We start from the raw sequence: 115,817 nt of genomic DNA, 5'->3' as shown, positions 1-115,817 counted from the left end.
CTGCAAAGTGTAAAAAACACTGAAATCGTACTTTGCTCAAGTTACCAAAAAGTAGATGATGTCTCACAACATGGGCTTGTTACATGGTTTACAAACAATTAGCGTTTTTGCCTTAGGTTGACTTCTGGCGAGGTTTATCCCATTATTTGTATTGCGTTGTTATCCTTTTGGCCAGTTCACATTCATCCGTCTGCGCAACTGCTAATTCTTTGGTGCAAGGTTACAACCTTCTAGTAGCGTTCCATTTTTCTCTTCATCGCTCTCGTCATATCTGCGCTGCACCCTTGAGCTACTCCTTCCTTGGACTTGGCTTGTCTCTAAGCTTTAAAAAAAAATCCTGTATGGACTGAGAGACTTCGGTAACAGCTTGTAAGATATTCAGTCTGGGCAGCAGGCTGCCACATCCTCCCACTGAAACATTTCCCTGCTGCTGCTTTCTATGGGTGGGGATTACTGGACATGAATACTTTCATTTGTCTGCATGTGTCTCTGTCTCCAAAGTTAAATGATTTTTTATACAAAGTTAAAGGCATCACAGTGCACATACATGCAGACAGAACAGCCAGCTGTAAAATTAAAAATTTATTTAGAGCAACCTTTGCAATAGTACTTCAATAGGACAGTTAGAATGGCGCATAGAATGTTGCTGATTTGAAACCCTGCAATTGTTTAATCGCTATTTTCCTTTCCCTGAAACTACCCCCTAACAGAAACACAGAGAGAGAGAGCCTGTGTGGTGTAGTAGTTAGGGTATTGGTCTAGGAGCAGGGAAACTCAGTTTCTAGTCTTCCCTTTGGCACAGAAGCAGGCTGGGTAATTTTGGGCCAATCACTTTCTTGAAGCTGTAGCCTGAGAAGTCAAAAAATATCAACTACCCTGGACCAGCATGGTATATTACAGTCCATACCCTTCAATGAAGAGGACTTCATCCTGCAGTGGATTGTTTTGCCTGATTTTATATATAGGTAGTCCTCGCTTAATGATGGTAATTGGGACCAGCAACTCTATCCATTGACTCTGCTTGTTTGAAGTCAGAGGTGAAGTGTGCAAATGGTGCTTGTGACCACAGGATGCTGCAATGGTTGTAAATGCCTGCCAGCTGCAAAGTGCCCAAAACTCAATCACATGACTGTGGGGACACTGTGACGGTTGTAAGTGTGAAGACCTGTCCTAAAGCTACTTTTTCAGCGCTGTTGTAAGTTTGAATGGTTGCTAAACAGGACAGTTGTTAAGCGACCTGTATATACAGGTGGTCTTCATTTAACGACTACTTGTTCAGTGACCATTCGAACTTGTGATGGTGCTGAATGAGTGGTACTTCTGACTGGTCCTCAAAGTTCCAGCTCTTGCAGCACCCCTGTGGTCATGTGATTGTGATCCAAGTGCTTGGCAACCGGCATGAATTTCCAACCATCACAGTGTCCTGCAGTCACATGATCATGATTTGCAACCTTCCCTGCCGGCTTCCTACAAGCAAAGTCAATGGGGAAGCCGGCAGGAAGCAAGAATCACGTGAAGTCCTTGCTTAATGCAATCACGTGAAGTCCTTGCTTAATGACCTGCAATGATTTGCTTAACGATGGTAACCAGGGACTGCCAGAACTGCCATTGCTAAGTGGTGTGGTCATGTGACATCACACTTTACAACCACTTCGCTTAGTGATGGAAATTCTAGTCCCAATTACCGTTGGGATAGAAATCGTTCTGTTATTTGTTTTATTAATTTCTGCTGGGTTTCAAAGCAGCAATATTCTGCATGCCAGGCAAGTATTATAATCACCATGCTTTGGCAGAGCTTCTGATAAAGATGGCTCTACAAGACTCCACTTCTTTCTGGAAGAAAACCAATATGCCACCTGTTCTTCCTATATTAAATTGTGGGAGGAGTTTTGTTTTTCTGCATCTCACTCTGGGATCCAGACATAAAGTAAGATTGCCCTATCTCCAAAGTACTCTGGACCAGACTGGGTGGTCTCTGCACATTCCTATTCCGTATCAGCTTTGAGAATTCCCATATCTTTAACAGTATTCTTCCTTATCTTTTCCCACAAACAGTTTAACCTAATTGCTCTGAGCTATTTCCCTAAGCAGTAGAATGAGGAATTCTTGTGAAGGAAATTATTTAGTTCATTGCACTCTTTTTGCTGCCAGCAAAAATAAAAGATTGAAACAGAGATTTGACATTAACAAAAAGTAGCTTGGGAGTATCTTGAAAAACTAAGGTTGCTGTTTTCTTCTTGCCACCCCATATTTACTACTTAGAAGCAACAACTGCCTTTATTATTTATTTAATCTATTATTTTCATTATGTCTTTGTTTAGCCTGTATCCACTTTCAGAGCTGAGAGTCTTGTTCAGCAAATATCCTTTTCTTTCATATCTTGTTTGCAAGTTGTGTTTATCCAACCATTTTTCCTTTAGTTGTCAAGCAACAACCACCCAAGCTACATTCTCTGTTCCAACACCAGTCTAAGGAAGAACAGCAGATGGCCTCGCTGCTAAAACAAAGAGTTGCTTTCATTCTTAATTTTGTTTCCTCTGCTCTTTTCATTAAGGAACTCTGTAATGGAATAGTTGACCTTTACAAAGATCAAAATGTAAATAATGTTCTTTACATGTTGGTCTTGAATGTTTGACTTTTAAAATGGTTGCTAAATTCCTGCTGCGTTTAAAAACATATTCTTGTTGCCAAGATGTATCTATTCTCTTCCCCTTCCTCCAGCCCTTTAAGTATTTTCTTTTATTCATCATAGGATAGAGAAAGGAAAGATCTACTAACTGGCTACATAATTGCATTCCTGATTCAAACTAGGGGTGTGCAAAACTTTCCATGGACAACTGTTCCATGTACAGAAAAGTCTACAGCAGTGTTTCTCAACCTCAGCCATTTTAGGATGTGTGGACTTCAACTCCCAGAATACCCCAGCCAGCATCGCTGGGAGTTGAAGTCCACACATCTTAAAATGGCTGAGGTTGAGAAACACGGTCTCCAGTATACACAATATGCCCATTTCTGGTGTTTTCTCCCATGCACAATGCAAAAAGGGACTCTTTTTTTTCTGGGCAGCCCCCCCCCCCATGCAGGCCCACAACTAGGGTCTGTGTCACCTGGGGCAAACATGGATTCTGTGCCCCCACATGGGTTGGTGAGGGAAGTGTTAGCAAGCTTTATTCTTCTATTATACATTAAATTAATAAAACATTCAGTATACAAATACTATTTTGTTATTTTGGCACACCCCCCAGTGCCGCACCCAGGGCACATGCCCCACTTGACACCCCCCCAGTTGTGGCCCTGCCCCCACGCATATCTAGTTCAAACTGTGCACAAATATGAGGAACCTAAATTCATATAAAAGGCCACACTAGATCATTCTGAAGGTTAATTCTCACTCAGCCTTCAGTTCTCATAGTAAGCAACTCTTTGTGAGAAGTCTGAAAACACACCTTCATAAGTGTTCCCCAGTTTGGTGTTCTCTATGTATTGGAGTTCAAATCCCCAGATTCCTTCAATTCTCATAATTCTTTTGCTAAGCAGGTTAGGAATTATGGGAGCTCAAATCTAATTCATCCCCCAGAAAGGTTGATTCAGGAATGTGGTTATTAACCACTGATGCCTTTATCTTCCAAAACTTAGTTTATTTTTCTTTTAAGGCAATCCACGTTGGCAGCCATTATTATATCTTGCAAAAAAAAAAAATCTAACTACTAGATGATCCCAGGTTTAATTATGGTGTCAGAATGAAAAAAATCATTCCCATCTACTTCATGTTGTTGTTGTTTATTCGTTTAGTCGCTTCCGACTCTTCGTGACTTCATGGACCAGCCCACGCCAGAGCTTCCTGTCGGTCGTCAACACCCCCAGCTCCCCCAGGGACGGGTCCGTCACCTCTAGAATATCATCCATCCACCTTGCCCTTGGTCGGCCCCTCTTCCTTTTGCCTTCCACTCTCCCTAGCATCAGCATCTTCTCCAGGGTGTCCTGTCTTCTCATTATGTGGCCAAAGTATTTCAGTTTTGCCTTTAATATCATTCCCTCAAGTGAGCAGTCTGGCTTTATTTCCTGGAGGATGGACTGGTTTGATCTTCTTGCAGTCCAAGGCACTCTCAGAATTTTCCTCCAACACCACAGTTCAAAAGCATCGATCTTCCTTCCCTCAGCCTTCCTTATGGTCCAGCTCTCGCAGCCATATGTTACTACGGGGAACACCATTGCTTTAACTATGCGGACCTTTGTTGTCAGTGTGATGTCTCTGCTCTTAACTATTTTATTGAGATTTGTCATTGCTCTTCTCCCAAGGATGAAGCGTCTTCTGATTTCCTGACTGCAGTCAGCATCTGCAGTAATCTTTGCACCTAGAAATACAAAGTCTTTCACTGCTTCTACATTTTCTCCCTGTATTTGCCAGTTATCAATCAAGCTGGTTGCCATAATCTTGGTTTTTTTGAGGTTTAGCTGCAAGCCAGCTTTTGCACTTTCTGCTTTCACCTTCATCATAAGGCTCCTCAGTTCCCCTTTGCTTTCAGCCATCAAAGTGGTATCATCTGCATATCTGAGATTGTTAATGTTTTTTCCAGCTATTTTAACTCCAGCCTTGGATTCCTCAAGCCCAGCATGTCGCATGATGTGTTCTGCATACAAGTTGAATAGGTAGGGTGAGAGTATACAACCTTGCCATACTCCTTTCCCAATCTTAAACCAGTCCGTTGTTCTGTGGTCTGTTCTTACTGTTGCTACTTGGTCGTTATACAGATTTCTCAGGAGGCATACAAGATGACTTGGTATCCCCATACCACTAAGAACTTGCCACAATTTGTTATGGTCCACACAGTCAAAGGCTTTAGAATAGTCAATAAAACAGAAACAGATGTTTTTCTGAAACTCCCTGCCTTTTTCCATTATCCAGCGGATATTGGCAATTTGGTCCCTAGTTCCTCTGCCTTTTCTAAACCCAGCTTGCACATCTGGCAATTCTCGCTCCATGAATTGCTGAAGTCTACCTTGCAGGATCTTGAGCATTACCTTACTGGCATGTGAGATGAGTGCCACTGTTCGATAGTTTGAACATTCTTTAGTGTTTCCCTTTTTTGGTATGGGGATATAAGTTGATTTTTTCCCATCTGATGGCCATTCTTGTGTTTTCCAAATTTGCTGGCATATAGCATGCATTGCCTTGACAGCATCATCTTGCAAGATTTTGAACAGTTCAGCTGGGATGCCATTGTCTCCTGCTGCCTTGTTATTAGCAATGCTTCTTAAGGCCCATTCCACCTCACTCTTCAGGACGTCTGGCTCTAGCTCACTGACCACACCGTCAAAGCTATCCCTGATATTGTTATCCTTCCTATACAGGTCTTCCGTATATTCTTACCACCTTTTCTTGATCTCTTCTTCTTCTGATAGGTCCTTGCCATCTTTGTTTTTGATCATACCCATTTTTGCCTGGAATTTACCTCCAATGTTTCTAATTTTCTGGAAGAGGTCTCTTGTCCTTCCTATTCTATTGTCTTCTTCCACTTCCGCGCATTGCTTGTTTAAAAATAATTCCTTATCTCTTCTGGCTAACCTCTGGAATTTTGCATTTAATTGGCTATATCTCCCCCTATCACTGTTGCCTTTTGCTTTCCTTCTTTCTTGGCCTACTTCTAGTGTCTCAGCAGACAGCCATTTTGCCTTCTTGGTTTTCTCTTTCTTTGGGATGTATTTTGTTGCCGCCTCCTGAACAATGTTGCGAACTTCTGCCCATAGTTCTTCCAGGACCCTATCTACTAAGTCCAGTCCCTTAAATCTATTCTTCACCCCCACTGCATATTCCTTAGGAATATTAGTGAGCTCATATCTAGCTGATCTGTGGGTCTTCCCTAATCTCTTTAGTCTGATCCTAAATTGTGCAACAAGAATTTCATGATCAGAACTACAGTCAGCTCCAGGTCTTGTTTTTACCGACTGTATAGATGTCCGCCACCTTTGGCTGCAAAGGATGTAGTCAATCTGATTTCGGTGTTGTCCATCTGGTGAAGTCCATGTATAAAGCCATCTCTTAGGTTGTTGGAAGAGAGTGTTTGTTATGCAGAGTGAGTTGTCTTGGCAAAATTCTATCAGCCTATGTCTTGCTTCATTTTGTTCTCCCAGGCCATGCTTACCTATAATTCCAGGTGGCATTTGACTGCCCACCTTAGCATTCCAGTGTCCTGTGATGAAAATAACATCTCTTTTAGGCATGTTGTCCAGTAGGTGTTGCAGATCCTCATAGAACTGCTCTACTTCAGCTTCTTCAGCATCTCTGGTTGGGGCGTATATTTGGATCACTGTGATGTTAGATGGCTTGCCCTGAATTCGAATTGAGATCATTCTGTCATTTTTTGGATTGTATCCAAGCACTGCTTTAGCCACTTTACTATTAATTATGAAGGCTACTCCATTTCTTCTGTGGTCCTCTTGTCCACAGTAGTAGATCTGGTGGTCATTTGATGTGAAGTGGCCCATTCCAGTCCATTTCAGTTCACTGATGCCCAAAATGTCTATCTTTAATCTTGACATCTCACCAATAACCACATCCAATTTGCCCTGGCTCATAGATCTTACATTCCAGGTTCCAATGGTGTGTTGATCGTTAGAACATCGGATTCGCCGTTCACCACCAGCACCGTCGGCCGCTAGCCGTCCTTTCGGCTTTGAGCTAGCTGCATCATCACGTCTGGGGCTAGTTGAACTCATCCTCTGTTCCTCCCCAGTAGCATTTTGACCATCTTCCGACCTGGGGGTCTCATCTTCCGATGGTATACCGACATATCTCTGGTTGTACTGATCCATTTAGTTTTCACGGCAAGAATACTGGGGTGGGTTGCCATTACCTTCCCCAGGGATCGCATTTAGTCTGACCTCTCTGTCATGACCTTCCCGTCTTGGGTGGCCCTTCATGGTTTAGCTCATGGCATCATTGAGGTGCTCAAGCTCCAGCACCACGACAAGCTAACGATCCTTTGCTGAAGATCTACTTCATATCATCAATAATTTTACATAAATCTATCATGTTCTTCTCTCTTCATACTTTTTTTAAGTTAAATGTTTACCTTACTTTTTTCAGTTGAACAAAATCTTATTTCAGATGTAATGATCAGTAGTATTCCAAATAGTCCTATCACAGAATCCTATAAAGGAGGTGACAGGTTATTCTGGCGGTTTGTACAGAGAGAATCACTTTAGAAATCATTTCTTAACTGCTCCCTGGGTTTTAGGAATTAAACTATTAAAATAGATTAAAAGTAGATTACAGTAGTTCCTTCATTAGAAAAATAAATGCGTGCTTTGTACAATTTGTAACATAGGGAATGATAGCATATGTTAAACTAGACCTGCACAACTTGTGGAGGGGAAAGGGACAGATTGATACCATAAAAATAACCACAGGCCACAAAGTAATACCTGGCACGCTATTCGGCAGCAAACAGTGTGGCAGCAATGAGGGATCTGGCAGCATCCATGAGATCTGGCGGTGTCAGAGGTCCTCAGCAGCATACATTTTGGGGTGAAAATGGCTGCAAATGCTGCAACAACAGATCTTTCATGCTGGTTGTAAAATTTGGCAGCAATGAGTAAGGCTTAGTCCTTTTATTGGAATTTACTGATAGTATCCTTCCGAGGTGGGTAAAATGAGTACCCAGCTTGCTGGGGAAGGTGACGATTGGGGAAGGCAATGGCAAACCACCCCGCGATAGTCTGCCAAGAAAACGTCGCAAAAGCGGCGTCCCTCCAAAGGGTCAGACGTGCTTGCACAGGGGACCTTTCACCTTTCACACAATCATGGAGTTATAAAATCTTGTTTATCTCAACTACTGTAGGAGACATGCTGTTACTACAATGACACCATGAAGAATCAAAACTCTGCAGATGGCACTACTTGCTTGCTCTACTTTTTGGCATGGAAATGTATCTGGATCATAGGCAGTGTACTTTTCTTCATAAAATAAATTTGAGGCCCAGAAACAGTTCACAGTTTTCTTTCTGGACAGTGAACTGTGCATAGTTCCATTTTTTATAGCAATTCTTGGAAACACATAAGTGCAGCTTAAATAAATACTGTAGAAATAAGCAGAAATGTTTGTAGGCTCATAGCCAGGTATACTGCAAATAGCAAAACAATTTAGGCCATGGGAAAAAATAAGGAGTGAGGTTTCAGTTAAGTCAATGATGTATTGATGTTGGTATAAGTGTATTTTTAAAAAACAATATGGTACCTTCATAAAACTGATCTTGGTAAGCTTCAGCCTTTTTGTTAAATATTGAACAAAAGCATTGTATGTATTACAACATCACTGAGATAGGACTGAACTGATTGGCAGAGAAGCATTTTACTGATACTTAGGGCAATACATCCAAGGTCTGTATGTATACAACCAAGGCATCATCCATAGTTAACTGAAAGGTATTTATGAATGATGCAAAGGGTTGCAGAAGGATGCAGACATCTATCTTTGCTTGCTATTTTAATTGTTATCCTTAAAGAACAGGGATTTCTTTGTCTTATCAGGCTACTTACTGCCCAATTGATTAGTTTTCCATGCTTTTCATCCTACAGTTAAATCATTCATAAAAGGTTTACCTAACTTTATTTACTTAACAAAGTTAACGACCTCAACCTGGTCTCTCCCATATTAATGTCCTCTTGGAGTCTCTTTTTTCCCCACAAATAAGCCACATTCTGAAATGTTCACAACTTGCCCACTTTCGCTTCTTTCATGGAAAATTGCTTTTCTAACACAATATTGTTTGTGAGATGTTCTGCCCTTTGGCCTAACTCACAGTTCTTACTCCAGCACAGGGACACTTAGTTGCACCTAAGAATGGACAAATCATTTATCTTGAAAATGACGTTTCTTTCCTTTCTTCCCTTCGTACCTTGGACATTTGTCAGTCACTGATTGTAGACTTCAGAGAATGCACCCAACCAATCCTTTGCTATGAAAATAAGAATATTGTATCCTCTATTATTCCCTATTCCAATAGTGAATGGGCACATTTTACCAAAACCAATGAAACATCTGCAGCCTTCTGGGTAGTTGTATTGGTATCATTTGCTGACTGCCTCATGATCCCAGCTGTTGAGCTAAATTATCTAAGTGTCCAAGCCAGGTTGAAAGAGCCTTTCTTCCTACCAAATTCTGCTCCAGAGATATGTTCCTTATTCATCTTGTTTGTTTCGGTCTGTGCCTTCAAGTCAGTGCTGACTCCTGGTGACTGCTGGGACAAGTCCCTGCAGTTTTCTTGGCAAGATTTTTAGAAGAGGTTTGCCATTGCCTGCTTCTTAGGGCTGAGAGAAAGTGACTGGCCCAAGGTCACCCAGCTGGCTAAAGTGGGACTAGAACTCACAGACTCCAGGTTTCTAGCTTAGTTCCTTAACCTGTAAACCAAACTGGATCTCTTTTTATTCATCTTGACTTCAACTTTTAAATAATGATACTTTGAATATCCATGCTATTCTGTGTACACAGTTTGCACCAGCCCCAACTAGGACATGAAGGAAATAATAAGCAATAGTAAGTAGTGAATAGGGAGCATTAACTACTCATTAACCTGAACACCATAGATGCAATGCGTACTACTGCTTGCTATTTTCTTCATGTCAGAATTTTGAAATTAGCAATTTGAAGATTTTAGAATTTCCTCCACATTTTAGGCGTTCTTTAGGGGCCACTCTTCAGATTTATTTTGTTTTTATTTATACATTCCATTTGATAATTCCATTACAAAAATCCAGTACTGATTTTAGGGTTGTCTCTTTTTTTTAACTGTCAGCAATATTTCAGATTACTCATATAAGAAAAAAGATGGCCCAGTTCAAATGCCAAGGTAGATTTCCAGGATTATGAAGCTGGTGCTCAAAAGAAAAGTACAAACAAATTCCCTATCAAGCCCTCAACTGAAGCATTTGAACTATTTAGCTGACTCTCTTTATAATCAGCAAATAATATATTTTTAAAAGACTGTAATTGTGTTACAGATGCAGATGTTTCGTGGGACATGGTGTTCCACCTCATTTAGCCCCAAACACTGGTGTGGCTTTCTCTTTTGTCCTTCCAGTTTTTGATTCTGAACATGACATGAGTAGTTAATTCCCATTCCCATTCTAATAAATGGATAAACACAAATGTTGGCAGTACTATAAGACCTTAATTTGGTTTGGAACCTTTGCTGAGCGTTACCAACCTGAAAGGTTAATGTTTGATCCCAATGAAAAGCAATTATTTGGGGTAAATACTTAGAGTACAGCTGCTCAGTTTGGTGAATGGCCTTCCAAATAGCATCACCAATCTTTGGGGAAAACCCAAAATGCAAAAACATGAATAGTCTCCCATGGGAAGGATTCTTATATTTAATCTCAAAATGTTATTAAATCCATTTGCACCCTTAGTCCATTTATAACATTCTAAAATCAACATTCTGATCACCTTTTTGCTGTTAATCCCCCCCCCCCCATTTTTTAAAAAATCCTTAAATTTGTACTTAAAACCTCTTTTGTAAAGGATTGAAGGAAACTCACCCAGTGGATACCATGAAACTTGCCATTCCAGAGGTTCTCAACATTTAAAAAGCAATAAAAAATTAAGTTCAAAGTGATCAAGAAATGAGGATGGGCTGAACCTTTTGTCCTTAAAGGCTACATTATGACTATGAGCTTTGATGTAATCCCTCGACTCCCAGCTGCTCAACTCACAAGCAGATTGCAAAAATGTCAGTTCCTGCCATCTACTCATGTCTGGAGTATGTGTGGGCTATCTCACAATCTCTCCTTGCTCCAGAGGGATTTCACCAGCCCAGATCCTGCATCATGCCATCAATTTCAGTGGTAATGTTGTCCCCGTTTCTTCAGGAACATCTTCAGTTTGTCATGTCCTCACCAGAAGTTGGACAACTTAGCCCAGATTTGTAGCCTTGGGCATTATCATTCTCATCCAAAGGGAAAAAGGAGGTAACAGGGAACCAGGGTCACAGAAATCAAAGCAGATATGCCTGAAATAGAAATTATTTTCACCATAAGGATTACTTAATGGTAACCAGGTCGAAGATCTGGACAGCATGGTTTTCCATGAGTGTCCAAGAAGCTATAAAAGTTAATAAATCTTCATTCAGGAAATAGAAAACCTGTCTTAATGAGAATAAAAAGCACAAAGTCTTGCAGAAAAAAATGAAAGTCAATAATTAGAAATGCAACACATGCACACCCCGAACCTGAGGAATGTATTATAAATAAATACATATAAACATACATACATTACTGACTTCTTCAAATATACTTGAAGAAGAAAACCAGCCATGGAATCAGTTGGGTCATAAGATGACAAAGGAATGAAAGGGATGTTCAATATGATATACAATAGCACTTGCAGAAAAACTGCCTATTTTGTATATATGTCTTTGTTACAGAAGATGTAAGGCAGATTCTTGACTTTCTCACAGATTTTTAGGACATCTTTAGAGTCTACACAGTTACAAATTACTTGATTCTGATGGCTGTGCCTGGGAATCCTTAAAGAACTCAGATATGAAATTGCTGCCTTCTTAGCAAAAATATGTAACTTGTCCCTCAAGTCAGACTCAATGCCAGAAACTTGAAGGGTAGCCAGTGTTACCAGTTTTGAAAGAGAGATCCAGGAAAGTATACAATAATCAAATAAAAGTAACTTAAGCACACAGAGGAATAAGACTTGCTGAAGGAAAATCAGCATGCATCCTGCAAAGTAAATCCTGCCTCATCAGTGCTGGATTTTCAAAAAGACTCTGGCAAAGCTTACCAAAAGCATTTTGAATAAACACAGCAGTCATGGGATAAGAGAACTTGACTATTTAAGGATTGCTAACTGGTTAAAAGCAGAAATAAACTGGCAACTTTCAGTTTAAAATATCTCTTTAAAATGGTCGACCAAACAGCAAATATGCTTTAGTTTAAGTAAGTGATGCACATTGGAGCACAAAATCCTGACTTTCTGCATGGCATGTAAATAAAACAATTTTTGTTACCACAGAGTCTGTGCAGCTCAGGAAAGGCAATGATCTTTGCTCCTTATTCTCACTGCCCATAGTCTTCAAAGTTGCTTTTAAGGTCTTGGGAAGTCCCAGGGAAGGTGTACCATGTGAACACACCCTTCTTGTACTTCCTTGGCTGATAAGACTACCTGTCCTATTTGCTATGCCTTATAAGGAAGAAAGGAGACAAAAGAAATCAACTGAGCGTCATAACCATAAAAGCCATAACCCAAGTCAGCAAAACAAATAACTTGATTATAAACTACCAAAAATCCAAAAGTGCTGGTATTTGCAAGGAAACCAAAAAAAAGAAAAGAAAAAGATAATAAATGGAAATAAAATCAAGCAGGTGCTCACCTTCAAATATCTGGGAATAGTCTTCCATGCTCAGGGGGTCTGGAAAGCCTGTCAGAGATAGATTATTCAAAGAGCCTCAAAGTCCTCAACAGGAGATTCTCCTACTCTATTAAGAGATTCTTCTACTCCAAAGGAAGGGAATTAATACCAGCAGCCTTAAAATTGTTTGAGGCCAAAATCCTCACCCAACTTTTATACAGAGCCCAGGTAGGACTTTATATGAAGAAAAATGCAGCCTTATACAAACAACATTTTTAAGGTCCACACTTGTGGCCCCAAGGAACATCCCTAATGCAGCTCTCAGGCTTGAGATGGGAATGCCCAAAATAGTAGCAAGGGTACAGCGATATCTTGGCTTTAGACTACACTCTTCCCTAATGGTCTAGTTCAAGCAATATTTTCAGATGAGCATCCATCACCATAATTATCACAGAGAACCAGAAATTGAGTGGCTCTGGGCTGGCCACAGATTGGCTCTTAGCTTCTGACTTTGACCAAGCAAAGAAGTCAAAAGGCTGGATGACATTGAGTATCACACTCAAACTAGCACCCTCTCCCAAAATACCAGAACCCTGATAACAAAAGGCTCCTGGCAACCCACAAGTTATCTACATACACTGACCTTCCCCAGGTTGAGGAAGGATTTCTTCAGAGCCAGGCAATGTGCTACCATTGGCACTATTACAGGGCAGATTTACTAAAACCCCATTAATAGAGCGTACCTGCTCTTGTGACTCTGGAGACATAGAAACTATCCAATATGTGCTGTTCCACTGCAATTTTTGCATGACTCTAGGTAGGGATTACCTGTCCTTCCAGGAAGGACAGAGGAATACCATGTGAATCTTCTCAGATTCCAACTGTTATCCACACAGTAGCCAAATTTTGTGTGGCTGCAGTGAAAACACAGCAACACTTAGTGCAAATGTTCCAGCCTACAGCTATTTTATTGATTATACTATTTTATTAATATTAATTTTACTAATTTTATTAATTTTATCCTTAATAATTTATTAAACTTGTTTGCTGACCAACTCTCAGTGACTCTGGGTGGCTCACAACAATCAAATAAATCACAATGAAATCAGTAAAAAATGAGAAAGATAAAAGATGGTAAACTTTTATGATGAAGGGAGGGGTCATCAAGGCCTGGGTATTCACAACTACTTCAGAGTGGGGGCCTACGGATCTCGGAAGGGGGACCTCGGTCCAGAGGGCAGGCGCTGCTACAGAGAAGGCGCGCTTCTGGGGTGCCGATAGGTGAGATTGTTAAATCGAAGGAATCCGGAGCGCGCCAACCGTATAGGATCCAATCACCCGGACAGATGCTATGTTGTTTAACTTCTGTTAGTATTACCCATCTTTGAGCGTAACAATAAATTTGATTTGATTTGAATTCAGCATCAAGACAGAGAGTCCTAGCGTAGCTCAGGGGAAAGCGGGGAGAGAGAATTCTTGCAAATTCTCAAGAATCAGAGGAAAGGGTGAGAATCGGAAGCGATCTCCAGAGCGGGTTGTTTAAAGTTAAGCTCCGCTGCCCAAGACTGTGGAAGGGCCAAGCCGCTCCTTAGACTGCAGTCCAATCCTCACAAGGATTAAACTTCCACGAACTCGGTAGAACTTATTTCTCAGCAGTTACACCGGACTCTGCTGCTAAGCCGCTCCCCTTTCTATTGGGGACAGACACACACACACACACCCAGCCACCCCCATCTACGGGGCTTCTCGGATTGCCTGCCCTTTCGTACTCTATAACGTGTGCCCTGCAGGGGGGGCAGCGGGCAAAAAAAGAAGAAGCGAGCTCTCGCATTTGTGCCGTCACCGGAAGGCGTGTCTTGGAAGAGCGCGTGCGGACCTTGCTGCCGTGGAACTCTGGGAGGCGACAGCGCGTTCTCTGCGAGAGTGAGCGAGCGAGGGAAAGGGGGAAAGAGGTACTTTTACCTTTCTCCCGCTCTCTCTGTCTCTTTCTCCCTTCCTCCGGCTTTTACCCACCATGCTCCGAGTCTGGACTCTGCGATCCCGCCGCCGTTTGCGCTTCAGGAGCGAGGCTCATTATTGCTGGCTTTCCCCGGGTTTCCCTCTCTAGGGAAAGGATGAAGAAGGCAGGGTCGGGAGGTAGGAGAAGCTGACGAACTCTCGCTTCTTCTTCTCCTTCTTCTCCGCCTCCACCTCCTCCAGCCTGTTCCTGCGCGACCACCATGAGGGATGAGAAAGAAGCCGCCGCCGCCGCCGCCGCTCCTTGCTGCCGCGGGCTCAACAAACTTCTCAGCCAGCATCCTCCGGCTCGCGGTTCTGCGGAGCCCAGCCTGCGGAACGGCTACGCGAAGGGATGCGCGACTCCCCTGCCCCGGAGCCCCCCGCTGGACCTCCGTGCGCTGCTCCCAGCCGCCTCTCGCCGGCCTCTGGTCTTGGGGCTGGGCGCCGCGGCTGCTGCCTTGGTTCTCCTGGCGTGGTCCTTGCTCTGGGGAGAGCGCGAAAGGAAAGCAGGCGGAGCTGCGAGCCGCCCCGAAGCAGCCGGGCTGTTGGCACCGCTCGGGCTTTGCCAGTGCCTGAGTCCCCTCTTCAGTCTCGCCTGTGCCTTTTACTTCCTCACCTGCTATCTGGCCCGGGACGAGCCCGGCGGCCTCTGGTGGCTTCTGGCGCTGCCGGTTTGCTGCTACGCGGGGGATCTGGTGGCGCTGCAGTGGCTCCTGCTGTCCCGCCAGGCCAAAGCAGAGGAAGGCGTCCCCCAACCCCCACCCGCCGAAGTGCAGATGATGGCGGGGCGGTTGCTGGCCGCGCTCGGCACTGTGGCTGGGCTGACCCTTTTGCAGCGCAGCCTCAAACTCCGCAGCAGCCTCCTGGTTTTGGTTTTCTCCAGCTTCGTGTGGCTGGTCTCGCTCACCTGTCTGGGTGCTCTGCCTCCGCCCCTTAGACCGCTGCTGTCCTGCTTCGCCGGGACGGCGGGATGCTTGTTGGCGCTGCTGGGAGGAGGGTGCTGCATATGCTCCTCTCGCTCCCCTCTGGGTCGGTGTTCACAGCAGCAAGCCCGGTGTTCGCATCCCAAGTTGCCCAGCAGCACAGAGCACAGAGTTCCTGTGATCCGACCCAGGAGGAGATCCAGTTGTGTGTCCTTGGGAGAGACTTCTGCCACTTACTATGGCAGCTGCAAAATGTCCAGGAGACCTTCGTTGCCTTGCATTTCTAAAGAACAGGTAAGTCTGACTCTGCCCCCCCCCCCCCAGTGCTTTAGGCAGAGCCTGGCGAGGCTTTCTGCAGGAGCATCCTGCAACTCTAATAAAGATCTCTCCTATCACCTTAGGCGGTGTGTGTCCATTATCCAGTGTCATGCTTGTGGGAATTGTATCTATGATTTGGCCAGGACTATGCAATCACCAAAAGCGAATGTAATTGACTCACCTAATTCAAAACCTATATCCTCGAGGAATAGCCACATTAGTCTGTTGCAGTGAATATAATCTGTATATGCTGATGTTGCTAGCCTAAACACAGAATTACTTGTTGATCTTCATGTCACATTGCTTGTTGATAAATTGCAAAACAAAACTTCATTGTCTAAGCCAAAATAAACTTTTAAAGGACTTTGTAACTAATCTGATAGCCTTTGTTGCTCAGGACAAACTTAGTATACATTTCCAAAATGAGGTCCACAGATTCTCATAAAGAATACAAGCTAGGTTAACACTCAGCTGTTGAACTTTTTGAAATTAACTCAATATTACTTTTCTCATTCCAATAAAGGAGGAGAAACTGTTGTGTGAAGCTTCTTGTGTAACATGGCTTTTGAGTTATTCACAAAAACTTAGCAGTCAGACATAAACACAACCAATTTTGTTTTGACAAACAGGAGATCAATAAAGATTTCATTGGAAATGACAAGAAAGACAAAGGCCTAAGGAAAAAACATTGGGAAAGGTGTACCAACTTGTCATGTTATTAAGAAAATAGCATACAAACTGTGGAAAAACTAGAGTTCATTTCTTAAAAAGACCTCAGGCATAGTGTTACTGTATTGCTTTCAAATACATTGAATTGTACTTAGCCAAATTCATTGGCGGTACTTGTATTTAAAAGGGGTTATGAGTGAGCACAACATTTCTTTTGATACATCCATAACTTACATTGCTCATTTTAAGGTTGATAAGATTAAAAATTATAATACTACATTATAACTATCTCAAGTGAACATAGTCAGTTGCTAGAAAAGCCTAGCAAGTTCTAGTTGCTAGAAAAGTCATAGCTAATAGACTTGATTATGAAAGATTCTCATAATTTGAAAAACCGACCATATGAAATAATTATCTATTAGCAAATGAAGGAAGCTTCTCTTCAGTTTTGGGAGGTTTGGCTTTATCTTAATGTACTATCATTTTTTAAAATCAACTTGCACAGTAAGACTGCAATTCTGTGCATATCTACATGTGTGCAAGTTCTAAGGAACACTGAGTTTATTCTGTGCATATGATTGGACTGTGCATTCTCATGTATCTTCTTCCCTGAGCTTTTAAATATGAAGTTGTATCTTCCATAGTAGATTTTCAGTTAAATAAATTATAACTGAAAGAATTAGCTTTGTATTTCTATAAGAAAGAAGGAAAATTATTATGATTTTCAAAAATACTGCTGTAACTGTTCCTTCTAAGGTATAATATATTTTCTAGTAGCCATTTCAAAAGTAGTTTACTGCTAATTATCTAATATACGTCAATTACATAATTTTATAAATGTGCAGTGGCTGCAAACCAGTATATGCCCTTGAGCTTAATCACTTGAAGACATAGACTGTTGCACTGTAATACGTACATTGTATAATGTTAAACTCTGTAATAATGTAATGGGCATGTTGTATCAGTTAATTTCTTAGTTATTCCATAACAGGTAAATGTATCAATTCTCATTTTTTAAAAAAGGTTATCCTTCTTTCCTAATATAGAAGCCAGCTTTGCAGATTAATATAATAACATTAGTTATTGTTGAAGTTTCATTTTAGAAAAATGTAAAAGAATACAAATTCTTTAATTCTGGAAAGTACTGAGGAAATACAGAAAAAGTAAATTGGGTCACTATTTAGCACATCTTTGTAACTTTTTTGAGAACCAGATGGTACATCAATAAAACACAGATCAAATAATCCAAGCAGGAAAAAAGTTGTGCTATATACATCCATGAATGAAGCAAATGAGACATTTTGTGTGCTACTTTAACAGACACTGTTCACAGTGAAAGTAGTTGTTTTCTGTAGGAGACTATATACATGATGCAGAATAGCTTTGTGTATAACCATGATGCCTGAAAAAATGAAATAGTTAACTTATTTTTATGCAGCGGGTGTAAATTTGAAAAAAATGCATGGGAAGGATACGCAGATTTTAAATAAAGGGATAGTTTGCATGTGTCTCCAGTGTTTCGTTTCTAATGTCACACCTGCCCTGGCAAAACAGGAAGTATATCTCATGCATGAATTATACTTCCACTGTTCCTGTACTGCAAATATATAGTATATAAAGCTTTTGCTGTGACTGAACTTTTCTTTTTATGCTTTATATGATACTAGTAAGAGTGGGCTGTAAAACCAGGGATTTTGGTTATTAATATTTCATTAACTAACTTTAAAAGAATTATCAAATCCAATAATAATCTGCATTATAGCTTTTCTAACAATATTAGAGTCTGTAAAAGCCAAGAATCTTATAACTGGTAGCATATAACATTTCAAATGGTTCAACACAATAAAGCAGTGAAAGTTAAGTTCAAGCCACTAGAAACTGTTGACTATTCTGTAATTCAAATTTCTTTTAAATAAAATATCAAAGGAAAGAAGAAATTCAAAATTTGCAAAAAAAGTTTCTCCTTTCAAAGCATCACATATTAATAAAGTTGTATAAGAGTGTTTCTTTTCAATTTTTAAAACCATTTCAGTGGATATAATAATGGTGTGAAATACATGTTTCCTGAGCTGATTCTCCTTGGCACAGATTTGGAAATAAATATTGTTCAGGTAAGAATCATATAACTGGGATTTTACTGAGAGAGAGAGAGAGAGAGAGAGAGAGAGAGAGAGAGAACTGAATTTCCCAGGAAACAGTGGTCACATTATTTAATTACCACTAAAATATCCTCTCGTTCTTGAAAGACCAATATTACAGAGCCTAGGCTCAAACTAATCAGGTCTAGAAAATATATGAAAGGCCTCATTCACCTGAGCTTGGTAACATCTTTGGAACAGATTAACGTTCCATGTAAACATTCCAGGAAGATAATTGCTACAAAACACCTGTCTTAGGATTGACTTGTTTCCTTAACTAGTTGCCCAGAAAATAGGGAATATATACATGAAACTCAGGTTAGTGTTACTCTTTTACAGGGCTAGGGCATTTTAAAAAGTGGAAATTGTCATGATACACTTTATTTTAAAGACTTAAGTTGTTGGACACTAAGGTCTAATACTTTTCCTTTGACTTCTTTAAATGTGTCATCTTTAAATTTCAGTCTTTGAATATAAAAACTGATATCATTTATCACATAAACAAGAATAATAGTTTTGTTCTGTGTCAAAGAAAATGCATTGTGGCACTGTAGAAATGAACTGGCATATCATTCAGTCAGTTGAAGCCTTCAGGGAGAAAAATGGATTTAATAAACAATTTATCATGCTACATTACTTTGTGTTTTAAATGGCTAGTGTGTTGAATACTTTGTGTAATGTAGTATGTGCTGTTCTATTACAATAGTTAATTTATACTTTATTCCAAATATTTTCAGGAAGCAAGTATGTTAAGCCTGATCACATGTACTTTGAACTGTGATTTAATTGCTCTCTCTTCTCCCTATGTTACCACAAATTAATTTGTCAAAATGGACTGCAGTATAACAAAGTTTCCACAAAGTTATTTGTCTTCTACAGACAGCCAAATGACAACAGAATGCTGTCTTACCCAATGAACAGGGAGTGCACACGTAGTTTTAAACAACACTAGCCTAACAGAGTCAGCAGTCAAAAAGAAAATGTGTCATCAACATATACTGAATTAATATACTCAATGATTGTAGTTATTCTTTGCTGCCCATTGCATGTTTTCTGTAGTTTTTTTTTTAAACCTCCTTTGCAACATACTTTCCCCCCATAACTTTCTGTTGCCTTTTTTCTCGTTTTAAGTCAATAATTTAAATAAGTAAGGATCAAGAAGAAGCTTCCATCTTTATCTGGAGGGAAATTGCTGGGCATTTCTGGCCATATAGCTGCTGCTTACAGTATTCAGGTTTTGCACATAGAATGCAAAGGTTGGCAGGAGAGTTGTAAGCATATTCAATAAACATGTGTAGAAGCCTTCCCATAAGTGAGAAGCACATGCTTCTCAATTGCTGCAGTGATCAGTTGTGAGGAAGTTTGTACATTTAGTTGGACATGCCTAAACTTTAGAATATAATGTCCAAAAGGCTTTATAGTCATGAATGCCTAGGGTTTTTTGATGGAAGGGAAATTCTCATGGTCTTGCCCTTATCACATTACAAAGATAATAAACAGATGCTTGCTAGATAATTGGCATGTCAAATAATTTAGACATATGCTTTTACCTAGGATTGAGATACTTTGGAAGGTGCCCTGAATTGGACCTGGAAGGACACGAATTGGGGTTGGCAGTATTGAGTTGGACAGTGTGATTACCATGAGGAGACTGCTGCCGCCCCCACAGAGTCTTGTGGGACCATCTTCCAGACTAAAGCTGGACACTACCCCACTGGCTCTCTCCCTTGGACTCAAGTTAAAGCACCCTGACCTTCTAGCCAGTTACAGCTGGTTGTCCTATCAAGAAGTGGAGGGTGGGGGTGACAGATATGTTAGAGAGCTGTTGTAGTGACCTGACCTCCTTCCTTGGATTATCAAGGTCAGGTGCAGTCTGAGGCAGGGCTGTTGGGCTGCTATGAGGGCCTGGGATGAGTGTGAGTGTATAGATTTGGGGTAAGTGGGTGGGACAAATGGGAGCCTTGGCCTGGGAAATGAGAATGAGGGATTGGAGCTTGAGAGGGCAGGCTGGAACTTCAGGACTGTGATGGGCTTCAGCTTCAGAGGACTGTGGAAGAAGCGGGTTATTTGGCCCCATTTCAGGTTGGGGATTAGGACAGAAATGGATTGGTGGTACTTACTGATTACCTGTGATGGAGCTGAGATGGGGGTAATGTGTCCATTCTCATCCTCCTTGATTTCATCAGCTTTTGGTATCCTTTTGGACCAACTTTGGGAGCTGGGGGAGGTAGGCACAGTTTTACATTGGTTCTCCTCCTTTCTCTGTGACCGGTTTCAATTGGTTTTGACAGGTGGGGAGAGATCTCACCCATGGACCCTCAGTTGTGGTATGCCACAGGGTTCAATGCTCTCTCCCCTTCTCCAATATCTACATGAAGCCACTAGATAGGTCATCTACTGCTTTGGGGCTAGGTATCATCAGTATGCAGTTGATACCAAGATGTATATCTCAACCCTGGGCTGGCTGAGCAATGCAGTCAACTTCTTGACCCACTGCCTGAAGGCTGTGCAGGTCTGGGTGGGGTAGAACAAACTCAGGCACAATCCTGACAAGACCAAGTGTCTATGTCTATTTGACTCTCCCCAGATCTGGAGATATTCCATTACTGACTCTCAGTGGGGTTGCACTTTCCAGTTTAAATTTCTGTGCAGTCTCGGGGTCCTCTTGGACTCTCAGTTCCTGCATGAAGAGCAGGTAAAAGCTGTGGCCAAGAGAGCCTTTGCACAGGTGTACCTAGTATACAAGTTGTGTCCTTTCCTGGATTGGGAGGTCCTTCAAACAGTCGCTCATGCCCTTTTTACCTCAGGATTGAATTACTGTAATGTGCTCTACTTGGGGCTGCCCTGGAAGACTATCTGGAAGCCATAGCTGGCCCAGAATACAGCAGCACAGGCATTGGTGGGGGCACCATGTTATGTACACCTCACCCCTTTGAGAGTTACACTGGTTACTAATTGACTTCTGGTTGCAAATCAGGGTGCTGGTTATCAACTTTAAAGCCCCTTAAGGTATTGCGCCTGGCTACCTGAGGGACCACCTATCTTCATTCATCTCTGCCTATCTGGTTTGGTCCAGCAGGGTGTGCCCACTCTGGGTCCCATCAATTAAGCAATATCATCTTGCAGGACCCAGGAAGTGCACCTATTTTGGTGCAATTCCTGTTCTCTGGAATGATCTCTCCCAAGAGATTTTTGTGGCTCCCACTTTTATGTCATTCAGGAAAATATTGAAGGCCTGGTGGTTCTCCCAGACCTTGGTGACAGGATGATTGTCCTTTTGCTTGTTTTGTTTTGGTCTTGTTCTGAATACTTTGCTCTTCTGGGAAGTTAAATCATTTATATATTTTTTTCATATATATTTTGGTTCCTAATTATAAGCCGCCCAGAATCATGACCAGGTGACCAAGTAAATACATAAATACAAGCAGAGCAAATTAAAATATGAGGAGGGGGGTTGGGGGGTGAGATTTACTTGGTAGATGAACTTAGCATATCTTGCTAGTTCCCCTCCATTACTATATATATTTGGGGGGAAAAACAACAGTATTTAATTTGTAAATTCTTCTAAAGAATTATCTGAATTAAATTTATGAAACTAAACATTGATGAAACTAAGGGTAGCTGAAAACCAAATATTCCCATGTATTTCTATCATATCTTTAGAGGTGGTTACATGATTAACTTTGATCAAGACTAAATTTCTTCTAATTAGTTACAGCCTCTAATGAAAGGGAAAAATTGACTCATTTTTATTTATTAGATGTATAACTTACCCTTCCTGCAGGAGCTCAAGCTGGCATTTACAGCACTCTGTTCTCCAATTTTTCTCCACTAGAACAGTGGAGGGTATCCTGGAGATGTCTGGAGATGTTTGTAATAATAGACAATATAATTTTAACAACCTCTTAATATACTATGGGACCGCAGCTTATCCCTTGGGCCTATGTGTGTTTTATCATTCCGTTCAATCATTTATTTATTTATTTATTTGCTTACTTATTTATTGAAAATGTTTAAATAAAGGCATGCATTGGTGGAAGAAAGGAGATGGCAATCCCTGTCTATCTGCTTCTTTTCTGCTTCAGAAGGTAATTAGTTCTGATGGTCTCAGAGGGTGTCCAGAAAGGGTAGCGAGTAGCAATATAATCCTGGGAAAAGGTGCAACTAACTTTAATGAATTGTGGACAGGTGTTATGTCCATGAGCTCTGAAACTAAATCTGAAGCGCCACACAGCTAGTATCATGTAGTTTTCTCCAGCTTTTCAGCTTTCCAAAGTGACAGTGGTAAAAGTATTTACAGTTATTTTAAAAATCTCCTTAAATTGTTTTTTATAATAAATAGTAAGCGCTTTCTTAACCTATAGATTATGAAGTCCAACTTTTAGGGAAGTTCTTCCTTTTCTTTTTATAAAATTTTCAGTCATGACAGATACATTCCTGTAGGGATGAGCATATTACGTCTGAGCCCATTTAACGAACGGCATTTAGTCTGGATTGGAAAAGATTATTCTCAGCAGTTTGCCAGGGTTTGCTAATATGATGTTAGTCTTTCATATTTGGAGATTCCATTTTGTAGAGTTTTCACCAACTTTTGAATTGATTATACCATTACATATGTATTTCTTCCTTCTTCTAATCCCTGAAGCTCCTCAAACAAGGACTTCGTTACTGCAGACTATATCCGAATATACCATGCTGAACAAGTAAAGATCTGTTCCTAGAATGCTTTACTTGCCTAGGAGTTAGTCCAGTCTTGTCTGTCAGAAGTATAGATGGCTGTTATGTCAGAATACACTGTCCTTCACTCTCAAAGAGTAGAATAATGATGGTTTGATTAAGTCAAATTGCTTTAAACCTAAGTCCGCTCACAAGTCATGAAACCTCAATTTAATGATTTAAGTTATAATTTACTCACAGTAAAATCCTATATTCATTATTTCTCATAAAAGTGCATTCTGGTTATTCAGTATAATTTGAATATATATTCCTCAATATTTAGAGTGTGATTTATTTTTAGAAGATAGGTACCATAAAGTTGTTTGTCCCTGCAGTTTTCTTGGCAAGATTTTTCAGAAGTGGCTTGCATTGCCTCCTTCCTAGGGCTGAGAGAGAGTGACTGGCCCAAGGTCACCTAGCTGGCTTTGTACCTAAGGCAGGGCTAGGGCTCACGGTCTGCTGGTTTCTAGGCTAGTGCCTTTAAATGCTTCACCAAACTGGCTCTCATAAAGCAGTTCTTAACCAAAAAATTTCAGACTCATTTCTCTAACCGCCCTCCCCCTCAGAATGACCATTTAGCTACCAAACAGAAAGTTACACACTTATGCATTCATTAGGAACTGAAACACTTTTAATGCAACTAATTGCTGTGGTCGTTTGGAAGATATAGTATATGAGCTAGAAGAAAATTGTTACCAGCTTTTAAACTGATTGCTTCAGCACCTTAGGATCTCTGTTTCTCTCTTTTATCTCAGCACTTTTAGAGAGGGATTAGCTTCGAGTGACTTTTAATACAATTGACAAGAAAAGAGCTTTTTTGTTTTGGGAGGCACATTGGACCTTTTGGAACCTAGTGGTGTCTATGGTATCTTGGTGACAATTACTGGGGAGCAGGACAAAGTTAAATGTTCCTCCTTTCCCAGTGATTCTTATTAAAATTGTTTTTTCTCTGCATCTGTTAATTGCTGGAACACACTTTGATTCTACAAGCCCAGTGGATGCCTAACAGCTGGATGGCAGTGAAAAGTGAATTAATCTTCTGGGTCTCAGAGAAAGATTTTGAGTCATGGGTTGCCCATATGTGCTATTGAACATGATGCCCTGGGTTCCTATAGGTAGGAAAAAAGCTTCATTAGTTGCAAGTCAGAGGTACTGTATCTCAGAGAATCTGCTCCTCTTAGAAGGGCAATTCCAGAAGATAGGGTTTGGTATGGTGTAGTTTGGCCTCATAGTGTTTATTCTCTGGGATCTAATAGAGTTGCATTTTCCCTTGGTTGCTTTCTAAACATCTGCTTGACCCAATAAATCCATTTGAAATATATAGTAAGATGCCATCAGTTTTACACTGATATTTTTACTGGTATCAAGGAAGATGTGGGAGGTGCTGAATAGGTCTGTGTGAAACTTTGGATGTAACTTTGAGTAAAGGTGGGTGTAAGTGTTCTTTCAAGTCTACTCCAGTACCTTTCTCAACTGGAGATGTTGAGGTGGGGCACCTCATTTTTTTAGCTAAAGCACTCATAGTAGATCATTCTTGGCTTCATGTTACTGCTTTAAACCAGCAGTTGTTTTTAAAGTCACTAATTTACACATTAAGTTTTTTTCTATAAAACTGGCAGTGATATTGTAATGTTACAGTGATATTATTGGTTCACAATAATTTTCAGAGACAGCCAAACAAAGTATTTCTTTTTCATATTCTCGGCATTAAGATACATTTTTCCAAATACATGTTTAGGTTTGTTTAAAGATGCCTTTTGAAACACATATGTCTTGTTTTTAACATTTAATATTCATGTTAAAGAAATACAGAAATCAAAATATTGGTATTAAGGATACTTTAAATACTACTTAAAGGTTGGTTAGGGGTTAATTGTTACAGATTATGTATTTAAGTATCTTTTAAGTTAAACAGGATGTAGTGACTGTACTGTCAGGCTGCTGGCCTGAGAGCAAACAGATGAGGAAGTACCAAGGGCAGACACTCCAGGACTTGTTGTTGTGGAAACTCTTTGCGTCATCCTACCCAGCAACTACCTTATACTGCCTTTATTTTTGATAGTGGAATCAGCTGAACTTGACTGTAACAGGAAAGTCGGACTTCAGGTGACACTATTACAATCTCGTTTTGAAGACATGGCTTCACTGGAACTGCTTAGAAAATAAATATTTAGGAACATATTGCAATTTAAACTGCATCTGTAGTGAAAATCAATTTGATTCTGAGCGGATACCAGTGTATTCACTACAGGGAGTCCTTGTTTAGCGACTGCCTCGGACAGCAACCATTCAGAGTTACGATGGTGATGAAGAAGTAACCTTGCGGCCCGTCTTTGCGTTTATGACCTTTGCAAGTCTGATGTAAAATCATAAGCACAGTCACTGTTTCACTTAGTGACTGCTCCACTTAACAACTGAGTTGCCAGTCCCAATTGTGATTGCTAAATGAGGACTACCTGTAAAAGCAAATTGAGTCAAATCTGTTAATTTTGTGACGTTCACTTTACAGTGAAATGTAAGGAAAATATTGTATGTTAACTTTTGCTACAATCCAAATGGTCTGTGGTCATTTGTGATTATTTTGGATGGAATGTGAATTATATCCTTCTGTCTCTATTGCTGTTTTGCTTTATTTATGCTTCTCATTCCACATATTCTTCATTTCTTCAGTCATCCCTATAATTTCCTATTGACTGTTTCTCATTATTTCTTTTTGCTACTCTCCTATTTCTTTTAAGTTCCCTCCCAGAAATGAAAATTTTAATGGAATGTGTAGAAAGTCTGCTTGAAATTAAATCTCTTTCCTCTCACAGAAATTGAAAAGAGGGTTTCTGATGTTGCTAAAAGCAGTTTTAGAGACAATTGGGAAAGCATTCTTTACTGCCATAAAATGTATGAAGAACTCTCTAAGGGTTACGTTTCTCTATGTGGATATAACACATTGCGTGTGTTAATTAATCCAGGATACTTTACTTGAGTGTATTTTTTATACAATTATTTATATCCCAGCCCTTCTACTCACCCCCTCTCATTAGGGATCCTCCTACAGTGTACTTGGTGGTAATGGTTCACAAGACCACCTAACAGCCTGTTTTTAATTATGACATTTTAATTTTTATTTTACTGGCTTTTACAATTATTACTGGGCAAGACAGTTTTAAATATCATCAGCACATAGCTGTGGAAATTTATCAGATTTTCAAATGTAGAGGAAATAAAACTTGTATGATTTCTTTTTGCATTGAGTGACAAATAATGGCATTTTTGCACATAATTTCTGGATTTAAGCAATGTAATCTCTTAAAGAGCAATTTGGGGCATGTGCTTTAACATTTGTAGTAGAAGATAGATAGATAGATAGATAGATAGATAGATAGATAGATAGATAGATAGATAGATAGATAGATAGATAGATGGATGGATGGATGGATGGATGGATGGATGGATGGATGGATGGATGATGGATGGCTGGCTGGCTGGCTGGCTGGCTGGCTGGCTGGCTGGCTGGCTGGCTGGCTGGCTAAAGACAGCTAAATAGAATCTCCAGCTTTAGGGACTGGAAGACATTGGCATTGAAAAGATTTCCTGGAAGTAAGTGGAATCTTTCAAGTGGAATAATTCCATCAGATAAATTCCTCACAAGAGAAGTTACTAATAATCCTCATTTTGGTGAGGCAGTGCTTGTCAGTGATGGCTCCTGACCAATTGAGTAGTCCCATCCCCAACCCTGAACTCCAAGGCTAGGTTGGCATCTATCCAGATGGTTTTCTAAAAACTAGTAAATACGGAATTGTTCCTGAGATCTTTCAGGGAATAAAGGAAGTAACTGCTCTTGGTTTGGGGGATTAAATTATTGTGATATTATATCATGAGTTTATGCCATTTATTGCTGCATTCTACTATGTTTTTAATGTTTTATATTGTTACCCACTGGTAGTCTATTGTGTGATTACCAGTTTGATAAATTAGTTTATCAATTCTCATTTGATTTGGTTTAAACTAATTTGATTTACCAATTTGACAAATTATGATTTGAAGTGGAATACAGTAAAAGATTAATAATACTTAAACCAAAAATCTAAATTCTGTACAAACAGAGATCAAGTAATATATTCAAACAAGAAATGCTCGGATAAAGAGACACCTGTATCCTTGGATGAGAAGGGGTATTACCATAGACAAGACCCAATTTTAGTAATTGTTGGATGAAAAATTGCAGGTCAAAGTACAAAGAGCAAGTCTTCCTTTGATCTTTACAATCATACAGGTTTATGTTGGAGAAAGCAATTTGCCACTTGATTTGATCTCAAATTACATAGTGCTTTAAATGCCAATTACATGACCTTGAGCCTGGCTTGGTAACTAATATGCAGTCAACGCAGTTGCATCATGACTGGCATTGTAGCATCCTTCCCACCAGATTCTACAACTGCAATTTCAGGACTATAGGTAGGTAAAGGTTTCCCTTGACGTAAAGTCCAGTCGAATCCGACTCTAGGGGGCGGTGCTCATCTCCGTTTCTAAGCCTTGGAGCCGGCGTTGTCATAGACACTTCCGGGTCATGTGGCCAGCATGACGACTCGGAACGCCGTTACCTTCCCGCCGAAGCGGTACCTATTGATCTACTCACATTTGCATGTTTTCGAACTGCTAGGTGAGCAGAAGCTGGGATTAACAACGGGAGCTCACCCCGCCGCGCGGTTTCGAACCGCCGACCTTCCGATCGGCAGCTCAGCGGTTTAACCCGCAGCGCCACCGCGTCCCCATTCAGGACTATAGAAAGTAATCTAAATTTTAGGTTACCAATGCATGAACAACTATTCATTTCCAAGAAAGGACATATTTGATATGCCAATCAATTTTTGTTCCTTAAGCTTTTAGTTGTTAAAATGAATCCAGGAGTAATCCCCTACCCCCTGTTATAAATCTGTTCTTTTTGGGGATGAATAATCTTGAACCATCCATAGAGTCTTTGTACTGTCAGGATTCAATCTGGTGACTGCCTTCCAGCCTGTCATTGCATCTAGATATAAACATGAATGGCTCTTTATGATTCAGGTGTCATCTGAAAACAGAGATTGATGTTTTTGTATTATTGTTCATTAATTTGTGTTTTTCTTTTAGTTTTTATTAGATGGTTAAACTTTCACCCAATTATACTATGCTTCCCTGGATTTTTTATAAGGATGATAAATAACAACGGCAGCATTTCCAAAGGCATCCCGTTCTCAAACACCACATTACTGCACTCAGTGGCTTCATATAAATTTTAAATAGCTTTGGGGATGAAATGTCATCCTTACTCCACAGCATAGTTGCGGGACTACAGAGCTGCAATTACTCAGTGTAACTTTTCTATTTAAGACAGAATCTACAACACATCGAAGCTGAAGTGGTCCAGAAGAAATATTTTGATCCGGAGTTGCAGAAGTTTTCAAATATGTATGGAGAATTTAGAATAAGTACATTTCATATCAGTTTTAAAAATAGCTTCCTCATTTTCAATTTGTGTTTGAGGAAAATACAGACACCCTTGAATTGACTGACTTCTAGTGACATTCATGAACACATCCATTCAATCATGATGCAAGTCCTATCCTTCTCTACTTGCATTGCAATGGATAGCATTTACTTTGCAACACACTTTTCTCATTTGCCTCCTCCTCCTATATTTTGGAACTATAACATGGTATTTCAATTTAATTTTGAAATAAAGTAAGTTTAGGAAGGGAAAATTAAACCCTGTGTGTGTATAATCATTTGCCATTAATATACTGAGTTTCTTCAAGAGAAGCCATAATATCCAGACAGTAATTGGAATTCAAAATTTTAAATATCTGCAAAATGGATATTATTTATTGGCCTGCTAGTTCTTTCTTGGAAATGCAATTTTATTTGAACCAAACTTCTGTTCCCCCAAACTGCATCATTACTGGGAGTTTGTTTTGCTTAGAGACTAGAATATTTTACATTTTTTAAAAATAGCATCTGAAAACCTGAACTTCGTTACTGTTTATTAACAATATTATTTTAAAAAAATTAACTGCTGCAGCAGAATAACTTGTTATATTTGTAACTCAGAAGCTATAATCAAACTCCCTTTAGTCTAAGGTCTAGATGCTGAGCCTTTTTGACTGCTAGGAGCCATTTTTTCTCTGTATGAAGTTTTTAAGTCCTTCATTAAAGGAAAAGATTGCTTGATTCCACAAGAAAGATCAGAAACTAAGCTTGGACAAATCTAATCTAGACTCCCAGCACTGGCTTAAGAAAGGCTTTTCCAAGTGTTTCTTAGAGAAACTCTTCAAGAACATGCAGTTAAGTTCCTTCTTTGTTTTTCATCTCATAGATAATAAACAGCATGATCTTCTGACTGAAAGTATCCAATTCCAGTCCACCTCAATTGGCTGATATCTGAGATGTCAGTGTGTACTCATTTAATTTTGTAGCAGAATATTTTAGGAATGCATTTCAACTGGAGACCTTAGACATACTCCATTGAAGCACAAATTGGTTTATGGACAGTGCTGGAGGATAAGACAGGCCAAAAGAGGGATGGGGTTACAGTCCCTTTTTATAGTCTTTTGCAAATTAGAATATACGTGTAATTGGATAAAGCAGCCAGGCATTTCACTGAATATAACACATCATGTGCCTAGTGAAGTCAGTGAGGCCATTAGGGTGTAACTGAGGTAACAGGACAGGACTGTAAAGACAGTGGGGTTTTTGAAAAACAAAGAGGCAGTTATTCCATGAACATAATTTCTTTCTAGGAAGTTACTTTCTTCTGCTTTCCCGGAGCTGCTCTTGTCTCACAGTATCTTTTCCCAGCTTATCATCATTCTTTGGCCTTCTGAATGATCAGTGTCTGATCAGCTGTCAATGTAGTTTTCCTGAGAAAGTGTTTTTGTAATGGGGTAGTCCCCCAATTTAACACTGTGTAGCTAAGCCTGTGCTTTGTTTTCTTTGGGAATGTGTATTTGGGTTAGGGGCCTTAACATGGCCCCACAAAATCTTCTATAGTTTCATCTTTCACTGTGTTGAGCTTTGCCTCAGTTGTCCTCAACAGTGCATTGAGTTCTATCCAATCTGAGGAGTCCGTCATCTGGCACTATATCATCAGTCATTTTATATTTTCTATTGATGTGTTTTCTTGTAAAATACAGGAGTTATTTACCATTGCCTTATCCTGTGCAGTATGAAATGATGCCTTTGCCATTGTCACTAAAGTGATCTTCTGCCTCCAGAATCTTCCTATATCAGTTCTGCCCAGTGTAGTGCCTGCTGGTTTAAACTGGGTAGCTGGGACAACGACCTTCACAGCTTGGGTGACCCTGCTGAGATTATATACTCTTGACACACACTTCCATTCGCTAATCTCTCCCAGGAACACTCCCTCGCCACAATGAGGTAGCACAGCAGGGGGCAGGGGCTATCTGTAGTACTTCCTTCTTATTACAGTAGCCATACCTCTATTGAACCTTGAGGAAGAATGTGGACAGCATTTATCTGGAAGAGGGAAACTACAACAAGCAGTTTACTAATCACTGTTGGGTAAATTCAACCAATTTATCCTTTATTTCTTTTTAGTCAAAGTTTAGCATGAATGAGTGATCTGGCATGTAAATAAATAATATACAGTTAAACATCAGGTTCCAGATTAATAAGCTTTATTTAGATAGAGAAACAAGGAACCAGAAGGAAGGTAACAGTCAAAAAGAAACTTTACTTATTAGAATTACTTTGAGAAACAATTTTGAGAGACTTCAGAATTTATGCACAAGATGTAAAGATTACTTAAGACATTGCAAAATGAAAAACAGGTGATAAAATATATGAGAAATTCCTTTGAGGAACATGGGAAGGGAAAAAATAATACATTAATAGGGTATTGCAGTGACAAGGTAGATAAGCTTCTTGGACAATTGGGAAATCAGGTTTTAACACTGAGCTAATCCAGCATAACAGAAGTGAGATTTTGACAGCAATAATTTACACTTTATCACCTCGTGTTTGGACTGCTGCAAAGCACTGCGCATGGACTCCTTTTGAAAACTATTGGAAAGCTGCAACTGGTGCAGAATGTGGCAGGTTTGGGTAGAGGTCCTGGCTCCTTGGAATAATGCCTCCCCCCCGCCCCCGGTTCATTCCACCTCACCATGCTATATTTCAAGGAAGTTTGGGGTGGATAGGCCTTTGGAGAATAATAGGTTATTGCCTTTATAGGGACAGGTGCTGGAAGATGGTTATTTTCTGATGGCATCCTTCTCTATTTTATTTGTGTTTCCAGGAATGGGTTGTATGGTTATCGGGCTGTTTTGCTTGTTTTAACTATTTGCATTATTGTTAACCAACTAGAAACTTATATAATAGGAAGATGTCTAAAAATCGTAAGTAAATATATAAGATTTTCTTTTTATTCAGCCATTGATGGAAATCTTAACATCTGTACTCTGAATTATTTAACAAGACCACAGTTTGAAATGAAGAGACTAAGATATTGGGCTAAAGATATAAAGTTTTCTTTTTAAGCGACACCTATCTTACATCTTTCCCTCCCAGGAACGCCTTTCTAAAAATGTCCCATTTTTTAATGGAGTGCACCTGCAGCATTTTGTAGGTTGTGAGGAATATTGGAAGCTGAGTACTAGACAATGCTTGGCCTGAGCCATTCATTTGTTTTTTCTGATGCTATTAGGCTTTTGCAGAGTCATTAACAGTCCAGCATTAAAATTCACAGAATCATTCAAAGCTGAAATTGTTAGGCAAAGTCTTAGTTCCAGTCAGTGTTCAGACTAGGCAAAGTTTTTTACAGTCCAAGGTTCCCAGGCAAGGCTGAAAACATGTTCAGAACAAATGACACTAAAACCAGCAGTTTCCAGGCTATCATATATTCATAACTTAGCTGCTTTCCAGAGCTGTCAAGATAGGACAATCAGTGGTTGTCATAAGACTTAATTCTTGTCACTATAAAGATTCTAAACTAGCAGAGTTGTGTTTGAATATCTTCTGCCAAGGTTTCCTGAGTGTTGAAATACAAGTTAAATGTTCAGAGGTCTGTGATTTATTGCTGATGTGTATAAAACTGACTGTCCAACCATTGCAAGCCAATATGGATATGTGTTAGAAAAGTGTACTCCCCAGTTGAAATAATTTGCCTACTCTTGACATGTCTTTTTCTCACAGGCCAAAGATTTATTTTTTTATTTTTATTTACTTTATATCCTATCCTTCAACAAGGTCCCTTACAAAAAGTAATAAAATGCACTAAAACAAAAATACTAAATATTACCACAGTTGTAAAGAGCTTTAAAACACAATCACCAAAATTGCTGATGAGATAAATGGTTTCCAAATGGAAATTCTTAATTGAGTAAAAATATTTCAGTTTTATTAATTTTTATTTTGGAGTATGGCAATACAATTTGAAATGTTCTTAACCCTTGTATTACAAATTCTTAGCTGCCATTTCTGGTTCTATGCCTGCAATATTTACAGTTTGTTCTGTTTATCACCTTTTCATAAGGAAGGAAAAGAGAATCCCATTCTAGTTTTATAATGCCAACCAGATTCATGTCAGTGTAAAACACCTGAAAGCTGGAAGAAGCTTGCAGTTTTTGAGGAGAGAACTATTGGGCCAAACAGGCAGGGCATACCTGATTTCCCGCTATCTTTTATCCCGTATATTCCCCTTTCCCATTTATTTTTAACCTAGCCAAAATTCCTAGGCATGTCTTTGCTATGCCTGCAGTGGAACAAGGCAGTGAGAGATTCTTGGGATCATAGAATACACAGTGGAAGAGTGTTAACATTGTGTTTTTTAACATTTTGGAGCTAAACTATTTAAAATCTAGGAAAATATATATTTCAGAGCAGCCAACAAGCTTTCATTTTTTAAAAGTCTAGCAGAAAGTCTACATAATATGCTTAATAATAACATGCATTTTTTGTAAAATTCGTGTTTCTTTTCCTCGTGTCAAAATAAATTTTAAAAATCTTTGCAGATCTGTCTTCTGAATCAAGTTACTATGGTGTTACTTTCTTTGTTTGGTTAATGCTATGCTTAGTTTCCATGGAAATATTTATTTACCAAGCTAGATCTGACTGGTATTAAGAGATGGTGTTAGCAGATCTGAACCATTTTTAATCAATAAAAATTTTGAGTAAGATAGATGTCAAGATAACATAAAGATAACATTTTACCTATCACATACTTCTTACACTGAAAATATTAGGTTGTTAGATCTGCTTGTGGTAATTCAGATCATTTATTAGGCATCCACAGTACTGATGCTCTACTCACACTTTACATCTTGTAGGTTCTGATGCAATTATGAAGGTAGGCATGTACATCCCTTATTTTATTGTACTGAGCCTGCATTAACATAGTGTGACTATGATTTGAAGCTGAAATCTTATACATTCTTACATGGAACTTAAATATACTGTATATGACTGCACTATACAGTAAATCTCTGGCCTGCATAAATAACAATCCTTCTAGAACAGAGGTACAAAAGCTTAGACTGTAGGGTTCATATAGTCACCAGAGATTTTCCAAGAGTTGTAGTGCATTCTCCTACAATCTTGTTTTTTTAATGTTTTTTATGTTTTGAGTGTTTTAATGATCATTATATTGTTTTAATTGTTACTGTGGTTGTACACTGCCCGGAGTCACATAAATTTGCTAAATAAATAGAGAACAGTTATTAAGATATGGGACATAATCATATTAATTGCATTTAATTAGAGCAGCTGAGATGATCATTCTGCAGACACTTGAGGCTTTTGCTGCAGGCAGAAACTGCAGGTAGCTTTGTGGATGTAGCTTCCCTCAAGCTCTCATGAAATGGAGCAGCAATGGCCAATACTGAAATTGCTGGTATTGTAGTTCTGTTGCAGTGGCGTATTTTGCTTTTTTGCTATGTCTTACTTCCTAAGCCATACCAACCTGCCCTTTATCTATCTGTCTTGTGCTTTATCTGAACCTTAGTTTCCTGTTAGTCATTCACCTTCTATTGTGGAAGATAGCATTTTTGTTAACTGTAATATCACCTTTCCAGGCAGGAGAACCATGTGCCTTTTGAAACTATTCTCATTTTCTTCCCTTTCAGAAAGACTAAGTTTTTGCTCAGGCATATTTCTCTTAAAAAAAAAAAATCTTGTCTTTCACTTGAGTCAGTCAGTTACATTGCCACAGGTCATTCTGACATACCATTACATTTCTAGCTATGTTTAGGCACATTCACCTAGCATATAAAAACATTGGTTTCCTTGTCACATCCAGAACATACTTTTTTCCTAGCTTATATGAACTAGAAAACAAAATTGAAGGCACCCATTACTGTTACTGTTTCTTTTCAGATACTTCACTGATTACATGTTCTTAAGATGAATCTGAGTTTCTTGATTTCGGATGGGAGGGCGGTACTAAATTACATTTGGGGATTGGTACAGAACCTTTCAGTGTCTTCCAGAACATCCCTTATTTTTGAGGTCTAATTCATGGGACCACATATTTTCTGAGACATAAAGGAAAAGCCTTCCTTGTCTTTTCCGTAGAATGTGTATCCCAGGGTAACTATCATCCCAGGGGTAATCTTCATTTCATCATAATCTATAGATATAATCTATATCTATTATATATATATACATATATAATCTATAGATATAATCTATCTATATAATGTGTGTGTGTGTGTGTGTGTGTATAATCTATATCTATTATATATAATCTATGTCTATTTTCCTAGCCTTGTTTGGTGAGCATAACTAATTAGCCCTGAAAAATTAGCCCCATCCCATAGCACCTCTGCCAGCTTTCCCACAGCCCCCACAAACCCACCCACGCTCCCTAGTGCCCTGCCTGTAGTACACTTGCCCCACGCTCCTTCCCTGGGACTCCTGCCTCTTCCTGCTTAATCACCCATGCATCCTGGGGCTATGACAGCAGCCAGGACTGCTGGGATTGCCCTGTGAAGCAATGTGGTCATGTGACTTGGTGCTTTATGACCCCATTGCTTAGCGACGGCAATCCCAGTCCCAATTGCCATTGTAACCTGAGGACTATGTGAATAAATTACATGTGCCTGTCCCATTGTCTCTAATTTATCTGTGAAATGGAAAACAAGAAGTTGGTGCTGTGGATCCTGCCAAATGTCTATATTGTTAATAAGTTGGATTGCACCCTCATAGATTATTTTTAATGGTTTTAATGGTATTTATTTTGAATGTATTTTAATGATTTTTGTTGTATGATTTTTGTTGTATTGTTTTTTGGGTTTTAACTTTGTGAGCTGCCCAGAGTCACATATGTGAGGTGGGTGGCTATATAAATTAAACAAATAAGTAAATAAATTTGTTTATGAATTATTTATTGAGAAATTATTTACAGAGAAAGAAATTTGTCAAATTCAAAATTGTTTGAAATACTTTTTAAGCTAATTAACTATTTTTCAGGAAGTTCTTTATCTTCACTTTCAATTTATTGAAGTGCAGATGCGGCACCTAAATGCAGCAAATACAGATAACTTATAGAAATATTTTTTATTTGTAACTCATGGCTTGAAGAGTTGAACTTTGCCGAATATGGACTGTTTTGTTTATAACTTCCTGTTTTTTGTCTTACAGATGATTCTTTGGGATTGGGACTTAAAGCAGTGGTATAAACCTCATCATCAGGTCAGTACATCTAAAATATAAAAAGAATTTTAAGAGGAAAAGGTACTAAAGGAACAATTAAAAATTTGCCTTGTAAATAAAAACTTGCATCAAATAATGTAGATCCTTTCTCAGGAAATCTGGGGAAATTTTCTAGAGTCAGTCAATCTTTCTCTTTTGTCATGAACAGTTTTAGTAATTGGAAAATTTGTGGTCTTAAAGTATTACTTTTGGAACTTAAAATGAAAATATGATTGCCCTACTGGAAGTTCTGGCACATTTCCGTAAGTTCAATATTACCTCAGTCATATTGTTATATAAGATTTTATGATGGTGTGTGTGTATGTTTGTGTGCTGTAAGAGAAGATAAGAAACTACATTTTCACTACAATACAGTTAAACTGCAGTTTTGATTCTGGTACTACAGACAACTTCACTGAAACTTCCATAACAGAAAAATATTTTATTTATTTATTTATCTATCAAATTTATACACTATGGAAGTGACTCTGGGTGGTTTACAAATAAAAAAATCATAAAACCACTATAAAAAATACAAAAAGTACAAAGTTAAAAGAGAAAAACTAAAAAGGTAGAGAGTGTGTCCTCAAACCACCAACCACCCACAGGGCTGCCTACCACTCTTGGATCCCCAAGCTAGTTGGCAGAACCAGGTCTTGATGCTCTTCCAGAAGGCCACTAGAGTGGGGCCAACCTCACCTCCAGGGGCAAGGTGTTCCATAGGGTGGGGGCAATGGAGTAAAGACTCCCCACCTAGACCCAGCCAGCTGAAATTCTTTAGCCAACAGGATCTGTAACATGCCCTTCCTGCTGGACTGCGTGGGATGGGTGTATGTAATTGGGATGAGACCGTTCCTCAGGGAACATGGGCCCATGCCGTGAAGGGCTTTAAAAGTAATAACCAACACCTTCAATTGACCCGGAAGCACACTGGCATCCAAGACACCTTGTGCTGTAGAGGTGTTACAAGTGCAGCCCTAGAGGCGCCCGTAACTGCCTGCGCTGCTGCATTCTGCACCAGCTGCAGCTTCTGGATACTTTTCAAGGGTAGCCCCAAGTAGAGCACATTGCAGTAGTCCATATGGGAGATGACTAGGGCATGAGTGACTGAGAGAAGGGCTTCCAAATCCAGGAAGGGGCGCAACTGGCATACAACATGAGTTGAGCAAAGGCCCTCCTAACCACATGATGTCTTTTCAAAACATGTTCATTTTATTCCCTGTTGTGGCATCTTTCCCATCCCTGGTCCCTGTTGTGGCATCCCCCTTTGTCCAACAAAGATCTACAGCTACAGTTTTCCCAATCACCTCATTTCTGACAGAAGCGCAATTTCTCATATGTTCAAGCTCTGTTTTGGTTGTAAAGATTTACCTGTCCTCTGCCCATCATCCACATTTGGAGAGAGAAATGGAATGGATAGATGACACCTTAGAGCAAAGACAATTAGCTTGATCATGTTAATTAACCTATGGCCAAATTCATTTACAATTATATAGTTCATGCTTCCATTGAGGTCTCTCCATTTCAGGCCACCTATAGCTACCACCCTTACCTACTGATGGACACATATCCAGCTCTTTCATATTCCTCCTGTTTTCTCTAGGAATTTGAAGCCTCTCAGCACCCTCTTGTGGATCAAGTGAATTGTGCTAAGACTGACCACAAGTATACTCCCAAGCATCGTTACCAGGAAGGCTAGCCATCACTATTAGATGCCTTTACCTTTCCTGGTGTTGGAAAGAGGGATAAGTAAAGAATCAGGAAAGGTTGGTTACAAGGCCATAGAGAGCAAGGGGGAGAAGGATCTGAAACTTCCTCAAGGTGGAGGAGGAGGAGGAGGAGGAGGAGGAGAAGGAGGAGGAGGAGGAGATGATAATGAAGTTGGCAAGAACTAGTAGTTCCTAGGCTTGAGAGAACCATAAGGTCAACACAACTGCCTCCTCTTGTCTTGAAGAAAGTGACAAAACATCCAATGACTGAGAAAGGAGAGAGGGAAAAAGCTTAGGTTTAAAACTTTGGAGCATAGATAAATATAACCCTCCCACCACCACCACCACCCTTGCATATGATTTTATTATAGTCTGCAATAAATAACTAATATCGTTGTCCCTGTGAGCCTTCTGTTAAGAAGCAAGTTCCTGAATAAGAGGACAATGTCTAGAAGGCCAAGATTTCCTGTAATATCTGAAGGGAAGCCAGACTTTAGAATCCAATGAAGTTATGTTATATATGGGTAAAATGAAGCAAGAATGGATTTGTTATTTTTTTTACCAAGAATAATTTCAGAATAACTCTGAAAAAGGAGATCTGCAAAATGAGATTTGTGCCTCAGGAAAATGTGATGCAGAATTACCAATATGCTTCAGTATTACTTGTATAACATTCATATTATGCAGCAACAAATGCTTGCTTCTGTAAACTTGTAAGCTGCTTCACTTTCTAATTAAAAAAATGCATTTCACTTAGAATGCCACACCCTTCCAGTAAAATGCAGTTGAAAAGTAAGATTTAAATACATCTGCCAGTATTGTGCAAAAGATTTATACCATTCTCACTTTGATTTTAAATGCCTAGAAATGATACAGTTTTATGTATGCAGATCAGGATGCAAATATTTTTCTCAAATTGTAAATAAGTGGCAAAATTTCAAACATTTTATATTAACTCTCTTAATATTACAATATATTTCTACAAGCTTTATTTGTTAAAATATATTATGTATCACATACTGTGTGTATCTTAACAGAACATCTGAGATGTATTTCCTATTCGTATAAATATTTTTGTACAAGTTTAGTTGTTATTGATAGCCAATATTATTTTTCTCTGTTATAGAATGCATGCAGTCGAACTGAAGTTGATCTTTCCGTACTAAATCAGACTCGCAACATGGTGTCTGATCTTCTGTCTGATCCAGTCCTTCCTCCACATGTGATTTCTTCTCTTCAAAGCATCAGTAACTTGCTAAGTGCTTTCTCAGGTTCATGCAGACCAAAGATTAACCTGTTTACTCCCTTTCCGGGGTTTTATGCCTGTCCAGAAATGGAAGACTCACCTGAAAGAGGAGACTGTAAGCTGCACAAGGTTAAAGTATTACCATTGTAATCAATATGTAGCATGTACATATTTAGATACCTTCCAATGTACTAAAGAACTTGGTGCTTGAAGTATTCCTGAATTTCTCTTCTGCTTTTCTCTTAATTTTCACATTATTTCAGCAGGGTTTGATCCAATAATAAGGAGGATTGGGTCTGAAAGCATTTTTTGAACTTACACTGTTTATAACTTGTCTTGCTAACACCTTTCTCCTTTAAAGAATGGAGAACATCACTAGATATTAGTGACTTGATATTAATCAATATTAATAAACACAGAGAAATGATAAAAGTATGACAGGAGAAACTAATAGGAAAAGGAATTCCTGATAGGTGCTTAAAAAGATATACTAAAAGCAGTTGTAAACAATTTTAACAAAGAAAAAAAAAGAATGACAGCAGAAGAAGTCAGTGTAGCTATACAAAAAAATCAACCCTGAAAATGAAAAAGGATGCATATAAGAAGTGGAAAAAAGGACAGATCATGAAAGGAAAGTAAGTATATTGTCCAGTGTATAGTATCAGAAGGATGAAACTCAGAATGAGCTAGGCAAGGAATGCTAAAAACAACAATAAATACTTCTTCAGATATTTTTAAATAAAAAGAGGAAAAAAAACAGTATACCAATTGCTGAATGAAAATGGCAAAATGCTAATAGGTAATGAAAAGCAGAATTGTTTAACTCTTATTTTGGCACAGCTTTCTGTGTATTTCACCAGGCAATTGTGAAGAATAGGATAAAAGGGTGGGATTGAAGCATGAGGATGACAGAAACATGGTCAAGAAACATACTCACTCTGAGATTAAATCTCTAGGACTAGATTAATTGTATCCTGTGATGCTGAAGGAACTTGCTGATGCTCTGACATTTCATATATTACACTGGAAATTCCTAGAGAAAGAGTGAAGGGTTAGACAACTAGAGGAGGGCAAATTTTGTCCCTTTTTCTAAGAAAGGGGAAAAAGATCCCAGGACTACCATTCATCAGTCTGATGCTAATACTGGGAAGATTCCAAGCATCTTGAAAACAATGCATTGATTACCAGAAGTCAGTATGATTTCTCAAGAATATGTCTTAACCAGGCTAACCTCATCAAATTTTTTTGATTGGGTAACTTCCTTGATGGATTATGGGAATGTTGTAGACATAATATATCTTGAGTTCAGCAAAGCATTTGACAAAATATGCTGTGATGTTTTAATAAGTAAGCTAATTAAGTAGGGATTGGATGGCATGGCAGTTAAATGGATATATAACTGGCTTGAACATCGTTTGAATATGATTTGCAAGTCAGTTATATATCCATTTAACTGGCATGTCATCCAATCCATACTTAATTAGCTTACTTAATGATTCCTCATCAAATGGGAGAGAGGAAATGAATGGGGGGGCTAAAGATTTTGGTGCTGGATCTTATAATTTCATAATTTTTACTAAGGACTTGGATGAGAAGATGGGAGGGATTGCTTATATTGCATACAACTGATAAGAAAGCTAATACTCTAGAATTCAGAAATAAAATTCAAAATGATTAGAAGGACTAAGGACTAAGATCAAATGCACAAGTATGGAATAGGGGTTATCTGTCTTGGTAATCATAATTTGAAGAAAATCTTGGAATAGTAATTTATTACAAATGGAATATGTTGTCAATGTGATGTGGCTTCAGTAGAAGCAGCAGCAGCTGCTGCTCCCGCTTAGGCTGCAGCAACAGAATCCAAATCATGGGTAGTAACCATTTCATCTTATTCTGCATTGATCAGACCTCAGAATGAATATTTCATCCAGTTCTGAGCACCGCATTTAAGATTTCAGACAAACTGGGACAGATTTAGAGAAAGATAGGATAATCAAGGAACTAGAAACTAAGGAAGGGTTAAGAAAACATACTCTGTTTGGTTTTTTGAAGAGATTTCTTGGATACAATTTCATCCTTCAAGTAGCTGAAAGGATGTTACACAGAAAAACGTTAAGTCCTATTCTCTGTCCCGGAGGGAGGGCACAGTTAAAAGTAGACCGATATCATTTGAATATTAGGACGGATTTTCTAAGAGAAAGAGCAGTTCAGCAATGGAACCAGTTATGCAGAGAAGTATTTAAGCAATGAATAGACAGTGCCTAGCATGAATGCTTTAATTTGAATTTCTGCATGGAGCAGAAGGTTGGGTTCAGTGGCCTACATTGCACCTCTCAATGCCTTGCTTATGTGAGTAGACATGTAGCCAAATAATTGGCTGCTTAATTCAATGTACCTAACTTTATACATATGGTAGAGCAGTGTTTCTCAACCTCAGGCTGGGGAATTCTGGAAGTTGAAGTCAACACATCTTAAAGTTGCTGAGGTTGAGAAACACTGTGATAGAGTATCACCCTATCACCCTAACAGGGATGTATCTCTTTGCTCACTGCCCCAAAAGGCTTGTTTTCAAAGTTCTTCTGCCTCCCCATCCTCCTCCTTTCAGAAGTGCATAGCCCCAGCTCTACCTAGCAGTTTTCGCCTATACTATTTTCTATTTGCCTCCCAATTTCAAGTTCTTGTCTCTTCTGCCAATGTCTACCTAAGTTTCCTACTTTTCAGATTGTTGCCTATTTTATCCCATTTCCATTAGCCATAAGCCAGCTTTCTCTTGATATGTTAGCATTCTTTCTTTCCTATCATGTGATCTCTCATTTTAAGCATTACGCAACAACCCCTTCCTCAGTTAAACTGCTCCCTTGTTTTTTTTCCAGTTCTTTTCACCTATACTTTTTTTTTTTTGCTTTCCTTCAGTTTGTCTATTTTGCCCTTTATTTCAGTCAATTTCACTTTTCATGAAATTTCCCTGTATGACATTTGAATTCCAGCCAATCTGACAACTTTCCATTCCTTACTGAAGACTGTTTAAATGCCTAAGAAATGAATTTTCTATGCTCCAATCAATGTTGCAGACTGTGTTGCTTCAAGTACAATATTAGTATGTTTGTATAAATGCAATCCTATGGCGCTTACAGCAGCAACATAAATAGATAAAAAGAACTGATGATGCTGTAGTCAAACTTTTTGAAGTTTAAACTTGTTTAAAGTTTAATAATTTCAGCTAGATACTATATATCTTGATATACTTGATTTAAGTTAAATGATACTAATACATAGTTGTGTACTGCTAAGAACCACAAAGATATATATATATATATATATATATATATATATATATATATGTATGTATGTATGTATGTATGTATGTATATGTGTGTGTGTGTGTGTGTGTATACATTTTTTCTTAACTTGTTCAATAGGTACTGGGCAGCCGAAATAGCTTGCCAACGCCACAGTTAAGGCGAAGTTTAGGAACCTCAAGTTTGCTGCCCATTGATCCAGCTTCTAGATGGGAACGCAATAATGGCAAAAGGTCACACCATGAGTATAATCTTTCAAGGTTAGCATCTTACCAATATAGAATTCATACTATTTTTCACCTACAGTAGAAAATATTCAGGCAAATGTATTGAATTGAATAAGTGTTGTATGGTTCTCAAATGCTATAACAATAGTGTAAAAATAATGTAAGTAAATGAATTACTTCATTCATCCGAGATGTTTAAAGTACTGTACTTTAGTAAGTAATTAATGGCAACCACTAATTCTGAGCATCAAGAATTCGGAAGTGAAATTGCAATTAAAGATAAGTAGTTTTCTGGATAATAATAATTTATTGGATATTGAAGCAAAAAATAGTCTAGCACCACCTGAAGCATTTATTCAGTTTCCTTCATTCTAGTTTAGGTGACAGATTGAAAGGGGATGAGTGCCATCAGCTTGCCCACGATCTGCTTTGCTTTTGGGAAAAGAATCAGCAAATTCTAAGTGCTATAGGTGAACTAAATTTATTAATAATTGAGTTCTTAGGGTTTCTTTAATTTGCCAGTACTATAACTTAGGATGTTGAGGCTAATGCGTAAGAAGAGGTATCAAACAGTTACTAGAATATGGGGGCTTCCAGAACAGAGCTGCAGAAATCCAGATGACCACTAGATGGCAGCAAAATATTTGCTGCTAGCCAATAATCACCTGGATTTTTGCTGCCCAGATCTGGTAGCCCTAAAAAAGCCCCATTACTGAAAAGTATTACAGATAATAATTTCTCCCTAAACTTGAGAATCATATGTTTTGTTGTTGATTTTTTAACTGCACTGGTATATTTAAATCTTCAGTTTACACACTGTAAACTGAAAAATAAAACTTAACAGCTAAAAGTCAGAGAAAATGAGTTTTAGAAATGCAGCTTCTCATACAGAGGTCTAGAAATTGTGATGGAGTGGTGTCCTCTTGGGCATGATAAGAAATGTAGCAAATGTTGAAATGAAAGAAAACAGCGAGAACATACACACAAGTAACAGAGGATGATCAACATAAAGAGTCTAATTAATCTGTCAGTCATGAAAGACCTAGAGGATAATATGGAAGCCATAGTGCACAGGCAAGAGAAAGTCTATCTACAAATCTCCACAAGTATATTTAATAGGGATAATGATGTATGCAATAATAGTTACTGAAACATACTATTGATTGGTTCAAACAAGTTTCAGATTTCACTAACCATTATAATAAACCTGTTTATTATAAAATGTTCCCAACTTTTTATCACTTCTTTTTTAAAAAAAAAATGCATTCAGTAATAAACTTCAAATGTTTTTCCTCTCTGTTGGAAAGGCCACTAGCTGAATTTCTTTGGCAGAGAACTATTGGAGCCAACAATTGTTTTCCCTTTGGATGGTGGGAGATAGTCACTTTGGGCAAGTTTTAGGAGGAAATTCATGCTGTCTTTGAGAAACACAACCAATGATTTCAAACTACTTTTTAAGTTGTGTGATATGCTGTACATACAGATGTTTAATAAGTTATAACTTTTTTTCCAAGTAGACAAATGAATCAAAGGACTAACAGGGAGATCTAGTTAAAATTATACGATTTCATGCAAGATCTGGAAATATATAAAATACATTGAAAGTTGCCTTATCTATCTGGACAATAAAACACAAGGCTTTAAAAATCTGAGTTCTAAGCATACCTAAATGTTTCATATGTACTTTAAAGATTTCAAACAGCAGATGGCATAGTTTTACAACTTAGCTGCTAGTTTCTAGTTCATTCATGTGTACAACGTAAATGTTTCCTTAACTCTTAAGTATTCCTTTTGAATAGCATACCAAGACAGATTTAATAAAAATACATGCTCAGTATGCATTAGGATTAAATTGGCACTTGCATATGTCAACTTAATCCTAATGTATAGGGTTACACATTAGTGTTATAAGGAATAGAGTGCATTAATTAAAGCGCATAGAATTGCACAATGGACAAGTTAATAAATAAAAGATTGTAATGGTAAAGCACTCCAGGAATATGTTACCCTACATTCCATTTCCTAATTAAATAGCACTGTCTGGAGAGCAGTATTTGAAGATTAGACTATTCTTTTTTAGTAGGAAACAACCTGTTTAACTATATTAATGCTATATATATCCCAGAAATGAACTGTTAGCTGTTCAGGATTTTCTAAATAGCTCACATATATTTCTCAGATAAAATTAGCCACAGCTAAAAACTTTTTCTCTAAGAATTACATGAGTTAAGACAACAGGAACAGAAATGCTATTTCTATCGATTTTTCTTTGGTCATTATTCACCAAAAAATTCTGGGTTGTTAATAGACAGCAGTTTGCACTGAAGATGTTCCCTATGAAACATCTGCAAGAAAACAACAAGGCTCAAAGAGCACCAAGGACTCCACAGTTCAACCCTGAGCTACAAATATTCACTTCAATTGGTAGCAAAAAAAAATCAGTATTGTACAATGTCATAACCATTATTTTCAATCAGTTATAACTTTCGTAAATCATTAATATATGTTCTGTGATTGTACTGATAAGGAAAAAATATGTGTTATTTTAACTAACCTTTTTAGGCAGGTGTTCTCTCCTTCTGAGCAATGAACTTAGAATTGAGAAAAGTCATATACAGGTAGTCCTTGTATAGCGACTGCCTTGTTTAGTGACTGCTTGCAGATACGATAGTGATGAAAAGTAACTTTACTACCAGTCCTCACATTTACAACCTTTGCAGGTCTGTAAAGCAAAGGAAAACTGAAGTAAGATCATAAGCATAGTTGTGGTTTTACTTAGCAACCTCTTCACTTAACGACCAAGTTACCAGTCTCAATTGTGGTTACTCATTGAGGACTACCTGTAAACATTGGAGGTGATGGTCCTCTATTTCTTTTTAAATTATGTTGTACATTGTAAATTTTATATTCAGTTTGTAGATAAAGCACTGCAATATAAAAAAGTTATATCCCAGACTGAATCAGAGACTGAAAGAGTGCAACCAAGTGCATCCCTGCTTTTAAACTCCCTCAGTAGGGCTTGTGTCTTCAGCATTCAAAATTATGTGGTTGCGTTTAGTTAGATATTATTACTAATACATAGTTGCTAGGGAATGTGAAAAGTGTGTTCTCTTGTTCCTATGTCCTATTTTGGGGCTTCCCACAACAGATTGCTGGAGTAATTAGGTCTGTGGTCTGATACAGCTGGACTCTTTTTATTATGTTGTTTCTATGTTGTTTTATAGCACCTAGCTGTAATTCTGCATGTTTAATCTTTATTATATCTGTTAGTGTATCTGTTATGTATCTGTGTTTAGGCATTTTTATGCATAAGGTTCACTTATAATAATTATTACAATTGCTGTATTGCTCTGATGGCTTACATGAAATGGCAGTAATAAGCAGGAAAAATGACTGTCCCTCAAAGACTACACCTGTACCCCCTTATCATGGAATATTTGTATGGCCACCCATCATAAAACACAGCTGTGGGCAACTCACAACAACAGTAAAACCCCAAACTCTAAAAACCATAAACCCATAAAAAACAACCAAAGCCCGGCGCCTCAGTCGTTCCCTTGGGATGCACCAGCAGCCAACCCAAAGCATCCTCATTCCACCCCAGCAACTTTTCACCTAGCTGGAACAATGTCACAGAGCAAAATAATGTGTAGGTTATCAGCAAGGTTCATACGGTCCCTGGGATATAGTCATGCCAAACATACACTTCTGCAGAGACTTAAATGATACCAAGTTCCAGTCGGAATATCAGCCTGGCACAGGGAAGTAAGACCTGGGTGACAAAAGACTTTTGGGAAGCAGCCAGTGATCCTTCCTTGTTTACATTTCCCAAGTTAAGGAACACTTTTTTCTGGGCTAGGCATAATATTTGGCCTTTGGTGTTATTCCAGGGGAGAGAAGATACTCTGAGACCCCTTGCTGAAAACGTGTGCCCATGCAGAACTGGGTATATTGAAACAATTCAGCATGTCTTATTTTACATCTGTGGGGACACAGGCAAACTTACATCGTATCCCTACTTCATCAGTACCGTGGAAGAACAGATATATGAGCTTCACTTTATATGACCTTTGCTTTTTTCAGACTGCACATCCTCTGTAGCCCAAATTATAGCAAAATACTCTGTAGCAGCAGTGAAAGTGAGGCACCAACTAACGTAAGATCTCCCATAGTCACAGCTTAGTTTATTTCTATTGTATCCAGTCTGATGTCACCTAATGTTTTGTTTTGTTTTACTGTTCTTATTACTGCTTTTACTGTTTTACTATTTATTTTATTTTACTATCTTTACTAGTATTCAGTATTTTTGACTGTACCTTTAGCTGTACTGATTGATTGTTTACATTTAATTGTAATTTTAAAATGTGCTTTCTGTATTTTAGTTGAGTAAAATAAGAAAAGTGATCTTTTCCTGCTTTTCAAATAGCCAGGGATCTTATCCAAATGGGCCTATTGTCAGCACAAACCTGTTGACAATACCGAAACAAAGATCATCTTCAGTGACCTCAGCAAACAATGCAGGGTCTAGACGAGCTGGTAAGATTATAACAGTGATTTGTAAGTTGCCTGTAGGAGTGTCCATGGAGTGATACAGTTTCTTTTGAAAACAGTACATGTATATACAATCTAAAATTTTATATTGCTTAGATTATTTCAAGTACATTTTAACTAAAATATATTATTTTGTTGCTTGTTCAAGTAATGTATTGCAACTTTTGCAAAATAGCAAAATAATGTTTTCATTGTTCTGTTTGCTACTGATGTTAAGGGTGTGAGTTGCTTATTGCTTATGTAGCTAAAATAAGTGTCACATAAAAGAGAAAGGTGTTTTTGTTTTTTTGGTGCCTTTAAGTCAGTGTTGACTCCTGGTGTCTGCCAGGACAAGTCCCTGCAGTTTTCATGGCAAGATTTCAGAAGTGGTTTGCCCTTGCCTGCTTCCTAGGGCTGAGAGAGAGTGACTGGCCCAAGATCACCCAGCTGGCTTCACGCCTAAGGCAGGACTAGAGCTCACAGTTCCCCAGTTTCTAGCCTGGTGTCTTCACCACTACACCAGACTGGCTCTCTTTTTAAAAGAGAGCATGGGCAGGAAAATCCAAGGTTTGCAGAAGTATCAAAACATCTATAAAATAAAAAATAAACTTTAAGGTGGAAAAAAAAACTTTCAAATTCATTATGAGCGCTGAGTGTGTCCACTGGCCATCAAATTTTAGGTATGGGTAAGAAAAGAAAATCAGACAGAGCATTCTAGAGAAGTCATTGCTGATTTGCTGGAATATTCAATAAAATCCATCAGGTTCTTACTGAAGGTAATTATTATTGAAGGTATTATACAGGTTCCATTTGTATAATACCTATTTTATGTATTACAGATTTTGGCAATCCAGAAAAGGGTATAGAATAGAAGGGTACAGAAAAGGCTTGGCTGCATGTAAAAGGGATGTGTGTATTGTGGCCAAATGAATGGAATTTAAACTGCCAGTTTTATACGTTCACAAGTCATTTATAATCATGGACATATGTACAGTGAATGTATAAATTATTTTGAGGAGTCCCTCCCCCCCCAAGGTTTTTTTTTTCCTGAAACTTTTGTGCTTGGACAAATGTGAGGATTATGTTGTGTCTGCTGATGTCATATCCTTGATGGATATAAGATGTAATATTGGCTACTTCATTGCAAACATCAAACATTTCAAATAGTATTACTATATAGGTAATGTGAGACATCTTTGTTGGGTTTTCTGTGAATCACACATCTATGGCTGTACAGTGTCCTGTCTGCAACATACTGGAGCTAGTTTTTTGGGCAAGAACTCTGCCCCTTCATAATACCTACCTCAATAGGTCTGTCTCCCTTTTCAGTTTCTTTTTTTATATACAGAGCACCATTCTGAATATTTGTTGTTTATTTGTTCAGTCGCTTCCGACTCTTCATGACTTCATGGACCAGCCCACACCAGAGCTTCCTGTCGGTCGTCAACACCCCCAGCTCCCCAGGGACGAGTCCGTCACCTCTAGAATATCATCCATCCACCTTGCCCTTGGTTGGCCCCTCTTCCTTTTGCCTTCCACATTCCCTAGCATCAGCATCTTCTCCAGGGTGTCCTGTCTTCTCATTATGTGGCCAAACTATTTCAATTTTGCCTTTAATATCATTCCCTCAAGTGAGCAGTCTGGCTTGATTTCCTGGTGTATGGACTGGTTTGATCTTCTTGCAGTCCAAGGCACTCTCAGAATTTTCCTCCAGCACCACAGTTCCAAAGCATCTATCTTCCTTCTTTCAGCCTTCCTTATGGTCCAGCTCTTGCAGCCATATGTTACTACTGGGAATACCATTGCTTTAACTATGTGGACATTTGTTGTCAGTGTGATGTCTCTGCTCTTAACTATTTTATCAAGATTTGTCATTGCTCTTCTCCCAAGGATTAAACGTCTTCTGATTTCCTGACTGCAGTCAGCATCTGCAGTAATCTTCGCACCTAGAAATACAATGTCTTTCACTGCCTTTACGTTTTCTCCCTCTATTTGCCAGTTATCAATCAAGCTGGTTGCCATAATCTTGGGTTTTTTGAGGTTTAGCTGCAAGCCAGCTTTTGCACTTTCTTCTCTCACCTTCATCATAAGGCTCCTCAGTTCCTCTTCGCTTTCAGCCATCAAAGTGGTGTCATCTGCATATCTGAGATAGTTAATGTTTCTTCCAGCGATTTTAACTCCAGCCTTGGATTCCTCAAGCCCAGCACGTTGCATGATGTGTTCTGCGTACAAGCTGAATAGGTAGGGTGAGAGTATACAGCCCTGCCGTACTCCTTTCCCAATCTTCATCCAGTCCGTTGTTCTGTGGTCTGTTCTTACTGTTGCTACTTGGTCGTTATACAGATTCCTCAGGAGGCAGACAAGATGACTTGGTATCCCCATACCGCTAAGAACTTGCCACAATTTGTTATGGTCCACACAGTCAAAGGCTTTCGAATAGTCAATAAAACAGAAATAGTTGTTTTTCTGAAACTCCCTGGCTTTTTCCATTATCCAGCGGATATTGGCAATTTGGTCCCTAGTTCCTCTGCCTTTTCTAAACCCAGCTTGTACATCTGGCAATTCTCGCTCCATAAATTGCTGAAGTCTACCTTGTGGGATCTTGAGCATTACCTTACTGGCATGTGAAATGAGTGCCACTGTTCGATAGTTTGAACATTCTTTCGTGTTTCCCTTTTTTGGTATGGGGATATAAGTTGATTCTGAATCTACTTTGGTTTTTTTTTGTCACTTCCTTTCTCATTGTTTCATGTTTCTAATCTTTACTTTAAAAAAAAATTGGATTTTAGTGCTAGGTGTCCCCGTGGAACTAAAGTTTTTTAAATAGAAAAGGTGTGGCAGTAAATAACCCCTTATCCTTGGACAAACATTATTCCAATTTTGCCTAAGAGAAACATGTTATAGACTCTTTTTTCCCTTGCAAATATTTACTAAACGGTCCAGAATCTTGTCCTTTGGAGCAGGCTTTGCAGACTGCAAATATTGCTTGCTGAGATTTTCTCAGCCTTTAAATATTGGAATAGTCTTTAAATCTCCAGTACGGGTCCAGCTCCCCCCTCCCCCCATTTAGTTCTGGGACATTCTGAAAGGCTGCAGGGCAGGTGTGGAATCCCTGTGTGTGAATTCATAGGTGACCACATGAAGAATTAGATATAAGTAACCAGGTGTTTTTTTAAATATTTCAGGCTCTGATTGTGTTCAGAGATGATAGCAAGTGCTGTACAATAAACATCATGCCCACATTTTGTGTGTGTGTGTGTGTGCATGCATATGTGTGATGTTGGCTGATATTAATAGAGATACAAATAAGAATAAGACGGGAAGCAAGTGTTCATTCTAACAATAATAAATGAGTAGAACTACAGGTAGTGCTTGACTTACAATCATTTGTTTAGTGACCGTTCAAAGTTATGATGGTGCTGGAAAAAGTGACTTGTGACCAGTCCTCGCTCTTACAACCATTGCTGCATCCCTGCAGTCACATGATCAAAATCCAGGCGCTTGGCAACTAGCATGTATTTATGATAGTTTCAGCATCCCAGGGTCACTTGATCACCATTTGTGACCTCCCCAGCCACCTTCTGACAAGCAGTCAGTGGGGGAGCCGGATTCACTTAACGACTGTGTGATTACTTAACCACAGTAATTCGCTTAACAACAATGGCAAAAAAGGTCATAAAATCGGGCATGACTGACTTAACAGCGGTCGCACTTAGCAACGGAAGTTCCGGTCCCAATTGTGATCATAAGTTTGGTCTAGTGGTTAAGGTGCTGGGCTAGAAACCAGGAGACTGTGAGTTCTAGTCCCAACTTAGGCATGAAAGCCGGCTGGGTGACCTTGGGCCACTCACTCACTCTCAGCTCGAGCGCCAACCAGGCGTGGTATGAGAGTTCTAGTCCTGCCTTAGGCATGAAAGCCGGCTGGGTGACCTTGGGCCACTCACTCACTCTCAGCTCAAGAGCCAACCAGGCGTGGTATGAGAGTTCTAGTCCCGCCTTAGGCATGAAAGCCAGCTGGGTGACCTTGGGCCAGTCACTCTCTCTCAGCCCAACTCACCTCACAGGGTTGCGGTTGTGGAGAAAATAGGAGGAGGAAGGAGTATTAGGTACGTTTACTGCCTTGAGTTATTTATAAAAAATAATAAAGGCAGGATATAAGTAAGTAAGTAAGTAAGTCAAGGATTACCTGTACCACACTTTACTTTTTGCAAAGGAACTAATTATAATTCTTAGTATATCTGGGATACAGTTGTGGGAAATTAAATTAAAACGGGTTAAAGAAAAGTTCACTAAGTGAAATACATAAAACCAGAAATCAATACTGAAAAGCAGCTCAAGATTATACATTACATTATATTTATGTAGCCTATGGAGAGAATGCCTTTCTAAAAATAAAGGTCTTGACTCACTGGAGGAATACCAGCAGACAGAGAGTTCCAGATTTTAGCTGCAACCACTAAAGAACATCTGTTGAGCTAGTGGTTTCTCATGTGTTACTCTTCTAACCTTTTATTTCTTTGGTTTCTCTGCCATCTCCACTTTAGGAGTTTCTCAGAATCTAAGTCCTGGAGCTTCACCCAGTAATGGATTTCTGTCTAGCGGGTACCACCGATCACCTGTAGAATTTCCTGATACTGCTGATGTTCTTACTAAACCTAGTATTAATGTACATAAATCTCTGGGAAGCACATTTAATTCTTCAGATTTTCAGCAACCATTTAGAACATCTTCATGTTATACCTGTAACAGGTAATGATCTCTTTTTAATTAATCAGTTATTTAGCATGTATAATATCTTTATTTGTTAGAGGAGGGGTCATCCCTTAGGGTTCTCCCCCAACTACTCTTTTTAATCAAACTTCTTGAATAAGTTGTTATTTATGGTACATAGTTACAATCTATATGCTTTTTTTAAATTACTGGTTTGAAATTATTGACTGCCTTCCTTGAACTTAAGTAAGCTATCTCTACTGATGATTCTGTGTTGGCATCAGCCTTTACTTTTTTATAGACTTCTCTCTTCTCCTACCCACTGACTAAAATGTGTGAGACATTAGCACCTAAACTATTCTCTAAAAATACCTGGTCCTTTATGCTCCCATGAAGCCCTTTTGTTCCTGGGTGTAGCTAAAATGACATTTGTGGATACTCAAACTTGGAGTTACAGCAGTGATTCTCTTACAGTGCTTTGATACTTCTTCATTGATACAATACCTAAGGAAAAAATATATTCAGAAAAATGTGAATACAATTTAAAAATGACTGTTCTATCTTGTTTTATTTTCCATAAGTTGCAGGCGACAGGCGTTCAACTCTGTCGCAAACCCATTATTTGAATCTGTGGCAGAACGTCAAAGCCAAAAATCAGGTAGGATTATGGACCATGTGAATATTTAACATTCCTTGTTTCAGTAATACCTATTCCTTTAAGAATATGAATTGATGAAAAACACTGCAGGTGATCCACATCTGTGGATTTTATTCTCAGCTACAGTGTTCTCCATCTAGAGTTGCGTGAAGTGGAAAACCATGAGCAGAGTTCATGTGTATAGAAAATGGGAATTTTAACTGATTTCCCCGTCCCCCACCTCCCAAAAAACCTCAGTACTGAAAAGTTGAGCTTGCCCACACAGTGGGAGGTGATGCTGGAAGGTGAAGAATTGTTTATTTATTATTTAATACGTTTAGAAGGCCACCCAGCTCCATAAAAACTCTGAGCAGCATACAGCATTAAACACTGTAAGAACAAAAGAACCAAGAAAAGAACGGTGTATGTCCAGAAAAAAAATCATAGTGATGGATAACATCCTACAAGGGGCTTAATGGCCATCCTAACTCAAAGCTTGGGGAAACAGCTGGCCTTTCAGAAACTTCTTGAACATCACCAGGATAGGAGCCATATGGAACTCGGGGGGGGGGGGGGGGATGTTGTTCCAGAGAGCAGGTACTGTGTATAAAAAGGCATGCTTTCTGGGTCCCAACAGTTGGCATTATTTAATCCAGCCTTTCTCAACCTTTTGACCCTGGAGGAACCCTTGAAATATTTCTAAGGCCTCCGGGAACCCCTACACATTCAGGCTTAAATAGAGACCAGAAGTTAAAAAATTATTATATTCGTTTCATGGGTAGGCCTATATTTGTGCATTTACAGTGTTCTCAAACTAAAAAAAAAAAGAATGAAACTTATCTTTATAATGTGAATTTGCCCGAATTTGAAATAACTTTTTAAATAAATTGTAATCTCCCAGAGAACCCCTAGTGACCTCTTGTGGAATCCTAGGGGTCCACGGAACCCTGGCTGAGAAACCCTGGTTTAATCGATGGGGCCCCAGGCACACTCTTATTATGAAGAATTGACTAAAATGCTTCCTCCTTTAAGTCACTGGAAATCTGTATTAAGCCAGTGGATAAATTTTTTTTTTCAAGGAGTTCAGCTCTTATCCCACTATTGAAATGTGTATGCAAAAATTCTCTATGTTTTACAGCTGTTGGAGTAGCATAAGAAATGTTAAATATTTCCTAAGATTTAATTCTTTTCTTCAATATATACATGTTTGTGGTAGAATACTTGCTGAAAAGGTATAATTGATGAAAATATTAAGCTGAATACTAAAAGAACTTTTTTTTTATCTAACACACGCATTAATGGTGCAGACAATCCTTATAAAAAGCTTTTTTAGGGGTATTATGCAGTGGAGTTTGCATAATTATCCCAGGAATAATCAGCTCTTTTAGAAAGCCTGTTTCAGAGGAGTTGATGAGGGAGAGTCCAGGCAGGTTAGTATAAATCAGTTACTGCTATGTGATACAATTTTTTTTTACCTGGAGGACTATTACGTCACAAGAGCTTCCACAGTATTTGCAGTCTTGAGTATTATAGTTAATAAATACTTATGTCCTTTTTCTATTGTTTTTTAAAATAGGCCCAAGTACCACCATACTTTGGTGGTATGAGTTAGAGAAAGAGGGGGAGGGAGGGAAGCAAAATGTAACCACACCTACCCTTTGAGGCATTATGCCTGAAATATATAAATATGCAGAAGGCTGTACTCATTAGCCTTTAATCTTTAATATTAAAAACCTGTGTTGGTATAGTGGTTAAGGTTTTGGACAAGAAGTAGGGAAACTCAGCCACCATCACCCACAAAAGCTCACAGGGTGACTTAGAGACAACCTCTCAGGCCAACCTACCTCACAGGGTTGGTGTTGTAAATGCCTGAAAACTTCTCCGTATGCATTTGCAACCAGAATTCTGAGACTCTTAACTCCCAGCAGATGTGGAAGAGGTCAAGTTGAGCAAGGATGCCCCAATTTATTCCAGCTGAAGTACCATTGCATAGCTACAGATCTCAGGCTTCCTCCTAAAGGGTGTAAAGCACTTGAACATATGCTAACACTTGTTTTTAAGACAGGTGATACCCCCAGTCTTTGAAATTCAGGAATTATACTTCGTTCCTGACAGGCCCACTTAAACATCTTTGGTGCCAACTGGCAGCATCTGTCCATTCAAATTGCTTGAACTTCTGTTGATAGACCCCAGAACAGGACTTCATTTCAGTGGAGAAGAGGTGACAACGGAACAATGGACTGCTACCCAGATAAATATATATGTTGGATTTTGCTCGAATGAAAGATGGGGCAGAGGGACACACACAGAGAAGGAGAGATAATGTCCCCAACCCTGCTTTCCCTGTTCCTTACTTTTCCAGGCTGAATACTAAGTTCTGATATGGGAATTACTCTCCCAGTTGTTTGAATACATTATGTGCAGTGGAAATCACAGGATGTCTTTTCAGATTTCTCTGTTCAATCTGAGTTGGTCAGGGATGTTTTCTATCAGAATAGTAGATAAAGACCATCTTCCTTTAAACTCTCCCAGGAAGAGATACACAGATATTACAGTATGTCATGCCACCAGGTACAGGATTATACAGTACACAATTTCCACCCACTAACTTGGAGGGAGGAAATTCTTTATTTTTACATAGTATGTATCCTGTGTAGTGTTTTCAGTTACACTAACTGTAACTGCACAAAAGTTTATGCCTTTTAATAAAAGGTACTAGTAGGAAACTAGTAGGAACTACCAGAAGTCAGTATGTGGTTGTTTCTGGAGAGCAGTGCCTGGCACACCATTCAAAGACCAAATGCAGCCTTTGGTTCAAAAAAGGGTTGCATGTCCCAATTCTATACTGTATATATTGTAGTTTGATCTGTATGAAACTATATGAATACCATGGACTCAGAAGTCTCCGATACCATATTAATGCTTTTTTTATGGAGAGGAGTGTTTTACTTTCCCTTAGAAGTCTGCAGCACAAAGTATGCTTTGGAATATTGGCAAATTTTGGTGAATTACCAGAAAGTTCAGGGTCAAGGAAAAGAAGAGATGGCTGAACTGTCTGCGTGCATTTCCACATTTGCAACGTTGGATATTTGGGGCAAAATCATAACTTTCTGAAATACTGTTTTTTAAAAAAATTAAGATATTTTAGTATTTATTTAAAACATTTGTATACTCTTCTAAAAATCTCATAGCAGTTTACAGTAAATCCAATTTTTTCAAATGATAATATGTTTTATAAAGCCATATAATGGAATTCAGATTAGGAAATCATATTTTTGGAAGTTGAACGAATTTGCTTTGATTAAACTGTTAATATTATTTACACTTGTTTAAGGTGAGGATGGAAATAGCAATGTTTCAAAAGACTCCAGCCGTTTTACAGAGAAACTGCTCAGTGAAATGGCAGAAACAAAAAATCACAGTTGTCAAATGGATCAAACTAAGAATTTTCAGTCCAATGTAAGTATATTATTTCAGGAATACCTATGGTAGTTTGACCTGTGTTTTTAATAAGGGGGTGATATTTTACTGTAAAAAACTACTTACTTCTGTATTTCACTTACTCACAACACTGTTATTATAATCTTATTTAAAAGATTCAAAATGTCAAAATAAAAAAAATGCAGTAAATGTATACCAAAAATATTATTAAAAACACAAACTACATATATTTCTATTTATGATGGTAACAAGTTCAACCAATTTTGCCTCAATTTATAACTGGAATAACATTCTGGTTCTTTGAACATCTTTGTTTTCACACACACACACACACACACACAAACCCAATGTTTTGAAATAATTGTCTTGGATGGTTTATGGTGGTGGTGGTACTATGCAGATCATTATTGGTTTGCAAAGTTAGTGTCCTTTTAAAGGGTCCACCGTGGCTGCAAGCAAGATGGCTGATCCCATCATCTCCCGGTGCTCAAACCATCAGAAAACTGCTCTCCTGTGATCTCTTCATGAGGAGCAGGCATCCGGAGCACATGCAGCCGATCTCCCGTCCTCTCCTTATCTGGAGGGGTTCCAAGGAACCAGTTTACTCACTGGTTCCTTGGTCTTTGCCGTGGTCATCCACTCTGCTTTCTCAGAGCCATCTTCAGTTCGCCATACATTCCCTGGAAGTCGCTATAGTTTATATTGAACCAACTGTTCTTTGTCAGCTTATATGGCAGGCTATTATCATGGGTCTCTTGTTAGGATTTGCGCCTAAGGACGTTAGTGTAATTTCATATACCAAAAAGCCAGTCAAAGTTCAATACCAGAATAAGAGATAAAAATATTTTTTGAACTAAAATATCTGGAAAGATGCTCCATATTTTTTACAGTGATTACATAAGAACAGTCAAATAATCTTAACATATATTAAGAATCAAATCCATACAACTGCCCCATTACTCTCAGTAACCATAATAGTACCTAGCTGAATTCTGATTAGCAGAGCTTGTTTTTATACTAACAAAATAATTGTGCTTTATTCTGTGATAGTTGCTTTCAACTTACTGTTCTTATTTATTCTTATTATTTTTTTCTCACACAGATTGAGGAGGATCCTTCATTAGAACTGATGTTAATAGAAAACCACAATTCATTAATGGAGGAAATGAACAGCTGGAATTTTCAAATATTTGATTTTGTTCAAAAAATGGGAGATAAATCTAGAAGAATTCTTAGTCAGGTTTGTTGTGACTGTAGATATTCTGTATATTGTATCTTGATACTTTTAACTGTACGTATATGAACATTTTGAAAGCTACTCTCTTCATATAAATACATATAGAAACTGATATAAATAAGTAGCACATTTGCAAACAATACATGTCTACATATACCTATTTTTCAAAATGAACTATTTCTTTCCTCAGATGGCTCCGTGTGAATGGGAGGAGATGGGTAATTTATAGCTAAGAATAAAAGAAGCTGTTGAAAACTATTGTTAGCATAGGGGAAATGACTGTGTATATGGCTGCTCTTACAAATCTTTCTGCTGTTTCTCCTGAAAGGGAGGGGAATGTACAGTATATGCTGTATGTGTATTTGTATGTTTCTATAATAGAGAGAAAATGGTTAATATATGCACTTGTGGATCAATTAATTTTGTAAATGAATTAAGTTAATTAATTAAGGATATTTCATTTGAGATATATCTCATATTTGTCCTTGTACGTATATATGCATATACATATATAGATGTGACACTTGTACAGATTTATCAGGTAGGAAGAAAATCTCCAAGATTGGTTGAAGCTGGATTTAGCAAACTTACGTTACATTAGCATTAAATTTTAATTGGATTTTGACCAAATCATTAATAGTTTCAATTCTTTAATTCATACAAAGTGATTCCCTACCTTCTGCTAAGCCACACTTCTACCCCCTTCTCATTACATACTGTTCAGGCTAAGGTGCTCTTGATCCTCAGGAGCAAGCCTTGGCAGGGCAGAGGGCTGCTAGGAAGAGGAGAGGGGGAGAAAACAAACATCTATTCTCAGAGAATCTGAAAAAACTGAAATGTTTATTGTAGTGTTTTAATATGTGTCTATTGTGTGTTTAGGTTGCATTTACATTGTTTCAAGACACTGGTTTATTTGAAATTTTCAAAATTCCAATTCAGCAGTTCATGAACTACTTTCAAGCACTAGAAAATGGTTATCGAGACGTTCCCTGTAAGTAATAGTTTACAAAATTAGGCTAATTGATTAATTTCAGCCATACATTGCATTTGATTATGTCAGATATATTTGTAAGGAACTTTTAATGTAATTTTGGGACGCGGTGGCGCTGCGGGTTAAACCGCTGAGCTGTCGATCGGAAGGTCGGCGGTTCGAAACCGCGCGGCGGGGTGAGCTCCCGTTGCTCGTCCCAGCTTCTGCACACCAAGCAGTTCGAAAACATGCAAATGTGAATAGATTAATTGGTACCACTTTGGCAGGAAGGTAACGGCGTTCCGTGAGTCATGCTGGCCACATGACCCGGAAGTGTCCTATGGACAACGCCGGCTCCAAGGCTTTGAAACGGAGATGAGCACCGCCCCCTAGAGTCGGACACGACTGGACTTTACGTCAAGGGAAACCTTTACCTTTACCTTTAATGTAATTTAGTAGAATTTTATTTCTGTTTCTTTTATTCTTTTTTTTAATCCTACAAATTATGGGATAAGAATAGATTTTAAAAAAGTAATATTAAATAAAATAGATAAAACAAAATGTGTGTGAGGCTTTGCTAACCTAAAAAATATTAAGGAGAGATACAAATGAAATTCTCATTGAGTCCTAGTGAAAATCTCATTGAGTCCCAGTGTGACTAAGCTGTAGAGTTGAAATTCTGGTGGTCTATTAACTGCATGCCTGTTCTCCATCAGTTAATAATTATTTAATGCAAGCGGGGGGAAAAGCTATCATCTGTGAGGTCCTTTTTCTTGAGTTAGAATTCTACCTTTGCCTTTATCTTTTGTTTCTTTGGGTGATTGACTATATAATGGTAATGTTTACATTTAATAAAAATGTTATTATTTTAGATCACAATCGAATACACGCAGCAGATGTTCTTCATGCCGTGTGGTATCTTACCACAAGACCAATTCCTGGATTTCAGCAAATAGACAGTGACTCTGGGACAGGAACCACCATTGGTATGTCTGTGGCATTCTTCCACAAGGAGGCTGTGCCTGATAAAATGAATACATTTGAAGTAAATATATACGTGTTTGAAGGTTGCATGCTTGAAACTAACATTTAGTGGCATTTACAAACACTCAGATTTTAGGAAACTGATTGAATAATTGCTGACAGACTTTACTTCTTAGCCAAGTAAACTGTTTTCGTTTGGAACCCTACTCCTGAATAAGACCTGTATTTTACTGCAATGGTCAGCGTGATTGGTCAGCATGTTTCCAGCAACTAAAATACATTAGAGTAATATTTCTTTATTTAATTATTAAAGTAAACACCTCAGACGAAAAATACTTGAAGTATTTAATTTAACTAGAGCTTTCTAAAATTATTCTACTGGAAAAATGAAATAGTAATCAACTTTCCAACATCCTGTTTCAATTAATATATACTTTATATTAATGTTCTGTTATTTTTAGCATCATGTGAATTGAATGAATTGTTTAAAGTAAAGTGCACTGTGATACTAAGGTATATATATTTTAAATTTTTATCACTTGTACCTTCCCCCACTGTTCTGGAAAGTTGTTTGTCTTTCTAGCTGAGATGTTGAGGTAATTTAGGGGACTTTTAGGAGAAGCTGTGCAGAATCAAAAGCTTTACTTTCACAAACAATCCTGACTGAGGGAATATTTAACTGGATTCTGCCCAGTGAAATCCGTGGATTGCTAGATATGTTGAAAATGTTTATAAATATTCTGAAAATTCTTAAAATGTTATTTTTATGCTTAATGTTTTGGATGCAGAAAGTGATATTTCAGCTGGCCATGTTGCCTATGTTTCCTCCAAAAGCTGTCCTGTTGTAGATTTAAACTATGGATATTTAGCATCAAATATTCCAGCTTTAGAATTAATGGCTTTATATGTAGCAGCAGCCATGCATGATTATGATCATCCTGGGCGGACAAACGCTTTTCTGGTAGCAACAAATGCTCCACAGGTAGGATGGTTTTCTGTAGTACCGGTAATATGAAAAGTCATATATGCTACGTATCTAATTCAATTGTTAAAATTTAGCATTAAATGATAATCATATTTGCCAGCAATTCTGATATTTTAAGTTTTATACTCAGAGCATGAGACCCTTTGTATATTTTAGTACCAAGAATCAGCAGCCTTCTGTTTATGATCATTCATTTCTTTTTCTTACTCTTTCTGTCCTGCTTTCATTCCTCTTTCTAACACTGTACATTTCCAAGTCACAATATATGGGCTATATGTAGTTCTGTTCCACTTATTTCAAACTAGTAGCAGCTTAGCTTTACCCAATGACATTTAAAAATAATTTCGAATATAATATATTTTTCGGGAAAATTGTCATAACAGATAGCAAACTATTGAGGGTTCAGGCATTCCAATCACTAGAATAGACATTAATAACCTCCCAGCTACATAAAAACATTTTCAGTGGATGACCACTTATGGATGCAGTGGAGAACTAAAATATATTTTTTCCTTTTGCAGAAGTTTAATAGCTCCAAGCATATGATAAGAACATAATAGCATAAAAATTGCTTTGCGGGATCAGGCTATCACCTATCCTCGTCCAACATTTTTTTCTCACATTGGCCAGGTACATACCTTAACTGCTCACAAGCAGGAGAGATACCTCTCTCTCTCACTATTGTTCCTCCTGCAACTGGTATTTCAAGGCATACCACCCCACAACCTGTAGATAACATTGATTCTTCAATGTTTATAGCTCTTGATAGATCTGTCCTCCATAAATGTGTTCAATACTTTTTTAAACCAAACCAAGTAAGTGGTCATCATCACATTTATTTATTATTTAGGGTTATTTGTCACTTCAATCATACGTAACTGAGCAGCATATGGTACAGTTCAATTAGAGTAATGAACATTAAAACCAATAAACTTAATAGAATAAGTCCATTCACATAATGACACACCAAGGAGCAATCCTTGCTTCATGTTGCATCTGTTCCAAGACAGACCCAGATCTAACATAGCTGTCCATATGACTCAGGCCTCTGGTAACCGGCAACAAGACAGTAGGTTCATGACAGCCATGAATTCCCAAAATGCCTCTGATTCCTCCCTGAGGTTGAAGTGGCAACCATCTTAAGCCTGGGGACCTCCAACGTCAGCCCAGTGATGAGGTTTAGCAGCTCAGGAAGAGATGCTGCTGTGCAGAAGGGGATGGTACAACAACAGAGATCCCAACTTTTCCTTTGAGCCTGACTTCAGGAACAAAGCCTCACATCCAGTTGTTTGTGGAACAGTGCCCTGTGGAGCCTTCTGTGTGACAGTCGCCACCCATCCTCTCCTGCTTTGGGCTTGCATCTGATGCCCACACCCAAAACGTAGATGAGCACACTTCAGAGAGGGGAACACCTCCCTCTGCATCCACCCAAGTCTTAGTAATGCAAGCCAGCTTTGCCTTCTCATCCCTGATGAAATTGTGGATAAAAAGAGATTTATTGCTGGTGTTCAGCAGCTGCGGCTGGAGACCAAGGCCTCCAAGGGCTGCTAATCTGGTTTACAAGCTGGGATAATGCATTTTGGGATAATGAATTCCAGAAGTTAATTATATGCAGTGTGAAGGCTTTTTTGTGTTACTGCTGTAGTGGTGGTTCTAAATCTCCTTCCAATCAGCTTAATTGGATGGCTCCTGGTCCTACTGTTTTGAGACAGAGAAAAACTTCCTCCTGCCCACTGTCTCCACGCTATGTATGATTTTATACACCCTTCCTCAGTCTTCTTTTTCCCAACTTCAAGAGTCCTACACATACTAGCTTTTCTTGTAGGAAAAGGGTTTGAATTCCCTAATCATTTTACAGGTGGTCCTCAGCTTATGACCATTCATTTAAACAATGGTCCGAAGTTACAGTGGCCTCGGAATGGGTGCTTTACAGCCTGTAAAGCACTTCCGAGCATCACAAAACATTGCACCCCCCCCCAGGTCACATGATTGCATTTCGGGTGTTGGCAACCAGCCAACTGGTATTTATGACCAGTTGCAGCATCCCACGGTTACGTGATCACATTTTGCGAATTTTTTGCCATTTTCCGGCAAAAAACGCCCATTGGGGAAGCTGGATTCACTTAACGACTGCGATGATTTGCTTAATGACTGCTGTAAAAATGATTATAAAATCAGGTCCAGTCATGTGGTGACTCAACTTACAACCACAACAACTTACATTGGAAGTTCCGATCCCAACTGTGATCATAAGGCAAGGACTACCTGTGATTTCAAATGCGGCAACCAGAACTGTACACAGTGTTTCAGAGATGTATGTATGTCCATTTTTGTAAGGGCACTGCACTGTCAATTGTTTTATTTTCATTTTATGATTCCTATGATGAAATTTGCCTTTTCCATAGCCTCTACACACTGAGGTGACCTCTTCATAATCCACAATCACCCCATGAACTCTTGTCTGGTTAGTTATAAGCAGCTCAGACCCCATTAGAGTATATGTGAAGTTAAGGCTCTCTGCTGCAATGTCCATCACATTACAGTGACTTGAACTGAACTGCATTTATTATTTAGCTGACCATTCACCCTATTTAATGAGATCATTCTGGAGCTCCTTCTGGTCTTTTTTGCTTTTTGCCAAGCTGAATAGTGTGGTATCATCCACAGAGTTGGCCAGCTTGCTGGTTGCTTCTAGGTGTAAACATACTTTTGTGGTGAGTTTAATACATGCTTTAAACATCACATTGCCTGCATCACTTATGAATCCCATGACAATCAGGGCATAATATTGATCCTATGAGGTTAGAGACGGCATTTGGAAGAGTCAACAAGCTGTCTCATCTCATTCTAATGTAAGACCAATGTAAGACTCAACAACTCTTACATTTTGAAAGCTGTGAACCTTTGGAACTAAACCATCCTAATTGTTTCCTCATCCATACAAGGACAGCATAGGCTTTATTGCACCAATCTCAATAAGAAATAATCTGATTATCATGAGGTTCATTAAAATCTTCCAATTTCAGATAATTTCTTTGAAGCCCAGGAGCAACTGGATCGACATATGCCCTGCTTTATGTCTCAAGTTAATTGTCATTGAATCCTTGAAATCCTGACAATGACTTTATTTACTTACTCATTACTTACCTATAGGCTGTATATAGTCATCCATCTTATGCAACGTAACAACAGTAAAAAAAAAAAGCATAAAAACTCCTGGTGTCCCAAAAGCAGCACACACCCCACACATCCACAAAGAACTATTCTGGGCTCCAGCCTCATGCTACCACAGAGCTTGTGTGAAAAGCCAGGTCTTCAAGGCTTTTTGGAAGGCTAGGAGGGTAGGGGCCTGGCAGATCTCCAGGGGAAGGGTGTTCCAAACTTTACTATGAATGTAGGTTCTTTGTACTTACATTTAATCCCTTATAGCCATATTTATAGTGATACCATACTGGGACACAGTCTGAGAAGCAGCTGTGCAGCAGGGTGAGCAGTGACGTTAGTACCATCCCCAATCTGCCCTTTGACCCATTCACTAGAGGCAAAACATCAAAGTTGCTTAGTGAAAAGGGTAGAATTAGTATGGACTGCCACAATCTCTTTCTCCACGATATAGTTACATATGGGATGGTACACAACTGACACACCCATGATCACTGTGAATCAGATGCTAAGATAGCCAGATAGATCACAGAAGCAGAATGTACTTCTTTTCACTCTATAATATTGTTTGGATATTCTTTTTTTCACCAAAAATCTCTGCTGTCCTGTTCAGACTATGTAACCAGGCAAAGTAATAGCAAAATACTGTTTATTAAATAACTATTTACAATAAATAAGCCCTTGATGTACAAAGAGTTGGGTTCAACAAGCCCAACTGGGCCACAATGAGGCAGAGGAACAGTACTGGAGTTGCACTGGCACTGGAACGCTGGGTGGGGCCAACAACCCACTTCAGACTGGAAGCCGGTAACTGGAGTCTTGAAGCAAGACTACAAACTGGTAACAAAGCTGGACTTGAATAGGAACTCTGGACTAGGTTGGAGACTTGGAGCAAGGCTGGGAACTTGGAGCAAGGCTGGACTTGGCTGGAAGCCCTGGACTGGGCTGGATTCTCTGGACTGGAGACTTGGAGCAAGGCTGGGAACTTGGAGCAAGGCTGGACTCAGCTGGAAGCCCGGGACTGGGCTGGATTCTCTAAGCTGGAGACTGGAAGCTGGGCTGGGAACTCGGAGCAAGGCTAGACTCGGCTGGAAGCCCTGGACTGGGCTGGATTCTCTGGACTGGAGACTTGGAGCAAGGCTGGGAACTCGGAGCAAGACTAGACTCAGCTGGAAGCCCGGGACTGGGCTGGATTCTCTAAGCTGGAGACTGGAAGCTGGGCTGGAAAACGAGTTCACAGCAAGATGGGTGTGAAACTCCAGAGCAAGGCGGAGCATGGTTGAGCTGCACTGAAGGCACGCTGTGGAACTGAGAATCAAAGGCACAAAGATACTGTGTGGAAGGTCACAGAGTTCCAAGGCTGGATGCAAGGCTGTGATCACTGGGCATGGCAAATACAGAGTCCTCGATGGCAGCAAAAGCAGGAATCAAGTCCTCTTCGGAGTGGAGCAAAGGCGCTGGTTCCCCTTTGGCAACAGACACTGTCTCTGAGGCAGGTAGGGACTCTTCTGCTGGAGCTGCAGGCTTGGAGGAACAGTTGTCTCCAGCAGCTTGCCCTTCACGTGTCTGCCTTTTATTCCGATCCTTTGCGCACCTGGACCCTTCTGCAGCCAATCAGGCTGCCTTCTCCTTCACATGCTTTTCTGCCCATCGGTGCGCACTGACTGGAGGATTTGAATCCTCCCCCGAATCCTGGCCAATTGGCGCCTTGGACTCTTCCCACACTGCTGGCTCCACTTCGAGTTTTGATTTCCCGGTTTCAGCCCAGTGAGTTTCTATTTCCTCCTCCGACTCAGAAGGGGTTTTGCTTTCTGAGTCAGAGGCAGGCTTGACTCTGACATCTGCTTTGAAGATCTGGCTTCAAGTTCCTCTCTCCTTGCTTCACCCTTTCTCTCTCTTTTCAACAAGGGGTGGGGGGATGACTAAGTAGATGCTTCTATGATCTACTTTAGAATTATTTGAATATGGATTCTTCCTTAACAGTAGGAAATTGAACTTAGCTGTGTTTGCTGGATCCAATTCAGGTGGTGGTTTTGTTTAGAGATTTGTATCTAATTGCTCAGCATACTTTTTCCCATATAGAAGTAACTGTTTTGTCCAGTTTCTCAATGATAATGTTAATTGGCTGTTGCAGTATTGTGAAATTTCACTCTTTAAAATATTTGTACTAATTATTTTGCAGGCTGTGTTATACAATGATAAATCAGTTCTAGAAAATCATCATGCAGCCTCTGCATGGAGTCTTTTCTTATCTCTACCAGAATACAATTTTCTGTCTAATCTTGACCATGCGCAGTTCAAACGATTTCGATTTTTAGTGATTGAAGCAATTCTTGCAACAGACCTCAAGAAACATTTTGATTTTCTTGCTGAATTTAATGCCAAGGTTTGTTGTTCTCATTATTATTACTATTACTATTATTATTATTATTCATTACATTATAGAAACGTATAGAAATATACAATATATATTCATTGTATATTGTAGAGCAATATTGCATACTTTTTATTTATTTACACAATAAGCAAAAAGTATATAAAGAAAAGGTTTATAAACTAATGAGAAATACAGAACAAAGTTAAATTAACCAAACCAAACTATAACCAAATTATTACAGACATGTACAGTATATCTGCATAAAGACCAATAAAGTTCAGATTTTAGCCATATAAGTACCTTTCAGGTGGCTTTTTAACGTGTTGTGTGAGAGGTGGAAGGTCCCCCTGTGCGAGCACCAAGTCACGTCTGACCCTTTGGGGGGACGCCGCTTTCGCGACGTTTTCTTGGCAGACTGTAGGGTAATTTGAAATAGTTTCTTCCTTACCAGGCCATCACTCATTTGTTTGTGTCCTGTACACTTTCACATTGTGTAAAGAATCCCTGCACACAGAAAAACATAGAATCAGAAAGAAACATAGTCCTAATGTGGGGCAGAGCAATCTTTACCTACTTGAGTAGCGGTCCAGGAAGGGTTAGGATGGATGTAGCAGCAGTTGCTCCAGAGTGATTTCCCAGTCCAGTGGTGCTTCCTCGAATGGTGCAGGCAGCTTCTAACATACTTGCTCTAAAGGGGCCCAGTTAGGCCCCCAGTTTTTATTATTGTCTTATACAAATATATACACAAGTAATTGAGCATAAATACCTTTCAGTCCCTTGTGGCTTTTTAAACATTTGCTGAATTCAATGGTTTTCTTGCAGGTATCAGGTGCAAAATGCTAGATAGGAGCAAGGAACTGTATGTCAACAGGAAAGTCTTTAAAATTCCTCCATATATATATAGAGGGGGGGAGGGGGGAGTTAGTTCTAATTTACTGCATTCAATAACGCCTCAGTTGCAAGTAAGTGGGTCCATGCCCACTTACTTGGAAGTGAGCCATATATTTAGGAAGTAGTTCAAATTAAATGTGAACACGGCAGAATATACGAACAAACTAAATTGTACTTTGTATAAGAAACTCCTGAAGCCTTTTGAATGTATATATGAAAAGGTACTGTATGAGAGGATTGAAGAAAACGTCTAGTCTGTGCCTTTGTCTCCCTTCTAAATAGGTAAGCATGAATGGGCACGGTATCGAATGGAGCAGTGAGAGTGATCGACTGTTAATATGCCAGATATGCATCAAGCTCGCGGATATCAACGGTCCAGCCAAAGTCAGAGATCTACACCTGAAATGGACAGAAGGGATTATTAATGAATTTTATGAACAGGTAAACTTGTTCAAGCAGAACATAGATGAGAAAATAATGCAGATCATTTTATAATGGAATCACCGTATGCATAAAATTGAATCTTAAAATGTCTACATGTATTCTTTTACAGAGGAACCCTAAAATCATGCCAAAAGCCAAATGTAATACTAAGCCTGCAGGTTGCCTGTTCCTATATTAGACTGTTGCTTATGTGAACATGTACTTATGCTGGCCATAGCACACGTACACTCTGTGTATCCTATTTCATCGGTTTGGAAAGTGTGTAAGTGTAATGGAGTTTTAAAAGCAAACACCTGCTTATTCTTGCTCTCTGTAATACTATGTAAGATCGTGCTAGAAGTCCCTTTGTTTCTTCTAGTTTTCTACCCAATGTTCTCTAAATGTTTTGTACGTATAACCTTTCAGGGAGATGAAGAAGCAAATCTGGGGCTACCTATTAGCCCTTTTATGAACCGACATTCTCCTCAACTTGCCAAATTACAAGAATCTTTTATTACCCATATTGTTGGTCCTCTTTGCAATTCTTATGATGCAGCTGGCTTGCTTCCAGGCCAGTGGATTGAAAAAGGGGAGATGGAAAGCTCTGAGGATTATGATGCAGAAGAGAATAGCGAAGAAGATGAAATTGAAGATTTAGGAACAAGTAAGATTCAATGCTTTTTTGAACAATCTGATTTCAGCTACTTACATAAAGGCATATATTGCATTAGAATGTCACCATTATGCATTATATAGGAAGTTCGCTTGCTTCTGAGTATTTTCTTCTGTAACTTCCAAATGACAATAGGCCTCTTTTTCCTCCTTCCCCCATTTTCTTTATAATATGTAAAGAGGACATACATTTAACATACCGTCTATTTTTTAAATAAAAAAATGTGCTATTTATTTGGAGTTAGTTTGGAAAATTTGTTTTCTTTTGCAGAGTTACAAAGAAGAAAAAGCAGACAGCGAATATTTTGTCAACTAATATACCATTTGAATGAAAATCATAAAATATGGAAGAAAATCATGGAAGAAGAGGAGCTAAATAAACCAGAAGAAAATAATCATTCAGAAAATAGCTCCTTATGTCAAACAGATGAGATTCAGGTCATTGAGGAAGCAGACGAAGAAGAGGAACGACAACAAGGACAAGAAAAAACATTTTAGAAAGACTTCATAACTGTGTTCCAGACTGCTCCAAGAAATGTATACTCTTACCCATAATGCTGGCTATAAACTGACAGACTTGAGAGAAGTGTGAAAAATAGTACACTGAATAATGTCAAAGGACATTTATTTCTTCAACATCATCACACTTTTATGCAGTTTCACCACATGGAAATAAAAAAACCCTTTATTCATAGATTTACTGAATACTGCATTCCATGATGAGATTTTATGTCCAGCTTGGTGTTCAAGTACCTTGTTTTGCTGCCTTCCTGAAAGTAACTATTATCAAAATGGAATGTACATAATTTTGGGGAAAAATCAGTCTGAAATACCCAAGTTACAAGGACAATTGTTTTACTGAAGCTCTTGAGACAAATGCCTATGATGTTTTAGAACTGGTATTTTGTTTTTAATGTGAACCTTAAAATCACTGTGCCTCTCAATATGCAGTTCCCATCAATTTATTTTGCAAGAGTTTTATTAATGAAGTTATTGGATTGATTTAACCATTAGATGATTGCAACCAGAATTGCTGGGTTCTGGGTTCTTTATGGTTAAAACTGAATTCCTTCTGCATCTGTTTGATGCTTTTTTTTTTTTTTTACTGTGGTAAATAACCTGCCATTTTATTTTTCTAAAAATGTACAGGTTTCCAATAAGTATTCAGGCTAATTTGCTAAATACACCCCTGTTGCCTTTCTCTCATTGTTCTGCAATAGAACATACAAGCTATTTAACTATTTTAATAATAACAGGATTTTATTCTTTTAGTCAATGTTATAAATATGTCCTACTCTTTCTCAGGATAAAGGTTTAAAAACATGGCACAGCAGATTTTATATTTACAGTCTTATGCTAATGCTAGATGGTCATTAAAAATGGATTTTCACTCTATGTAACCTCCATAAAAATTAAAATATGGTTTTCTATAAACATATGTTCTAAACTCCATTCTAGTTGCTTTATATAGTATCCAACATATAAGAAATATTATTGAATGAATATATAATGGGACAATCTTTGAAAGAAACATTGCTATATTCTCATAAAATCAGCCTAGCACATTTTATGTTGACTCAGTTTCAATTTCACTTTATATAAAGTATCCATTTTACCTGGATGTGACACATAGATCTGTTGCTGTTCCTGAATTGTGTTCTTAACTGCAGCCTAATTATTTTATTTCATCTGAGGCCAATAGACACGGTACCACTTAGGTAATTAGCAATTAATTCTTTTTCGTTTGTTTTAAAGGAGAGTAATATTTGATGGATCATAATATTCCCCCCCCCATGTTAAAAGGAGACTAGGGGGTCAGTGCTGATTTGAGATAACCTTACGTTTCTAGGAAAACCTGTGAGATGCACAATTATATGAAGACCTGTCACTTAATACACTATACACAGAATAACCTGTACATAAACAAGGTAGGAGAGCCAGTTTGGTGTAGGAGTTAAGGCATCAGGTTAGAAACTGGGAGACCATGAATTCTAGTTCCACCTTAGGCACAAAGCCAGCTGGGTAACCTTGGTCCAGTTACTTTCTCTCAGCCCTAGAAAGGAGGCAATGGCAAACCACTTCTGAAATCTTGCCAAGAAAACTACAGGGACGTGTCCAGACAGTTGCTGAGAATCACATGATTGAACGGCAGGGGGAAAAAAAAGGTAGGCAATATCCCTCAATTACTGGATCTGTGTATCTGCGAGAGGACAAACATAGTTTCCAATTTTTTTTATTCAGAAAACCACCAGATTAGGCCCTGCTTACATTAACTTAATCAATCAGGGGTTGCATTATCCCAATGCATCTTTCAAAGACAACAGTATTAAAGTACAGTCTGGAACTTGTAGCCCAGGACAATTGCCGAGGCTGCTTTTAGCTGCTTTAAACTCAGCCCAGCACTTCTCAGACCACACCATCTTGGGTTTGTTAGGTTAGATCCAACATGAGTGCTGAATTTAACTATATTTGAGCATAAACTCAGTAGTAATTGGCAAGCTCCAAGAATAATTATATCTGTCTTGAGCAATGATATACTCTGGAATTTTGTGGCCATCTTCCATTTGTGCATAACTTTATTACAAAATTACCGAGATTCAAGGGAAAAATCTTCTGTTTAAAGGGGCTATTGTATCACTTCAAAGTAGGGAAAGAGCCACTGATATTTCCCACTCTGAAAATGCGATACTGTTCTCCATTCTATTCTTGACCATCAGTGTTAAACTAGTTAATCTACTCCTGTCTTTTCCATTCAGTAACAATTCAATTGATGCTTCCTTTGCTCATTCATTGAAACTTCAGCTCTTTATTGCTCCAGATTCTGATTGGGACTCTTCAGAGCATGCTCCAAGTCTGTAAAGCCAACAGTGATACTGGGTCAAAAGTCAAAGGGCTGTGAGTTTTTGTTCCAGAGATACTTAAGGCAGCATTAGAAATAAGCCTGGCCACAGAAGATAAATAAATGTTAAAAAACCAAATATGGGCCCTGGGGAAGGTACTAAAATTTGCATCTTTTTTAGTATCACATTGTTTTAAATTTAATATAATCTACTTAGATATATATTTGATATTGTGTTTTGAAGACTTGATTAATTTACCTTGAATCAAGAGAATATTTTTGTTTAAAATGAATCTTGCAAAATTTGTTTGTTTGAAATTCAGTATACACTAGATATCATAGTAGCATTAATTTTTACTTCACATGATTTATAACGCATTCTAAAAAAGTATTTCTGGTACACATTAGGAAATAATGTGTCCCTTATTTCTCTGTGGCCTCAATGTTAAAATATAGTTATTTATTTATACAGTATTTGATTTGTAAGAGGAACAGTTGATAAATTGAGGTTGCCCTTTTCTTTGGTGTTTATTTCTGTGCTCTCAGGTTTGATCTGCAAATCATACTGGAATTTATGTCACAGTAAATGTCAACTTGGATATTTATTTTATTTTCTTAGATTTGCTACCTTTCTTTCAGGAGTTAAAGGCAGCAGACATAGTCCTCCTTCGCTTCCTCCTCCTCCTATTTTTCCCCACAACAATAACCATGTGATGTGGGTTGGACTGAAAGAAAGTAACCACCCAAAGGCTAGGGTGGACTAGAACCTGGATCTCCCCAGTCCTAGTCCAACATTTGAACCAGTATGCCACAATGGCTCTCAACTTTGTTGGCAGTGTTTATGAAACTCCCATCAGGAGGCCATCATTGAGCAGAAAGACTATTTTTGCTTATTCACAAAGTTGGCAAATGTGTCCCTGAGTCATTTGGGTTCCTCAGGGCTAACATGACACATCCAGAAACAACAAGAACAGTGTGTCACTTGAACTTACTTCAGGCAGAGAATTTTAACCACAATCTGAAACCATGGCTTGTTGTAATATTACTTATTGCAGCATAGGTCTGTGTGCTGTATGAATCCAGGTGGAGAAAGAAAAAAAAATTAAGAGCCCCCACTGCTCTTGGATAGGTAATAGCCCACTCAGGTGTGCAAGGATGTCCAAGGTCAAATTGCTGTGAGGGAAAAGACAAGGTTTCCCTTATCCCATCTGGTGTGACTCTACCTCCATTTGGCCCTCAACCCTCTCCCCCATTTAAAGCATAAACAATAAAAATAAGAGGCAAGTGCCAGCAGGCAAGCCACTAAAGGAATGTTAGGATAGTGACTGGAGAAGAAGAGGACAAAGTGCGGTTTTCCAGATCTTCTGCTGGGCTTCCATGGCTTCCACCCATGATCAATGTGCACCACACACAACCACATTATACACATGTATTCACTCATTAAATGCTTATACTACCAACTACTTCAGTCTCATAATGGTCTACTGTACAAATTTAAGAGTTAATACTGGAATAGCAATTAAAATTAATAAAAATAAGTTAAAATCATCAATAGTTAAAGTGTTTGTTTTTAAAGTGTTTTAAGGACCCTTTAAATGCCTACAAAGCATTTAAGATTTGCAATATATTTTGTCAATGGGAGATATCACAAATCCTATTTCCAACTGAACTATTCCAAAGGCTAGGTAAAACCTACTAAGGGGAAACAGTTTGCACTTATGAAGGAATAAATGAAAGAATCACCCAAACTTCTACATTATCATTATTATTCATTATTATTTAAACTGATGCATTAAAAACGGATGCACACAGTGTGAAAAGTTTTAGAAAGTCCCCCTACCACTCTCGTTGTGCTTTCCCTGTGTTCCAGTAATGCTGCCAAAGACAGAATGACTCAGACTTTTGACTCATCTCCTCTGATCAGTGCTATCCTCAGAATCACTCACTGCTAGATGAGATCAGGAAGATCAGGAAGAGCATTTATTTTGCTTTGTTGTGATCAAAATAAGCTGGAGCCCAAGATGTGTCCGGAAAGGTATCCATTAATATGGTGCATCAGGCTGGAATCACCAGATTGCTTTGCTTTATTTTGAAGATCAGGCATAGACTTATGCCAGGCCGAAGGAAGCAGAGTGTAAGGATTGCCTATCCTAATAGACTCAGACTCACAAGCAGAAACTTAATGATATCTGATTTATTAAAGAATAGTATGCAAATACGGAGAAAGCTGAGAATGAGCAAAAGCGCGCCAAATACAAACTAAAAACCCTCGGCTCAAACGTAATCCCTCCCCTCGCCCTGCCGTTGCAAACTCCCCCCCCCCCCCAGGTGCTGGTAACCGTTTCTGCTGATTCCTGGGAAAGGAACCTTGAACACACAAGATAACCCAAACGCATTCCAATCCAGCTACTAACATATAACAATCCCACGAGATGGAATCCTCCTCCCCTCCCAGACGAAACACGCATCAGCCAAATGACATGCGAAACGTTACAATGCAGCGGTAACATTGGAACGGTGAACATGACACAGAGCTTATCTTGGCTTGTTTATGGGTTAAGGAAACCGACAGTGGTATCTGTAACAAGTCATGACAACAGCAAAAGGACATGTATGTTATGACACCATTGCCCAAAAGACTCAACTTAGTACTTGCATCATGACAGCACTCTCAACTACATGTCATGTCCTTTGTGTCAGGACACCATGATGGCACACCATCATTTCCCTCCATCTCTGCATATAGAGCTGTCTAGAAATAGGATTTGCTAAATTGTCACCCATGAAGTTTTTTTAAAAAAAAGTCATATACATGTGCGTAAATTCAATTTTTATTTTTATTTATTATTCACATTTCTATCACCCCCCATCTCCCCCCAAAAAGGGGAACTCTGGGCTGTTTACAATAAAATTGACCATTTAAAACCATCAGTGAATAAATTACCAAACAAACACCCAAAATAATAAAGATAAAGATAAAATCCAAGTGGCAGAGATTACATTTAGTAGAGAGACTTCTATGCTACCATCCACCCCCAGGAAGAGCTATTGCCCTTCCCATCCCAGGCGAGGCGGCAGAACCAGGTCTTCAAACCCTTCCGGAAGGTCGGGAGCGAAGGGGCCTACCTCACCTCTGGGGGCAGAATGTTCCAAAGGGCAGGCCCCACTGCAGAGAAGGCCTGCCTCCTGGACCCCGCCAAGTGGAACTGCCTTGCTGGTGGGATCCGTGGCATGCCCTCTCTACATGACCGGGTGGAACGGGCCAATGTTATGGGCATGAGATGGTCCCTCAGGTACCCTGGCCCCATGCCATGTAGGGCTTTAAAGGTCATAACTAACACCTTGAATTGGACCCAGAGGCAAACTGGCACCCAGTACAGCTCGCACAGCAGTGGTGTCACATGTGCTGATCTTGGGGCACTCATAACTGCCCATGCAGCCGCATTCTGGACCAGCTGAAGCTTCTGGATACTCTTCAAGGGTAGCCCCATGTAGAGTGCATTGCAATAGTCTATATGGGAGATGACCAGGGCATGAGTGACTGTCTGGAGGGCATCTCCATCCAGGAAAGGGCATAACTGGCACACAACACGAAGCTGCTCAAAGGCTCTTCTGGCCACAACTGCCACCTGCTCCTTGAGCAGGAGTCATGAGTCCAGGAGGACCCCCAGGTTCTGCACTGGTTCTGAATGGGGCAGTGCAACCCCATCCAGAACTAAAGATGATAACTTCCTGGATGCCCAGGCACCATCAACCCACAGCCACTCCATCTTACCAGGGTTCAGCTGAAGCCTGTTGTTCCCCATCCAGACCCACACAGCCCCCAGGCACTGAGAAAGGGCAGTCATTGCATCACTCACTTCACCCGGGATGGAGATATATAACTGAGTATCGTCAGCATAGTGATGATACCTCACCCCATGGTGAACGACAATCTCACCCAGTGGTTTCATGTAGATGTTAAATAGGAGAGGAGAGAGAACCAAACCCTGTGGCACCCCACACAGAAAAGGTCGAGGGTTGGATCTCACATCTCCTATCACCACTGATTGGGACTGACCCTAGAGGAAGGAGGTGAACCAGCACAAAACCACACTGCCCACCCCCAACTCCCTGAGCTGCCCCAAAAGGATACCATGGTCGATGGTATCAAAAGCCGCTGAGAGGTCAAGAAGAGCCAGGATGGATGCACTGCCTCTATCCCGCTCCTGCCAGAGATCATCCATAAGCACGACCAATACAGTCTCCGTCCCATATCCTGGCCTGAAACCTGACTGGAAGGGGTCTAAATAATCTGTTTCATCCAGAATCCTCTAGAATTGTAATGCCACTTTCTCAACCACCTTCCCCAAGAAGGGAAGGTGGGAGACAGGATGAAAATTGTCCGACACAGTAGGGTCCAGTGATGGTTTCTTGAGGAGGGGGTGCACCAGCGCCTCCTTAAAGGTAGCCGGAAACACCCCCTCTCTCAAGGATATATTAACCATCACCTGGACCCAACCACATGTCACCTCTCAAGCTGCCTTCACCAGCCAGGAGGGGCATGGGTCTAGATGACATGTGGTGGCATTTACAGTCCGGAGGATCCTGTACACTTCCTCAGGCCCAACAGGCTCAAACTGTTCCCAGATAACAGGGTAAGTACGTTCCCTCAGCATCTCCTCAGATTGTGCCCCACGCTTAGAATCCAACTTGGAACAAATCTGAGCGATTTTATCCTGCAGGTGCTAAGAAAACTCCTCTGCACAGCCCTGTAGGTGGGTGACTGAGCCCCCCTTAACTAAAAGAGATCAAGTAATTTTAAACAGGGCCGTTGGGTGGCATTCTGTGGATGCAATAAGAGTGGAGAAATATTGACGTTTTGCCGCTCTTATCGCCACAAGGTAGGCCCTAATAGTGGCTCTAGCTTATGTTTGGTCAGATTCGGTCTTTGTCTTCCTCCAGCAGCACTCTAGGTGTCTCTTGATCCTCTTCAGAGCCCGCAACTCCTCTGTAAACCATGAGGAGTGTCAGGTAGAATGGGGCAAGAGAGGCCACACAGGCGCAATCCTGTCCAAGGCCCCAGCAACTTCCCTATTCAAAACCAGGGTTCACACAACATACAAACTAGGGTAACTTGTTTGTGACTTAGTTTATCATATGAACCCTGCTAATATAATTAGTATGCTAAAGTTTATGTATTAGTCTGTTGAGGGAATCCTATTGTGGCTTATTTCGTTAAATTACAGAAAAGTAGAGCACAGCTTAGCTATTTTATAAACATAACTGCCATATAATACAAAAGTCTTGTCTAAATTCCAGTTCAACCCAATTTTAATAGGGTCTTCATAGGTGGTCAATGTCTCTTAGTTTGCAAGTGTGTGTGTGTGTGAGAGAGAGAGAAACTTAAATCTAACTGTTCAGTTCTGCAATGGAGAAAAGAATAACAGATTTTGACCATATTAACCCCCACATTCTTTCTTGTTTTCTGGCTTATAACAGCTTGGTTAAATGGTTGCTCATTTTATACTTTTTGGTGTTCATCCTACTAAGGAACTTCATAGAAGTTCACAAAACTATGTTGTTTAAGCTGCATACTGCATATAGGCACATGAACGATAGGATACCCTTTGATTCTCAGATTTAGCAGAGTGCTAGGCATTGGATGGTTTATATGGCACAACATTTAGCTGTCAAGGATTGTAATTCACTAAGATCATATTTTTCACATCAAGATGATGTAGATGCTTTATTAACCACAATTATAATACACAGCCGTGGTGAGGAAATGTCTTTTGGATGCAAAATACAGTTAATTTTGGTAAAATTTGTACAATCAAATCCTGGTTTTCGGCTTTAAGGAACCAATTTGTCTTTCCCTGGCTCAAAGCCAGTAGTCAGCTAGTTATACATTGTTCTTATTGGCTGAAAGGGTGATTCACTTCATTTACATCAGCATACAGAAGTCTGACCATATGATTTTGTTTTGTATTAGTTTTTGTTTTCTTATATGCTCGGGAGAATTCTTTTACAAGGGTCAGAAAAATAGTTATCCATATATAAATTATTATTCTATTGATGTGTTCAATGATTGTAATGGATCTGGCTTGGTCAAGGAAAATTGGTGACACAGAGATGTTATAGTCTGGATGTTAGCTAAAATACTCTTCTTCCTCCTCTTTTTTTGTCACTCAAGACCTGCCATTTTTAACATTAATGACATAAAAGAGGGTTAGTCTTTTAAAAGGTCAGCTATAGTACTATCAAGAAGAGGGCAGCCTTGGAGGGCTTCTGGTGGGAATGGCGGACTGAACGGCTGTGCCCGCTGGTTCAGTGGGTGGAGCTGACAATGCAGTAACTTTTTTCAGGCTCAGGCAGGTTTTTCTGAAGCCCAGAAACATTCTCCAGATCAAGAAGAATACCTGGAATCACCCTATCTGTCCTCTGGACGGCTGCTTGCAGCCAGAAGATCGCAAACAGCGTTTGTGTTCGACTGGTAAGAGACAGTTGGGTGGTGAGGACTTCATCACTTTCGAAGCTGTGCTGTAGCCTTAAAGGGACACTAAGACCAGCCACCCTATTTCTAAATCACCAATCTGTATTTTTTTTAAAGCATATATACCCCAAGAGAGGCTTTCTACAGTGAGGAGAAGCTGGTGCTCTTGGTGCTTAACATTATTTTTGGGATTAATTTTTTTTAAAAAATTTCTTTTAAGTTTTGGATTTTGTTTTCCTTCCAAAGGAAATTTTAAAGTTTGAGAGTAAACAATTGTCTTCCTGTTATTATTTCTGTATTAAATTTGAAGATATTAGCATTTCCCTACACGTTGAATTGGCTGATTTGAACCTTCAGCTTTCTGTTCACTTTCCTTGAGAACTGTCTGCTATCTCACTCTCACTTTATGTAAACACACTTTGGAATTCTTCCATATCTTCAACTTTCCCTGGTTAAGCTCCTAGGGAGAGCCATAATCTACTGCGGGAGACATGGAGGATTTCAAACAGATTCTTTCTGACTTTCACCAGGATTTTAAACAGATTTCTTCTGACTTCTATCAAGCTTTTATGCAAGATGTCCAGGATATTGTGGAAAATATGAGATCTAAAATGTGCCATGGGGTTGGGGATGTGGTGGATGAAATTGAGGAATTTAAGAGCAATAGAAAGTTTTTCTTTTTTTTAAGACTGAGGTTGGGATTTTTATCGACATGCTGGATGAAAATTGGGTAATGGAATTGGAGAAATCTAAGGGACAGAGTGATCTGCAAGCCATAAGTAAAACCGGTCTCCTGGTGGAATGCCATGAAAAGAACCTGGAATCTTTCAGGGGGGCAGTTGGGCTGTTTGATTCTCTCAAGAGGAAAGCTCTGTGCACATTGTGGGGATATGTAAATGCTCTGGTTTATTCTGAAGTGGGATAAGGGTTGAAGAATGTTCATCTGGTTTAAGGATTTGATTGATGCTATTCGCCTTTAAAGATTTGGATTTACTGTTTTGAATTGGCTTTGTTTTTTGGGTTTATTAAGATTACAAATATTAAAATTGTATTAGGGTTAAAGAATGTTTATTTGGTTTAACGATTTGATTATGTTATTCCCTTTTAAAGATATGGAATTACTGTTTTGAATTGTCTTTGTTTTTTGGGTTTATTAAGATTGGGATTACTAAAATTGTTGTACTATTAAGTATAATAGCAGAAAACTTATGTGCTTTTTAATTTGATTCTTATTATAATAGACAGAAATGTATAGAATAGTGGTAGGAAGGGAATAATTAAATATGTTTTATCTGGGAAGAAAGATGCTTAGGAGGTTTATATGCATTTTTTAAAATTTTAATATAAGGGGGAGGAGTAACTGTACTTGGTGATTTTTATTATGTGTTAAAGTGGAATGACTTATAAAAATAATGTGATGTTTTGGTTTAATATAGGATAAGAGATTGATTATGGAAATTTTGTCTATCCTTGCTGTTAAAAGTCAGAAGCCACATCTTTTTGTAAATTTAAAATTTTTTCTCTTGGGTTTCTGCACTTTAGTTTTTTTTCTTTCTCTGTAGTTTTTGGGGGTTTTTTTGTAGTTTTTATTCTTTTCTTGAAACCTAATAAAATTTACTATAAAAAAAGATGGCAGTCTTAAAATTCTGTTTCCCCAGTATCATAGTTTTGTAAAGGATACTGTAACGTTAATATACACTGTATATTAATAACTACCCATTAATATACATTGAGTAGGGTTTTTAAAACTTTTTCCACCAGAATCTCATAAAAGTACATGAAACCATTTTTTCCCCCAACAATGCTTAGAGAATTCAGTTGAATTCCCTTTCTATCACTTCTAATCCCTGCTGTCTGTCTTGTTCTACTTTTCGTTAAATTACCTTTTGTACAGCAAAATGATCCATCCCCTCCCTCTCTAAATTTCAAAGCCCTTTAGATGCATGGAATACCATGCCTTTGATTTGTACTTGGCAGCAACCATCATAATAAAATCCTTCTGTGTGCATCCTTTCCATCATGGCTACATTCCAAAGCAACACCACCACCCTGTGAAATTGCACATCTGGAATCCTTCATTTATGTTTAACAGCTATTGCTCTGAATGAACTAAGCTTCAAAAGTTACCGATTAATAGAGACATGCATACAGAAGCAGAAGCCACATACATTCTTCTTGAACCCATCCCATTAGAGTAATTCTTTTCTCCCATTTTTCAAAAGAGAAGTGCCTGGCCGGCTGCTGACAGTGTGTTTATGTAAGACAACATTGGGAGGGAAGGGGGTAAGAAAGACAAGGCATGTTTGGCACAGCGTTTACACTGGAAGCTCTCTTTTGTTTCCTCTGTTTGGATAACCCCTTGGCAAGTTAGAAGTGCCATTCTCTCATTTCAGGGAGAGAGCAGCTACCAAACATTGCTTGAAGCAACTTAAATTGAACAAGCTAAAACCTACTATAGTTAGAACACAAGGCTAGCTTTCACATGTTATTCTTCATGCTCTGTAGCTGAAACAAACAATAAGCTCTGTGTCCTCATTCCACTAATGATAATTTGTCTCACAAGGGGCTGACCTAGGCTGGGTTGGAAAGGAAGCAAGGTTGGACCTGATTAGTAGTTGGGTGGATGACTTCAGGGTTGTAGGCTAGATGGAGAAATAGACTGAACCAAAAAACCCCACCCCAGAATAAGATAATGGCAATACTGTTGTCACAAAAACCACATGGATGTGTCCATGAGATCCCCAAGAACTGACCCTGACCTGAAAGAAACTTCACTTTTTACTTCATTTATTAATAAGCGGTATTAGTTAATCAACTATAACTTCAAATCACTGTTAGCTGGATTTTCCATTTTCCTCCTGTGCAATACAGAAAATCACCTAGAGTATCTTGTCATATGCTGTGCCAAAGATGTGTCAGAAAACATAAACTGAGCTCCTCCCTAATAGTTCTTCTGAGACTTTTCTGAACCCCACATCTGAGACCATCTCTGTTAGGCTAAAATAATAAAAAAAAAAGGGGGCGATAGAATGGATGTTACCAACAGCATTATCCTGTCCCAAGTGCATAAGATACAGTCAAGTCTGGCATGCAACAGCAGCCTGATTTCATGTGAGAATCCAGCAATCTCACCACACCTACTTCATTCCCTCAAAGATCTAGGAATAATTAACTCTTCTCTGTTGCATGCCCAGGTTGGTTATACACACCACATTGATTATAAAAATCAAGAGTTTTTTTTAAAAATCAGTTGGCACAAGAGTTGCAGTTTCTCAGTGCACATCAAATGATACCAGGGGCAATTCTGCATCCTTTATGACTTTATGCCAACTGCCATACATATTAAGAAGTTGCAAGTACTGTTTATAAGCACCTTAAACCTTAACTCCCCTTTCATGTAACCATTTCTGCTACACCCACGTCAAATGGCAGCCTCTAGCCAACCTTGCTGATCTTGCGAAAATTAAGCAGGGTTGGATCTGATTAGTACTTGAATGAGAAACTATCAGCAGATCCTAGGGTTGCTGGTTAAACTGGGAAGTTAAAAAGAAAAAAAAACAGATTACAATAGCAAACCACTGCTGTATTGTTGCCAAGAAAACAATATGTTTGTTTCCATATCATCACAAGAAGACTGGGGAGTCTTCCTTACTTATATGATAATTATAATCAGACAAAGCACAGAATGCTCCAGTTTTAAAGATGGATTTACCTATACAGGAACTTTGCATCCTGAGAAAGAGCTACCATTTCTGAACAGGCCACTGAATTCTGTTAAAAATGGAACACATATAATTGTAATTGTTCTATTTCAGCCAATAAGTAAAAAGAAATGCTAACAGACCAAAACGATATGTCCTTTGGAATGTTTTGCCCCCGGAGGTGAGGCAGGCCCCTTCACTCCTGACTTTCCAGAAGGCCCTGAAGACCTGGTTTTGCCCTCTCGCCTGGGGCGGGAAAGTGGGTAACCATTCTTGGGGGTGGCTCGCACCCTAGAGTCCCTCCCACCAGTCTGGAATTTCATACCTTCTTGGATTTTATATTTATTTATTGCATTTTATAATAATTGTAATGTGTCTGGTTTTATGAGATTTTAACTTTTATGATCGTAGTTTGATTTTATTGTAAACCGCCCAGAGTCTCTCTTTTGGGGGAGATGGGCGGTAATTAAATTTGAATAATAAATAAATAAAAATAAATAATAAATATGTCGTCAACATAATGCAATTTTTAAAAAATTACAAAAGAAGCCTCTTTTTTTAAATTATTGTTTAAGAAAACTAAAAAAAAAAAAAAACCACAACAAAGACAAGAACATACTATTTATGTGTAGCAAAACTCAGCCCAGTTTTTAAATACTGTACATAATTAAACCTTTTAAATACATAATTAAATATTTCTTGGAGATTTAAAAGCACAGCAGGGTTAACAAATTATCATATGTAATCTCTGGAAGTCTTCTATAAAAATTGACTTATTTCTTTCTTGGATACATTTGACCCGTATTATCCAATTGACAATAAGTGACAAAATAGTTGATTTTAATAATAGTAAATGAATGCTTTACTCTGAGCTTCCTAGATAGTAGAAATAATATTATAGCATAATTGTTTCAACTGAAAGGCCAGCATGTCTTTCCCCTCAGTTCTAGTATCTTTGCTTTATTCAATGAATACTCCATATCAGATGCACAGAGAAAATTGAATTCCCACTTAATACTTGAAAAAACTTCATATAATTTGGATGTAGGCTGTCTTGCACATATACTCAAAAATTCCTTACTTTTCCCCAAATTTTCTTTTTTGGTGAAGCATAAGCAATAATACCTTCAGCAAAGGATCGTTACCTTGTCGTGGTGCTGGAGCTTGAGCACCTCAATGATGCCATGAGCTAAGCCGTGAAGGGCCACCCAAGACGGGAAGGTCATGACAGAGAGGTCAGACTAAATGCGATCCCTGGGGAAGGTAATGGCAACCCACCTCAGTATTCTTGCCGTGAAAACTAAATGGATCAGTACCACCAGAGATATGTCGGTATACCATCGGAAGATGAGACCCCCAGGTCAGAAGATGGTCAAAATGCTACTGGGGAGGAACAGAGGATGAGCTCAACTAGCCCCAGATGTGATGACGCAGCTAGCTCAAAGCCGAAAGGACGGCTAGCGGCCGACGGTGCTGGTGGTGAACGGCGAATCCGATGTTCTAAGGATCAACACACCATTGGAACCTGGAATGTAAGATCTATGAGCCAGGGCAAATTGGATGTGGTTATTGGTGAGATGTCAAGATTAAAGATAGACATTCTGGGCGTCAGTGAACTGAAATGGACTGGAATGAGCCACTTCACATCAAATGACCACCAGATCTACTACTGCGGACAAGAGGACCACAGAAGAAATGGAGTAGCCTTCATATTAATAGTAAAGTGGCTAAAGCAGTGCTTGGATACAACCCAAAAAACGACAGAATGATCTCAATTCGAATTCAGGGCAAGCCATCTAACATCACAGTGATCCAAATATACGCCCCAACCACAAATGCTGAAGAAGCTGAAGTAGAGCAGTTCTATGAGGATCTGCAGCACCTACTGGACAACACGCCTAAAAGAGATGTTATTTTCATCACAGGAGACTGGAATGCTAAGGTGGGCAGTCAAATGACACCTCGAATTACAGGTAAGTATGGCCTGGGAGAACAAAACGAAGCAGGACACAGGCTGATAGAATTTTGCCAAGACAATTCACTCTGCATAACAAACACTCTCTTCCAACAACCTAAGAGACGGCTTTATACATGGACTTCACCAGATGGACAACACCGAAATCAGATTGATTACATCCTTTGCAGCCAAAGGTGGCGGACATCTGTACAGTCGGTAAAAACAAGGCCTGGAGCTGACTGTAATTCAGATCACGAACTTCTTCTTGCACAATTTAGGATCAGACTAAAGAGATTAGGGAAGACCCACAGATCAGCTAGATATGAGCTCACTAATATTCCTAAGGAATATGCAGTGGAGGTGAAGAATAGATTTCAGGGACTGGACTTAGTAGATAGGGTCCCGGAAGAACTCTGGACAGAGGTTCGCAACATTGTTCAGGAGGCGGCAACAAAATACATCCCAAAGAAAGAGAAAACCAAGAAGGCAAAATGGCTGTCTGCTTCGACACTAGAAGTAGCCCAAGAAAGAAGGAAAGCAAAAGGCAACAGTGATAGGGGGAGATATGCCCAATTAAATGCAAAATTCCAGAGGTTAGCCAGAAGAGATAAGGAATTATTTTTAAACAAGCAATGCGCGGAAGTGGAAGAAGACAATAGAATAGGAAGGACAAGAGACCTCTTCCAGAAAATTAGAAACATTGGAGGTAAATTCCAGGCAAAACTGGGTATGATCAAAAACAAAGATGGCAAGGACCTAACAGAAGAAGAGATCAAGAAAAGGTGGCAAGAATATACAGAAAACCTGTATAGGAAGGATAACAATATCGGGGATAGCTTTGACGGTGTGGTCGGTGAGCTAGAGCCAGACATCCTGAAGAGTGAGGTTGAGTGGGCCTTAAGAAGCATTGCTAATAACAAGGCAACAGGAGACGACGGCATCCCAGCTGAACTGTTCAAAATCTTGCAAGATGATGCTGTCAAGGTAATGCATGCTATATGCCAGCAAATTTGGAAAACACAAGAATGGCCATCAGACTGGAAAAAATCAACTTATATCCCCATACCAAAAAAGGGAAACACTAAAGAATGTTCAAACTATCGAACAGTGGCACTCATTTCACATGCCAGTAAGGTAATGCTCAAGATCCTGCAAGGTAGACTTCAGCAGTTCATGGAGCGAGAATTGCCAGATGTACAAGCTGGGTTTAGAAAAGGCAGAGGAACTAGAGACCAAATTGCCAATATCCGCTGGATAATGGAAAAAGCCAGGGAGTTTCAGAAAAACATCTATTTCTGTTTTATTGACTATTCTAAAGCCTTTGACTGTGTGGACCATAACAAATTGTGGCAAGTTCTTAGTGGTATGGGGATACCAAGTCATCTTGTATGCCTCCTGAAGAATCTGTATAACAACCAAGTAGCAACAGTAAGAACAGACCACGGAACAACAGACTGGTTTAAGATTGGGAAAGGAGTACGGCAGGGCTGTATACTCTCACCCTACCTATTCAACTTGTATGCAGAACACATCATGCGACAAGCTGGCCTTGAGGAATCCAAGGCTGGAGTTAAAATCTCTGGAAGAAACATTAACAATCTCAGATATGCAGATGATACCACTTTGATGGCTGAAAGTGAAGAGGAACTGAGGGGCCTTATGATGAAGGTGAAAGAAGAAAGTGCAAAAGCTGGTTTGCAGCTAAACCTCAAAAAAACCAAGATTATGGCAACCAGCTTGATTGATAACTGGCAAATAGAGGGAGAAAATGTAGAAGCAGTGAAAGACTTTGTATTCCTAGGTGCAAAGATTACTGCAGATGCTGACTGCAGTCAGGAAATCAGAAGACGCTTAATCCTTGGAAGAAGAGCAATGACAAATCTCGATAAAATAGTTAAGAGCAGAGACATCACACTGACAACAAAGGCCCGCATAGTTAAAGCAATGGTGTTCCCTGTAGTAACATATGGCTGCGAGAGCTGGACCATAAGGAAGGCTGAGCGAAGGAAGATCGATGCTTTTGAACTGTGGTGTTGGAGGAAAATTCTGAGAGTGCCTTGGACTGCAAGAAGATCCAACCAGTCCATCCTCCAGGAAATAAAGCCAGACTGCTCACTTGAGGGAATGATATTAAAGGCAAAACTGAAATACTTTGGCCACATAATGAGAAGACAGGACACCCTGGAGAAGATGCTGATGCTAGGGAGAGTGGAAGGCAAAAGGAAGAGGGGCCGACCAAGGGCAAGATGGATGGATGATATTCTAGAGGTGACGGACTCGTCCCTGGGGGAGCTGGGGGTGTTGACGACCGACAGGAAGCTCTGGCGTGGGCTGGTCCATGAAGTCACGAAGAGTCGGAAGCGACTAAACGAATAAACAACAACAACAAGCAATAATACAACCACAGATAGATGCTTTAATAGTGTTTCAGCCAGTCATTACATTTGTAGACTTAAAATATTTTTTTCTATAGACAATTTATTGCTGCATCTATTTTACAAAAAGGGTATTAAATACATTAATAGTGTGGTATTTAAAATACAGTCTCATAAGAGATTACTCTTCCTTCTAATACTTTTATGTATTTAATAAATGCTCCATATAAAATAAATATTTTATTTATAAAAGTGATCCAAGCTGCAAGACTCAGAACATTACTGCCATTCTATCTTAAACAGTTATCTAGTTGTATAGAGCCTTGTGTGGCCCAGAGTGGTAGGCAGCAGTATTGCAACTGAAACTCTCCCCACAACCCGAGTTCAATCCCAGCGGAAGCTGGATTCTCGGGTAGCCGGCTCAGGTGGACTCAGCCTTCCATCCTTCTGAGGTGGGCAAAATGAGTACCCAGCTTGCTGGGTAAGGTGACGATTGGGGAAGGCAATGGCAAACCATGCCGCTATAGTCTGCCAAGAAAACGTCATGAAAGCGGCATCCCCCCAAAGGGTCAGACATGACTCGGTGCTTGCACAGGGGACCTTTCACCTTTCAGTTGTATTATGTGTCTTTAATAGGAAAGTATCAGTGTAAAAGAAGATAGGCGTACAAGATATGCTCAAATAACTTCAATACTTCATATTCGCTTACTTGTTCCATGTGGGATCAAGGTGGTTTCAGAATCACAACAGAGTCTACAGATCTTGTATGCTTGAAGTACTGAGAAGCTTCTCAAAATAATAGGAGAGCAGTCTATCCAGTCTGGAATAATTTGAACTGCTTTAACGGGCTGAGGGTGCAGCCACTCTGAGAGCAGCCGAATCAGCTGACTGCTGAAATAACAATATGACAAGGTTGGGAAAAGATATTGGCGGCTGTTTTCCGTTTTTCCAATCGGTTGACCTTGAACGGTACTAGTAGTAACCCCTCACCTGATCTGAATGGTTAAATTAGATCAGAGTAGATTAGATTAGACTGTTCTTCATTACTCCCTCTAAAAATGTTTTAAAAACTCCTTTCTTCCTGTTTAGCTTCTCAGAAAGCTTGGTGACATTTTCATAAATATAGGTCAGAAATCAGTTCATTTAGACAAGGAAGCAAGGGATATATATGTATCATCTCACCATTTCCCCATGCCTCTGTGGCTACCATAGTTGTATTTAATATCGCCTCTCTGCACAGATGAGATATGGATGAGGTTGCAACGTCATGCCAAATTTGGGCTTAAGGTTTGGAAGCAAAGCACTAGGAAAATGCAGATGAAATCTTTGAAGCAATGCAGTAAAAAATAAAAACATTTCCATTCTGGCCAGCTGCTCTCCTAAACAGTGTCTTCGTCCTGAAAGGGAGGGAATGGGAAGACAGAGAAAACAGCAATGTTTAATTCTATTACCAAGGGCTACATGTGAAATAAAACAAAACATAAAATAGAGGTTCATTTTAAAAATCAATCACATTGATAATAAATTGATCTATACCAAATACAGTATGTATTTACAGTTTGAATCTATGTATTTTTAAGGACTACTCTACAATGAAAATAAGAGATCAACAAAATCATGTTTTTTGAGTAATTAATTATTGATTTTTAAATTATCTATGTATAATTTAAAATTATACATACTTAATTCTTAAATTTTTTTAATTCTTAAAAAAATCAAATGATTTTTTTATAGATATGCCTGAAAGGTACTAATTTTGAAATGCTTTCCAAAGATTAAATAAAAAATAAAACAAAACAAATCAAAATAAATGAAACTCATCATCAAGGTAGAAGATGCTAAATAGGGCTTTTTCAGGAGAGATTTGCCCTGCAAGGAACTCATTATGCTTGCACAGTAATTATACAGGATTCAACAGCTTTCCTTTAAATTAGTGCATCCACTGCAGTAAGATCCAAATGTTTTTCCCTCAAGTAACTGTAAAGCCAAGATGCCTTTCAATTAAGACATTTAATATATATAATTACTAATTCAAACAACATTCACTGAACACAAACTGAATTAGCACTGAATTCTTACCATGGTGTTACCATAATCTATATCTACTATCTCAAATCTTACTTTAAAAGGTGAAAACAATTTTTGATACCTGACTTTCCTCCTCTTTTAATTTCTCAATCCTCCTCTTTTTAAATATGAAGGTAAATTGTTCAATAAAAGGAAAAATAAAATAAGACGTTATAGAATTACTGATGGAAACCTGTTATTAAAAGGGATGGTTACAAATTTCAAGTAAGTAAAATTCCAACTCTCTCTTTGTTAATATATAAAACTCATTAAAACCAGTAATGCCACTTGAAAAACCGCACACATCCATTTTATTTAAAAGAAGGCAATCTTGTCATTATATAAAACTCTTGTATAGGTTCTCTTGAAAGTCTTAAGAACCAGTGAGAAAAGGATTTGAGATTTGAACTCAGTGAATCTTATTGGAACTCCTTATGGTATAGAATTCCTTTTATATGGTGTCTATTTCAGCAAGTCATCGAGAATTCCCCATAAAGATAATCCATTCGTGGCACTGCCCTTGAAAGTTTTTATACAGTAATTTCAGCAGTCCTTGTAGATTGTGTTTGTGACAATTTGTAGGCAAATTGGTACATATCACATCTCTGGAGGAAAGGCACAATTTGTTCAATGTTTGCTTCAAAGGTTTTTTTTCCCCCCATAATAAATCCAATTATTGTTTTACCAACCACATAAACATGTAATACTAAGAAACTGATTCAATTCCCATGTTAACTGACATGTTTCTTATCACAAAATTCTGGAAAGTTAAATCTTGTTCAAAAAGTGTTTTTTTAAACACATAGGAAATTGCTGTGGCTGAAAAACTGATAAAACAGCTAGCTTTGAAAAACTGCAACTGATCTCCATTTGTTAGCTATATTAACAAACTTTCCCCTAGGAGATTACTTTTATCCGTAAAATGTCATTCTGGATAAGAATACTGAATATCAATATTTAAAATGTTCGTATTTCTCCTTAACGTCACAAACACACACAAGAGAAAAACTCAGGCGTTTCCAAAGCGTTTATTCTTTTTTTCCTTTGCTTTTATTTCTGTCTCAGGTTTATTTTTCTTTTTAACTTTTTAATTTTTTTTCTTCTAGTTTTGCGTTTTCAGTAGGAAACACAAGAATTCAGCCAGCAAGACCATGCCTGCCACAAGACCGTATAAGATTTCATGTAACAGAGCTAGCCAAGGGAAAGTAATGAAAAAACGTCTGAGGGGGAAGGTGAGATGCTCTGAAGTGGTAGAAAAAGCCACTGTCCCAAGTCTACCTCTTCAATCTATCTGTGTCCAATTCAGTCTTGGACAAGACAATTGAATACACATTTTTCCTTTTTCCCATAAAAAAGCCTTTTAGAAGGTAAAAATGAAACCTATTGATTGCTAAGCGGAACCCTATGAACAGAAAAGTTTCAGAGGTATACACTGAAATCTTCTGCACAAGTCTTAAGCTGAGGGAAAAAAAGAGAAACCATTAGGCGGTCAACTATGAGGAACTCCACTATTCCCACCTTTGCATTGTGTACAAAGATCACACAAAAATGATGATAATAGTGTGAAATGTTTACCAGTCAAGATCTCATTGTTCTCTTATATTGTAAAGGTAAAAATGAAATCCCACTCAAATCAAGCTTGACTCTTAGTGACTTCGAGGAGATGTTCATACAGCTTTTATGGCAATGATGACAAAGTGATTTTTCTCAACTTCCTAGTCTAACTTTCATCCCTACAATATCCTTGTTCCATCCTAGTACCAAGCAGATCTGACCCTGCTTCATTTTTTCAAGTTCAGTTAGGCATTGCCACCACCTGTGTGTTCTCATACTGACTTCTAAAAATAGTTAATAATAAAAGCTACCATTTTAAAGAAAGTTATTGATCAAAGCAGAAAATTATTTTATTGTTACATATTATATCATACTTATTATGTCTTTATTCATAAGTTTATCACACCTAGATTTATAGGAACACTTCTATGCTTACCTAGTGAAAAGGGAACAAATGCTTCTTTCTTGACAAACTGTCCTGAGTTGTCCAAAAATCTCTCAGGACAAAACATTTCAGGGTTACTCCAGTATTTTTCATCAAAATGTACAGAATAGAGATTTGTGATTACAGTCGTGCCTTGAGGGATAGAATAACCACGGACAACTGTATCCTTAGAAGTTGCATGAAAAATACCTAATGGAGCTATATTACAGAATCTTAAAATTTCATGTAGCACTGCCTCCGTATATGGCATTTTACACTTATCTTCTAGGCATGGGGTTTTGTTGGGCCCAATGACTAAATCAATTTCTTTATGCACTTGTCCTGTTAAAAGAGAAAGCTTTTAGACTGTATATAAGCATCTACACAATGTGTACATCATAACATTTGTACTTAAATATGAAATTTCAGTGTACGATTTACAAGGTTTGTTTTAGATTGTCTCCTGAACATTTCAGTCACACAGAACTGTATGACTGCTGTTTCTGGTACTTTTAACGCTTTTTCTCCCTATCTAGGTATGAATATAAACCCTATGTACACTATACAATCAACCTGGAACATAATCATGCATCTGAGAAATGGCTCAAAATTCAGAAACATTGAAGACTTCAGACTTGTTGTGTGTTCTTGCATGGATAGTGTTTCTCTAGGAACTCTGGCTCTGATCTCTCCCATCCCTGGCTCCCTGATACTTTTAACTAAAGATTCTATGGAGTAACCCCTGGGATGTTTTGAGTACAAAGTATGTGTTACGTCATCAGGCTGCATCTTCTAATTCCTATACTAAAGAATTATTGCACAATGATTGCACAAGGAGCTGTAAGCTCATCCATGTTTATCTTGGGGAGGAAACAACAGTCATTCTCATATTACTTGGTCAAATGCCATTTTAATACAGTACTAACTCCGTGGTATCAGTTCAATGCACCTCTTTCTTTCTCATTATTTTGATTCTTTTTATTTATTAACAGAAGTTTCAATACAGACAATATTTTAAAAAGCAATTTCTTACTACTTCACAAATATATGCAAATTGTATTTTTTATTATAAAATCTTTACTTAAAAGAAATCACTGCTTCAAACCACCTTTCATATACTAACTGTATATATCACAGGAGTCCCTAGGCAACTTCTTGTCTATAAATACGATTATATTGTCTAGTAATGTAAAAACAGAATTCATGGCATGGCTTGTATCCATAAATACTTCCTCCCACCCAAGGTAAAGAATCCTAAAAGGATCTTGTGTTATCTTTTCAACAGTTTAGTCCAACAAGCAAAACTATCTGTAAACACACCACCAGCACTCTTGTAACTGTCACAGTTATTTTTATATTTTAAATACTTCATGATCTCTTAACCAAATTTGATATCTCACAATCTGTTATTCATTCTATTGTCATACATTCTATACATTCTTCTTAGCATGTTAAGGAAGCAGTACCAAATTGCCTACATAGCCAATTTGCACCCATTTTGTATATGTCAGGATTCATTTTACAAAAGGTGAAGGTAGGGCAAGAAGTTATATACAAAATATACCAAGTTCAGTATACAAGGCAAATGTTGTTGTTGTTTATTCGTTCAGTCACTTCCGACTCTTCGTGACTTCATGGACCAGCCCACGCCAGAGCTTCCTGTCGGTCGTCAATACCCCCAGCTCCCCAGGGACAAGTCCATCACCTCTAGAATATCATCCATCCACCTTGCCCTTGGTTGGCCCCTCTTCCTTTTGCCTTCCACATTCGCTAGCATCAGCATCTTCTCCAGGGTGTCCTGTCTTCTCATGATGTGGCCAAAGTATTTCAGTTTGCCTTTAATATCATTCCCTCAAGTGAGCAGTCTGGCTTTATTTCCTGGAGGATGGACTGGTTTGATCTTCTTGCAGTCCAAGGCACTCTCAGAATTTTCTTCCAACACCACAGTTCAAAAGCATCAATCTTCCTTCTCTCAGCCTTCCTTATGGTCCAGCTCTCGCAGCCATATGTTACTACAGGGAACACCATTGCTTTAACTATGCGGGCCTTTGTTGTCAGTGTGATGTCTCTGCTCTTAACTATTTTATCGAGATTGGTCATTGCTCTTCTCCCAAGGATTAAGCGTCTTCTGATTTCCTGACTGCAGTCAGCATCTGCAGTAATCTTCGCACCTAGAAATACAAAGTCTTTCACTGCTTCTGCATTTTCTCCCTCTATCTGCCAGTTATCAATCAAGCTGGTTGCCATAATCTTGGTTTTTTTGAGGTTTAGCTGCAAGCCAGCTTTTGCACTTTCTTCTTTCACCTTCATCATAAGGCTCCTCAGTTCCTCTTCACTTTCAGCCATCAAAGTGGTATCATCTGCATATCTGAGATTAATGTTTCTTCCAGAGATTTTAACTCCAGCCTTGGATTCCTCAAGCCCAGCATGTCGCATGATGTGTTCTGCATACAAGTTGAATAGGTAGGGTGAGAGTATACAGCCCTGCTGTACTCCTTCCCCAATCTTAAACCAGTCCGTTGTTCTGTGGTCTGTTCTTACTGTTGCTACTTGGTCGTTATACAGATTCTTCAGGAGGCAGACAAGATGACTTGGTATCCCCATACCGCTAAGAACTCGCCACAATTTGTTATGGTCCACACAGTCAAAGGCTTTCGAATAGTCAATAAAACAGAAATAGATGTTTTTCTGAAACTCCCTGGCTTTTTCCATTATCCAGCGGATATTGGCAATTTGGTCCCTAGTTCCTCTGCCTTTTCTAAACCCAGCTTGTACATCTGGCAATTCTCGCTCCATGAATTGCTGAAGTCTACCTTGCAGGATCTTGAGCATTACCTTACTGGCATGTGAAATGAGTGCCACTGTTCGATAGTTTGAACATTCTTTAGTGTTTCCCTTTGTTGGTATGGGGATATAAGTTGATTTTTTCCCATCTGATGGCCATTCTTGTGTTTTCCAAATTTGCTGGCATATAGCATGCATTACCTTGACAGCATCATCTTGCAAGATTTTGAACAGTTCAGCTGGGATGCCATCGTCTCCTGCTGCCTTGTTATTAGCAATGCTTCTTAAGGCCCATTCAACCTCACTCTTCAGGATGTCTGGCTCTAGCTCACTGACCACACCGTCAAAGCTATCCCCGATATTGTTATCCTTCCTATACAGATCTTCCGTATATTCTTGCCACCTTTTCTTGATCTCTTCTTCTTCTGTTAGGTCCTGTCATGTTCACCGTTTCAATGTGCTTGGTACATCGTAACGTTTCGCATGTCATTTGCCTGATACGTGTTTGATCTCGGGAGGGAGGAAGATTCCTCTTCAGGAAGTTGTTATCTGTTAGCTGCTGGGTTGGAATGTGTTTGGGTTATCTCATGTGTTCAAGGTTGCTTTTCCAGGATGTGTGGAAAACGGTTACCAGCACCTGGGAGGGGGGTGGATGCTATGGCCGGTAGGGGGGAGGGATTACGTTTGGAGCCGAGGGTTCTTAGTTTGTATTTGGCACGCTTTTAGTCATTCTCAGCTTTCTCTGTATCTGCCATAATTTCCCTAATAAATCAGATTTCATTTAAGTAACCTCTTGTGAGTCTGAATGTTTGGGGTAGGCAAACATTACATAAAGCTGAGAATTCAGAACTTCAAATCCCACTGGCCCCTATCCAGGATAAGACAGGTTCTTTCGATCCTGTGAGGGAGAGTACTGGCGATGACCGATCCAAATGTGCTACTCGTGGAGAGTGATGGGTCGAGTGAGGGAGAGCCCGACTCTACCATGATGCGCCCCGACAGAGCCCCCCTGGGAGAACTCTCAGCGATTTGGGAGGAGGCGAGTTCGGGGTCTGAAGGCGAAGCTGCGGGCATGAAGACTGTGCCAGAGACCACGGTCACGACCCCGGGCGAACCGGTCACCTGGGACGACAGTCGTGGGGACTTCTCGGAGGCGAGGGGCTCGTCCTGGAGGCAGAGATACCCGCTGTCCCCAACTGTGGTACAGGTGCCGCCGAGGGGGGACTCCCCCACTCCAGACCGAATTCGGGTGCTGGAGTTGAAGATGGACTCTTTAGAGCTCATTCTGCAAAAAATGAGCATGGAGCTGAGTTCGCTGAAAGAGGTGCGGGAGGGGTCAAGCCAGCGGCATTCGACCCCTTCCTCCCAGGCACAGTCTCCAGAACGGAGAAGGGGAGCTCGCCCGAGAGAGGGGGACCAGGCTCCCAGGGTGGAACTAGCGTTGCCGCTCGTCCATGAGTGGAGGCAGCTGGGAGCTGTCAAAGCAGCTGAACCGCCAGTGGGGGGGGCGCGGCCCGCCGGGCGGAGGACTGAGGGACTTCTCTGTCAAGTTCGATGGAGACCTGTCAAAACTCTCGTTCTTTCTGACGAATGCCAAGGCGTACATGGAAGAGTGGGGGTCGCTCTTCCGCTCGGAAAAAGCGAAAATCATCACCATTGCCACCAAGCTTAAGGGGAGGGCAGCGGACTGGTATGTACAGATGTGCCAGTCGGAAGCCCCTGAACTGGAGAAATTTGACGAATTCCTCTGGGCCCTACAGCACCATTTTGAAGATCCACTAGCTAAGGAGCGGGCAAAGCGTGCCTTGAAAGAACTCAAGCAGGGATCAAGAACCATGGCTGACTATGCGCTGGAGTTTAAAGCGCTAGCGGGGAAGGTGGAAGACTGGTCGCAGGCAACTGTAATAGAGTTGTTCAAGGATGGTTTAAACACCGAAGTGCTGCGCTGGTCGCTGGGACGAGATGATCCTGACAGCTTGTATGGGTGGATCCAGCTCGCTGGAAAGACTGAGCATGCCCACGAGGTGTTTGTGCAGAGACGGGTGACGAAGACGGGGCGAGATGGAAAACCCACCCGCCCTTCGGGCTCCTTTGGAAGATCCGGACAATGTTCGTGGGAAGAGGAGAAGGAGCGCCGTTACGTGAAGGGGCAGTGCCTGTGCTGCGGCAAGGAGGGGCACCGCGCGGCGGCGTGCCCGAGGGTGAAGGGCGAGGACCGGCAGGGAAAGTCGACTGCGAAGTCCCCCTCTCTGCCGAGGAAAATGAAAGCAGCAGTGGCTGACAGCGAGCTGGAAAGCGTGCCGTTCTACGGGGACGAGGGTGAACCGGAATTGCTGCAGCCGGCGGGAAATGCCAGCCACCTGCTCTAAAGCCAGCCACCTGCCCACCTTTCCGTTGCAACGACCCATAGCTTTCACCCAATTGGACGGATCCATGGCAGGGGGCAAACCGGTCACGCATTTCACCGGTTTGGTAGCCTTGCAAATGGGTAGCCACCGGGAAGGGTTGTCATTTGTAGTAGCTCCGGTGGGGGGTCCTTTGGTGGTTTTGGGTGTCCCATGGTTGGTCCAACAAAATCCTCAGATAAATTGGGTCTATCGAACTGTAACCTTTAGGGACGGATTTTATCAAGCACCGGAGGGGAATGAAGCCCCAGAGGAGGTGGTGGGGGTAGCGGTAGCTGCGACTCTGCAGTACCCAACCCCTCCTCTTGAGGGTCTACCGGAGGAATACCAGGCATTTGCTGATGTGTTTGGGGAGAAAGAAGCGAATCAACTCCCCCCCCCATCGGAAAACTGACTGTGCCATTGAGCTGGTGCCTAACACCCAATTGCCTAAGCCAAAGATTTACTCAATGACTCAGAAGGAACTAACTTTGTTACGGGAGTTTGTGGACAAAAACTTGGCAAGAGGGTTCATTGAATCAGCTAGCTCGCCAGTGAGGGCACCGATTCTCTTCCGCCCAAAGAAAGATGGGACATTAAGACTCTGTACCGATTTCCGTGGGCTCAATGCAGTCTCAATATCAAATAAATATCCTTTGCCTTTGATAAAAGATATGTTATCATATCTGGCTAAGGGGAAAATCTTCTCGAAACTGGATTTAAGGGAAGCCTATTACCGTGTGAGGATCCGGGAGGGGGATGAATTGAAAACGGCATTCAATTGCCCGTTGGGAGCTTTTCAATATAAGGTTTTGCCGTTTGGTTTGGCTGGGACCCCTGGGGTGTTTATGAATTGATCAATGAAGTATTACATGAACATCTGTTTAAAGGGGTATTGGTCTACTTGGATGATGTATTGATTTATACTGAAACTCTGGAAGAACATGTACAGTTGGTTAAGCAGGTGCTTCGCAAGCTAAGGAAAGCTGAGTTGTATGCCAAACTGTCCAAATGTGCATTCCATCAAACACAAATTGATTATCTGGGGTACAGGATCTCAGATAAAGGCATAGAGATGGATCCTGCTAAAATCCAGGCCATCTTGGAATGGGAGAGACCCCACACCCGCAGGCAACTTCAAAGTTTCCTGGGGTTCAGCAATTACTACTGGTTGTTCATAAAGGGGTTCACAGAAATAACTTTGCCCCTGACAGATTTGCTTCGGACGAAGGGGGTGGGAGAAACCCGCCGGGTAAAAAACCCCGGCGCGCTGCTTAGATGGACTCCGGCTTGTCAGGCGGCGTTCAATAAGCTGAAGGAGTCTTTCACACAGGAGCCTATTTTACAACACCCTGACCCCTCCAAGCCTTTTGTTGTTCAGGTGGATGCCTCTGATTATTCTATTGGAACCCTGTTGTTGCAAGCAGATGGGGTGGGTTGTTTAAAGCCATGTGCCTACCTGTCCCACAAATTCTCTGAGATGGAGAGACGTTGGCATGTGTGGGAAAAGGAGGCTTTTGCAGTCAAAGCGGCTTTGGACTCTTGGCACCACTTGCTGGAAGGGGCTAATCATCCATTTGAGGTGTGGACTGACCATAAGAACTTGGAAGCCCTTAGTACCTACCGCAAGCTGAGCCCTAAACAAGTTCGCTGGGCTCAGTTCTTTAACCAGTTCAACTTCAAACTGAAGTTTATCCCAGGGAAAAAGAATTTCTTAGCAGACGCGCTGTCCAGGCAACCCCAGGACTCCAGCTCAGCACCAGAGGTGGTCAGTACACTGTGGACACAGCCGCAACTGGGAATGCCGGCTGTGACCCGCAGTCAAGCCCGTGCGCAGCAGCCTGCCGGCAGTGATCCTGCTCTGCAGGGCACCTTGTCCATTTCATCTCAATTGCAACAAAAGTTTCTAAAGGAGCTAAAAACTGACACTTGGTTGCTAGCAAATAGAGACAGTGTTACTTTTGACCGGGGATTCGCTTGGAACTCCAATCGTCTCTATGTCCCTGACAGCTTGTGAAAGGAGGTTTTACTCCGTTCGCACGATGATAAAGTGGCTGGGCATTTTGGCTTCGTAAAAACTTTGCACCTGGTTCGCAGACAGTTTTGGTGGCCTGCGTTGCGCAAAGATGTAAAGGATTATGTTGCGTCCTGTTCTGTTTGTGCTATGTCTAAACGCAAGGTCAGGAAGCCTCAAGGCTTGTTGCAACCCGTGGCCAGTCTCGCTTGCCCCTGGGAGGAGGTTTCCATGGATTTCATAGTGGAGTTGCCTCCCAGCCAACGAAAAACGGTTATTTGGGTAGTAAAAGACTATTTCTCCAAGCAAGCTCATTTCATCCCATGCGTCTCCATTCCTTCGGCAAGACAGTTAGCCCGCCTATTCCTTGTACACGTGTACAGGTTACACGGATGTCCCTCCCGCTTAATCTCTGACAGGAGCACACAGTTCACCTCTCAGTTTGGCGGGCATTTTTAAAACTTTTGGGCACTAAACAGGCATTGTCCACGGCGTGGCATCCTGAGACTGACGGGGCCACAGAGGCGCTAAATTCGACCCTAGAGCAATATTTGCGTGCTTTCGTGAATTATCAACAAGACGACTGGGTTGACCTTCTTCCCTTTGCTGAGGTTGCCTACAACAACGCCGTTCATCAAAGCACTGGTCAAACCCCGTTCCGCACCATTCACGGCAGGGATTTTGTCCCAATCCCTGACTTGCCGCAGCCATCTATCCCGCCTGCTTCACCATCCGAATGGGCAACGCAGCTGGCGGACTCTTGGCCGGTCATCCAGCAGGCACTAGCGGATGCACAGTCTGCTTACAAACAGCACGCTGATAAAAAGCGTGCCCCTCACCCTTCGTTTCAAGTGGGTGACATGGTGTACCTGTCTACCAAGTTCATCAAGTCCTCTCAACCATCGAAAAAATTAGCTCCTAAATTTGTGGGTCCATTTCCTATTGTGGCACAAATTAACCCAGTGACTTTTAAACTTGATTTGCCGCATAATTTGAAACGCTTACACCCTGTCTTTCATTGCAGTTTGCTCAAACCACTTACTCGCTCTGACCGCTGGCACGATCAACCTCCGGCGCCTCCTCCCATCATGATTGACAGGCAACAACATTTTGAAGAAAAAGAAATTCTTGACTCTCGCCGGCTTCGCAACACGCTGCAGTACCTAGTTCGCTGGAAACACTTCCCCCACCCAGAATGGGTGGCCGCTCACGATGTGGCTTCCCCTATTCTTGTTCGTCAATTCCATAATGCTTACCCCTCCAAACCGGGTCCTTAGCTATTTTTTTGGGAGGGCATTATGTCATGTTCACCGTTTCAATGTGCTTGGTACATCGTAACGTTTCGCATGTCATTTGCCTGATACGTGTTTGATCTCAGGAGGGAGGAAGATTCCTCTTCAGGAAGTTGTTATCTGTTAGCTGCTGGGTTGGAATGTGTTTGGGTTATCTCATGTGTTCAAGGTTGCTTTCCCAGGATGTGTGGAAAACGGTTACCAGCACCTGGGAGGGGGGTGGTTGCTATGGCTGGTAGGGGGGAGGGATTACGTTTGGAGCCGAGGGTTTTTACTTTGTATTTGGCGCGCTTTTAGTCATTCTCAGCTTTCTCTGTATCTGCCATAATTTCCCTAATAAATCAGATTTCATTTAAGTAACCTCTTGTGAGTCTGAGTGTTTGGGGTAGGCAAACATTACAGGTCCTTGCCATCTTTGTTTTTGATCATGCCCATTTTTGCCTGGAATTTACCTCCAATGTTTCTAATTTTCTGGAAGAGGTCTCTTGTCCTTCCTATTCTATTGTCTTCTTCCACTTCCACGCATTGCTTGTTTAAAAATAATTCCTTATCTCTTCTGGCTAACCTCTGGAATTTTGCATTTAATTGGCCATATCTCCCCCTATCACTGTTGCCTTTTGCTTTCCTTCTTTCTTGGCCTACTTCTAGTGTCTCAGCAGACAGCCATTTTGCCTTCTTGGTTTCCTCTTTCTTTGGGATGTATTTTGTTGCCGCCTCCTGAACAATGTTGCGAACGTCTGTCCAGAGTTCTTCCGGGACCCTATCTACTAAGTCCAGTCCCTTAAATCGATTCTTCACCTCCACTGCATATTCCTTAGGAATATTAGTGAGCTCATATCTAGCTGATCTGTGGGTCTTCCCTAATCTCTTTAGTCTGATCCTAAATTGTGCAAGAAGTTCGTGATCTGAACTACAGTCAGCTCCTGGTCTTGTTTTTACCGACTGTATAGATGTCCGCCACCTTTGTCTGCAAAGGATGTAGTCAATCTGATTTCGGTGTTGTCCATCTGGTGAAGTCCATGTATAAAGCCGTCTCTTAGGTTGTTGGAATACAAGGCAAATAATTCATGTCAAATAATTATAATATTGATTGCAAATTATTCCCAAAAATAGTAATAGGGACTTTGCCAAAGAACCCCAATTCTCTCATCAAAATAACCTCCCCAGTACAATAATTTGACATGCCACTTTTAATACATCAACCAAATCTCAGAAGTTTCAGAAAAAAAGAAACCCAAATATTTAAAGAATAACTGAATGTAGGATACAGTATGGTTATAAATTCCATTAAATGATGTAGTAGAAAAATGTTTTCAGCTATCATTACAATGCACCTCTTGGAAAGCACACTTTCAATCTTAACAACATGGTGTCACCACAATTGCATGTTACTTACCTTGAACATTGGGATAAAGAGCCATGAACAAGACTGCCCATCTTAGAACATTCGTTGTAGTTTCTGTTCCAGCAATTATGAGTTCTCCAACAGAAAAAATTAAGTTTTCCATTGAAAATACAGATTCAGGATCATTTTTATTTCTATCCATTTCATCTAAATATGCATCTACAAAATGCCGAGGTGAGTGAGTTTTCCTATTCTGTGAGAAACGCTGAATAAGGTGGAGTAAAAAAGTATAGACTTCAGCAGCATTTTTAAAAAGTTGTTGATGTTTTCCAAAGGGCAGGTTACCAATCCATGGGAATGCATTGTATAAAAATACAGAAGCACTAGCAGCCAATTCAATATTTTCACTGAATATTTCTATCATATGCTGGAATTCAGTGTCTTCATATGTAAATCGTTCCCCAAAAATAATTAAGTTAGTAATGTTTGAAACTGCGTTTGTTATCAAGCACTTCAGATCAAAAGCCTTGCCTTTGTAAGTACCAATGACATCAAGAAGAATAATCGATTCTTCTGATATTTTGCTTTCAAAGGACTTTTGACAATATCCAAAGTTTCGAAAGCTAGTTACAGCTAATTTGCGATGCTCTGTCCAACCTCTGCCATATCTTGCATTCAGTAAACCTGAAACATGCAACATATTGAAATATGTAACTCATGATTTTATTATCATCTATCCAATTCCATATTTTTTTCAGGTTAAATTTCTGCCAAAAATAGCTAGTAAATTGCTAAACAATGGGAACATAATTTCTTACTACGTTTTGGTTGGAAACCTAAGGAAGTAAGTGCATTAAACCACCAATATGTTTAACATACTGTTTAAAAAAAAATTGTCCAAATGTTAAAAAAAAAAGAATCAACAGCAAGATCTTGGAGCTGTCAGAAACATCTAATACCATAATTCTACTCAATAACTCAATTTTTTAAAATGACTCCTACCTACAAGAAGGTCATCACCCCTGGATAAGGGAAAATGGATATCTTTGAGCAGCTACCACAATAAACTTTCAAACAGGACACTTTCAATGAAGATATCTCTTTCATTAAATAATTACCAATCATCTTACTGTTTACACAGTACTCCCATTAAAAAACAAAAAGCTAAACAGGATCATCTGGAAAAATGCATGTGCCTAAACAATACTTCCAATCAATTATATAGAATTAAAAATCATGCAGTATTATAATTCAATGATCCCAGCCTAACACATGGCATTTATTAAAAAGGAAAAAAAAGTAAATTCCATTTCAGGAACAATTAGAGAAAGGACTCAAAATACAGCAATGTCCTTATATAATCCAATGGTGAGATCCCACATGGAATACTGATTGTAGTGTTGGTCATAGTATCAGAAACCCCTAGCATTAAGAGCCTCTTTTATTATTCATTTTCTGATGAGTATAAGACTATGTGTTTGCTTGCCTTAACTTTGGCCTCTCTATATGAATCCATCACGTACCCAACCTGCTAGTGACCTTCTGGCTGGCCCAACTGATACATCATTGTGACTTGTATGTGACCCTAATTTTCTGCCATCTCTCCTCAAAACCTTTGTTCCTTCATGGTCATCAGTGGCATGTTTGTTGCCTTTTGTTCTACTGGTAAAGACGATGGCTTTTTGTTCTTTGTGGTTTGACTTCTGTTATCTCTGTCGTTTGGGGTATTTTGGTTTAGGGATCAGTGAAACTGGTCAGACAGCCCAAAAGGTTAATGTACAAAGTTCTCATAAGGAATGACCATGTGTGTTTACGCTGAAAGCTTGCTGACCTTCTGAGCATATCCTGGTTGTTCTTGAATGCCAAATTTGACATTTTATTCCCTCTAGTCCAACCTTTCTCAACCTTTTGAGCCTGGAGGAACCCTTGAAATATTTTTCAGGCCTTGGGGAACCCCTGCACATTCAGGCTCAAATTTAGGCCAGAAGTTACAAAATTATTATATTTGTTTCATGTGTAGGCCCGTATATATGCATTAACAGTGTTCTTAAACTAAAAATAAAGAATGAAACTTACCTCTTTAATGTGAAGTTGCCCAAATTTTAAATAATGTTTTTAATAAATCATGATCTCCCAGGGAACCCCTAGTGACCTCTTGCGGAACTCGAGGGTCCCTCGGAACCCTGGTTGAGAAACCCTGTTTTAGTCTCTCTCCAGTCTCTACCTATCCTTTGGGCTTCAGCTTTTAGTTTTACAGGAATTTTATCAAAAGTATGTGAGCTGGGTTTCACATTATCAAGTTAATTTTTATCTTTTATTCAACATAACTTTAGATTCTTAATTAATCTTTTCTGCTAACTTGTGCCTTTAGAATGTACCTCTTTCTTCTAAGATGATGGCAGTTACCCTAGTAAATAACCAGAATTGTTCACTATTCTTTGATCAACAGGCTCTGTTCATCAGAAAGATGAATCATGGTTCCTGCATAAGTTCACTGCTTCATTGCAACCATTGTTACATTCAGACTGAGTGGAAACATAGCCACAGCATGATCGTGTGTGAAAAAGAGAAGGGAAATGCAACACAAATATGCACGTGTTCCACAGATATGCTCTTTTAGAGAGTCATATTTGGGATGTGCTCTTGTTTGGTATATGAGGATCTCTTTGAAACTCAGTCAAGGTTCATTCTCCCTGGTCTGGGAACTCTGATTGGAGTAATCTCAACATGCATTGCTTATACAATTTTTTTGCATCCCAAATCAGGGTGTATAAATATGAACGAAAATATATTCAAGTCTGCTTCTTTAGAATAGAAGATGAGATTATAGACATATTTCAAAGCAATGGTCTTATGCAATAAAATTCTGCAAAAATCGCTGATGACAACACATACCTCCCATTTTTGTCAGCTTCTTGAACAAAGGCAGAGAAGGCCTGTCTGCAAAAACTTCACCTTGCTGAACAAGGCATTCTTTTACTGCATCATAGCCATTCAGTACAACAGCTGATATACCTCCAAGATCAAGACTAAAGATCTTAAAAACAATTTAAAAAACTGCATATCATTTTCAATAATTAATGTACATTATGAACTTTCTCTTTCACCAATTGTTTCTTGTTGACTAACAGATTGTATGAAGCCCACAAATCTGGGTTTTGATACCCAGGAATGGAATACCACTTTTTCTATTGTTTTCAGAGTATATTCTAGCATATACACTAAGCAATACATGAAATATATAACTATTTTACAAATTCATAGATATTTTCCAAAATTCACAGATAACTGAATTATTCAGCCAATCCTATCTTTGGCTAGGATTACTATCACCATAAAACACTATATACACGATGAGTTTCCTATTTGTCACTTTCCAATAACAAATTATTTTGACTTTTGTCCCCCTCATATCCCCATTTTCCAGCTCTCAACTAGTTGCTTAAAATGTTCATTCAAAGCATAAGCAGAGAAGAAAAGCTATTTGGCACTTAATGTATACTTTAACAGAGTTGAAAGAAAGCAAGTTTTGTTTTAAAATAATCTGGAGCACTTTGAAACTGACAGTTTTAACACTATACTGAACAGTTTGGAGGACAATTTTTTTTAAACAGGTGGATTATAAGTGTCCAATTTTGTAACTGAAATACTACACAAAGCATATCTTAAGACAGTTTAGTAAGTCTGTCACATTAAGAATTCTGTATCATATATGGTGAAGCAAAGTACAAAGAAATTACATTCTGCAATGTATGTACCACAATTATAAAATGACTTACTCAGAATTATGTCCCAGTTGATGCAGCAAGTTTTATATACCCGGCCCACCCACAGGTATAAAAGGTTGTAAAAATGTAGCAAAGATCATGGACACAACATTCTGTTTTTTTCATTTTAAGCTTGCCCTCGCAACAACTGGATCAGTAAGAAACAAGAAGAAACAATTCTCCTGATAAAGGTCAGCAGCCTGATTTCTCCAACGTACCAGCCCAAACCGGGTGTCCTCCTCTGAAACGCGGCACAACAACTCCCATCACCCACATCAGCAAAGTCAAAGGATATGCAGAGTTGGGAGTTGTAGTCCAACCTTTGTGGCGTGCGCCTGACAGGAGAAAGCTGAGAGGCTGCGATGCGAGGGGTGAACAGGCTGCCGATTCCCTTTTGATCTGCCGCCTTCCCTCCCGAACTTACTTGCCCGTACAGCTGACTCTGTCTCTTCATGTAGACGTGAGGCTGCTCCGCGGCCAGGGAATGGATACTACCGATGAGAGGGAGCCCCGCCGGACCAGGCGGAAAGCCAACCGGTCTCTTCTGCCTCAGCAACTGCTTCACCACCAGCGCCAGCACGAGCAAGAGGAGAGCAGCGGCAGTCACCAAGCCCACCAGCAGACCCTCGGACCACATTCCTTTCTCCCTCTCAGATTCCCACCCAGGCCGGCGGCGAATTGGCAACACATTAGTACGGCCTAAGCACGCCCTCTTGCCTTGTTCCGTCTTTTTTATAGGATGGCGAAACTGCTTATCAAGCCATGGCGAGCCGAATTGGTCGGTTCTTTTTGCCCAGTGGAACTGTTTCCCGCTTCCTCCTCGGGGATCAGGATTCCAAGTTCTGTCGCTGGAACTTCAGAAGCTGGGCGCTCTAGCCACCTGCAGGGAGTGAAGCTTCTTCCAAGCCAATGCTATGTCTACCCTACCTCCGCCCCGCGCCTTTACTTTAGGCAGGCTTTCCAATAAGCGGAGCAACTTATGTAACAATGCAGCGTTGCTGAGAACCGATTTAAATGGGGTGGAGAACGCCTGAGGGCATATCCAGGCCAGAAGCAGAGATGAGTCTTCTCGACACTCGTTTTGAAATCTAGAGAGTTCCTGACAACTTCACTCCTTGAGGCTTTTGACGTCTCTTTCATAAGTGAACCGAAGAAAATTCGAAGATAGAGCTTAGTACACAAGGCAGTTAATAGTGGGATCAGCTTATTTCCTGTCTAATTTAATTGTCCTACCTGTTATTCTTCAGCAAAGGATCGTTACCTTGTCGTAGTGCTGAAGCTTGAGCACCTCAATGATGCCATCAGCTAAACCGTAAAGGGCCACCCAAGAGGGGAAGGTCATGACAGGTCAGACTAAATGCGATCCCTGGGGAAGGTAATGGCAACCCACCCCAGTATTCTTGCCGTGAAAACTAAATGGATCAGTACAACCAGAGATATGTCGGTATGCCATCGGAAGATGAGACCCCCAGGTCGGAAGATGGTCAAAATGTTACTGGGGAGGAACAGAGGATGAGTTCAACTAGCCCCAGACGTGATGACGCAACTAGCTCAAAGCCGAAAGGACGGCTAGCGGCCGATGGTGCTGGTGGTGAACAGCGAATCCGACGTTCTAAGGATCAACACACCATTGGAACCTGGAATGTAAGATCTATGAGCCAGGGCAAATTGGATGTGGTTATTGGTGAGATGTCAAGATTAAAGATAGACATTTTGGGCGTCAGTGAACTGAAATGGACTGGAATGGGCCACTTCACATCAAATGACCACCAGATCTACTACTGTGGACAAGAGGACCACGGAAGAAATGGAGTAGCCTTCATAATTAATAGTAAAGTGGCTAAAGCAGTGCTTGGATACAATCCAAAAAACAATAGAATGATCTCAATTCGAATTCAGGGCAAGCCATCTAACATCACAGTGATCCAAATATACACCCCAACCCCAGATGCTGAAGAAGCTGAAGTAGAGCAGTTCTATAAGGATCTACAGCACCTACTAGACAACACGCCTAAAAGAGATGTTATTTTCATCACAGGAGACTGGAATGCTAAGGTGGGCAGTCAAATGACACCTGGAATTACAGGTAAGTATGGCCTGGGAGAACAAAATGAAGCAGGACATAGGCTGATAGAATTTTGCCAAGACAACTCACTCTGCATAACAAGCACTCTCTTCCAACAACCTTTTGACCTGAAGTGCTTGATAACAAACGCAGTTTCAAACATTACTAACTTAATTATTTTTGGGGAACGATTTACATATGAAGACACTGAATTCCAGCATATGATAGAAATATTCAGTGAAAATATTGAATTGGCTGCTAGTGCTTCTGTATTTTTATACAATGCATTCCCATGGATTGGTAACCTGCCCTTTGGAAAACATCAACAACTTTTTAAAAATGCTGCTGAAGTCTATACTTTTTTACTCCACCTTATTCAGCGTTTCTCACAGAATAGGAAAACTCACTCACCTTGGCATTTTGTAGATGCATATTTAGATGAAATGGATAGAAATAAAAATGATCCTGAATCTGTATTTTCAATGGAAAACTTAATTTTTTCTGTTGGAGAACTCATAATTGCTGGAACAGAAACTACAACGAATGTTCTAAGATGGGCAGTCTTGTTCATGGCTCTTTATCCCAATGTTCAAGGTAAGTAACATGCAATTGTGGTGACACCATGTTGTTAAGATTGAAAGTGTGCTTTCCAAGAGGTGCATTGTAATGATAGCTGAAAACATTTTTCTACTACATCATTTAATGGAATTTATAACCATACTGTATCCTACATTCAGTTATTCTTTAAATATTTGGGTTTCTTTTTTTCTGAAACTTCTGAGATTTGGTTGATGTATTAAAAGTGGCATGTCAAATTATTGTACTGGGGAGGTTATTTTGATGAGAGAATTGGGGTTCTTTGGCAAAGTCCCTATTACTATTTTTGGGAATAATTTGCAATCAATATTATAATTATTTGACATGAATTATTTGCCTTGTATTCCAACAACCTAAGAGACGGCTTTATACATGGACTTCACCAGATGGACAACACCGAAATCAGATTGACTACATCCTTTGCAGACAAAGGTGGCGGACATCTATACAGTCGGTAAAAACAAGACCAGGAGCTGACTGTAGTTCAGATCACGAACTTCTTGCACAATTTAGGATCAGACTAAAGAGATTAGGGAAGACCCACAGATCAGCTAGATATGAGCTCACTAATATTCCTAAGGAATATGCAGTGGAGGTGAAGAATCGATTTAAGGGACTGGACTTAGTAGATAGGGTCCCGGAAGAACTCTGGACAGACGTTCGCAACATTGTTCAGGAGGCGGCAACAAAATACATCCCAAAGAAAGAGGAAACCAAAAAGGCAAAATGGCTGTCTGCTGAGACACTAGAAGTAGGCCAAGAAAGAAGGAAAGCAAAAGGCAACAGTGATAGGGGGAGATATGGCCAATTAAATGCAAAATTCCAGAGGTTAGCCAGAAGAGATAAGGAATTATTTTTAAACAAGCAATGCGTGGAAGTGGAAGAAGACAATAGAATAGGAAGGACAAGAGACCTCTTCCAGAAAATTAGAAACATTGGAGGTAAATTCCAGGCAAAAATGGGCATGATCAAAAACAAAGATGGCAAGGACCTAACAGAAGAAGAAGAGATCAAGAAGAGATGGCAAGAATATGCGGAAGCCCTATATAGGAAGGATAACAATATCGGGGATAGCTTTGACGGTGTGGTCAGTGAGCTAGAGCCAGACATCCTGAAGAGTGAGGTTGAATGGGCCTTAAGAAGTATTGCTAATAACAAGGCAGCAGGAGACGACGGCATCCCAGCTGAACTGTTCAAAATCTTGCAAGATGATGCTGTCAAGGTAATGCATGCTATATGCCAGCAAATTTGGAAAACACAAGAATGGCCATCAGACTGGAAAAAATCAACTTATATCCCCATACCAACAAAGGGAAACACTAAAGAATGTTCAAACTATCGAACAGTGGCACTCATTTCACATGCCAGTAAGGTAATGCTCAAGATCCTGCAAGGTAGACTTCAGCAGTTCATGGAGCGAGAATTGCCAGATGTACAAGCTGGGTTTAGAAAAGGCAGAGGAACTAGGGACCAAATTGCCAATATCCGCTGGATAATGGAAAAAGGCAGGGAGTTTCAGAAAAACATCTATTTCTGTTTTATTGACTATTTTAAAGCGTTTGACTGTGTGGACCATAACAAATTGTGGCGAGTTCTTAGCGGTATGGGGATACCAAGTCATCTTGTCTGCCTCCTGAAGAATCTGTATAATGACCAAGTAGCAACGGTAAGAACAGACCACAGAACAACGGACTGGATGAAGATTGGGAAAGGAGTACGGCAGGGCTGTATACTCTCACCCTACCTATTCAACTTGTACGCAGAACACATCATGCGACATGCTGGGCTTGAGGAATCCAAGGCTGGAGTTAAAATCTCTGGAAGAAACATTAAGAATCTCGGATATGCAGATGATACCACTTTGATGGATGAAAGCGAAGAGGAACTGAGGAGCCTTATGATGAAGGTGAGAAAAGTGCAAAAGCTGGCTTGCAGCTAAACCTCAAAAAAACCAAGATTATGGCAACCAGCTTGATTGATAACTGGCAAATAGAGCGAGAAAATGTAGAAGCAGTGAAAGACTTCGTATTTCTAGGTGCGAAGATTACTGCAGATGCTGACTGCAGTCAGGAAATCAGAAGACACTTAATCCTTGGGAGAAGAGCAATGACCAATCTCGATAAAATAGTTAAGAGCAGAGACATCACACTGACAACAAAGGTCCGCATATGTGTTCCCTGTAGTAACATATGGCTGCGAGAGCTGGACCATAAGGAAGCTTGGAGAAGGAAGATCAATGCTTTTGAACTGTGGTGTTGGAGGAAAATTCTGAGAGTGCCTTGGACTGCCAGAAGATCCAACCAGTCCATCCTCCAGGAAATAAAGCCAGACTGCTCACTTGAGGGAACGATATTAAAGGCAAAACTCAAATACTTTGGCCACATAATGAGAAGACGGGACAGCCTGGAGAAGATGTTGATGCTAGGAAGAGTGGAGGGCAAAAGGAAGAGGGGCCAACCAAGGACAAGGTGGATGGATGATATTCTAGAGGTGATGGACTTGTCCCTGGGGAGCTGGGGGTGTTGACGACCGACAGGAAGCTCTGGCGTGGGCCGGTCCATGAAGTCACGAAGAGTCAGAAGCTACTAAACGAATAAACAACAAACCTGTTATTACATTTTCTTTTGTGAGATTTGTAAGTGGATATAAATAATTGAGGCCATAGGAATATATGTTTCCAAACAGCACAATATGCCCCCTCTTCAAGAAACCATTTTAAATTCCACCATGCATCTTTGAATCTTTCCCCAACTTCTCCCCAAAACTTTTCTTTGGCAGGATATTAATTACACAGCCTTGGAACAGGCTACAGTTTTCAAGTGCTGCACTTAATTTCAGTTCAGCCTTAAAAACATGTTATGAAATGTACACATATAATATGTTTTATCTATTCTGTGGGTAAAGATAGAAAATTCTTTGCTAAGTGTGAATTAAATAACCATGCTAATTTTTAATTGAAAAATGAGAAACTTCAGCAAATGGCATTCCAAATTGATTTTATTTAAAATATTAATGCATGCTGATATGATCTGAAATACTCACTCTTACCTTTATTAAAAAAAATAATTGCTAGCTATTACTGCAAGAATTATGGAACTTCCATTGTGAAAATCTTGATAGAATATTTTCCTTTACTCATTCTTCCTTTTTATTTCCTTTCTGCTTTGAAAAGCTGTTGAAACAGACTTTGGATGGAAAGCTAGGCTATTCAGTTGTGTTTTTTAGATATTCAGGGACAACTTTTTTCCCCAAGAGCATTAACTATTTACATGTTGTTGTCTATTTGTTATTCTAAGATACTTATGAGTTGAACAATTTCCAGTATATAGACTAGTCCTTTGACCATGATTAAAGCAGTAACTAGAATAGTCCAGGTGTATTTGCCATTCTTCTTTCAAGATTCTCCTATGGAGTTCAGGCATGGGTAACCTTTGATGGCCTGAGGTGCACTTAATATGGGGGTGAGAAGTAGGCTGGTGGTTTTAGCAATGCTGCAAAGTAGGCAGGGCCAGAATTTTTTTCCCTGGGTTCTGAGGAAGTTTTGGAACATGACAGCCATGATCCATGACATAATATTTCTGTTTTCAATTTTTAAAAAAACCTTGATTCTTCTTTTGATTTGCTTCTGAGAAAATGATTATAAAATAGATGATGATAATATTAATTGTCTGACATGGTCCTGGTACAAGGCAATTCTTGAAACACTAGCAGTGGCAATTACTAATTTGATGGAATATTTCTGCAATATTTTCCTCAATCTCAGAAAACATTGCAGAAATATTCCATCGAATTAGTAATTTCATCAAGATGTCTCCCATGGTAGGCTATGCCTTGATAGCTCTCCTTGCCTCTCAGAATGCATTTATCATTCATGTCATTAAGTGGACATTAATCTATAGAAGTATGTTCAAAAGGGTTTTTTTTTTCTGCAGGACTAAATAATTGTATACGTAGATTCATAATGAGACAGGTAGTCCAGAACCTAAACAGTTTAGAAATTCTAGAATGTTTAAAATCAACATCATGATTTTTAGTTAATAGCCTAATTTTCATATTTTACTGATTTAAGCTTCCAAATTCTCTATGCTGTATGTGGGGTGGGGAGGGAGAGAGAAATTAAAGCTGCATCGAAGTTGAAGAAAAAGGGGAAATATATTTCAGTAAATATTGCTCATTTGAATTCCTCAGCTAAATTTCATAATTGGGATAGACCGAAAATGCTCCTTTTCATGTGAAACAAAAAAGGAAGGAAAATGATGCTCTAAAATGACTCATTGCATGCTTGCTTCATTTACTAGTACTGCTTCATAATGAATAATTATGACCCTATAATTCCCCCCCACACTAATGAAAATTTTGAGGAATGTGAATGCTTGCTCACTACTTTTTAGTTGGTCTTAATAAAAAATATTAAGCTTTTATTATTTATGGATTTATTCCAATGGTCCAACATGGTGACATTCTGCAAGAGTCATTGGGAGTCAGGTGGCATACAAATCTAATAAATAACTAAATAAAAATAAGAAAAGTATATACATGTTTATTCAAACAGGTTTTTTCTTTTTTGCATTTAAGCTGATTGTTGCTGAAGTGAGGCATAATTTTATGGGTGCTATCATTTATTTCTGTTTTTTTATCTTACAAGTTTTAATTAAAGTTTTAATAATGATTGTTTTTTATAGCTACCTTGAGCACTGCTCCTGGTGAAAACACAAGATGTCAATTTAGTGAATAATAAAATGTAACAGATACTGCAGGACAGCCATCGTTTTTTCAGAAAAGCCTTTTCATAGCTTTGAAAGTCACTGTTCCATAATGTGCTACACTATTTTGATTAAATATTTCAGAAATTTCATACACCATCTGCAACACTGATGAGGAACTCCTACTGAACAGATTAAATCCAAAAGCAAAAAATTGGTAATGAGTGTTCATTTCCTGTCTGAGTGTTTCATATCCACAAGCCAAGGTTACATTTTTTGAGATATCTCTATCCAAACTAGCAACTACAGATGTTTGCGATTCCAAATCCCACATTTCCCACTTAGCTGCCTGCCTGAGAATCCTGCAAGCTGCAGTCCGATCACATCTGGACTACACCATGTTAAGCTGCCATGCTTAGATCATTTAAGCAAAGCAGCTAATGACCTAGTGAAGATATTGCCTTCATATGGATTCTGTTTACACATACATATTCTTTCAGACAATGTCATGCATATAATGTTTGCCCAAGGTTGCAAGCTGGCCCACTGTGATTTCCCAGAATGGGAAAATAGTTTTAAACTTCTCCCCCACTGGAAAAGTCAGTTTCCCTTGTGAGAAAGGGATGTTAAGCATATAAATGTGTATGCATGTATGCATATATACATGTGTGTGTGTGTATGTATAAATGGGCAGATGTAAAAGTAGATATGAAAGTAGAAATTAGATGCACCAATGTTGTGTTGCTTCCCAACAAATTGTGTGTGTGGGGGGGCAACAATATGTTTCCATCCTAAAAATGTTGCTTACTTTTGAGATGATAGATAGATAGATAGATAGATAGATAGATAGAAGATAGATAGCAATAGATGCAGATATATGCATATGTGCATAAATTAGGGTTGTGAAAACTTCAAAGGGATGCTTTACACATACGAAGTTTGAGTGAACTGTGTCTTTGAAGAATCTCAATGAAGAGCAGCATTTTTAGCAGCTATCCTGCTTCATTTTTCTTGGCATAAGATGGCAAATCAAGGCAGATTGCCCTCCCCCTTGATGATTTTATTTGAAGCCCTGACATAGGGCATACCCATTTCACACACTCCTAATGTACATTGGGATTCAAAGGTGACAGGGCCATGCACATTTGCACGTCATGTGCATCTACACATACTATAGCGGACACTGATAGGACTGCCTCTGTGAAGCAGAAGCCATATGGAAATGATTCTGCAGATACCTACTTCTTAATATTCTCAGAGTTTTCATTGATTCATAGAATTGGGACCATTTTGCATACAGTATTTCCTTTGTCTGGTTGTTGTACATCTAAAGAGATAATTGTTTGCTATACCAACAGGACTCATCATAAAACTGATTAGCTGGAGACCTATTATGAGAGTGGACAAGATAGGGAAACTGAGAACTTGCTTTTGCTTACTTTGGGGTAAGGCAATTCTATTTGCTTACTCAAACAAACAAATCTTTATTATGGTCAAAGACCAGCACAATTTGTTTACTCAGTAGTAAGTTCTACTTGGTTAAATGATCTTTCTCCATTGTAGGCTTAGACTGCTGTCCTACACCAACCTGAGGGTCCTGGACCTGGGACCTCTGTGAAATGTACTTCTGAATAGACATTTGCAGGACGGACCAATTGAGTTGCAAGAGACCAGAGGTACCTGACATCCAGACTTGGAAGGAAAAATTTAAATGAAAGAATATTTACATTTGTCCCAGCCATCTTGGCAAATGTTCTTAAACTGTCCAGAGGAATACAGTAAGAAACTTTCAAAACTGACAGAAGGTCTCATTTCTGTTAAAATGACTAGATGATGCTCTTTCATCTTATCACAGGGGCTGAAACAACCTCTTGCGTTTCATTGCAGGGACCTTGCAGCATTCCTTAGCTTGACACAAGTGCACGTTGATTTACAGAATGCTCCACAGTTCCTTTCAGCATCAGGCTGGCTGGTTATTATAAAACCTGCTGGGCTCTCTCTCCCCTTCCTGGCTTTCCTTTAATGATTAATTATGAAGAGCTATAAACTCTTTCCAGGAGTTTATTTAACTTCCACAAAAACCCAATTGTCCCACCCTCAGATAAACTTTATTAATTATGCTTGATAAGGTCTATTTTATGCACATTTAAGAGATTTTGGTTGGGATCACACACTTACTTGGGAGTAAATCAATTGATCTGAATGGGGTTTGGTTTTTAAAAATCCCCCATGAGATTATAGTCTGATCATTTTATTAAAAGTTGGTCAATTCTCAATTCAGTGGCTCAGTTGTAGGCTGAATGGGGATGTTAGCTGTGGAAATACCACTTCCATGCTGGTGCGTAAATATATTAGATATGTATTAGATTGTGCTGCTAGATACTTTCTGTGACATGAAGAAAGCAAAATTGCATTGAGTAAATCCATCTGATGCCCAGAAGCCCGGACAATCAAAATCTGAAGTTCTGAGGGATCCTTGGACAGCTGCCATCTGACCAGATAAGCACTTCCACTCTGGGTATTGATAGTATCACTGAGCAAGCGCTGTGGCAATGCAAAAGCTATTTCATTACTGATATTTTACTACAGCGATCGCTGGATCATTCTGTACACTGCGATGAGTTTTGATCTAAGTTTCGGTGACGCTAAAACTTGATGGTTTATCAGTTTAGGAGAGGAGTATGAGAGATGGTTTAAAAGTTCCTGAAATTCTACTATGACTGAAGTGCTATCCTGAGTTCCAAGAAATTCATCTGAGAGAATGTGCCACAAAAAATTGGCAAGTCACACACACACACACACACACACACAATCTATCTATCTATAGACAACTTCAACTAGGCAACTCTCCCTCTTGCTCTCTTTTCCCTCTGGTGGGCTTTTGCAACTTCAAGAAACTCATTAGTTCATCCATGAAAAATCTTAACCTGCTGCATTCCCCTTTGTGGTACAGATTTTAGAAGCCCAACCACGTTGCCCGACGTGACACTGTCCAGGGGAAATCGCAGCTTCTGCTTTACTGGCCCTCTCAGAGCCACCACGAGCCCTTGTTTGCTTGTTGGATGCATATTCCACCTTTCTTTCAACTGCTCAGGGTGGCTTCCAGGGAAGCAGTTGGGAGGGAGATTGGGCTGAGAGCGGCGGTACTTGGCCCAGCTCCACCAGTAAGTTCCCCAGTGCTTTCCCTGGTCCCGTGACAAACGGATTTTTGTGAATATGTGTCGTCTCCAAATGCGGTGATTTTAATTTAACCATTTAAAGCCTTTGTTGTACAGATACACTCAGTCCTACGCGCGTTTATTCAGAGGTAACGTGGTTTAATGGGGATTATTATTATTTCAGATTTATTGAAGGCGCCCAACTCCATTGGACTCTTTGAGAGAGTATGCCTCGGACTTGGCAGTGCGATCTTAGAACCAGCTAGCCTAGAATCCAGTGCAGTTTACTCTTGGATTAGTGCACTGGCGCTTGCAGTTAAAGACAGTCGCGACCGGCAAGCCAGAAATGCCAGGGAATTCCGATTGCATCGAATGGGATTTCTCCAGACTAAATACGGGTTTGGAATCGGAACCTAAGGCGCAGTGCCCGCTTATTCCAAATTAGGTTCCGTCTGCTGAAGGAGGCAGGCTGCCAGAGAACTGGGGACCGGCTAAACGCCTCGCCATTCCTCTCGCGGCGCGAAACCACTTAGCTGATTACTTCCCTTCCCTCGCCGGCTCAGCGGAGGCTCTGGCCGTTCCAGAGAAGGGCAGGTCCAGAACCCCGTCAGAGGAATGCCTTCGAGCTGGCGGAATAAAACAACGTCGCCTCCGCTCTCAGTCAGGGGAAAAGAAGCAGGGCAGCGGGTTCACCACTCGTGGGAGCCTGCCCACCCAGTCCGCCTGCCCCCGGGAAGCGGCCGCGGAGTGCCTGCTAGAGGCATCCCCTGCGTCTCCCGCCACCTCCGCTGCCCAGAAGATCCTCCAAATCTTCAGCCTTCCGCTGCCGGGGCCGGCCAATCCGCCCCGCTTCGGAGGAAGGCTCTCGCTAGCGGAGTTTTCCCCGCTTTCTACTGTGGCGGAGGGAGTGACCGCACTTGGCAGCCTCTAGGACCTCAGTCCATCCCCTCTCCCGACAAAGAGACCCGCTTGGTAAAGGCAGCGGAGGAGCGGTTTTCACTTAAGCTCGCGGGGATTCTCCTGGGCGGAAGAGACCCACCCAGAGGCTTCCCGCATTAGTAGAAGCAAACAACCTGCTGAGCCGCCGCCACCACCCCACCACCTTCCCGCTCCTCGCCATTATCCAGTGGCGCCCCAGGCTAATGGGGAAGCCGGACTTACGGCATTAGAAACTGGCGGAGAATTTGTGGCCCACTCTTGCCACGGCGGCTGTAAAAAACACGAGCTCGAGCTACCCGAGTAACCTTTAGCCTTGTCCCAGCCCCCCAACTGTCCTCTCCTTCGAGGAGAACGGCCGAATTTTCGTCTTCCTGGCGAAGGAGGGAAGCACTCGAACACAGCTTCGTTCGAGAGGGAAAAGCCAGCGTTCCTTGGGTTAGGGCAGACGGGGAAGGGAGCAGGGCGCGCTCGTAAGCACAAAGCCCTGCTCCCGGGAAAAGGAGCGGTTTCCCAAGTCAACACCCCCTCGGGGAAGTACACACCTTCACAGTTTTTCCACCTTTCACTACTCTCCCTCTCTTTGGGGGGGGGGGGAGCCCGAGGGTGCCCTGTTATGTCTACGGCAGAGAGCAAATCCAAACATCCTGGAGGGAGCAGGTGTCCGAGCGCCAGACACGACTCCGCAGCTCCTAGACAATGACTAAGAGCCCTTTAAAGAGTGATGGATTGGCCTCTTGTCGCGCTCCACGAGAGGCTTTTCCATCTCCTCTGCGGATATTGCTCTTTGCGCTCTAAATGCCAGGGGCTTAGCGAAGCAGCTGGAGACCTGCCGGGCGGAACGTGACCACTTCAACCCAGGAACAGGAGGGGGTGGGGGTGGGGGTCGGGCAGGCTAGGAGGGGGCGGAAGTAGGCCGGTGGGCAGGCGAGAACCTGCCCAGGACTCCTGGAGCAGAGACTCCAAGAGAGAGCCAGAGGAAGAGCGAGCGAACTCTGCTCGCAGCCCAGCCCAGCCCAGCCCTGCCCTGCCCTTGCCAAAGCAATTCCCCATTAAGACAATTGATCCGGCCGTGGCGCTTGGCACCGAGGGGTGAATTACACTAGATCCCAGACACGCAGCCGTGACCGTCCGCGCTCCCAATCCCGGGCGCTTCAGACAGGCGGGACGGGGAGGCCCCAATCAATCTCCTGCGGGATCACCAGGATTTTTCTTATGTCATTTCCCCAGCTAGGATGAAAGTAACTTCTCCCTCCGCTTTGCCTTCCACCACCAGACGACGGGCTCAGGCTAGCCCGTTCGCTAGGCTGAAGATGGGTCTCTCCTTTTCTTATTCTACAAGAAGAAGGCAAGACTTTCAAAAAGCAGGGCATGCTGGATAGCTTCCCTCCCGAAGCAAGGATGGATCCAAAATCAACTTTGCTAGAAAGGAATCGATCCCAGGGAATCCTCACTTTGGGGATTTCGATCGAGCAGGGGTGAAGACTTTGCAAGAAACGTCGGGGCTGTTCTTGAGGGGTTACACTAGCCTTCCCCAACCCGGCATTCTCCAGAAGTGTTGGATTACGTCCCGTGATTCCCCTTGGCCACATGGATTGGGAATTTTTGGGAGGGTGGGGGCGGTTAAGTCCAATATATCTTGAAGGCACCTAACTGGGGAGGCTGCTTTTGTTTTTCACATCCTTGTTCCTCCTCTCGCCATTTGGTTGTAGCCGCGTCTCAGGCAAATGCCTACTGGCAGGGAAGAAGTCGTTAATTGCTCATTACTTTGTCGTGCATTGCCTTCACGAGTTTCCCGGTGTGACAGGTGCCGAGGGGGATGCCCTTGGAGGTGCACTTGGGTGTTGGTGACTTGATCCCAGCCCCTACAAAGGAATCGGCTGAACGGGGCTATGAATCAAATGGTCCCCGATTTTCTGCGCTGGGTGCTTGGGTGCCTTGGCACACGAAGACCGGGCATCAGCTGAATAGGAGAAGGCGCTGCTTTCTCTGCGGCAAGGGGTTAGAGGAGGAGCGGACGATTCCACCGAGTTGGAATAAGCCGCTCCCACTTACCCACATGCTTTGCAAGGGACCACCT

At 40.0% G+C, this 115,817-nt stretch overlaps 2 protein-coding genes and 1 long non-coding RNA gene across 3 annotated transcripts; 1 reads left to right on the top strand and 2 right to left on the bottom strand.

Annotated features, from left to right (window-relative positions):
* Positions 1-14,274: 14,274 nt before the first annotated feature.
* PDE3B (phosphodiesterase 3B) lies at positions 14,275-68,738 on the top strand. The gene is made up of 16 exons (XM_063289417.1): positions 14,275-15,575; positions 35,750-35,800; positions 38,636-38,884; positions 42,175-42,314; positions 46,708-46,817; positions 51,356-51,560; positions 52,103-52,179; positions 55,493-55,617; positions 56,702-56,839; positions 57,716-57,827; positions 58,679-58,792; positions 59,579-59,772; positions 65,120-65,323; positions 66,488-66,646; positions 67,055-67,292; positions 67,572-68,738. Exons 1-16 carry the CDS (start codon positions 14,580-14,582, stop codon positions 67,796-67,798), a joined length of 3,339 nt encoding a protein of 1,112 aa, XP_063145487.1. The 5' UTR covers positions 14,275-14,579; the 3' UTR covers positions 67,799-68,738.
* A 12,669-nt stretch (positions 68,739-81,407) lies between these two features.
* On the bottom strand, positions 81,408-84,958 carry LOC134487556 (uncharacterized). Its single transcript, XR_010066869.1, has 2 exons — positions 84,672-84,958; positions 81,408-81,440 (listed from the first exon to the last, which is right to left on the bottom strand). It is a non-coding gene; the product is annotated as an uncharacterized LOC134487556 (long non-coding RNA).
* A 729-nt stretch (positions 84,959-85,687) lies between these two features.
* LOC134487555 (vitamin D 25-hydroxylase) lies at positions 85,688-102,922 on the bottom strand. Its single transcript, XM_063289416.1, has 5 exons — positions 102,703-102,922; positions 101,407-101,548; positions 98,563-99,195; positions 88,705-89,034; positions 85,688-86,044 (listed from the first exon to the last, which is right to left on the bottom strand). The coding sequence occupies exons 1-5, from the start codon at positions 102,913-102,915 to the stop codon at positions 85,866-85,868; spliced, it is 1,497 nt and encodes a 498-aa protein (XP_063145486.1). The 5' UTR covers positions 102,916-102,922; the 3' UTR covers positions 85,688-85,865.
* Between the last annotated feature and the right edge of the window lie 12,895 nt (positions 102,923-115,817).

This window comes from Candoia aspera, chromosome 1 (assembly GCF_035149785.1).
Source record: "Candoia aspera isolate rCanAsp1 chromosome 1, rCanAsp1.hap2, whole genome shotgun sequence".
NCBI lineage: Eukaryota > Metazoa > Chordata > Lepidosauria > Squamata > Boidae > Candoia > Candoia aspera.
The sequence above is the reverse complement of the archived record's forward strand: the minus strand, read 5'-3'. Positions and strand labels throughout refer to the sequence as shown.

Excerpts from the sequence above, each read along its gene's own strand:
- LOC134487555 (XM_063289416.1), bottom strand. The coding sequence starts at position 102,915 with ATGTGGTCCGAGGGTCTGCTGGTGGGCTTGGTGACTGCCGCTGCTCTC. Across the intron at positions 101,549-102,702 it reads AGAGTCAGCTGTACGGGCAA|ATCTTTAGTCTTGATCTTGG; the intron begins GTAAGTTCGGGA and ends ATTGTTTTTAAG. Across the intron at positions 86,045-88,704 it reads ATTTGTTCCCTTTTCACTAG|GACGAAGACACTGTTTAGGA; the intron begins GTAAGCATAGAA and ends CCTCCCTTTCAG.
- PDE3B (XM_063289417.1), top strand. The coding sequence starts at position 14,580 with ATGAGGGATGAGAAAGAAGCCGCCGCCGCCGCCGCCGCTCCTTGCTGC. Across the intron at positions 38,885-42,174 it reads GAGACTGTAAGCTGCACAAG|GTACTGGGCAGCCGAAATAG; the intron begins GTTAAAGTATTA and ends CTTGTTCAATAG. Across the intron at positions 46,818-51,355 it reads TGCAGGGTCTAGACGAGCTG|GAGTTTCTCAGAATCTAAGT; the intron begins GTAAGATTATAA and ends TCTCCACTTTAG.